This window comes from Carex rostrata, chromosome 23 (genome assembly GCF_964058835.1).
Source record: "Carex rostrata chromosome 23, lpCarRost1.2, whole genome shotgun sequence".
In the NCBI taxonomy this organism is placed as follows: Eukaryota; Viridiplantae; Streptophyta; class Magnoliopsida; order Poales; family Cyperaceae; genus Carex; species Carex rostrata.
Genome location: NC_135940.1, coordinates 6522261 through 6662375, shown reverse-complemented (window position 1 = coordinate 6662375; position 140115 = coordinate 6522261). Strand labels below are relative to the sequence as shown.

Below are 140115 nucleotides of genomic sequence, written 5' to 3'. Positions count from 1 at the left end.
AATTAATTTAAGATGGCACATGAATTAAAACTAGTATTAAATTAATTAATATTTAATGCTATAAAATAATTTTATTCCTTTTCACATTATTTGTATCACGTGGTATATCAGGCATTTGTTTCAATGCTAAAAATAAAGATGTGATAGATGAAAGAAATATTTGTTGAATCTATATTTTTTTTAGATAAAGATATGTGTCAAGCCTCTTAAATATTCGCAAGAGATTTCTCAACCGAATTTTTGACATGTAACTTTTCTACAATTTATGTTTAGCGGAGGTCCAATGTAATACAAACTAAAAGCATTAAGGATCAAAGTTATATTTGTAGAATTTTAAGAACTAAAATAGCAGATCAAAAGCAATATTTTTAAAACTTAATGACTAATTAGTAAACAAGTAATACTTGAGAATCATTTGTAAAATTTTAGGATATGTTCGGCAACTCAATTCCCATGATATTTTTATGGGAAAAAGTGAGGTGTAGGTAAATTTTCTATGACGTGTTCAGTGCTCAAGTTTTATTTCCTATTTCTCAATTCCTATAGGTTTATTTTCTTTGTCCTCTTCAGATTTTATGAGGGGAAAAAAATGATCAGGAGCTCCGTTATTTTTCTCAAGATGACACGCTCCTGCAAAAAATAATTATACAATTGAATTGTGAATTGTTGACAGCGTTCAGAGTTTAATTAAACTTGGTTGAATCTTGTATGTGATCTTATATGTGATACTGTTTCATATACTCCTGCAACTTTGTCTCAAGATTTTTTTTCTTTTATGGTATGTCTCAAGTTACAACAGTTATCGGTTCATTAATTAAGAGATATAGTTAACTTGTTTATTAATTAATTAATTATAAGAGGAATTATACTCATCAATGTTTGTTGAATTAATTAAATTAAAATTAACTTGTACAATCAAGTACTCAATTAAACAAACATAATTTAATAATACAAAGACTAAAATTAATTAAACAAGCATAATTAAACTAGCAACACTTAATTTTAATAGATTAAGCTAATTTTTAGTGTGTAGTCAGTTCACCCATTTATCACTTTACAGTGTATGGTTAGTTCACTCTGATATCATTTTTTAGTGTGTGGTCAATTCACTCATTTATCACTTTGCATTGTGTGGTTAGTTCACTCTGATATCACTTTGCATTGTATAGTCAATTCACTTATTTAAACTTTTTTTAGAATATGATATATACAATTATATTGATCATAATCAGTGATTAGTATTAATACACTTAATATAGTTTAATATCAATATTACATATTCTATAAAAAACAAACAAACAAACAAATATCCTAACAAATTTCCCATGCATTTGCCGAACACCTACATTTACAAATTTTTTACGGGTTAAATAACTTTGGCTTTGACAAATTGAAATTTTCATTCCCATATTAAAAATTTATATTCTCACGAAATTCCCATACTACCGAACAGATCCTAAATATTATATTTTCAAAATCTTTTAAGAAAACCCGAGGATGCCATTATCTTTACGTAAAAAACACTGATGAGTGTAAATTAGGTATACTTTTACCTAGGGTTTTGTATCAATAACTTGACCAATTTCTATACATTTAGATTAGTTTAGTTTAATTTAGCTTAGAATTATATCAAGATTCAAGTTACTGCCAAAATTTATTTAAATTACAGAAAATGGAGCAAAATATAGATCTTCTCTCAAGCTTTCCGAAAAGTCGAAGAACGCTGAAAACGGAGCTACGGATAAGGAGTTATGCATATTTGAAGTTCAGTTCACAGCTCAAACAGAGGCTCCGTGCGGGTGAAGATGCGGCCCAGCCAGCCCGCACTGTTCACAGCGCGGAAATCCGTGCGTCCACCCCTGGCCGCACCATTGGCCGCACAGTTCAAATCTGGAATTTCAGCTTGCGACATCTTTTCGTATTTTGGCTATATCTTGGTTATACGAACTCCGTTTTAGGCAAATAAAAGCTTGCTGGAAAGAGGACAACGAGATCTACAATTATAAGAAGGTTATAAATCAGAATTTGTAATGTCCAAGTCGCAGGAACCCTTTTAGTAAGCCATTAGCTGATATCTATCGCCATATCTCATGAGATCCTGATTGATTCACCTTCCATCATTTGTTGCTTCTTCCCTAAGTCACAAATTAGCTATAAATGAAGGGGAGGCAGCAGGAGGAAGGGTATCTCTCCTTTGGGGGGGAAGCCATCTCATCTCTTCTTTGGGGAAGCCATCTTTCATTCCACCATTCTCCTCCATCAAACCCTAATCATCTTCTCCATCCATCACATCTCTCAAGTGAATCAAAGGCGCGAAGGATTGAAGGACTTGGCGGATCTCGAGGAGCTTGCAAGGAAGAACTGAGGCAAAACTTGGGAATTGGTGTATTCTATTTCTCTTGTTATTATCTTAATTTTACTTGTATGGATTATTTGTTTTCTATCATGGATGTTATTGTTTTTGCACCCATGAGAGGCTAATTTCCTCTCTAAGGACTTAGGTTGTAGCATGAACTTGTGTTAGTTTATTTACTTGGATGTTCTCTTTATGATGATTGTTTTGGCTTGATGTTTGGTTTTATTTTATATATTTGTGAGTCATGCATGATTTGTGTTTTGGTAATCGAACCTTGTTAGGGTAGTGACAGTACTTTAGCATTAAGGGTGTATGATAAAGAAGAAACACTTTCATTGTACACAAATAATCTTAGGGTTTAGATAAGGTTGACTGGATTCGGATCTATTCCCGGAATCATAGAACCAAATACTATACCAAGTAATAGTAGTAGATGATTCATGTTAAATAACCCAATTAGGTGGATGAGAGCCCTAATTAAGAGGTACATTAGCAGGAGGATCATGAATTGTGAAAAGTATTGTAGGAACTAGAAATAGACCAACCTAGTTGGAATTCCCATCAAGACAAGACATGAATTTAGAGAACTCCAAAAGTAAATAGATTGACCAAGTGATTGTAGACCAAAAATCCTTAGACCTCGTTATCTTGATTTACAAACATCTTTTTATTTGCATTTAATTTAATTTCTTGTTACAAACCAATTGCTTTGGGTATTGAACCCCCTTTAGTTACTTGCAACAACCCCCCCCCCTCCCATTTTAATAACTTGCAATTTATTTAGTTTTAATTTAGTTTAAGATAAAAATTACAATTGCCTAAGTCTTTGGATCGATACCTCATTACTACAAGGCTAGATTGTGCGCTTGCAATCAATCTACTTGTGTTTTTAGGTTTATAAATTTAAAGCATTTGAGTGATATTTAGTCCAAAAATAAATACTCCTAAAATCCACAACAAACACTGACGTCACCATATACTACGATAGAACCCTTACTTTTTTTTTCCATAAATGTCCCTAGGTTTTCCATTCATGAAGTTAAATCAATTCATATATACCGAAATTTTTCTTAATATTAAAAAAAATATATAAAATTTAACATTTTGCATTCAAATTCAGAAAAATTTGAAATCTAACAAATCCGGAAAATAATTTTCCAGATCCAGGTTTTTGAAAAATTATTCTCCGAATCCAAAGGCACCTCGGTTAACGCGAATCAGGAGAATAATTCTCTGAATTCGTTATTTTTTTAATTAAAATATAAAATATTATGATTTATTTATTTTTTGTTTTGAAAATATTTGAAATAATTGTTATATTTGTTTGAAAATAGATAGAATACTATATAATTGAATTTATTAGAAAGACTGCGATAAATAATCCGGATCAACATTTTTCAAGCCGGATTTTTTACGGTTGTGAGAAAAATTTAAATATTTGTTTGTGTTATTGAAAAATAATAAAAATATTTTGAATCTAAGTTATTGATATCGGTTTAAAAAATCACTTCTAAATAAATGATAAATACAATGGGTATTTTTAATAAAAGCCATAAAACTTTGTCAAATTTGATAATTTATATTTAGATATTAATAAAAATATTGGAGCTTGGGCACCAATCGAGACAGTGCTCAAAATACAGATTGAAAAATCAGAAATGGGGACACGTATCCTCTGCATTAACGTACTGTTTGAGTTAATTTCTGAACCGTACGATTAGAATTCGGACCAATCCAGCCCAAGTCTATAACGCACGGGACCCTTTAATATTAGTACAGATCTCAATCGGACGGTCTACATTTTAACTCAAAATTTGAGTTAATGCAGAAGATATGAATTCGTCTGGATGGAGTCCCTAAGGTCCAACCAGATAATTAAAATAAAAATCATGACAAAGAATTTTAATAGAAAATTTTATTGAGCGTAGAAAAAAATTCTCGATTTCCAGACAAATTTTTTCACAAAGAATGTTAATTGGAAATTGGGTTATGCTGATTCTTACAATTGAGTGTAGAAGAATTGCATAAAGAATTTCAAGAAGATCTTTTAACATCCAGAAGAATTGCACAAATTCTTTACGATGTGTTCAGTGTACAAAATCAAGAAGAATATTCTAATTGAAAAAAAATCAAATACGACAAGGACGCTGGATTATTTTTTTCTATTTAATTTCAAACCCTTTCTCACTTTTGCTTTTTTTTTTTTAATAAAAAATTTCATTTTCTGGCATGTTGCTCTCTATTATTTTTCTTCCTTGATGTTGTGGTTTGGATTATGTAGTTGTAGGGTTTTAAATAGTTAGCTATAAGTATACAATAATTGCGCTGTAATTTTTTCAGGTTTCAAAAGTTATAACGCTATTAATTATTTTTTATTTATAATAATTCTAAATAGTTAGTTATAGTTGTGTTATAACTACGCTATAGTTTTTTCAGATCTTCAAAAGTATAATGTTATAATCGCTGTTTAGAATCTGGTGTAGTTCAAATGCACCATTATTTGCTTTATCTGACACTATCATTTAATGTACTGTGATTTACTATATTGTTACGTATTGGGTCTGAATGCAGGAACCGAATCGTCTGCCCCTCTGGGGCCAGAAAATTTCTGCCCCCAGAGTCACTGCAGAGTGGGTCCTATTTTAATCTTAAACTCTTTAATAGTAACCGGGCCCACTCCGCAGTGACTCTAGGGGTAGGAGATTTGATTCCCTGAATGCAAACGCTGACTTTGTTTTAAATTTTTTCTTGTGTTTCCTGGTGCTACAAATCTTTTGTACTATTTTTTCTTATCTGAAACTAAAGTGTACAGACTATTAATTTGTATCAAAAATAAATTTTCTTCGTGTATACCTATAAAATAAGATTAATCTTACTCTGTCTCAATAAATTTTAGAAAAATAAATTTAACTGACGGGAACTCCCTTTAGTTAAAATTAAAATTTTACCATTTATTCTTCACCAAGCAAGTCTTGTTTTTATGTAACTAGACGCCTTTACTACAAGTTAAAATTAAATAACATTAACTGTAACCATCATGTCGTTGTTTTGTACTATAAATTTATTACTAGAAAATTGAATACGAGCTGGACCGTGAAAAATTTGAACGATATCTAAATTGCCAAGTGCGCCTTATCCATTGGTCGAGTACATATATGATATATATATATATATTTTTTTTGGTTACATCATATATGATATATCACACTTAATTTAAGTTGCTGTTGTCACATCATAATTTCTTTTACCTCTCTTTAATGACCAACTTAGTTCTGAAAAAGACTTTCCTTTTGTCTTATCAAGTTATATTATTAAATTCCAACTATATATATTCTTTTTTGATATATATCTACGATAATTAATGCATAGATTTAGCAACAAATTCTAATAAAGTTTGATGCAACAATAATTTCTAGGACAGTGATAACAATCCCCGCAGGTTTATCCTCGCATTTATTCCCGCAGATACTGCCAAAAAAAACATGGGGGGACCGCTCAATCATTAATGAGCGTTTAAAAAACTGCGGGTATTTAACTTAAAGCATTAAAGTATTTACCTTGAATTTGTCAGGTATTAAACCCTATGCAATGATCTCTATTTATGAAAGAATAAATCAATCCATTAATTGTTCCCGCACAAAATTTCCTTTTTTTTGAATCGTCCCCGCACAACTGGGGACCATTAAACATGGGGGGACCGCTCAATCATTAATGAGCGTTTAAAAAATTGTTAGTATTTAACTTGAAGCATCAAAGTATTTAACTTGAATTTATCAGGTATTAAACCCTATGTAATGATCTCTATTTATGAAAGAATAAATCAATCCATTAATTGTTCCCGCACAAATTTTTTTTTTTTTTTGAATCGTCCCCGCACAACTGGAGACCATTAAATAAACAAGCCTCTCACCCAATGATAAATACTCTGAGACATAATGATAAATACTTTATGTTACATGGGTAAATACTTTACATTATATGGATAAATATTTTATGTTACATGGATAAATACTTCTCAGACATACTTGCAACTTTCAGTAAAACATCAATGATAAATACTCTCATGCATAATGATAAATACTTTATGTTACATGGATAAATACTTTGTATTGCATAGATAAATACTCCTCATACATAATTGCAACTTATAGTAAAACATCAATGATAAATACTTTCAGACATAATGATAAATACTCTATGTTACATGGATAAATACTCTATGTTACAAAGGTAAATACTTCTCAGAAATAATGATAAATACTTTTTTTGAACATCAATTAACAGATAAGCATTTATTAACAGTGATTGTTATTAGATAACAGTATAATTAATGCGCAAATTGTTTTTAAAGCAATAATTAACGCGGAAATTGTTATTAGAGGAATGCATAATTAATGCGGGGATGGGAGTGGGGGGTTTCTTATAATTAGTGGGGGGATAAAAGAAAACTTTTAGGAAAATTAGTGGGGGATATATGGCAGTTAAGGAAGAGAGAGAGTGCGGGGAAAATGGGGGGATGGGAGTGAGGGGTTTGTTATAATTATTCTAATTTTTATACTTGTGTATTTACTGGGAACAACATTAGGATAAACTATATACAAGGAGTAGAGCCCCAGAAAATACTGAAAGATGGAGCAAAAATTTAAAGTTACATAACATGTTTATGAAAATATATATAATTTTTTTTAAATAAATGCAAATACATTTTCTATTTTTTATTTTTATAAATCAGCTGTGACAAGTGTGTTCTCTGTCATGACCCTATCATTAATAACATAAAAAATAGAAGAAAGAAAAGTGCTCAAACTCAGAGAAAAGAAACATTTATCGATTGTTATTAAATTTCTTTTAGAAAAATAGGCAAAAAGCCCGTCCATTATAAGAAAAAGTCATACAGCGTCAAATTGTTATTAATTTATAATTAAACAATTCTTGTTTTTAATTTATACAAACTTGACAAATCAGGTCCACGACTTGTTCTTTTCTAATTAAAAATATAACACATATTCATGTAAACAACAAAAATTCCCGGAGAGAGAGGCAAACATTTCCCTCTATTTATTTTTCTTATCTATTTCATTTTCTGTACTTTTTAAATGCACCCCTTAAATCTTGGAATTTTTTTCATAAACCATAATTAATAAATCGAAAATTAGGAAACCAATATGATTTTTTTTTTGAAAAACCATAAGGATCGTATGGTCCCTACGGTCTCCAAAATTGCATTTCTCCAGACCGTAGGGACCATACGGTCTTACCAAATTTATTTATTTATTTTATAAAACAGAAATTTTTTATTTTTTATTTATTTTTTGTATTAAAATATTAGAAATATTGAATATATTTCTTTGAAAATAGATGAAATATAATATAATTTGATTTATTAGAAAGATTGCAACAAATAACCCGGATCAATATTTTTCAGGTCCGATTTTTTGCAGCTGTAAGAAAAATTAATATATTTCTTTATGTGTTATTGGAAAAAAAATAAAAATGCTTAGATTCTGAGTTATTGATCCCGGTTCAAAAGTCACTTCTAGGTAATTCAGAAAATATTGTGATCCTTCTAGTACATTTAATTTATGAAAAGTTGTATCTATTTTTGGAAAAAAACAAAAACTTTAAGTTATTTAATAATTGTTATTCAAAAAGAATTCTCAAAATAGATACAACATTTTATAAATTAAATGTCCTAGAAGGATCATAATATTTTCTGGATTACCTAGAAGTGACTTTTGAACCGGGATCAATAACTCAAAATCTAAGCATTTTTATTTTTTTTCAATAACACATAAAGAAATATACTAATTTTTCTTACAGCTACGAAAAATCCGACCTGAAAAATATTGATCCGGGTTATTTGTTGCAGTCTTTCTAATAAATCAAATTATATTATATTTCATCTATTTTCAAAGAAATATATTCAATATTTCTAATATTTTAATACAAAAAATAAAAAAAAATTGTTTTATAAAAAAAAAAAATGGTAAGACCGTATGGTCCCTACGGTCTGGAAAAATACAATTTTGGAGACCGTAGGGACCATACGGTCCTTATGATTTTTCAAAAAAAAAATAATCATATTGGTTTCTAATTTTCGATTTATTAATTATGGTTTATGAAAAAAAATTCTAAATCTTGTGGGAAACACCGAAAGGGACTGCTGGGTGCAATAGATGGGGCAACCGTGGGAGCCCCGGAAGCTTCACACTCAGGCACTCAGCATGGTGTAGGCGTCTTTCACCATGAAGGGCCACGTTGGCCACTGACAGCGACAGCAATAGCGAATAGGTACTTTGGGACCCACATAACACTACACGTGTCTGTCCCATTCAAATTCCTTCATGCCGACGGACACTCGCTGCTTCGACGGACTTGGGATCCTGTGTGACAGAGACTGAATACTACAATGTGTGGTGACTTATCAAAATTAATTTGGTGACGGGTTCCATTTTGAGATTTATACCATATTAAAATTGACGACTCAGATCTCGCTTCGGACGATTAGGCATTGCACTGGATCTGAATTTGTAGCATACATTGTTGTTTTTTTATATGTTGTGTTATTTTGTGATTATGATTTGAGTCTTATTTGTTTGAATCCTAACTCAAATTTTGAGTTTTCATTTGAATTGTCATATCAGTATTCAAATCAACGCACGAGCTCCTTTAACATTCCTACAAGAACATATAAATTTTAGTTACTTTAGGTGGTATGAATTCTGTATGCCCCACCTGTCAGGAGCATGCCACACAGTGTGATGTAGATATTTTGTGAAGAGAAAATCTGCATTTAATTTTATTATTACCTTTAATCTTTTTATGATTAGACCAAACTAGCCCATAATAACCATATTCCAATCTCTTTTGACAGCTGGTTTAGCATTACGCAATGGAAAACTTTGATCTTATCATGAGATATCGAATCGTAAATTATTTTAGTTATTGTTATAATTGTTTATGTTAGTGCATAGACCAATAAAGATTTTGGGATGGCCACACTTTCCGGCTCAGCTCGCAGCTTTTGGAGACAAAATTATGATAAATGATAGCAATTAGAGGAGGGTTCAATGCCTCATTTTTTTTTATACCTCATCATACCTCATATTTTATATCTTCATTTTTTTCATATTCAAAGTCTAAATTATCGATCTGAACCGTTCAAAATGATATCCATACTAAAATATGGTTAGGGATAAAATTTTATATTTTTTAGAATTTTTTTGCTATTTTTTAAGATGGGTAGAAAATCACTGTTTTTTGAATGGTTCAAAATAGTGATTTTGTACCTATCTTAAAAAATAGCAAAAAAATTTCAAAAAATATAAAATTTCATCTCCATGCATATTTTAGTATAAATATTTTGTTGAACGGTTCGGATCGACAATTTGAACTTTGAAAACAAAAATATAAAATATTAGGTATGATGATTTAATGAAAAAAAATGAGGCATTGGAACCCTCTAGCAACTAATATATGAGTTAACAATATAAACTAAGAACTAACAATTACCATAATTAAAAATAAATCAGTAAAAAAGATATATTTTTTTTAAGAACCCGCCTTAATTTCGTCCCAAACTGTTTTTATTATTGTTGCTACTAGAAACTTTTTCTTTATTTAACAAATGAACAAAATTATAAAAGTGCGGATTTATTTGACTAAGATTGATAATTTAAGTTTGTATAGGTGTAATATATACGGTGATAGAACTCGAATTTTTACGGAAATATGCATATTTAATTTATGTAAAAAATATATGCTAAAATTAATAAAATTTATTTCCTTAGAACTATCTCTTTTCATCTTTCCATGGAGGTAATTTAGACTAAGGTAATTAAATTGACACAAAACTTGATATGAAAAATCAAACGATAATCTTCCTTTATCCAACACAACCGACCAAAAACATCCCTCTCGAGGAAAGACTAGTCATTTTGAACAGTCTCATTAGATTTAAAAAGAAAAAAAAAAGGAAAAGAAAAAACACCAAAACTTATGTTCTATATATTATCATGAATTAAATCTAATACAAACCGTGTTGACTGCATCAAAGATTTAATTAAGTTCCTTTAAGATTAGCCGCAACTAATTAAACCACCAAATTAGGCGAGCTTTCTCATGTCATGTCAAGATTAATTAGAAATCTTGTTTCGTTTTGAAGTGAACACCGTGTTGTAAAGTGTTAATCGTTTTCCGATATGGGAGGTGTCAAATATCTATCAATGGGACAAGGTTATGTCGGTTGGCCTTATGCGCCTTTTCTTTTCAATTATAAATTAGACCGAAATTTTTAAAATTACCATTTTATAAAAAATGTTAAACCAAAACACCAGTTCTGGCTGTTTTTTACAAAAATCGCATGGCCGCTTGCCCTGGAAGCGGCCACATGGAGCTTGGCCGCTTTGGAGGGAAGCGGGCACCTATTATGGGCCGCTTTGGGGGCCAGCGGCCACTGTTCATTTTTTTTTTTTTTTGAAAACAGAATTTTATTTTTATTGTTTGTATTAAAATATTAGAAATGTTGAACATATTTCTTTGAAAATAGATGAAATACAATATAATTTGATTTATTAGAAAGACTGCAACAAATAACGCGGATCAATATTTTTCAGGCAGGATTTTTCGCGGTTGTAAGAAAAATTAATATATTTCTTTATGTGTTATTGGAAAATAATAAAAATACTTAGATTCTGAGTTATTGATCCCGGTTCAAAATTCACTTCTAGGTAATACAAAAAATATTATGATCCTTCTAGTACATTTAATTTTTAAAAAGTTGTATCTATTTTTAGAATTATTTTTAATATGAAAGTAATTTAGTATGGACAAATCAGGTTGTGACACATCATAATTATGATAAATTGGACCATCTAAATTGTGACGCATCATAACATATGCAAAGAAAGGTTTGCACGCCCATGCAATTGAGCCATCTAAAGTGTATTTACTTTCCTCTTAATGTGTAACACTTGGAAGTTCGGAACCTTTGATGACAAAAACAGAAATAGACAGGTTTGCATCAACTTTATACGAGCGTGCCAATTTGCACTCACTGGTGGTTGCTTAATTGGTTTCTAGTCTATTCAGCTTTTAACCGAATTAGAAAACTTTGAACTAATTGTTTCAGTTTTTTTTTTTTTTTTTTTTTTTTTTTTGAAATGAACTAGTTTGGTTCAATTTTTAATCTATTTCGGTTTTTCTATTAATTGGTTCGATTAATATTATGATCCTTCTAGTTCGAAATGAACTAGTTTCGGTTTTTCTATTAAGGATCATAATGCACTAGAAGGATCATAATATTTTTAAAAATAGATATAACTTTTTATAAATTAAATGTATTAGAAAGATCATAATATTTTCTGGATTACCTAGAAGTGACTTTTGAACCGGGATCAATAACTCAAAATCTAAGTATTTTTATTATTTTCCAATAACACATAAAGAAATATATTAATTTTTCTTACAGCCACGAAAAATCCGGCCTGAAAAATATTGATCCGGTTATTTGTTGCAGTCTTTCTAATAAATCAAATTATATTGTATTTCATCTATTTTCAAAGAAATATATTCAACATTTCTAATATTTTAATACAAACAATAAAAAAAAAAATCTGTTTTCAAAAAAAAAAAAAAAAAAAAAAATTAATGAACAGTGGCCGCTGGCCCCCAAAGCGGCCCATAATAGGTGCCCGCTTCCCTCCAAAGCGGTCAAGCTCCATGTGGCCGCTTCCAGGGCAAGCGGCCATGCGATTTTTGTAAAAAACAGCCAGAACTGGTGTTTTGGTTTAACATTTTTTATAAAATGGTATATTTAAAAATTTCGGTAAATTAGATCAGTATAAATAAGGGAAATTTCAGATATTGTTTTGGTTTTTTAGTTGTACAAGAATTCTGTAATGGACCCGAAATTTTTAAAAATACCATTTTCGGAAAATTAATAAATCAAAACATCATTTTTGAAATTTTTTATTAAAAACACCATGGCCGCTGTGCCTAGTGGCCACATTATAGGTGGCCGCTTCGGGCGCCAACAGGTGTTTTGGTATATTAATTTTCCGAAAATGGTATTTTTAAAAATTTCGGGTAATGGACACAGCTATCATGCCATATCTTCAGTGTACAGCATTGTGTAATACACTGAGGTGCTGAGCTGGAAATGATAATTATGTTTTATAATTTATCAGCAAAATATGAGGAATAGAATGGGAGGCAACAGTATTTTTTTTTTAATATAGAACTAAATTAAAAGGGTAGTTTCATGGTGATCCTATCTAGCAAGTTTTGCCTGATCCATTTTGATTTCTCTATAATTCCGTTATCTCTGGAAAATTTAATAAAATAAATTTAATATTACAATTACAAAATAAAACCGGTAGGCATGGTAATATATACTGTTTTCTTGCATTTTATGCATGTACAAATTGATAGTTTTAACCTACATTTAATTCCGATGTACAATCATTTGATGTATTATTCAAGTTAGAAAACTAAAAAATTGTAGACATATTTTGCATGAAAAAATTGTTGGCATATTCGAAAGACGTAACTTTCCAAAAAAAATAGATACCGAAGTTCTAATGAACTTATGATGGATAACCAATTAAATTTTAAATTTAATCAAATTTTGATATAATTATAAAATTTTAATTTGAATAATATATATATTTTTAAATATCAAGTATATATACCATAAAAATTGACCATATGCTAGAATTAAATTAGCCTCCAATATTACAATATTCGAGTCAATTTCTAAGAAAACCAATATCATGAATAAATAATATATAATATCTTTAAAATTTCAATGGATATAATCATATAATAAATAAGTCTACGCTGCGTCGTTGACTCGGTTAAATCCACAAGTTTTTTCTTTTTTTTCATGTTAAATCCTTAAGTTGCCAAAACAAAGGAGAGTGATGTGCTATTCAGTATTCACCTTTTCCTTTTGCATTTACCACCAAAAGCACGATAGCCAGGGACAATGACAGAAACAGTAGATGCTCTGTTTCTCCAGGCCCTCATGTCCGTTTATTTAACAAACCAATCAATCCTCTCTGCTCTTCACTCAGACACCTCACCTATTTCCTGTCACTTCCTTAAAACCCCCCTTTTAAACACACCAAATTGCAATTACAAAACCCATGTAATCAATCCCATGTTCTCTAATCCCTTTTATTCAAATCAACCCCTGCTTGTCTAACAACACACATGTTGCATGATCAAAACCCTTCTACAACACCCCCGAGAAGCAACGATGAGAGTGACGTCGTCGTCGTCGACATCCCTGAAGTGCGAGACATCCACGCTCTGAGCCCGCCGGCTTCGAGCCAAGGCCGGCCCCATCGTCAGGAATCGTGGGAGGCCGGGAGCCACCACTCTTCGACTCTCAGCGAGCAGTTCAGTTCTATGAGCAGAGAATTCAACGCCATGGTTGTCGCTGGATCCACCTTGCAAAATAATAATAGTAGTAATAATGATGGAAGTAATGATAACTCTGAAAATTATGGTCTCGCAAGAATTGGTACGCCTTTATTTTTATTTGTTATTATTTTTTTAGGGTTTTGGGAGAGGGGAAATGGTTTCTGATGTGAATTTCTGTATTGGTTTAGAGGTTATTAAGGGTATCTAGTAGTAAAATCAACCGAGATTATCAACTGTTGTACCGGTTATTAAATTAATTAATTAATTAGCAACAAAGATTAACATCAGATTTTAAATATCAAACACATAAATAATATAACTCAAAATTAAAAAAAAATTATATAGGCTTCGATGATGTGAGCGAAATTTTTTTTTGTCTTTGAACTCAAGTCTTATTGAATTTTGAACTTGTCTTCTTTTCTGATTTCCATAGGCGAGGACGACTTTGTGGAAACAAATCCGCTTGCGATCGTGCCTGATAATAATCCGATCATCTCGTCTCGTATCACCGAATCTGAAGTGGCACGATCAGAGGGGGAGTCACCGGTAATGGTTGTACAGGTGAAGAAGGAGGAAACAGAGACCAAAATAGCCGCATGGCAGTCAGAGGAGATAGCTAAGGTTAATAACAGGTTTAAGAGGGAGGAGGTGGTTATAAACAGCTGGGAGAACGAGCAGGTCGAGGTTGCCACGGCACGGCTCAAGAAAATCGAGGTTTTTTTTTTGCTCTTTATATAGCAAATATCAATATATAAATGTCAATTTAGATTTGATCTTCAATAGAAATCTCAAAACTAATATCAGATATTAATGCAAACTAGAATGAAATTATGATAATTTGAAAAAGATCTTCAGAAATTACTGGCACACTCTGGTCACAGGAAGTCAGGAACAGACCTGATCTATGTAGTGAGGCTATGGCACTATGCACATCGCAAATTGGTCCGTACAATGGATCAATGTTTTTGTTTTCAAAGTCCAATCAGTCGATTCAAACAGATTTTTGTATGAAAATATATTTGCGGACTAAATTTTACAATTTTTATAAATTTTTTAATATTTTTTTAGATAGATAGATAGAAAATCACTACTTCTGAATGGGCTAGATTCTTTAGATCAGGTGATTTATTACCTATCTAAAAAATTTATAGGAATTTGTTGCAAGGTTTTATATATACATATTTTTTAAGTTGTTGCAAGGTTTTTGGTGGTCTGATAATTAATTTTATTTCAGAGGAAGTTAGAGGAGCAGAGAGCCAAGGCACTTGAGAAGACCCAGAATACAGTGGCAAAGGCGCACCGCAAAGCGGAAGAGAGAAGGGCGTCTGCGGAAGCGAAAAGGGGGTTGAAAGTGGCCAAAGTGCTGGAGCTGGCTAATTTTATGAGAGCTGTCGGTCGGGTCCCGAGTAAGCGCTCCTTCTTCTAGCCCTGTTTTCGGCCTTCTCAGTTCGCGAAATATGCGCACTCGTGTTGGGCTTCTAAGCTTCTTTTTGCTGGTTGTGGATTGTGTTTGATCTGCTCCAAATTGTTTGTTTTGTATATTGTGTAATTGTACAAGCTATACCTGTTTGGCTAAGGGAACTGGTATTGATGGCACTTTTTTGTTTACTTCATACTTTTTCTTTTCTTTTACGAAAACACAAAGAAACAATATTATCTAAGAATCAGCTTGTTGTACCATGGCTATCATCTAGTTGATTTCAATATGGTATGATAATTTATTAGGTGTGATTCTGATATTTTTTATATTAAATTATGATTTTTGCTAAGAGCATTTTAGGTTCTGAGTGACGCCAGCTCCGTCCCTCTACGAAAAAACACGGGGTTTTTTCTGACGAAAAGCATCTAAAAACATGCTGTGTACCGGGAATTTGTATCCTCTGCATTAGCTCAAAAGGGAATATTTTGAGTTAATAAATCTTGACTATCCGATCTGTTTTAAGATTCGTGTAGATTAAATCTGCAGTAATATTTAAGGCCCCTATATCATAAGAAGGAGTTGGATTGGCTCTGTTTAAAATTAGACGGTTAAGATTTATTAACTCAATCGATTCCTTTTTGAGTTAATGCAATGCAGAGTATACGCATTCGTGTTCCGGGGCGTTTAAATGTATAAAAAATAGGTTTCTGAATTCTGAGTGCGACTGTGCGAGAAATATTTGAAGCTCGTGTCAAAGTGTGAATTGAGAAATCATAATGGGACATTGCCCACATTTGTCGGTCATGCTGTCTTTTTCTGTTCAATGGTCTTAAATTGATGTGACAGTAGAGCTGGAGCATTGGCAGGGACATTCTAGCAATAAATAGAGACTATTACATTACATACCACATTATTTCAAGGTTTCCAATCTTTTATGCGCAGGGAACAGAGTTGGTCTATACATTATATCCTAGATTCTGTTCCCCACTTTATGAGAACTGGATTTATTGGAATACTTTGGTTATTATTTGCTATTGTTTTTTGCCAATACAACACACAAATCAGAACGACCTGCTGGAGTCGGGTTGATTTCAGTGAGAGCATCTGATTTGTGGTACAATTATTGTTTGTTGCCAATACAACATACAAAACAGTCTACTGTGTTTCTATGCCGGTTACTCTTTTTTTTTTTGAAAACCTTCGCAGAAGCTGTGAAGTCGTGAGGGAGAATCGAACTACTCGTAAGCTGTATATATATATGCTAGTGCTTTTCTTTTTCATTTTAATTTTCTTCGGCAATGCTGTATGGTGTAAGTTGGGGTTTCTTTAGATATTCGTTTTTAGTAACGCATATGTTGTAGAAAAAAAGGATTCTAAATTTATATTGCTAATTGAAGGAGCCAGCACTGGCTACTTGTTCACACACACACACACACACGAAGGTTCTGAGCATCTATCTAAAATTCTAAATTCCCTGTTCAACTGACAATTAATGCTTATAAATTGCCTCCTACTTAAGTCATAGGGTCTCTGTCATCCCCTTATTGCGGACAGACATCCATTGCCTTAACTTATTGGCACCATCTGCTGGGATATGATAATATTCTAGGAATTAATTAATGAAGATTACTTGTAAGTAGGGGTGTCAATGACACCCTTTTATTCGTTTATCGATTTGTATTGTATCTCACAAGACGGGTATGAATATTTTTTTTTTCTTTTTTAAACTTATTAGGTACGGATACAAATAAATATTTTTTTATGGGTAAAGATACGAGTAAAGTCTATTTTTTATGGTCCAGATTTGTCTGAAAAATAATGATTTTCAATAAATCTAAAAAAATAGTAAAAAATTTCCAAAAAATGTAAAATTTGGTCTCCAGTCACATATTAATATGGACAACAAGATGAACGGTTCGGATCAACCGTTAGGATTTTGAAAACTCGAATATTGAGCCGTAGCACGGGAGGCCTCTATGCAACCCATAGCACCGTAGCCAAGTCCTATATAGGATTTGGCTAATATGCTATGGGTTGCATAAAGGCCTCCCATGCTACGGCTCAATATTCGAGTTTTCAAAATCCTAATGGTCGATCCTGTTGGGTTTTCGATGGTTCAAACCCATTGATTTAGCTTAAGGTGCGGAAAGAGTAAAACAAAATTTTTTACATCTACCTTAAGCTACGGATTAAATGAATCAAGAAGATCCATTTAATCCTATTTACAGATCTACTCCATAATTCATTTTCTAAAGCTTTAAATCTATTTACCAATTAAATATATTAATATAACAATTTATACCTTGTTTCCAAATCACAGTTGGAATGCAGACCGAGCGAGAAGAGCTACACCAGGGAAGGAATCGACTCAGAGTATCACACGTGTGATACCTCTATCGGTTATCCACCAAGACTAACCGGAGAGCGGTTTATTTCTTCTGCCAGAAATACCGTAAACCGCGAAATTCTGCAGAAACACTATTCACCAAAAAAGGGACATATTAAATATATTTAAGACTCCAAGTTATTCCGTTTCACTTAAAAAGCAAAACAAGAAATACCGCAGAGTTTGCAAAAATATATTTTTCTGAATCTCGTAATAACCGAAATCAGGGAAGAGAGAAAAAACCGATTAACGAAGTAATCAGATTAACACGTGAATTAGTAAGTTTTCTCTCTACCCTCACCCCTCTATTTATAATGTTTTGAGGAGGTTCGCAAAAGACCGAAATACCCCTCAAAACAAATCTATTTACAAAAAACCCTTAACACCTCATCCTTTAATATGTGAAAAGACCAAAATACCCCTTCCACACCCTTCCACACTCTTCTCCATGCTTCTACACCCTAAGGTGCCACACTCTTCTCCATGCTTCTACACCCTAAGGTGTCATGCAAGGTGGCATAGGTGTGAAATGACCATTTTGCCCTTGGCCCATTAAAACATGAATAGTAAAAGGCTTTGATTTTGGGCTTTGACTTTGGGCTTTTAATTTTAATTAAGGCTTTGATTATTTTGGGCTTTTAAACCCATAATTCAAATCCATAATTAACAAATTAAAATCCAAATCAAATATATATAATTGTCATATACAATTATATTTCTTTTCGGTTGTTGTTCGGTAACTTTTATACAACGTAACGTGTACGTTTATAAATTAACCGTTGTTTTTGCTTGTCATTCTAAATGACATTTATAATTTAATTATATCACGTATAATTAATTATAACCATCTTAATATTAATTATAATCAATTTATAATTAATCAGTAAGATTCTCCGAGTAGCTCCTATATGGTGTGACCCAATAGGATCTGTGTTATGTTGGTAAACAGAGTTAAAACTGTTTTAACTTCTATAATCATGAGTGGTATCTGGCAACACATCATGATCATCCAATTACACAGATGATGCTGTACTGTACAATATCACGATCCAGTAAACTATTTACTTGTGTCAGTTCTTTTGTCTCATAGCTATCAGATTAGTTTCAAGGTAGATGTGTGTCATCCTTGCAAACTTAATCTTTTCTTGATCTTGAGCAGATTATCAAATATAATTACTCTTGTAATTATACCGCATGCAGATAATCTAACTCTATCAAGGGGCCCAGTGATGCTATAGCTCGTATAGAGATACGAGGGACAATAGTACTTTTGGTAGACTATCACTTCCTCAGCTAAGCTATACATATGGGAATGCTACCGTTATGACTGCTTTTTACGGACAGCGGTAGATAGCAATCACACATACATATTTCTCAGTGGGAACGATAAATACCTCATACTTTAGAACGTGACACTGAATGAAAACATAAATGACACGAACACAATTCTATTTAATGTCTCATTCGGGGTCTGTCAAATACCATGTTCCTAGAACATGTATCTATGTGATTAAAATGACATCTCGTGTGAGGTGGTTTGTAAAACTTAACCATCTTTTAATTCACATACTAACCTTATAGCGGTAATTAGTGTTCCTGCTAATTACCTTGGTTAGTGACCTTTTAAGAGTATATATCATCTATATTATGGAGTTTCACAATTTCAGTCATGAACTCGAAATGATCCATAAATGCAATAATACTCAAGGTAACAAAATGATATATAAATAAACATTCAATTCATGAACAAAGCTTTATGATAATTTATCGTATTATTGACTTCTAGATTATTACAAACTAACAGATCCGAACCGTTCATCTTGTTCTTCATATTAATATATGTGTGGAGACCAAATTTTACATTTTTTGGAAATTTTTTACTATTTTTTTAGATTTATTGAATATCGCTGTTTTTTATGGTCCAGATTTGTCTGAAAAACAATGATTTTCAATAAATCTAAAAAAATAGTAAAAATTTCCAAAAAATGTAAAATTTGGTCTCTAGACGCATATTAATATGGAGAACAAGATGAATGGTTCGGATCGACCGTTAGGATTTTAAAAACTCGAATATTGAGCCGTAGCACGGGAGGCCTCTATGCAACCCATAGAACCGTAGCCAAGTCCTATATATATATATATATAGAGAGAGAGAGAGAGAGAGAGCGAGAGAGTAACTAATGTGCATTCGAATGTATATGGGCCGAAATATATACGGTTCAAATTTGACTTTTTAAAATCCAAACGGTCGATCCGAACCGTTCATCTTGTTCTCCATATTAATATGTGCTTGGAGACCAAATTTTATATTTTTCTGAATTTTTTTACTATATATTAAGTATTTTACAAAATTGTTGATCCAACGGTGGCTGCTTCATTTGGATTTTGAAAAGTCAAATTTGAACCGTATGTATTTCGGCCCATATACATTCGAATGCACATTAGTCTCTCTCTCTCTCTCTCTCTCTCTCTATATATATATATATATATATATATATAAGGTCTGTCTAAATTTCGGATACATATACGGATAAAATTTGGTCTCTGATAAGTTCATTAATATTTATATTTAATGTTTTAATTAATATTTGTATTTTAGAAGTTCATATATCTTAATTATCCGACCATTATTCGTTTTATATCCGTATTCGAATCCGTATCCGTGGACTATCCGTTCCGTATCCGTTTAAGGCGGATTTGGTTTTGAATTTTGATATCCGTTTACTATCCGTATCCGTATTCGTATCCGCTCATTATCCGACGGATGCGGATATGGTATTAGCATTATCCGCTCCGTTTTCACCCCTATATATATATATATATATTATATTAATAAGCATTAAAAAGAGTAATTTAAATTGTTTATTTGCACTTAGCATGATTATATATTTTTTTCAATATAATACTATATATTTGTGAAATAAATGTATATGTTTTAATATTTTATTTACTAAATAATAAAAATAATCATCATGTTAGTATTATCAGTTATTTACCAGTTATCATTTCGTTATACGGCAACTATAACGGGTAAGGGTAAGGTACATGTAACATAATTTGAATCGGGTAAAAGTAAGGTATAAGTAAGATAATTTGAATCGGGTTAGAATAGGGTACGGATAAAGATAATTTATAACGGATACGGGTATGAAAATGCTTCCATCCGATCTTTACAGTAACCGTTGACACCCCTACTTGTAAGTGCTTGAGGTCTCCATCTTTTAGTTGCAAATAATTTATCCGCAATGCTTTGTATCTATTTCTCTTTTAGACTAGTCAGTCAATACTAAATTTCATCGGTTCCTTCCGGGTTGTTTGATTCGTGTCAAAATTTATGTGCACTTCTATAAAGATTCTAAAATTGTTTGAATGAATCTTGAGACGGATTGAATAACTCTAATCAGACATTAGACTGGATATCAGATAAATCTTGTTGCAAGATAAGAGATGATTCCCATCCTAAAGTTTTTTTTTTTAATTATGTATATTGAAATTTAGTTGAATTTTATTGTTTCAAATAATTTATATAATATATCAAGTCTCACAGAATGTTAAATAATTCCTTTAGCCTAGTAGTTAAAATTTCACTTTGTCATCATAGAGACATGAATTCAAATCTCAGCTTCTATACATTATTTATTTTAGGGAGAATTTTTGGTGTGCCTATATAAACTTTTAAAGTAGTCAGATTTTCTATAAAAATATCATAATATCTAATATTCTCACAAAAACTTAACATTCTTTTTCATATAACCTTTTATTTAGTTAACTTTTTATTTGATTATTTTAACATTAAATGAACAGATAAGTTCACTGTTCATCAATTCCAACTGGGACAATAGCTCATATGAGAAAAAAAAAATGGTACCATGACCTTTTGTCTCAAAATGCAACCCAATACGGCAATACCACACTCCAATTAATGCTTTCTCATGCGCAATCCAAATACATCAACTCAATTGGCGTATATATCACCTCCAGACCAAGGTTTTGAGATAGTATGTAACCCGAGTTAGGCTGGGGTGCTATGAATAGCATAGAGGCCTCTATGCTACGGCTTAATATTCGAGTTTTCAAAATCCAAACGGTCGATCCGAACCGTTCATCTTATTCTCCATATTAATATCTGCTTGGAGACCAAATTTTACATTTTTCTGAATTTGTTTACTATTTATTAAGTATTTTACAAAATTGTTGATCCAACGGTGGCTGCACAAAACAGTAAAACCGTTGGATTAGCGATTTTCAAAGTGGCTTAATAAATAGTAAAAAAATTCAGAAAATTATAAAATTTGGTCGCCAAGCAGATATTAATATGGAGAATAAGATGAACGGTTCGGATCGACCGTTTGGATTTTGAAAACTCGAATATTGAGCCGTAGCATAGAGGCCTCTATGCTATCCATAGCACCCCAGCCTAACTCATGTAACCCTCCATTCACATTCATTTGGTGCTAATTTCATAAGCTCCTGCCTCAAAGATTAATAAGTTCAGAAAACATGTTGATTGTGCGAGAGTAATGCTGGCTTTTTTTGCTTTCATGGGAGAAACAATACCTTTTTTCTGAGACTTAGAAGTCAGAAGAGATTATTTGTCAATTTAATTTTTTAAAATAACTAAATTAAGATTAAATAAATAAATGGAGAGCGAAAAAAAGTATATTAAGTTTTATTGAAAATATTAAATATCATGGTGTTTCTACGGAAAAATCAACTAAATTAAAAAATTATGCCTTCACTTTATGTTCCCTCTCAATCTAAATTTTGGTAGTTCCGCTCCCTTCGGACCTCCTTTTACACTTCGGGACGAATTCATCAACGGGCATACATCTTGCAAATAATTCGTTCGGCCCATGAACTTAGAACATTATTGTATAATTTATTAAATGGGCTTTAATAAAGCCCATGAACTTGGCAGGCTTAAACGTAGAAACCGAATATGTTTTTTTTTTCCGAGCACAAGCCCGTAAATACAACAGTTGTTTGTAACGATCCGTGTTTTCTGTACAGTTGTGTGTGTTAGGTAATTAACCAACTTGCTACAGACCACAGTCTACATTCATACATACTTTAACTGGAATACAAAATTGCGAACATATTCTCTTCTACCTAATAGGCTGCCAGCTCAGCGCACACGGAGAGCGAAAGAGAGAAGGGGGGCGAAGGAAATATTTTTCTTACCTCCTCCGATAAGTCGCCAATGGCCGAATTATCCTCTTGACCTCTTCTCTCATTTCAATAAAATATTCAGTTTTCGACCATCTCCTCCTCTTCCTTCCTCAATCTGAGTAATTTTCCTCTTTCAATTTCTTCAAGATTTTCCCTTTCTCTCTCCTCTCTGACAAAGACAGCCAAGTCGGCCTTCTAGAAGAGCACGAACAAAGAAATAAATAAGAAAGAAAGGATCTTGAAGTCTTCCTGTATGAAACAAAGACCCTGAAGTCCTGAACGATCCGTAATCCACATTTTGCTATCGCTCTCCCGATAAGTCATCGAGAGGTCGCTATCGCATCGTTAACCCCAACCCAACACAAATCGCCAACCCCACCATTTCCAAATATTCAATCAAGAAATCTCAAAATCAGATCCGATGGGGAATTGCTGCGCCAGTTCTCCAAAAACCTACGAAGGCGATGATCCAGCGCCTAACCCCAAGAGGAAGCAAAACCTTTTCACGGTTGACTACAACCGGGGCCCTAGTTCAGTGGGTAGAACCACTGTCCTATCGAACCCTACCGGCCATGACATTGGCGCTTTCTATGAGCTTGGTAGTGAGCTCGGCCGCGGCGAATTCGGTGTCACTTACCTCTGCACTGAGAAGTCAACTGGCACGAAATACGCTTGCAAGTCAATTTCCAAGAACAAACTTCGCACGCAGGTCGACATAGAGGATGTGAGGAGGGAGGTTGAGATCATGCGGCACCTGCCGGTGCATACAAATATAGTAACTTTGAAGGATACCTATGAGGATGAGAGTGCTGTGCATCTGGTAATGGAGCTGTGTGAGGGTGGTGAGCTATTTGACCGAATTGTGGCTCGGGGCCACTATACAGAGCGAGCTGCGGCTGTTGTTACTAAGACCATTGTGGAAGTGGTGCAGGTTAATTTTACTACTTTTACAATTTTTGGTACATATAAACTAGTTTTCTCTTCTATCTACTACAATAGGTTGTAGTTGACTATGACTGACAAATAAGGGCAAATGTTTGTTTCTCCAAAAAAAAAGTTCAAATTGTAATTCTTCGAATTATCAAGGAATGCCAATTTTATCAAAATATCTTATTTAAGCTAGTTATTCACCAGTAAGGTGACTCTTTTTCGGTCCTCTTTGTAATTTAATTCCATTAACCAACAATTCAAGAGTTGTTCTTGAAGCAGTTCTCAGGTTCTTCTTGTTGTTTTTTCCCATTGTCTACTATTACAGATTTGTCATGGGCATGGAGTAATTCACAGAGATCTGAAGCCCGAGAATTTCTTGTTTGGTAACAAGAAGGAAACTGCCACTTTGAAGGCTATTGATTTCGGTTTATCTATATTCTTTAAGCCTGGTATTATCTTACTTCAAATACCTTCTTTATTAATTAGGCATTATTTTCATTTTCTCTAACTGAGCTCCAATACCTGATACCTATGTTATTAAATAGATGTAATGACATTCCTTAAAAGATAAAAAGCACAAATTACTGTCTGCTAAATTTTCATTAACGAAAGAAGGAAAGAGAGTGAAAGAAAGAGGTACCTAAATGGCATTGATTTTATTTTGCAGGTGAAAAGTTTGATGAAATAGTAGGCAGCCCGTATTACATGGCCCCTGAGGTCTTGAAGAGAAATTATGGCCCGGAAATAGACATTTGGAGTGCCGGTGTAATTCTCTACATTCTTCTCTCTGGCGTGCCTCCATTTTGGGCAGGTAGATTACATTGTCAAAAGGGCATCATAGTCTTCTTTTTTTCTTTACTTCTACTTAAGTAGAGGGGCAGCATATTATCATTAGACAATCTATAGCTTCCATCTCTATTTGGAAACTGATTGTATTGACTAGTTGGAAATTGGTTACTTGGTGTGTGAAATAGAATAAAATTCCTTAAACTTGTCTGCACATAGTATCTTTTAGCGATATCACATTTTTAATACAGTAGCCCTATAAAATGTGACCAGGTGATGTCTGGAACCTAAGCACTATAATTTGCCAATAAGCATTATTTATTGTTTCGATCCTTATATATGATATATATTTGCAAAATTATACAGACACCGAGCAGGGTGTTGCTCAGGCCATTATTCGATCAGTGGTTAATTTCAGAAGAGACCCATGGCCCATAGTTTCAGATCATGCTAAAGATCTGATCAAGCGAATGCTAGAGCCTGATCCAAAGAAGCGTCTAACTGCCCAGGAAGTGCTTGGTACAATATTTCTCACTTCCTCTCCTATATTTCATTGTTAGTTGAAAAATGCTAGTGAATTATAAGAATAAGTTTGTTCTTGACACTTCTTATATATGGTCTTTTCAGATCACCCTTGGCTGAGCAATTTGAAAACAGCACCTGATGTTTCTCTAGGTGAGACAGTTCGTACAAGACTTCGGCAATTTTCTCTGATGAACAAGTTCAAGAAGAGAGCTCTAAGGGTAATAATTCTCGCTCTATTCTGCGTCATGATTTGTTAGATTAATTTTTGGACCTTTTGAGGTAGCAATTGGAGATGGTGTTATCTACCTCAGTATCTGGTACCATGTGGGTTGAGATAAGGTGGTAAGCGGTCCAGCCAAGTATATGGTGATATGTAGGTACTGGTAATAGAGAGTTGACCAAGTCAACACAGTGGTTTGACCAAATCAACACAGTATAGGAAGCAATTAGAAGTTGTAACATATTTAGTTAGTTAGTTGATCACAGGTTGTTATAGCTTGTACAAGGTATATATGTACCCAAGTACTGTAATACATTTGGATTAAGAAAAGCAAATTACAAATCAATCTTCTCTCTATCTGTATCTTTACAGTATTCATCTCTATAGTGCTTTAACTGGCAAAGTTGGGGTCTAGCTTCATATCTTATACCGTGTGGGTCCAGATAAGGTAGTAAGGGTTCTAGCATAGTATTTGGTGACGTGTGGTACTGCTAAGATAGGGGTTTAGCTTAGTATCTGATGCTGTTTGGTACGTAGTAAGGGGATCAAGTTTAGTGTATGATGACGTATGAGTTCCAATGAGGTTGGGGTTTTAGAAACAAGAGGCATTGCAACTCTTTTCGAAAAAGCAGAGAATTATTTTTATGAACTGATTGTATGAACAGGTGATAGCTGAGCATCTAACAATAGATGAAGTCGCTGGGATAAAGGATTTCTTTGACAAACTTGATGTGCAAAAAAAGGGTGAGATAACCTTGGATGAATTGAAAGACGGTCTCCGCAACCAAGGACATGACATCACTGATTCTGATGCCCGTGTACTTATGGATGCTGTAAGTACCAGTACCCTGTTATTTCCAAAATTTTACAATACTGCCTTGTACTGATAACCACTTGTGTAGTGTTCAGTTGTATTCTTTTTTGGGGTTCTTTTTCTGGAACATAACGCTTGTACTCAACTAAACCAACAATGGGGGTAGGGATGTAAAAAAAGTCGCGTTGTGACTGGATACGGCACGGCATGTGTGCCGGTCCCGGGCCATAACCTATACTCAACTAAACCAACAATGTGGGCTCCAAACTCCAAACAAAGTGGATTTCTCCTAATAACACTGCGAGCAACATTCTTTCTAGGCTGATGTTGACGGCAGCGGGACATTGGATTTGGGTGAATTTATGGCAGTATCCATCCACATTCAAAAGATTGAAAATGATGATCACCTCCGGAAGGCTTTTGCATTCTTTGATAGAAACGATAGTGGCTTCATTGAGATTGAAGAGCTCTCTGACTGCTTGGCGAATGACCTCGGTCCGAATCATGAAGAAGTCCTTAATGCTATTGTTCATGATGTCGACATTGACAAGGTAATTTACTAATTGTCAATTACTCCTGTACATTTTTGTTATTTCTTGGCTTGGATTTAGAAAAGTGATTAGGCCCCTTAGTTCTGCCTTTTTCTGTGTCGATAACTTAATGAAGCACCAAATTAACTTGGGAAGAAAATATTGTAATTTGTAAAGCAGAGCTGACAATGAGTGAGTCTATGGTACTTTGCAAAGTGTGGGTCGGTCCGTGCTATGGATATATATATCTTTGTTTCCAAAGTCCAAACAGTTGATACGAATCGCTCAACATGATCTCCATATGAAAACTTACTTGGAGACCAAATTTTATATTTTTTAGAATTCTTTTGCTATTTTTTTAGACGAGAGTAGAAAATCACTTGATCCAAAAATTCTGGACCATCCGAAAGTAGTGATTTTCTACCTATACCTTAAAGAATAATATAAAAAATATAAAATTTGGTCTCTTAGTTAATTTTCATACAGAGATCATGTTGAATGGTTCAGATTGATTATTTAAATTTTAAAAATGGAGATATGGAACCATAGCACGTACCGATCCGCGCTTTGCAAAGTACCATAGCCTCACTCGCTGACAATACCTAATCAGCATAAGTTTTGTACAGAGATTTCTGTACACGGCCTGCTTGTGATTTGGTAATGCACTGGTCAGTACAGTGAAGTGCCAAAACTGACTGATGCAAAATGGAAATGGACATTTTTGTAATTTCATAACTTTTATATGATGAGATTGTTTGTTGTTTCACAGGATGGCAAGATAAGCTATGAGGAATTTTCACATATGATGAAAGCGGGAACTGATTGGAGGAAAGCTTCAAGGCAGTACTCGCGAGAACGGTTTAATACTTTGAGCAGGAAGTTGTTACAGGACAGTGCCGCGCAAGTTGCTGCTTAGATGGATGTACAGCATGAAAATTTCTGTCTAGAATGATCTGAAATCTCACAAAAAGTTTTGTATTCAGAACTGGAGCTATTGATTCGCTTTTACTTAGTACAAAGGTTTTTTTTTTGCTTTACTGATATCATCATTTGGGTTTCTTTTTGTTTTTCTTCTCCATTTTTTTCCAAGATTTACGTGTTAATTCCAAATTTAGCTCTTCTTTTGTATGTATGATTTTTACTGGGGATGTAAAAAAGTTACTCAAAAGGTGTAGTAGTCTCAGAGCGTGATTGTAAATATATTGATATGTATGTTCTGGAATGGCTTTTAAATTTTACAGGATATATGTTGTTGAGAAATATCTGTATACGTTGATTTTTGTTAGTTTTGGTGAGATAAATGATTGAAATCTTTACATGCCATTTCCTTTGCTCTCGTAATTTTTGAAATTTTATTTTTCCAAAATTTCCGCTTTCTGTAATTAGTAGGTTTGCTTAAGCAAATCATTTTGAGAACAAGCTAAATACCGAGCGTTAAAATTAAAATAGTTCGATAGCCGTCTGTAAGGGGAAGGTAATTTGATAATTATTTATTTTAACAATTGTTAACATTAAAATTTAAATCTAAACATTATAGACCTACTTAAAAATCGTTGAAATAAATTTGAAATTTGAAATCTGACATCAAGGACATGAAATATATGATGAGTAAGGCTTGGGTGTTATGGATAACATAAGGTCATCTGCTACGGTCTCAAAAATCTACAGTATAAACTTTAAATTTCAATTTAAGTAGCTCATTAAATTAGTTATATAATTAACTTGTAGAATATTAATTTTTACTACTTTTTTTTAAAGTTTTTTACTATTTTTTATGATTTATGAAAGATGACAAAAAATGGTCTAAAATATTGACAATTTATTTTTATTTTTATTTTTAAGTCATTTTTTGTTATATTTCATAAATCATAAAAAATAGTAACAAAATATCAAAAATAGTAAAAGTTGGTATTTTACAAGTTCATTATATAACCAATTTACTGAGCTACTTAAATCGAAGTTTGAAATTTATTCAATAGATTTTTAAAGCCATAGCACGGATGACCTTACGCTATCCATAGCACCCAAACACATCATATATGTACAAGATTATAAGGTTTGATACATATCATATATGTAAAAGCAGGGCGGATCTCAGTGTATTGGAAAGGTGGCTAAGCCACCCTTATGATTTAAATTTTTTAGTTATATATATTGAAATTTAATTAATTTTTATTTTTTCAGAACTTTCTATATAGTTCAGCCCCCCTCAATAATAATAATAATAATATGTTTATTTGTAGTCTAGTAGTTAGAGCTTTATCTTATAGATGAGAGGTCTTAAGTTCAAATCTCACTCACCACATTATACATTTTAATTTTCAGCTCCTTCTATTAAAGTTTTCTAGTTCCGCCTTTGTATAAAAAACATAAAGTTTGATACACATCATACATGTATAAGTTATATGAAATTTTGATGGTAGACTGTATACTGTATGTCCAACGGCATACTTCTATATTTATTTTTTAATTTTGAATCTTCTATACTTATTTAAAAATATTACCAAAAATTTGCAAACTATTGTAAGAAGTGTTCTACAGGCCAAATAATATGGGCTGAATTAATATATTAAGTCTTATTGGGCTAGGCCCAAATTCTTAATCTGATCTGATCTGATCTGATCTCAGATCAGATCACGTTTTCTGAAGAGATGCAACCAGATGGTGCTAATGAATGGATGCATAAGTATTATAAATATACATGAAGTAGTTCGGTTTTTGGTTGGTTCCAGAAATTCTGTTCCACAGATATCAGAAAACTGAAGAGAGAAAGAAAGAGAAAAAGACGGGGCTTTCAGATCGATACTAGCATATCGACTGATTGTTGATTTTGGATCTGTTCGTGTGGATACTGATAGAGGCGTGACTGCTGGGCTGTTACGTGAATCTGACACGGAACGAAAGGAGAAGAAGGCTACCGCTAGACTAGACTTGAAGTTACTGCTGCGCGTCTAGTGGTAAAATATGTTTTAATCATAAAATTAGTTTTATACTTGGATTCTGATTTTCGGGTAGTGAACAAATCTTGAACTATTTCGAATTGTTGCACTATAACTTACCCGAAATCCCAACAACTATCACCGTAATCCTTCTCACCTGTGAAATGACCTGCTCTTTGGAGTTTTTTCTTCCGACCATCAGTGGGTTTTAACGCAAATATAATGGTATCTGCTGTTTTTTCTAAAAGAGTTAAAAAAAGGAATAATAAATTTACAAATGATTCTTAAATTTTACTTGTTTACTATTTAGTCCTTCAAGTTCTAAAAATATTGCTCCAAGTTCTAAAGTATTACACTATTACTTGTTTGCTATTTTGGTTCTTCTAATTTTAAAATTATTAGAGCAAAACTAGGGTATGATATGCTCATCAAGAGGGTTTGGTGAGCACAACTTCAAAAGTATATCGGATTGACATTAAATGCCGAATTCAAACTGTTAAAATCCATGTACTTCATGAGTGATGCATGCACATGCAAAATTTTAAAAGTTTCGAGTTTATTTGCTACAAGGTCAAGCGGTCAAAAAAATGAACATTTCATAAGTTAATTTATAAGTTGTTTTATATCTTCAATTTTTATCATTTCTTTGACCACTTAACCTTGTAGCAAATAAACTCGAAACTTTCAAAATTTTGCATGTACATGCATCACTCATGAAATACATGGACTTTAACGGTTTGGATTCGGTATTTGAAATCGATCCGATATACGTTTGGAGTTGTACTCACCAAACCCTCTTTGTGAGCACATCACACCCTAGCTTTGCTCAAATTATAATCTTCAAGTTTTTATTTGTACTAAATTGATCCTACGTTAAACATAAATTGTAAGAAAGTCGCATGCTAGAAATTCGCTTGGCTCCCATCTTTATTATCTACAAAAAAAAATATATATTAAACAAATATTTTTCATATATCACATCTTCATGTTTAGCATTGAAACAAATGCCTGATATACCAAATAATACAAATAATGTAAAGAAAAATATAATTATACATGACATTAAATATTATTTGAAATATCTGTGCCATCATAAATTAAATTAAATTAAATTAATATTAACATATATCTTACTGTATAATTATTTAGTATATTAATTTTTGTTATTTTGTCATGTAAAAGTCACGGATAACTCTTATCATAGTATCAATTTTTATGGGTATATAAAGATGCAAATTGTTAAATTCATGATGCATGCTATGAAATATCTGTGCCATCATAACGAAGCGAAGGGAAGAATCACATGATAGTTCGTAATTTTAACAATCTTAATAGAAACCATTATTTTATTTTTTTTAGTACAAGATGAACGTTACATCTATAAATGAACGTTGAACAATGATTTTGATCTGACGTTAAAAGATAGTACGCACTGTGTAATGGTTAATGAAGCAATGAAAAGAAGAAACTATGCATGGACTTGAATTTTTTTTTTTTTTTTTGTCATTCCGAATTGCTACTGGTCCGCTACCGAGCCTAAAAATTAAGAATCATGTCAACGACCACACGTTGTTAAAAAAAGAAGAGATTATTTATTGGAGGTTGTTTTAAAAAAAGAAATGATAGGAAACAATTACCATTTCTGGTCAAAATGTCAAATCCAGTAGCACCGCTCCATTGACCATTGCTTTCTAAGAACATTGCGCAACTCTTCATCGGACGGTCTGAAGTGAACGGGTTGATCTGAATCAGACACATGAGAGATCTTTAATCAACAGAGCAGTTTTTGATTGATCATTTGATCTGGACGTCTTGACTGGTTCTATTGCCCGTGAGCTGCATTAAGGAAAAATTGCCCTGTCAATATTTTTCAGTTTAAATCTCGACTCCGTTGAATGGCATCTCATTATTCTCATATCCTCCCTTTTATCTCAACATTTTTTCACCATTTTTTTTTTCTCCGAAAACGACTCTGGTTTTAAATTTTCTTCAATTTAAAATATCCGATTCCTGTTTTCTCAACTGATAACGATATCTAGCCCATGAAATCCCAGCTCTGATATTGCTTCCAGAGGTTTATTCATTTAATTGTTGAAAATGGGGTTTTGACTTTTGTCAAAGTTCGTTAATTTCTAGAGAAAACAAAAGCCTAAGGAACAACCAAGAACTTCATCGGAAGCCACACTATTTTTACTTTTTCCACAATTTCTGTTCTAGAAAGTCTCATATTTTGCACCGTAATAAATCCCAAATCCCACCATGACCAGCATAATCAACGTCAAAATCTCCTTTTTAAAAAAAATTAGATCTCAATGGGTAACACCATTAAAGGTTGCCACTGGCCGAAATCCCACAAAGATGAGAAAGAGAATAAGCATCCAAAGAAACATGGTAAGAAGACAACTAAAAAAACTGTAACAAATTACAAGTGGGCCCCAAACTCAACTCAGCAACCAACTGTGTTGCCGGCACCAACTGGTACCGACATCAATGCGTTTTACGTGGTTGGTCAAGAATTGGGCCGTGGCGAATTCGGCATCACCTATCTTTGCATTGAGAAGTCGACCAGCAAAAAGTACGCATGCAAGTCCATTTCCAAGAAGAAGCTTCGCACGCAGGTCGACATAGAGGATGTGAAACGGGAGGTGGTGATCATGGAGCGCCTGCCGTCACACACAAATATAGTGAAGTTGGTAGCTACTTACGAGGATGATGCTGCGGTGCACATTGTCATGGAGTTATGTGAAGGAGGCGAGTTATTTGACCGAATCGTGGCGCGGGGCCACTATACAGAGAGAGATGCGGCAGTTGTTACTAAGACCATTGTGGAAGTGGTCCAGGTTGATTTTTATTTCCCTTGATATATATATATCCTTGTTGTTTTAGTTATCCTTTAAATTTTTAGTAAATTTGGGCACAATTATGTATAGCGAGGTTCTAAATTTGCAATTAGGTACCATTTAGTAAGAAAATTATTCTTCATTCGCTTCTTCTCATTTTTCTCTTATATATATTTTGCTGTCATAGGTTTGTCATGCTCATGGGGTGATTCACAGGGACCTCAAACCGGAGAACTTTTTATTTGGCAACAAAAAGGAAAATGGTCCATTGAAAGCTATTGATTTCGGTTTATCTGTATTTTTTGAGCCAGGTATTTGCCCAAAAACTAAACTTTCATTTTGTGTTTTTTTAAGGCATTTTCCCTTATTTGTTGCCGGGCAGTTACGTCCATGTGTTAAAGAAGGTTGCAAGAGTAAAACAAAAATGTTTTGTTTTTAAATAAGAATGTAAATTCACGCACAAACCGAAAATAACAAAACATACGCAAGTAATAGGAAAAAAAATTAAAAGGGACCAAAGCAACCTGCAACAAAATTGAACTGGTGCTGGTTATGACTGAAATAATCCGGAAGGTAAATAGAATGCAGCTAACCCGGTACTGATTTGATTTCGTCAGATCAAAAATTTCATGAAATAGTAGGGAGCCCGTACTACATGGCTCCTGAGGTTTTGAAGCGAAACTATGGCCCTGAAGTAGACATTTGGAGCGCAGGTGTAATTCTTTACATCCTTCTCTGTGGTGTTCCTCCGTTTTGGGAAGGTACCTTTCTTGTTATTTCAGAAATTTACTGCATTTTTTGACTTCTCATAATACTTAAGTCATCGCTAGATGAGAAATGAATACCTAGATTTGTTATATTGGAAAAAGCTTGTTTGAGTGATACAGAAACAGAGCAGGGTGTTGCACAGGCCATTATTCGATCAGTGATAGATTTTGAAAGAGACCCCTGGCCCATAGTATCGGATCATGCAAAAGATATTGTCAAGAAAATGCTAGAGCCTAATCCAAAAAAGCGTTTAACCGCACTGGGCGTTCTCGGTATAGCTACCTCTGTTTTTGTTATCTATAGGCATCATTGGACATCATTACCCTTCCATTTCTAACTTTCGTTTGGTTTTTACAGAGCATCCATGGCTACACAATCCAAAAAAAGGACCTGTTGTTTCTTTAGGCGAGTCTGTTCGTACAAGACTCCAACAATTTAGTGTGATGAACAAGTTCAAAAAAAGAGCGCTTAAGGTAATTAATTACTCTTTCTCAATTCACGTTCTTATGTTATGGTTAGGTGAATTTTCTAATGTGATATGTGGTTATTAATCATATGAATAGGTGATAGCAGAGCATCTGACAATAGACGAAGTAGCCGACATAAAGGGTTTATTCGACAAGCTCGATGTGCGGCATGTGGGAGAGATAAACTTTGATGAATTAAAAGATGGTCTCCGCAAGGCAGGGCACGACATACCTAACTCTGATGCTCTTATATTAATGGATGCCGTGAGAATTCTTTTTCTAGACTAAAATGGTTTTACCATTAGATGTCATCTATTTTATTTTCTCTATATGCAAATAAAAAAGTATCACTTTTGGGTTTTTGTTTTTATGCGATTAATAAGTTTAAAAATTGACGTCTGTAAATTATCCACATCAGTGTTTTTATGCGAACTTTTGATAACAATTAAAACAAAGTTGAAATGTCATAATCTTTTACATATAAATAGAGAAAATGATTTATATTATATATCTAATGGTTTAGTTTACATTTCAGATTTAAAATTGTTGATACTCAGAACTTTAACACTCAATTAAGCCATAAATATGTAATCTTAGAAATGCATTTGATTTCCTAGGCTGACGTGGATGGGAGCGGAACTCTGGATATAGGGGAGTTTATGGCCGTAGCGATCCATATTCAAAAGATTGGAAATGATGAACACATACGCAAGGCTTTTGAGTACTTTGATTCAGATCACAGTGGATTCATAGAGATTGAAGAGCTTAAAGAACACTTAGAACATGACCTTGGCCCCAATTTTGAAGAAATTATCAATGCCATTATTTGCGACGTCGACACTGACAAGGTAATGTAAATTTTAATTAGTGTGCCTAAATAGGTACAGCATCAACCCATACATTAATTCATCGCCAATAATCTAAACTGAGGTTATTACTCTTAGGTTAATTTGTGATATATTTTTGCTTGTTTACAGGATGGAAAGATTAGTTACCAAGAATTTGAGCATATGATGAAGGCGGGTACTGATTGGAGGAAGGTTTCGAGGCATTACTCGCGTGAACGATTCAACAGTCTCAGCTGGCAGTTGCAACAAGATGGTGCTGTGCAAATCGCGGCTTAATTAAGAGGAAACAAATATATATAGTAGGAAAACATGCTCCAGAAATCAGATGAAGACCTGTAATTGTGCATCTGTATCTAAAATTGATTTTTTTTTGTTTTTGTTTTTATTAATGATTGTCATTTAGGGTTGCTCCTTTTCATTTTCCTTTTGTTATTTTTCTATTATTTATGTGTGGCCCTATTTGAAGTTGTAGTTAATTAAGCAGGCTAGTGTGTTATATATAAATCTTTTCTATCCCCCTTTGCATGTATTGAAATTTTATCTTGTGTTGATTTTTATGATTTCTGAGGAGAATATTCTTATTAAACTTTTTCTACATATTTATTACAAGTCCTAAATCTATTTATACAACTTTTCTCCAAGTTACCGTTGGAGTCTTTTTTACCGTAAATGGATACGGTGTACAGTTACCGTTTATTATTTTGCACTAAAGGTTTATTTCCTATTTTGACCCTTTGATCTATGATGTGCGGCTGAGATCATTCCTCTTGATTTTCTTCTTTATTTTCAACACTCCCCCTCAAGCTAGAAGTGTATATATCATACAATCCTAGCTTGTTAGTGATATCTTCAAAATGTGTTTGATCCAACCCTTTGGTAAAAACATCCGCTAATTGATCTTTGCTTCTCACAAACGGTGTTTCGATTTCTTTGGCTTGGACCTTTTCTCTAATGAAATGACAATCCACTTCTATGTGCTTCGTTCTTTCATGAAATACCGGATTTGATGCAATATGTCGAGCGGAATTATTGTCGCAATACATCTTCATAGGTTGATCAAATTCAATACTCATGTCTCTAAGTAGTTGTTTGATCCATATTAATTCGCTTGCGGTGGATGCCATGGCTCGATACTCTGCCTCCGCGCTAGATCGAGCCACAACATTTTGTTTCTTGCTTTTTCATGTGACTAGATTCCCGCCTACAAATGTGCAAAAGCTGGTGGTGGATTTTCTATCAAAGCTACCGGCCCAATCTGCATCGGAATAGCCACATATTTCGTTAGAATTATTATTTTCCATTTTTATTCCTTTTCCGGGATTTCCTTTTAAATATCTTAATATTCTATGTACGGCCTCCAAATGAGGCGTTCTTGGTGAATGCATAAATTTGCTAATTTGACTTACGGAAAATGAAATATCCGGACGTGTTACCGTGAGATAAATTAATTTTCCTACAAGTCTTTGAAATTGGTTTATGTCTTCTAATGGTTCACCATCCTCGGTATTTAATTTGTATTTGGTATCAATTGGTGTAGAGACCGGTTTGCAACCTAGTTTACCGGTTTCCTTTAGCAAGTCTAAAGTATATTTTCGTTGTGAAATGAAGAGACCTTTATCCGAAAAAGCCACTTCTATTCCTAAAAAATATTTTAAATATCCTAGATCTTTAATGTCAAATTTGTCTTTTAATTGGGATTGGATTTTTTTAATTTCCTCAAAATTATTTCCGGTGATTATCAAGTCATCTACATATACCAATACAAGGGTTATATTTTTTTCTTCGGTTTTGGTAAACAAGGAGTGGTCGGCACTACTAATCTTAAAATTGCACGAAATTAAATATGAGCTAAGTTTGCCATACCATGCCCGAGGAGATTGCTTCAATCCATAGATTGACTTATTTAACCTACAAACTATATTAGAATAATTTTTCATGTTATGGCCGGGTGGTAGTGTCATGTACACCTCCTCTTCAAGTGTTCCTTGAAGAAAAACATTTTTTACATCCATTTGGTATAGGTTCCAACCATTATTTACCGCAATAGAAAATAAAATTCTAACTGTATTCATTTTTGCCACCGGTGCAAATGTTTCGTTATAATCTATACCATAGGTTTGAGTATATCCTTTGGCCACTAATCTCGCTTTATACCGTTCTATGAAACCATCACTATTGAACTTGGTCTTATATACCCATTTACATCCAACGGGTTTTTTATTTTTGGGTAATGAAACAATTTTCCAAGTTTCATTTTTTTCAAGGGCTTTTAATTCTTCTTCCATGGCCTTGCACCATACCGGGTTGGTTATTGCCTCTTGGTAACTATTCGGCTCAAATTCTTTTTCAATAGAAGCAAGAAATGCATTATATTCGGATGAAATATTTTTGTATGATACAAATTCTTGTATTGGATATTGTACCGTATAGGTTACAAAATCTCTAAGTCTAGTAGATGGTTTGGTTACTCTTGAGGACCTTCTAACTATTGTATTTTCTTCTTCCTCCCTATTATTGTTATCATTTTCTTCTCCCTCACTATTTTCATTATTTATTTCTTCTTCATGATTATTTGATTCACTTTCATATTCCTCATTAGGTATGAAATCTAAATCATCTAAGAGAGGTGCTATTGGTCTAACTTGGTTATTCTCAAGTGATTTATTATTAATCTCACTTTTTTTAAAATATGGTTCATCTTCACAAAATATCACATCTCTAGATATTAATACCTTTTTATTTATTGGGTCATAGCATTTGTAGCCTTTTTTATATGGTGAATACCCTAAAAATATAGCTTTTGTTGACATAAAATCAAACTTGTCTTTTCTTTTAATGTGAACAAAGCATACACACCCGAAAACTCTCAAGTGATCTAGATTCTTTTTTTGTTTATAAAGAATTTCGGTTGGACTTTTATTTTTTAAAATAACACTAGGTAACCTATTAATTAGATGTGTAGCACAAAGGATGGCATCCGACCAATATATTTTTGGAACATTATTTTGAAACAACAATGCACGTGTTATTTCTAATAAATGTCTATTTTTTCTTTCCGACACTCCATTTTGTTCGGGAGTGTTGACACAAGTTGTTTGGTGTATAATTCCTTTTTCTTTAAAAAAATTAGTAAAATTTTTATTTACAAATTCCGTTCCATTATCCGACCTAAAAATTTTAAGTTTAGCGTTGAATTGAGTTTCTACAAGACATAGAAATTCTTTAAAACACATAAATACCTCATCTTTTGATTTAAGTAAATACAACCAAATAGCCTTTGAAAAATCATCAATAAATATCACAAAATACCTAAATCCATTATACGAATTAATTGGGGCCGGACCCCATACATCGGAGTGGACTAAATCAAACGAGGCTTCACTTCTACTAGTGGATAGTGAAAAGGGAAGTCTCGTTTGTTTTGCCAACTTACATATATCACAATTAATACAACTTGAGTTTGGAAAATTTAAAACACTATTTAGAATCTTGTTGGAGGGATGCCCGAGTCTCTTGTGCCATCTATCATAATTAATTGAGCTTGCCAAGACACAAAAATTTAATTTTTCTAAATCCAAAAGATAATGTCCATTTTTAAGAACCCCTTCACCAATCTTGTCCCCGGTTACCCGGTCCTGAAATATTACATTTTCATATGAGAATATTACATTACAATTAAAATCTTGTGTTAATTTTTTAACCGAAAGTAAATTTATAGGAAAGGTTTTTAAATATAATACGTTACTAATTTTTTTATTGCTCAAAATAATTTCACCTAAGCAATTGATTTTTTCTTTCATACCGTTTGCTACGGTTACATATTGGTCATTCTTTGGTATTGTCAAATTTTCAAGGAAATTTTCATTTCCAAACATGTGATCGGTTGCACCGCTATCAACAATTATTTGGTTAAATAAATTAAAATTATTTGAGTGAGATACAATACCACATGAGCTATCAGATTTTTGAGCGAGCAACGCGGATAATTGCTGAAGGATCTGTTGCATTTGATCTCCTGACCTGCTTGACCCGCCAGCTCCTTGGTTGATTGAACCCGGTTCACTTGACTTAGTTGGTTGAGTTAAAAGAGTCTCTTTGGTTGAGACAGAGAAGTCTCCACGCATGAGCCCTTCTTTTCCTTTCTTTTTCTCTTCGTTCCAGCTTCCTCCTCCGCCTCTCTTTGAATCGGTCTCAATCCACCACTTCGGCCGGAGGTTTGGATGAAGAAAGTAACACCTCTCGGCCTTGTGACCCTCTTTCTTGCAATGAGAGCACTTCTCCCCTCTCGACTGTGGCCAATTTTGGTGATTTTGAGAGCTAGGGTTTCGGTGATTTTGGGGAAACTTTACGGCATGGCCATGGGATTCGTGTCCCTCGTCGTGGCTGACTTGTGGACCTCCCATAGCCTCCCGAAGTGAATCTTCGCGTTGTATCTGGTTGACTACCTCGGAGAAGGTAGGGAGCTCGGGTGCTCGAATAATCTGTGACCGAATGACCTCGTAGCTTGAATCAAGGCAGGTAAGGTATGAGAAGATTTGATCCTCTTCTTTTCGTTTTTTGAGTTTTTTGCGTTTGTTGTGAATGGTCGATAAACATTGAGTTCATCGTATTTCTTTTTGAGAGAGGCTAGGTATTCCATATGGGTTCTGATTCCCTTCTTTTCTTGTTGGATTTCCAGATGGAGGCGGTAAACATGGGAGTGATTTTTTTGTTGCCCGTAAAAGGCTCGAATTTCTTCCCACAGTTCTTGAGATGTGTCACAATCTTGGAGAAACAAGTCAATGACTTGTTGTTCCATGGACCCATATAACAGAGACATAACTGTATGATCTTCTTTTTGCCATTTTCGGATTATTAGTTTTTCAGCCTCAGTTGGTTTATTTGGGTCTAACGGTTTTGGTTTTGCCTTATCTCCTGTGATGAAATCAATTTTGTCCCTACCACTAAGGGTAATAGAGACTGATTTGGCCCATGATATATAATTCGTACCATTTAGCAATTGCGAAGTGAGTTTCGATGGGTTGGTAGCCTCGTAGGATTGCTGCCCCCATTGATCCATTTTGCACTGCTTGTGAAGAATTTTCTGCTAATGAGTATGATTGAGGGATTATTGGATGATTATCAGAATATTGGGGATTATCGGATATTATCAGAATCAAGCCTGAGGCTCTGATACCATGTTGATTTTTATGATTTCTGAGGAGAATATTCTTATTAAACTTTTTCTACATATTTATTACAAGTCCTAAATCTATTTATACAACTTTTCTCCAAGTTACCGTTGGAGTCTTTTTTACCGTAAATGGATACGGTGTACAGTTACCGTTTATTATTTTGCACTAAAGGTTTATTTCCTATTTTGACCCTTTGATCTATGATGTGCGGCTGAGATCATTCCTCTTGATTTTCTTCTTTATTTTCAACATCTTGGCATGTTAAATTTTTGTAAAGAAAAACAAAAAGGCATACTGAGAGCTGCGTTTGTAAATACTTTTGATAATTTAAGTGGATGCTCCAAAAGAGGCCATTTAATTAGTTTGCTGAAATTAAGTAGCAAACGCTTTAAGTTGAAAATATCAGGAACCATTTTTTTGTTTTATCTCTGAAAAATAAAGTGCGAGAAAAAAAATTAGTTGTTTAGTTTTAAATAAGCAACAAAATATTATTTTCTTGGGACACAATCTATAGCTCGAAATCATTGTTTTTGACAAAGTCTACTCATACTGAATAATAGAAAACTGATCTCTTATATATTCCCAGAGCATCTCCAATATTTTATGAATGAATTATATTAGATAAGAGGAGCTTTCAAATATATACTTTTGATGCATTCACTTTTGAAATATTCAATAATAACATATATATAACTCAGTTAGAAAATTAGTTTTGGCTTCATTAATTTTCATGGACACAAGAACATGAAAAGAAAAATGCATAGGAATTTGTCTAAATCAATAAATATTTGCAAACCTTTTGGTTTTCTCTGAAACAAGGCTACATTGTCATAATTTTAATATTGATATCAGAAAGCAATTTTGATTATATCTAATGATTTTAATTTTATTCAACTTTTGAACCTTCTATCCGAATTTTACTAAAAAGATAGAGATATGAAGGCATAAAAAAAATGAATGTATCTAAACCCTCATTAACGTGAGTTTGCATCCTCTGAGGTACCAGAATTTTTGAGTCTCAATCCGGACCGTCCGATGGACTAATCCGGTCCAAGCCTGTAATGCACGAAACTTTAAGATTCGTGCTAGTTTGTAATTAATGAACCAGATTCCAACTAAAGAAATCGGTTACCTCAAGGCTCAAGATGATATGAATTCCATCAATCCTCCTAGCTCCTTTCTCAGGAATCTGGATCTTTGACAAGTTTTTCTAATTGTTTTTTGTTTTTGTTTTTTGTTTTTTTTTCGTTACAATTGTTAACTCCTTTTATGCCGTTGACCTTTGTTCCACATTTTGTATATTTTTGTGAAGGGTAGAATGAGAAAGACCAACTAGAAGTTCAGCTTTTAGTATATACATATAGATAAAAAATTAAAAGAGAATTGGTTTTTTTTTTTTTTGTCCCCATCATAACAGAAAGTCGTTGGGTTGCTTGTATTAATATACTAAAATTTATAGCTTATTTATTTGATTTTCTTTCCCTATTTGATAATGGCATCTAGAACTCATGCCCACTATGTACTTCTAGAAATGTGTCAAAGTTCGTTAACTTCTAGACAAAACCATGACTGAGAAAGAAACCATCAACTCATGAACCTCTCCCTAAAAAACCATATGTTGCTTTCTCTCCATGGATAAGTTACATTGTTGCCATCAGCAAATTAATATCCAAAATCTTTGTAACAACATAAGAGATTAATTGATGGGTAACATATTTCGGGGTTGCCGGAGACCCAAAACCTATGAAGGAGACGGTGACCGGAACCGGCGAAAGCCGAACAATCAGAAGCCGATTACAAAACCTTCTCAACAAAATCTCTACTCATTGAACCAAACCGACGTACTAGATGCCCGGACTGGCCGTGACATTACTCAGCATTATAAAATCGGTGACGAACTTGGCCGTGGTGAATTCGGCGTCACGTATCTCTGCACAGAGAGATCAAACGGGATTAAATTTGCGTGCAAATCAATATCGAAACAAAGGCTTATCACGAGGGTTGACAGAGAGGATGTCAGGCGAGAGGTAGATATCATGCGGCACATGCCGAAACACCCGAACATTGTGAGTTTGAGGGATACATTTGAAGATGATCGTTCGGTGTATCTTGTGATGGAGCTTTGTGAAGGAGGGGAGTTGTTCGACCGGATCAAAGCCCGTGAACATTACTCCGAGAGAGCCGCGGTGGTTCTCATTAGAACCATTGTACAAGTTGTGCAGGTTAGTTTTTTTTTTTAGTTTCTTTAATTTTTGTTAATTATTATTTTGAAGTTTGTTTCAATTATTTCCAAATATCACTTGGTGAATTATGTATGGTTGAACAGATAATTAATTTAGAGTGATTGCTTGTTGATTTCAAGTGATTTGAACAAAGAATGTTTAATGCCTTCCCCTCGAAGATAAAATAATTTGCACATTTTTTTAGAGGTAACAACTGACAAATTGTTTTTTTTTTTTTAAAAAAAAAGCAAGTGGATTCTCACTAAAACTAAAATTTGGCAACTTGAATTTTTTATATCAGTAACTAGAATGTCTTGGTTGAATTAAAGTCCAATATATAATTTATAAGAGGAGGGTTCAAATGCCTCCATGTTTTTGTGCCTCCATCATGCCTCCATCTCTCTCCATCATTTTCAAAGTTCAAACAGTCGATCCGAACCGTTCAACCTAACCTCCATACTAAAACATGTTTGGAGACCAAATTTTATATTTTTAGGAATTTTTTTACTATTTTTTTAGATAGGTACAAAATCAGTAAATCTGAACCATCTAAAAACAGTATTTTTGTACCTATCTAAACAAATAGTAAAAAAATTCCTAAAAATATAAAATTTGGTCTCCAAACATATTTTAGTATGGAGGTTAGGTTGAACGGTTCGGATTGACTGTTTGAACTTTGAAAATGATGGAGAGGAATGGAGGCATGATGAAGGCACAAAAACATGGAGGCATTTGAACCCTCCTCAATTTATAATTGGCATGCATCTTTGTTTTTTTGACCAAAAAAAAAAAGGAATCTTTAGTCAATTCTTCCGCATCCAGCAAAACAAGTTTTGTTGAGTTTTTTATGCTTTCATGAATCTATCTATTAAGTGAATTAATCATGACTAGTACATGAAATATCTTTCATTTCAACTTGATTTTTAAAATGATTTCTCTGCTGACAGACATGCCATCAGTATGGAGTAATGCATAGAGACCTGAAGCCAGAAAATTTCTTGTTTGCTAACAAAAAAGAAACTGCTCCTCTGAAGGCAATTGATTTTGGTTTATCTGTGTTCTTCAAGCCTGGTATATATTTTTCTTCAAAGATAATAAACCCAATGGCATTCTTGTAACTAATACAGTGCTTGACAGCATATTTTCTCTTATTTTAATTTTATTCATCTCCTAAAGTAATATGCCAAAAAAAAAAAATACTGAAATGGCATAATAGATAATGATCAATATTTTTGTTTTCAAAGTTTAAGTAGTAGATATTAACCAGTGATTTCTACCTATTTCGAAAGACTGTAAAAGATTTTAAAAAATATATATAATATTTAGTATGCAAGTACATTTTCAAATGGAGATAATGTTGAATGGTTCAAATCGATTGTTTGAACTAAAATAAAAATATTAATTCATAGTACATACCAACATGCGCTATGTACAAGTACCATAGCCTCACTCGAAACACTAATTCAATTAGAAATGTTAATTGATCACAAAAAATAAAAGAAAACATATCAAAACCAAAAAAGTTATCATTGGGCATGCAGCTCAGGCTTAACAGTACTAATTTTGACTGAAATTGAATTGGTGCCAATTTATCTAAAACAGGGCAAGTTTTCACTGAAGTAGTAGGCAGCCCATACTACATGGCTCCTGAGGTTTTGAGGAGAAATTATGGACCAGAAATAGATGTATGGAGTGCAGGTGTAATCCTTTACATCCTCTTATGTGGTGCACCTCCATTTTGGGCAGGTTAGTTTGCTAGTTTAAAAAAGACAATTTAAAAAAAAAAATAATAATATTATCAGTTAGTATGACTATTATGCACTACATATTTGCATTGGTGAATATTGGGTTAAAAAGAACCTCTAAAATGTCATGATTGAAATGAAAAATCAATAGCTAGATGAATTGTTTTGGAAGACTAAGATTTCTAGTGAGTGTATTAGTTATTTTATTTAAGGGAAGATACAAATTTTTAATTGGATTTCATTTTAATTATTAGTTTCCAAGTCAGTTCAATACTATTGAATAGATGTGTGCTTAAAAGTTTAATTTAATTTATTTAGTTACATTGATAATGTTGAAGCAGGCTTACCCCTGCTTCATCCTTTTTTAAGAAAATTAAATAAATAAAACGGTCAATAAACAAATAAAAGAATATTAAATAAATAATGTGAGTCTTGTACTTTCATGCAAGTATTCCAGGCATTAAAAAAAAAATTCTTCTTTACATTATGTGTTTGAAATACTTCCTGTCAAATCTGTTCCAAGAGACAGAATTCATGATGTACAAACAAGAAAACAAATTAGAACCATAATTAAAAATAGGAATTAAAATAAAAGTTTGTATACTCTGTGCAAAATGATACAGACACGGAGCAGGGTATTGCTCGTGCTATCATTCGATCAGAGATAGATTTCAGAAGAGAACCATGGCCTCGAGTCTCAGATAATGCAAAAGATCTTATCAAGCGAATGCTAGAACCAAAACCAAAGAAGCGTTTAACCGCTCAGCAAGTTCTTGGTACAATTACCTCTATTTTCTCAATTAAATTAAATTAAATGCCAGTGACAGTATCTTCATGTACAATTGCTAATGTTTCTTTTAACATTGCTAAATTACTTTTACAGAGCATCCTTGGATACGTAATCTGAAAAAGGCACCTGATGGTGCCCTTGGAGAGTCTGTTCGCACGAGACTCCAACAATTTACTGTGATGAACAAGTTCAAAAAGAAAGCTCTTAGTGTATTTCCTCTTACCTATACCTTAAATTATCACATTGTTAGGAACCCGATAAGTACAAGAAGTACCATTAAAACATTCATTGAACACTTTTTGTGCACCAAATAAAACATAGTGAGATACACTAATAATTATTACCACTTTTTTATCATGTAAGAAGAATATTAAGTATAAAAAAATTGAATACTATTTTATGATAATTTGTGCAGGTGATGGCGGAGCATTTGACTATCGATGAAGAGGCTGATATAAAGGAGATGTTTGAGCAGCTTGATGTTGAAAAGAAGGGAGAATTAACCTTTGATGAATTGAAAGAAGCTCTTTATAAGCAAGGACATGACCTACCCGATTCTGATGCTCGTATGATAATGGATGCTGTAAGTGTTATCTAATACTTCCTTTATCTGCCATACTATCTCATTCAGTTCCTCTACCTGTTAATATAAATTTTAATTATGTTTTTTTGTCGGGACTTGGTGATCGGCGATCGACTAAGTGTTATGCAATCAATATTTATCTCATATGCCTTGTGTTTTTTCTGGTATAAACCCGATATGTGTAAAGTGTAATCACTGATTATCATACCTGACAGTTTACAAAATCAAACTGCCAGCAATTGCTTATCAATGCCATACAAGGCATCACAGAACCAAAAACCAACCACTACTGTACCTGCACTGGTAGCAATCGACACTTTCTTTCTTTTTGACAAAATTTTTTATGTTCTTTTCTGAACAATTGCCCATACCTTTTTAGGTTGATGTCAATAGAGACGGGACATTAAATTACGGGGAATTTATGACTGTGTCAATCCACATTCGAAGAATGGGAAACGACGAGCATCTCCACAAAGCTTTTGCATTTTTCGATAAAAATGCAACTGGTTACATTGAAATTGAAGAGCTTACAGAGTGCTTGATCAATGATCTCGGTACCAACCATGAAGAAATCATCAATGCAATTGTGCATGATGTTGACACCGACAAAGTAAGTTTTAGTACATTAGCATTCCGGAGGCTTAATTAACCAAACAACAAACTTTGGTAATTATATAATTTAATAATATTCATATGGTATATATAAAACTATAAATCTATGTTACAGGATGGAAAGATAAGCTACGAGGAGTTTGCGGACATGATGAAGGCCGGTACCGATTGGAGAATTGCATCCCGGCAATACTCGCGAGAACGGCTTAACAACCTCAGCTGGAGGTTGCTACATGAAGGAATTGTTCCTGCGGTTTAAATGGATTTATTAATTTTAGATAACACACACACACACACACACACACATATATATATATATATATACTCATAGACTTAAGTACTCATGCTAAAGCTTGTGTTTAAGCATGATATTTTGTTCATAATTAATTTATTTTAGTTCCTCTGTTATTGTGGGTGTTAATTAATGAAGTTCTTCCCCTCCTTGGTTAAACAGTAAATTAATTGTGTAGTAAATTAGAAAAACACTTTGTTCTCTTTTTTGGTGGTCCGAGAAGCAAATTAATTAATTAATTATAATAGCATAGCGAATGAATACGCTTATAATGAACAATATGATATAATAGCATGACGAACGAATAAATTATTTTAGTTTCTCTGTTATTATTATTATTATTATTTTGCTTCTTCCGCAATGACGACTTTGTGCTCAAATGGGTTCAAAAAATCTGGGTTACCGAAGATATCGACAGAGCTAATGTTACTTCATTCAGTGCATGAGTCTCACATTTTCATTTTATTTTTGTAGTTGTACACTGCACGAAGTTAAAGTAGCTCTGTTAATACGTTTTCCGCAATAACGGTTGACCATAATCAGAAGAAAAGAAGCAGGGGTCCTCTGACCGGATCTTCCCAACCGAACTGTGCCACGTGGGCACAAGACGGGAGCTGTCGGCGAAACCTATCATCTGTGTTACTATGGTACTATCGGTGCAACTCCTATGTTGAAGTTCTGAAAAGGGAAGGTGACTGCTCGCCTCACAAAATAATACAGGGATAATGGTACAGAAATAAAAGCAGACGTTTAATTCTAACAAAGCATTATCACTGTAAAGATTTTATTAAATTCTTCCTAACGTCGGATGGAGATCGAACGAATTATAATTGTTAATGTAGATATATAAAGTTGCATGAGATCCAACGAATTATTTTGATAAAACGGTTCGGTTTATTTGGTTCGAGTTATTTTACAAATTAAGATAATTTGATTTATATATATATAGTTTGTTTTTGGCATCTGAAAATAAAAAACAATCGAACAAATCAAATGAGTCGAAATATTAGTAAATAATATGCAATTAATGTTGTAATATTATATATATTAATATACAAATTATCAAGTTAATACTTACACGGTTAGTTATAACTTAAATTTTTCATACTAATTTGATTTAAAATTCTTTTTTTTTTATGCAAATATATTGATAAAAAAAATTATTTACACAAGATCCTCATTTTATAACTAATTTACAAACTCATAAAATTAACTCAATTGCCTTAAAAAGAGCTCATCCACTGATATATCTCAAGTGTAGTATCATTGATCAAATGATGTACCACTCTATATTTGTCAGAAACAAACCCTCTTGTTCCGCTTCCTTCATAGAGCCCAAGCTTTTTTTTTTCTTTTTTTTTTTTGAGTAATTGACAGCGGCTGCCAAAATTTATTGAAATAAAAGGTTGAAATTTACAGAAAGCATCATACTATAAAAATTTACAAACATAAACTACCCAGCAATACTTGAACCACTTCCATCCTACATTCATAACGCGCTCAGTCATGATTTATGAGGGCAATAGAGCTACTACCCCAATCTGTAAGGGTACATTATGAGACAAAAAAAATCAGTTCATTTGATTTGATTTGTAATTTGACTGATTAAATTATTTGAGCGACTTGGTTTATATATGAGATCGAATCCTCTGCACCTTTAGGTGCAGCAAATTTTTACCTCTAGAATCACTACCGGGATCACTTTTAACATTTAAATATTTGATCTCGGATCCACCTCAAGTGATCCCGATCCCACCCCACAGTAGCTCTAGGGGGCTGGAATTTCCTGCACCGTGGAGACAGGTGATATGGTCACTTTTATATATATATATATACAAAACAGACAAAAAGTTTGACTAGATAAATTTAACTCTGTTCGAACTAAAATAACCAGCACAACACCCCCGACCCGAGCCTATCTGTTGAATACAAGCTGGACACATTTTAATTTTGAATATGTGGCTTAGGCTTTAATCGGAACGTATCTTTTGGTTCAATTTTTTATAAGTAACATTGGTAGTAACTGCCATGAAACTGTAATATTTTACCTCCAAACATGAGAAGAAGAGGGAGAAAGGTCCTATATTTTAGTTGATTTTCATCCATATAAATCTCTCTGTTTTGAATGTTATTTCACCGTGCAATTTTAAGAGAAAATTTATGTGTTGAATAAACTATTCTCTCTCCTTCTCCACTTTTGATCACATGTCAAGTGTAAATTTTACTTTCGATCCGTGTCAAGTTAGTTAAATTGTTTTGCTCGTTGCCTTTTTTTTATAATGAATATGATAGTGACTACCAGTGTGTCAAAGGCACATTTGCTCGTTTTTTTTTTTAAATAAAATGGGTAATTCCCACCTATTTTCTGTTAAAAATCACTAGTGTCTGAGGATTGATACCAAACTACTGGTACCACTCCCCTTACAAAATACCTACCAAAACTATTACATCATATAATCAATTCCAAAATACTTTGTCTGTGTTTGTTGTTGATGCCAATTTGAACTATTTAACTTCACTGTGCTGTGATTTCTTAATTGAGACATATTTTGTTGCTCTGATTAGAAAAATGGAGTCAGACTTTCAAACTATGAGAGTCAAAATATGAAAAAAAATAGATCATATAAAATTCTCATGCTGCATATAGATGTCAATTTAACAATATACATATTATTTTATTCTAAACTATATATAATATCATGCATAAGTACAAAAGGTTGAAAATAAACGGTGTCAATTGACTTCATTCATATAGATGAATTTGCCTCAGAGTTTGGTGGTTTTTGCATTTTTCATATCAAACCCTTGTAAAAAAAATTTTTGCCAAAAGTTTTGAGAGAACAAGATTTGATTTCTGAAATAAGAATGCCTCTTATGCAAATTTGATATTGTGTTAGGTTTATTCTCAAAATGCTTGTCAAGGGAAATTAGCCCAATATTAGATATATTTTTATTGCAAGCGTTTTTCAGCGAAGGTATATTCTCTTCTTTGTTTAGTTAAACATTGATGTCAAATATACAGGCCCAAATTTTATATTGATTTTCATAAAGATAGCCCAATTGTGATAAATATTGGGCCGGATTTGCCCTAGAAATCTAAGCCTACCCAAATATAGATTCTTGGCGAATATCACACGGTCCAGATAAAATCCTCCTAACCTTAACGCGTATCTTATAGCGAGCCAGAACACGGCGATCCTTGCCATTTCTCACCGCTCTTCCCAAGTACCAATTCGGCAATTCCCCCCAATCGGCGCCTCTCCCCAAATCGAAATCCCCAAATTGAACCCTTCTCTCTACTCTCTCTCTCTAACCCCTAAACCAAATCGGCTCTCTTAATTCCCGAATAATATTTAATAAAAATATTAATAATCGCCCGGTATTATACGAATTCCCTTTCTTTTTCAAATCGATCTCGCTCCCTCTCTCGCTCGCGCGCCATGGCTTTCCATGTCGCGTGCCCCATCACTTGGTTCGCTCCCTTCTCTCTCATGGAATAAAAAAGATTGTTCTCTCTCTCTCTCTCTTTCTCGCTCTCTCTTTCTCTTTCTCTAATACTGACCTTGTTCTTTGACAGTCGTCGGATCTGCTACTGCGAGCTAGGCTTCACGCAGAAACCAGGATTTCACCAAGAGATCTCCAAGCTCGAGGTTTTCTTGCAGGATCCATGGATGCTGAGACCCGCGATAGATTCTACCACAACCACAATTCAGGTGGAGGTGCCTCGTTTGGAGCACTCACAGTTAGCGGGTACACCTGGCAGCCCTCTATTGGAGGAAACGGAACCAATTGGAGTTGCAATCAGAGGTGAAGTTGTTAGTGATGGTGGCGGTGGCGGCGGCGGTGGGGGTCGCAGCAAGGAGGAGAGTGCTTGGGCCCAATCGGTGCGTGCCAAGCGGGCTGAGCTCCAGCGGCAAGCTGCAGAGGCATCAGTTGCAGCTGAGGATTATGTGAGACGGCTCGAGGCTGGTGCTGCAGCTATGGTAAGTTCTTTGTTTTCATTCACTGTTCTGTTGCATCAGTTCAAAGGTTTTGGTGTTTTATTGATTCAAAGTGAAAAAGGGCTGAGTGGTGACATTTTTTTTTTAATTATCATATCCGGTTTCCACCTGCATATGCCTTATACTATACTGTTTACTTTTAGATTTGATGAAAATTGGAAGTTCTTGAAATGCTGAAATACTGTATTTTCACCTGCATATATCAATTACTTGGTAGTTTGTAAAAATATGCAGTCATTTACAATTTCTGGTGCTAAATATGTTTAAAGATACAAAACTATATGATAAAGCAGGAGGTGGCAGGAGATGCAGCTAACAATGTGGCGATTGAAGATCTCTCTACTCCTGCCATAAAAATAATTTGCCGAATTTGCTTCTCTGGTGAGAACGAAGGTAGCACAAGTGCTAATAAGATGGTCCCTTGCAAAACTTGCAATAAGAAGTACCATAGGAGTTGCTTGAAAGTCTGGGCTGAATATAGAGGTATATTTTTACTGGCTTTTTTTTACCATTTGATCCTTTGATTGTTAGAAATAACATAACTTTCTTTTTTCAGACTTGTTTCACTGGGATTCGTGGTCATGCCCTTCGTGCCGCTCTTGTGAGGTTAGCAAAGCCTTACATTTTTCTCTTTAACTATAAATCCGAGCAGGTCCTTAAAATTTGTTAGAAAATGTACCAGTTGAGTAAGAAACTTATCTAAATTCCATTTGCAAATTTTAGGTTTGTAAAAGGACTGGTGATCCGACCAAGTTCAAATTCTGTAAAAGGTGTGATGGTGCATATCACTGCTACTGCCAACAACCTCCCCACAAGGTTTATTATATTTAATATTTACTGGTTTTACTTGTTCATTTTTTAATTGTCATTTCATTCAATATTTTTGTTGTGTGTACGAACTTTTCAGAATGTTAGTCATGGGCCTTTTCTATGTCCGAAGCATACTAGGTGCCACAGCTGTGGTTCTACTGTTCCTGGTAGTGGTGTTAGTACAAGGTAGTAATGAGATATTTCACATAGTATTATTTATGTTTACACATTAAATTTTGAGATAAGTTATGTATGGTTTTGTTTGACTTCTGTAAGTTATTTTCTATCAGGTGGTTCCTAAGCTATACTAATTGTGATGCATGCGGAAGGCTATTTGTGAAAGGCAAATACTGCCCTGTTTGTTTAAAGGTAGTAAGAAAAACGAAAAGCGTGTTCTCTTTTTATCTTGATAAAATTGCTTTATGTGATGGAGAAATATAGTTGATTCTTTTTCAAAACTTTTCAGGTGTATAGAGACTCTGAGATGACGCCTATGGTTTGCTGCGACGGTTGCCAACAATGGGTGCATTGCGTCTGTGATGGCATCAGGTCTACTGCATTTTACTTGTCAGAAGCATTCAAATTTTGAATTTGTTCTTGTCAGAAGTATTCTTAACCAATCATCAATTTTTGTTTCTTACTTTTCACAGTGATGAGAAGTATCGGCAGTTTGAATCAGATAGGAATTTGCACTATAAGTGCCCTCCTTGCCGTGGTGAATGCTACAAGGTAATACTCCTTTCATGTATGAATTGTTTATCATTCTAGGACTGGTACCATGATTCACTAACTGAATTTGATTTTCATTGGACTATTTATGTACTCGTTACTCACAAGGCATACATATTTGGGTACTGTGTGGTGCCCACCAGTATGTAGTGACAGCTACTTGGGTCTCTTATCAAGACTTTCATTGATGCTGATACTAACCTCAACCTCAAATTTTCAGGTGAAAGATGTGGAGGATGCAGTTAGAGAACTCTGGAGAAGACGAGATGACTCTGACAAGCGCCTCATAGCCAGCATGCGAGCAGCTGCCGGTTTACCTATTGAGTCTTCCGCTTACCCGTACTCTGACGACGAGGAGAAGGGACCCGTTATCTTGAAAAATGAACCTGGTAAAACTCTTAAATTTTCAGTCAAGAGCATCACTGATAGCTTAACAAAGAAACCCAAGGAGGATGCAATGAAGAGTCCCACCAAGAAATCATCGAGTAAAGCAGCCACAAAGAAGGTGGAATTGTTAACGGTTGTTAGCAATGTGGGTCGGGTTGGGAGTAACGGTGATACCAGCAAGGGGGTGGAGAAAGATGCTATTTTACAACCTAGCGCACCTCGCAAATTGCATATTAAAGGGAGTACAGGAAAGAGCTCAGTGGAAAGTGAAAGCAGCAAAGGAACGAAACTGGTGATACACCTTGGCACAAAGAACAAGAAACCAAACTCACCGCCCAGGTCTGAAATGCCAGGTCATCAGAGACAGACAGAGTCTGTTCCTTTAATTGGTATGTTCTACTTACCACTTTTTTTTTTTTTAAATATGCATTCATTGGAAATGTTACTGTAGTTCATGAACATGACTCGATTTTTTTTTGAACTTGTGTTTGGTCAGTAGCATCTTCTGTGTTATTTGCAAATAATAACCAAATGTTAAACTGGGTTATCTTGAGGAAACAAAATGACCTATGTGTTCTCTCTGTTTCCTTTTTACTCCAGTTAAATATATTTAATAATAGTTTTTTATATATTGGGGAAATGACATATCAGAATTTGTTTCACCTGATTATGGTTCAGTTTGCTCTTTATGACTGTGTCTAGAATTATGGTAAATAGTTATACTTGTAATAGAAACATAATTTTGTTTTTTTTTTAAATATTTTTTTCTTATATTTGTTTTTTAGTGTGATCTGGGTTAAAAAAAAAGAAAATAAACAAGAATAAGAAATTAAAAAATTACCCTATTTTGCTATAAAACATTGATTGTTTCTGAATAAATTCTTATGCCTCGTAGGCATACATTGTTCACTATAGAGTATACATTTTATGCAAATCTTAAAAATTTACTATAATTCTATTTATATTTATAATTTATATATAATAATATATATGTTAAAATAATAAATATATTTTGGGAACTTCATTAATTGCTTTCTTTTTGGCTTAGTTTACATTTTAGAAGTTTCCTTTTCCTCCAGATAATAAATTTAGTAAAGCAAGCACCAGCAACAAATCCTCTGAGAAACCCAGCAAATCTAAGATCAAATTCACCCATCCTGAGCCGCCCCGCACGAAAGAACCAAGCACATCCAGTGACCCAAAACCACTTCTAAAACTGAAGTTCAAGAACCCATACTTCGAGCAGAAAAGCTCTTGGGCCTCAGCAGGCCCAAAGGAAGTGGAAGAGGAGAAGACCCCGATTGTCAAGGGTCAGCGATCTAAGAGGAAGAGGCCTTCTTCATCAAATGGGAAATTCGAAGTGAATCAGGAAGAGGAGACGAATCATGGTACAAATGAGGCAAGTGCTGATGTGGTCGATGCGGAGTGGATTTTGAAGAAGCTTGGGAGGGATGCAATCGGCAAGCGGGTTGAGGTCCATGAAGGTTCTGTGAATTCATGGTGAGAATTCTTTTTTCGCCCTTGTGTTTATTTTCTTTTCAGGCATCTTGCATATTGTAATATTGTATGCGCAAATCTTGCATTCTCCTAAATAGTATCTCTTCTGTTATCTGCTAACTTACTAAAATTTTTGGGCATGTTTTAAGGCAACTGTGATGTGAGAGACATTACAATTATTTCCATCTTTGCATAGAGGTACATATTGTAATTTTGGAGTAAAGATTTTAACAGAGCAGTTTTGGCTTCATGCAGCGCACAGATTATAGAATCAAAACAGTGCTGCGTGAAGCCAAAACTGCTCTGTTAAAATCTTTACCCTAATTTAGTAATATCTTGATGGATTTTGCAAGATTGTACCTAGATATTACAATTATAGCTTAAATTCTGAAAATATTTTAGGTCTCAGCTGGTTTCACATGTCAGTACTTCCCATTGAAATTAACCAACGTACTTGAATTGAAATACAATTCTGCGTTGTTTGCATGTTCAGGCAAAGAGGAATGGTTTCAGATGTAAAAGATGGCACCTCATCCTTATCAGTTCGTCTAGACAATGGCACATCAAAGACACTAGAGCTCGGGAAACAGAAGATCCGCTTCATCTCTCAGAAACGATCTAAAAAATAGACTATGGTCTAAAGACTCCCTTAACTGACAAGTAATTGTCCATTTGTTTGTGTGGAGGGTTCAGCACTTGTAGCTGCAGCTGCTGCAGTAACATTCTGTGTAGGAATTTAGTGGTTTCTTAGTTGCTTTTATTGTTGTTTTGCTTAGTTACAAGGAGAATTGTGTAAGTTATTTTTGAATTAATGTAGAGTTAATGTAACATTGCCGACCCATACATAAACGTCCTGGTACTATATATTCATTTAGGTTTTGTTTTTAGAGTTTTTAAGAGAGAATAAAGGTTATTTTAAAGCCGATTATCCAGTATAAAATTAGTTTACGTTCCATTCATTTTTTTTCCTTGGAAATATTTTACCCATCTAAATTCTAATAGAGATCCTATATGAATTCACGATCTGGAGCAAGGTTTTAAAATTTTAGCTGACACTTAAGAACCAACAAAATATATTGTTGTTGAATTTGCAAATTAATCATTTTCTTAGGTCAACAAATGAATCATATCCTCTGTGATAACTAAAGATTTTAGATAAAGATTTCAGGTTATCTAAAGTGGGATCATATTAATTAGTGCTTTGAGATTTGTACTGTAAAGATTTGAACGGAGTAGATTTTATACATAGTGAGGCTATGGTACTATGAATAGCGCAAATTATTTTGTACTATGTATTTTAACATTTTTAATAAATTATTTTTTATCATTTTTATAGGTAGAAAACAATGTTGAAAAAGGGCCATTTAGGGTGATTATTGGCGGCAATCAATTCGTTACATATTTTTTTGACTAATTAATTGATTATTTCTAATTATAATTAATTATTCTTGATTAATAGCTGGCAGTACATTATCAATTTACAACACGGATAGAAAATTGTTACTTTTAACTAGTCTGGAATTTCAGTGACTTTTTTACTTATTTAAAAATTGATTATAAAATATATAATTTAATTTACAAGTATATTTTTATATGAAAATTATATTGTGATTTAATTAATTTAAAATTTAAAATATTAATCTATAATACAGGTAAATGCGCGTTATGCCTAACAACGTAGTTTTACTCTTTTACACACCAACAATTTTGAGACATCTCCCGAGACGTGAATTGTTTTCACACTTGTTGAGAGGCACGTGTTTCCAAGTTCAACGTGGCATAGTTTTAGTACTTTCGTAATATCATTTAACAACTTTGACCCGTTTCAAACTCATACGGTCATACCTAAATCGGAGGTGTCGTTGCGTGAGAGTACAAATAGCGAAGGAGGTTTACAAATTACACACTACATCGCAGTCTTTACATTCAATTTTTCTCAAATTTTTTTTTTAATTTTCACCAAAACTTTTAGTCAGTTTCATTTAGACTTTGGTTAGATGGTCCAAAAACGATACCGAAATCTGAACTATGAATGCTTTGCAGTTTGCATAGAAAGGGAAAGGTATCAGGATTCAGGAACACCTCCAATTTATAATTAACTGGAGAGAAGCAGCACCTGCATTTCCCTTTTGGAATCTGTGGATTCTGGGTCCGAGGCTGCCACTTGTAAAAGAGAAAAGTACAAATAAGAATCCCATCGGACACTATTCGTTGTTGATTTGTAGAAACGATTTCCGCCTCAGAATTTTGTTTGGCTTGAAATTAAACTACTCTACAAATTCCCCAGTAAATCCCGTTCCCACGGTTTCCACCTCTCTTTTTCAGACTATATCAAACAAATCTGCACCAATTCCAATTCCATATTACCAGCTTTCTCAATGGCCATGGCGATCAGATCTGTAACGCTCGATACGCTCCCATCGCCATGCCTCTGCTTTGAATCGATTGCGCTTCAAAGTACAAATGTCAAGGTAAAAGGGAATTCGATACCAAAAGCAAGGGTTTTTTGCTCTCTGGAGCTCAGTTCTTCGTTTATGGGGAACTGGAATGGCCGTGCCCAACTTGTCCGATCAAAGAGGAAAATTTCCAAGAAAAGAGGTATGACGGTGGTTGATGAGCTTGGCGGTACCTACGAAGAAGGATTTGAGGATGTTCACCTGGTTTGTTATTACTTCCACTTTTCTGAGATCATAAATTTTCTACTAATTGAAATTACAAATGTAGTATACTAACAACAAAATAGGATAGATGAAAACCTAAAACGTTGTTTCCATTTGAATAACTGAGGAGAATTTTAATCGTTGAAATAGGGAATTTGTGGTACCTTGATAATAACTGCTACCAATTTTGGGGATTCCAGATTCCAGATTCTAGATTCCAGATTCCAGATTCCAGAATCCAGATCCTCAGGTGCTGGTAGTGGTACGATAAATTTTATTTGCTAAAACGGTCTTAAATCCGGACCCAACTTTAACCCTTATTTTTATAGAGGGACCTGATTGTAATTTGTTTAAAAAATAATGTGGGGACCGCCTGTCAGCAATTGGGTCTCTTTGGGGTAACAGATCTTGCCTGTCTGTTTTAAATCAAATTAAGATAGCTGCTAAAATTTAAATCAAAGGTTAATGAATAAACTTTTGAATTCTTAATCTAGTATTTAAGTATATTTAATTTTGTTCTCTGATAATTTTTTTTTATAATTCTTGCTCTTTTCAGAACCTCATGAACTACTTTACATACAAGGCTGTGAGAACAGTACTTACCCAGCTGTATGAAATGAATCCACCAAGTTATCGGTGGTTCTATAAGTAAGTTCACTTGCATAAAAAATAGAATAAAAGAAAAAAAAGATAGGAACAACAGAAGATTTCTATACCGCTCACATTAGAATAACAGTATTAACATTATTTTTACAGTTTTGTTGCTTCCAACAATCCGAAGGATGGAAAATATTTTCTCCGTGCTTTAGGAAAGGTAAAATCATAAATGTCCTTTCAAAAGTTGGAACTTTATTTTTCTGAAATACTTCCTTGACATTGAAATTGATCGTAATATCTTCTTCGAGTATTATTTCCAGGAGAGGCAAGAACTTGCTGAAAGAGTTATGATAACACGGCTTCACCTATACGGCAAATGGATTAAGGTAATACTAAAAGTAAAAAAATGACACATTTTAATTATGAAAACTAAATCAGAGAGTGTTGGGTTTTTAAAAAAAAAACTGGTACTGCTTTTTGTTGTTGTCAGAAATGTGATCATGCAAGGATGTACCAGAAGATATCAGATGAGAATTTAGAGCTGATGCGGGAACGATTGATGGAAACCGTCATATGGCCATCCGATGATACCAACACTGAGAAAATCGGTTAATAAATAGTTGATTGAGTTTCAGTATATCAACAAACTCGCATTTTCTCGTAAAAAACAACTATAATTAAAGACCACACCAAGAGGTGTTTCGTATATAAGTATGTATATATATATTACGTCTTTATTTTTCCTTCTTTAATATAGCTAGTAATAGTAATTCCATTTGTTCAGAACAATATAGTCAATTCTTAGTGTGTCGTTTCTTTCTTTACTTTTTTTTTTGTATTCATGCGTCTGTTTACTTCTTAATTATACTATGATGTCTGTGATATGAAGAAAATTTGCCAACGGAGTCTACTTTCAATAAGAAAAAATTACCGGTCACCAAGCACACTTCTCATTTACAATCATGGAGATGCATGTTGTAACTACTTCTAAAACGACTGTGAGTTACATCTTGAGCTGCTGTCAACTACAAGATATGAGCTGCTATTATTAACCGGTGGGGAAGGGTCCTTTTACATAGAAAATGATCTATTATTTTGTCTAAACTACTCAAAAATAGTTATAGACCCTATAAGATTTTTAAACCGGGATCAATTATTCAAATTCAAAACATTTTCATTTTTTTTTTACAGTAACACATCAAGAAATATTAAAATATTGATCCGAATTATTTGTCGCAGTCTTTCTAGTAAATTCAATTCTATAGTACTCCATTTATTTTATTTATAATATTTCAATAGAAAAAAAAATATCATAACATCTTCTATTGTTTTTAAAAACAAATCTGCTGGATAATCCCGCGGAAATAGGAAAACCGTTGGAAAATCCAGCAATTTGGTTATTTCTAGAAATTTCAAAAAAAAAAGTTTGTATTTTGTGAATTTTTGATGTTTTAATAGTTATTTTTAAAAATGGGTATATCTTTTTAAAAACAATTTTTGGGAGCTGGTATTAACACTATAAAATGTGTTAATGACACAACGCAATTCAATTTTTTTTATCTGATGGACAAAATTGCCCTTCGTTAAGCAATTACTTCTTTTTGCTCCCTTAAATAGTAAACTTTTTAATGTCTATATATCTTTTAAAATACTTTATAAATCTACGAAGAAGATACTTCACAGAGAGAGAGAAAAAAAAGGAACAGATTGGAGCTATCAATGATTCTATTATTATTTATCAAGCTCTTAGAAGTTCCTTAATTTTTTGCATCTTCTCCTCCTTTTTTTCTGAAACAAACTGATTTTTTTGGATCACCTTTTATTATCTGAATTGAAGCATTGTTTATTAGATAAATAACAGGCAACAAAGATACTATTTCCCCTCACCACACTACAAAAAACAAAAAAATGGTATATATATTCCTCCCTAACAACAAAATAATTGTTTCACAAATTAAAAAGTTTAATTATAACACAAATCTTCAAAATATTACAACATATTGAAATTTTCATCTAAATGATATACCAAATATTTTGCATTTTTCTTGATTTTCGGTCTAATTATATCAAATGAGTTTTATTATGTAAAAAAATATATAATAATGGATATATCCAATAGAAAATAATTAAAAAGATCCCGTCTGGAAAAAATAATATTCATGAAATTTAATACAATTAGTATCGATAGATTTATTTTCAACAAAAAAATATTTTGCCAAAAATATCTTTTTTTCTTTTCTTTAATAGATACTTGTGGAGTTAGGTAATATAAATGTAGGGAGATGATATGAGTACCCTCACTCTCATCCCCCATTGTACCTCCAATTTTATTTGTTCAATCTTGTCCACATTTCTCATGATCTATAAGAAATTTTGCGAATCTAAAACCACGAACATCTTCTACACAATTTTATCTTTCAAATGAGATCCATGATGACATACTTTCGAGTTCGTCATCATAGAAGTATTTATACCTCGTCATTTAAGTATTTATACCTAGTATTTTTCACATATGACACTGCTGACATTTAAAAGTATTAATATCAAGTATTACAAGTATTTATATCTATGCACTGAAGTATTTATACCTATGTGGTCAACTATTTTTGTTAGAGAAAAGTTGACGCAGGGACGATTAGGGAAATGTGATGCGGAGATGCGGGGTCCACGATTGGGGATAAATACTTACAAGTATAGGTATAAATACTTGTATGATGCGGTATAAATACTTGCACAATGAGGTATAAATACTTGTGTGACGATGAATCCGAAAGTACGTCATCATGGATCTCATTTGAAAGATAAAATTGCGTAGAATACATTCGTGGTTTTAGATTCGCAAAATTCCTCATAGAACATCAGAAATGTGGAAGATATTGAAAAAAAAAAAAAAAACCCACCTCTAAAAATGTGTATGATTCTTCTCCCCATGTAGTTTGAGTGGTCTCTCCATATAGTTATATCAAGTTAGACATGCAAGTATTAATATCTTAATTTGCAAGTATTAATATCTTAATTTGCAAATATTAATTTATTATCTTTCAAGTATTTATACTAGTGTTTTGAATAAATTAGTTAGTTAAGTTAGTTTATGGGAAGTTAAAATATGTTTAAGAGATGGGGGTACAATGGGGGTACTGGAGTGTGGGGATTGAAATAATTATTCATAAATGTATATATTGATAGAATTTCAATAATATAATAAAAACTTTCATTCTTGTAATATATTTAAAAATATTAAAATATGATGAAATATAAATAAGGAATATTATCAAATATTTATTTAATTTATAGATATAACTTTCAAAGAAAGAGAATCATACAAAGAATATATTAGTTTCTCAAAAAAAATTAAGGAAACAAAATCTTATAATAATGAATGACAGCAGTTTTTAAGGACATATATAGTTAATGAAAGGTAAATTTGACTATATATTAAAATATTTAGATAGTATTGTATTAATAAAGATATTAGTACTGTCAATATCATCACCCCAATTTTTTAGCTCAAAGCAGCAAAGAGCTGTTGTTGACTTCTTTGATGGAGATCTCATTAATTAGTTATAATCAATTGATACCTTCTTTAATAAGCCGCCAATCCTAGTTAACTTTTTCTGCTGAAGAAAAAAAAATGCTGCTGTAATTTGATAGACCATTTCTAAGTTCTAACCTCAGATGTGCACAAAAAAATTATTTTTGTAAACGAAGTTAAGTTTTGACTACAGTCTAATACAACAAGGAAAACAATTAATTTTCACTACAATACATGTAGAATGTATTATTTAGTGTTTCAATTTAATTTTATGAAATATTATTTTTGTTGGAACTTAAATTTCAGAGAACTCTAAATTTCATTATCATTCATAATATTACAAACTTAAAGATTTAACCAAATAACTTTGAATTTGTTATATTACTTGTAACGTTCTATATATACTTAAAATGAAATAAAAAATAACAAAAAAAAATATATTAAACTCTGTCAACACCCAAATACACACAGGTATATATCTGTATAAGAAAGATATCTGTCAAAACTCAAGTACACCAGGTTATATGAGTGGTAATATTCAAAAATATGAATATATATATAGAGAGAGAGAGAGTAGAACTAGGGTGTCCTTAAGTTCACCAAGTCTCTTGGTGAACTCAAGTCTAAAACCCATCGAATCGGTTTTAGACGACGAATTTAAACCGTTGAAACCTGCCTACCTTACGAGTGATGCGTCTACATATAAAAAAATTAAATTTCCATAGAGTCAAATGATAACAAAAGATTCAAAAAATGAATGTATTAAAATTAATTTATTAACCTTCTAATTTTGACCGCTTGACTTTATACTAAATTAATTTGAATGTTTAAAATTTTCACATGTAGATGCATCACTCGTAAGGTAAGCGGGTTTCAACAGTTCGGATTCGTCATTTGAAACCGATTCGATGGGTTTTAGACTTGAGTTCACCAAAGGACTTAGTGAACTTAAGAACACCCTAGTTTTACTCGTGTGTGTGTGTGTGTGTGAATAATTATATTCATCTCCACACTCCTATCTGTTGGGGTTTTACGGGGTGCTAACCAAAACCCCTTTTAGGCTTAAGGTGCGGAATGACCGTAGAACAAAAATTTATACAGCCAACTTAAGCTCAGGATTAAACGGGGTATGTCAGGAAACTTTCCAAGGCGGTCCACCTTCAGTATTCCTTTGGCATCAAAACTCAATTTAATCCTTTTACAGATCTACTCCATGATTGATTTCTAAAACTTTAATCTACTTACAAATTAAATAGATTAATATAACATATTTATACATTGTTTCCAAATCACAGTTGGAATGCAGACCGAGCGAGTAGAGCCTCACCAGGGAAGGAATCGACTCGGAACGGAGCATCAGACGTCTGATGCCTCTATCGGTTATCCACCAGGACTAACCGGAGAGCGGTTTATTTCTTCTGCCAGAAATACCGTAAACCGCGGAATTCTGCAAAAACACTATTCACAAAGAAAAGACGAAAACTCGTAAACACGAATTTTCGGTTGCTCAGTTTCATCAATATGCAAAACTGACATACCGCGAAATTCGGTAAAACACTATTCATCGATCCCGTAAATATACTCCACAACAACCCGCAAGATTATACGTCAAGTACGTATAACTTTCTTTTCTCAACCGAAACACTATTTGGGAGAGAAACCGACAAAGAGAGAAAATACTGATCCGTTTCGACACGAAACGGTACGAATGAATTAGTGAATTTTCTCTCTACCCCTCCACCCCTATTTATAATGTTTAGGGTCGGTTGCAAAAGACCAAAATGCCCTCCAAGTTCGGCCTATTTACAAGGTATGCCATTGACACCTCATCCTTTTATATGTGAAATGACCAAAATACCCCTTCCACACCTTCCACACTCTTCTCCATGTTTCTACACATGCAAGGTGGCATAGGTGTGAAATGACCATTTTGCCCTTGTGGATAGGATTGATGACATGTCATCTGGATAAGATCAATGACATGTCATGCGGATAAGGACGAATCTGAAAAGACCCGAATGCCCTCGGCCCGAACACAAATAATATTCGTATAATTATTCTGAAAAATTATATATATATTTTTCTTGCGGTTGTTATTTCGGTAATTTATACAACGTGTCCGGCACATTTATAAATTAACCGGTTAACTTTTATACAACGTGTCACACACGTTTATAAATTAACCAATGTTTTTGCTTGTTATTTTTACATAACATTTATAATTTAATTATAACACGTATAATTAATTATAACCATCTTACTATTGATCATAACCAATTTATAATCAATCACAATAAAATTCTCCGATTAACTCCTATATGGTGTGACCCAATAGGATCTGTGTTATGTTGGTAAATAGAGTTAAAACTATTTTAACTTCTATAATCATGAGCGGCATCTGGCAACACATCATGACCATCCAATTACACAGATGATGCTGTACTGTACAATATCACGATCCAGTAAACAATTTACTTGTGTCTGTTCTTCTGTCTCATAGCTATCAGATCAGTTTCAAGGTAGATGTGTGTCATCCTTGCTAACTGAATCTTTTCTTGATCTTGAGCAGATTATCAAATATAATTACTCTTGTAATTATACCGCTAGCAGATAATCTAACTCTATCAAGGGGCCCAGTGATGCTATAGCTCGTATAGAGATACGAGGGACAAATAGTATTCTTGGTAAACTATCACTTCCTCAGCTAAGCTATACATATGGAAAAGCTACCGTTATGACTGCTTTTTACGGACAGCGGTAGATAACAATCACACATACATATTTCTCAGTGGGAACGATAAATACCTCATACTGTAGAACCTGACACTGAATGAAAACATAAATGACACGAACACAATTCTATTTAATGTTTCATTCGGTGTCTGTCAAATACCATGTTCCTAGAACATGTATCTATTTGATTAAAATGACATCTCGTGTCAGGTGGTTTGTAAAACTTAACCATCTTTTAATCCACATACTAACCTTATCGCGGTAATTAGTGTTCCTGCTAATTACCTTGGTCAGTGACCTTTTAAGAGTATATATCATCTATATTATGGAGTTTCACAATTTCAGTCATGAACTCGAAATGATCCATAAATTCAATAATACTCAAGGCAACAAAATGATATATAAATAAACATTCAATTCATGAACAAAGCTTTATGATAATTTATCGTATTATTGACTTCTAGATTATTACAAACTAACACTATCCCCCTCTATCCCTGCAGCCACTATTTATTTAAACACTTCTAAAATTAAAGGATCCTCGGTAAATAAGAAATGTGATAATTTTTTAGAGGTTGTACTATGGTTCCCACTAATTATTTATCCATACAAAAAAATATTCATCACGATAAACGTGTGATTATTCAAGTATTTTTTACATGTGTATAAATACTCTAGTGTATAAGTATAAATATTTGTAATACTTGATATTAATAATTTCATATGTCAGTCGGTGTCATATGTAAAAAATACTTGTAAGTATAGGTATAAATACTTGCACAACGAGGTATAAATACTTGTGTGACGACGAGCCCGAAAGTACGTCATCATGGATCTCATTTAAAAAAAAATTGCGTAGAAGACGTTCGTTGTTTTAGATTCGCAAAATTCTTCATAGATCGTCAAAAATGTGAACGAGATTGAAATGAGATAAAAAAAAATCTGTGCTAGAAATTATTTATGTGTATGGTCCCCCATGTAGTTTGAGATTTAGTTGGAGAGAATTATTTATGTAAAAATTATTCATCTTATAAGTATAAATACTTCCATTTTTAGAGATAAGCGTAAGTATTAATACTTTAGAAAAAAAAATCAATGCTAGAGTTTTTATAGTTCTCCATGGTAGTTATAGAAGTTAATGTGGAAATAAATGCAGAGATGAGAGTGTGGTGATAATTATCAAGATCATATATATATATATATAATTTGAAAAAGGTTTTGATACACGACCTTATAATTACTAACAGTTGTATAGTTTCAAATTCAATGTTCTAACTCAAGGGTATTACAATATTACAATCATTAAAATAAAATTTTATTAGAGCATAGATGATAATATATTTACATCAAGAACTCATGAAAGGATGCATGCTAAACTAAAAATGTATCATAATTATATTGGAGTACGATTGAAATTTTGGAAATAAAAAGGTGGTTGTGATGGATTATATTTATATAAGCGAAGAATTATTTATATAATTCATTATTTTTTTGTTTTCATATATAGAATCATTTATATAATAGTTCAAATAATTTTTTTCTCTTACCTCTTCGTTGGTTTGAATCAAAAATTTACTGTTAAAATCTACATCCATAACAATTTAGAATAATTATAATCATCCTCACACCTATATCCCCCCATTTTTATACTCATAATTATATTAAAGAAAAATTGTATTATGATCTCCACTAATTATATAGTTTTTCTTTTCCAATTGCCACACTCGTCATGCATTAACTTTCATGATTAGAGAATCAAACAAAAATACAAATTTATGATTTAGGGAATATAATAAAAATAGTAATTTTACTATTTCATTATTTTTATTTTTAGGATAATTATAATTTTCCCCACTTATCCATCCCTCATTTCATCCCCCAACTAACTTTTTATTTTAACTATAACTATAACTACTATTTTTAACAACATTTATTTATTTCCTCTTTCTCCCTTTCTCTTTCACCTCCATTTTTCTCTTTCATCTCCATCTTCTTCTCCCACATCCGCCTCCCACCTCCCTCTCCTCACCTTCGCCTCCCACACCTCACCTCCGCCTCTACCTCCCTCTCCCACCTCCTCCTCCGCCTCCGTTTTTCCATCGATAAGCTCCCCTCCCTCTCCCACCTCGAAATGGTAAATACAATAATGTCCCTCCCTCTTACACTTTCACCTCGATTTTTTCCCTCTATGTTTGCTGCTCCCGCTCCAGCGAATGTTCTGCCGGAGATCATCCGTCACTCCATCCCAATCAAGCACGCCTCTGCCAGGATTGAATACTTCAACGTGTATGAATGAATACTAGAGCACGTCTCTACTGGGTCAGATCCATCACTGTCGATCGTATCAATATAATTTTGTATATGTATATGCAATTAATCCCTTTCATATTTATGTTCCCCTTCCTCATGAAGTAGCGAGTTTTGCAAAGAACAAAACTTTATTAATGGTGAATTAGGCCACTTCGTATTAAATAAATGACATAAAAACAAATTTTGATAAAAAAAAATAGAGATATATGAATGAATACTTGATGTCTTAGATATGAATACTTCAATTTGTATAAATGAATACTTAATATCTTAGGTATGAATACTTGCGTGACAAGATATTAATACTTGTGCAACGAACAACTCGAAAGTATGTCATCATGGATCTCATTTGAAAGATAAAATTGTGTAGAAAACATTTGTGGTTTTAGATTTGCAAAATTCTTCACAGATCGTCAGAAATATTGGTTAGATTGAACGGAGAAAAAAAAATCCACCTCTAAAAACGTGTAAAAGATGGATGAGTGATGTGTCTAGTTTTTATATTTACACTTACATGACGATGATTAATATTTTCTCGATAAGAGATGAATACTTGTGCAACGGACAACTCAAAATTATGTCATCATGGATCTCATTTGAAAGAAAAAATTGTGTAGAAAACGTTCGTGGTTTTAGATTTTTAAAATTCCTCACAGATCGTCAGAAATATTGGTTAGATTGAACGGAGAAAAAAAAACCACCTCTAAAAACGTGTAAAAGATGGATGAATGATGTGCCCAGTTTTTATATTTGCACTTGCACGACGAGGATGAATACTTTCTCGATAAGGATGAATACTTGTACAACGGACAACTCGAAAGTATATCATCATAGATCTCATTTTAAAGAAAAAATTATGTCAAAAACATTCGTGGTTTTAGATTTGCTAAATTCCTCACCGATCGTCAGAAATATTGATTAGATTGAACGAAGAAGAAAAAATCCCACCTCTAAAAACGTGTCCAGTTTTTTTTTAAAAAATACTTGATATATTAGGTATGAATACTTGATGTGTTACAGATAAATACTTGATGCATTATAGATGAATACTTGGGCGCGCCAGTTGTAAAATCTTTTAAATATTATGTGGTCCCCAAATAGTAAATGGTCCCCCTAGGTAGTTAGTAGTTATTGAAGTAGTTAATAATTGGGGGATGAAATGGGGAATTGTTACGGGGGTAGCTAGGTGCTCCCTTATTTTTATTACATTGTTGAAAAGCTTTTTATTTTCACCAAAGACATACTATTATTGCCAATATTATAAATAAAATATATTACCAAAAGACTTATAATATTTTTAGAATATTATGAAAAAAAATCTTGTAAGCAGAAATAATAATGACTCAATTTTTCGAAATATAACAGCTTGAGCGCGCATCCTAACTCTATGGATCAACAAATTTGTAATGAATAATTTGATAGGTTTGCATTTGCATACAATTCACAATTACAATTAATTCATGATATATAATTATATTTAAATAAGGCCTATATATATGCTAAAATAAGGTTTTTCTAATTATGATAAACATATTATATTGCAGATTACATTTGGTCATTCCCAAATTGATCCGTATATATGTTAGGTTACTTTCACTTAACCTAACCTATATTTATCAAGTTTGGCACCTTATTCAGTTCAGGTGCAGCGAAGGTTCGCCTAAACTAAGTCTCTATTTTTTTACAAATGCATTAATATATATATATATATAGAGAGTAAAGCTAATATACACGTAAGTGTACCAAGTGTACCGTACACTTAACCTTAGGGCATCATATTTCTTTAAAAGTCGTGCTACCACGACTTTTAAAGAATCTACATGACTTTTAAAGAAATCTGACGGTCATAAAGTTAAGTGTACGGTACACTTATGTATATTAGCTTTACTCATATATATAGAGAGAGAGAGAGAGAGATTGGCTAAGATCAAAGTGGTAGTTCCTGAGTTTTGGTGCTACCAATTCATTTTTCAATTTTCAAAGTTTAAAACGTCGATCCGAACCGTTCAAGTTGTTCTCCATATTAAATTGTGCTTGGAGACCAAATTTTACATTTTTCTGAATTTTTTTACTATTTATTAAGCCAATTTGAAAACAGCTGATCCAACGGTGGCTTCTGATTTTACTGTTTTGTTAAGCCACCGTTGGATCAGCGATTTTCAAAGTGGCTTAATAAATAGTAAAAAAATTCAGAAAAATGTAAAATTTGGTCTCCAAGCACAATTTAATATGGAGAACAACTTGAACGGTTCGGATCGACGTTTTGAACTTTAAAAATTAAAAAACGAATTGGTAGCACCAAAGCTCATGAACTACCACTTTGATCTTAGCCAATTTTGAAAAATGCTTAATAAATAGTAAAAAAATTCCAAAAAAATGTAAAATTTGGTCTCCAAGCACATTTCAATATGGAGATCACATCTAACAGTTCGGATCGGTCGTTTGGATTTTCAAAATGAAAATACGGCGTGGAGTACAAACGCGTTTTACTCCATGGAGTAGCGTAGTCCATCCCTATATATATATATATATAGAGGTTGGCTAAGATCAAAGTGGTAGTTCCCGAGCTTTGGTGCTACCAATTCGTTTTTCAATTTTCAAAGTTCAAAACGTCGATCCGAACCGTTCAAGTTGTTCTCCATATTAAATTGTGCTTGGAGACCAAATTTTACATTTTTCTGAATTTTTTTACTATTTATTAAGCCACTTTGAAAATCGCTGATCCAACGGTGGCTTAACAAAACAGTAAAATCAGAAGCCACCGTTGGATCAGCTGTTTTCAAATTGGCTTAACAAATAGTAAAAAAATTCAGAAAAATGTAAAATTTGGTCTCCAAGCACAATTTAATATTGAGAACAACTTGAACGGTTCGGATCGACGTTTTAAACTTTGAAAATTGAAAAATGAATTGGTAGCACCAAAGCTCAGGAACTACCACTTTGATCTTAGCCAACCCCTCTCTCTCTCTCTCTCTCTATATATATATATATATATATATATATTTGGCAAATTTCACTTTCAGTGTCATCTAATTTTGTATCACTATTTTGAGTAATTGGCAAGTAACTAAAAATCTTATCCACGTACACGTGTCATGTTTCTGACTAACCTTAATTAAAACAAAACCATTGCCCATGCTTAAAATGGAGACCTAACTAAACAATCTTCTTTTGCATTTTGCAACTCGGTTGGTTTTATCTTTTGACTTGCTTTTCATTTTACACCTTTCTATTCTATCTATTGACCTTACCATAAATTGTTTGTTGAGATTAACAAATTGCATGCTGATTATTGCTATATTTATAAAGTAGTTGATGCCGCCTAAATTTGTGAATAAGTGCTTAGTTAAATATATGCAGCAAAAATAAAATTTCTTAACTATTATCATAAATTTGAAAGTTCCTCTGTAAAGCTTCTTATCCAATCTAAGTTAGATAACCTTAAATAAATACTATTCAAAAATAGAATTAATTTTGAATAAAAATTGAACCGCTACTCCGGTTAATTACCATGTTTAATGTATTACAGTTATAATAAATTGATCGGCTATGTCATCAGTAAAATTCCTCAATAAATTACAGTGTATTGGTAAAAAGATAGCACATTTTATGTCATTGTGGTATAAATTACAGTGTATTGGTAAAATTCACTCAAAAATTAAAAACTCAATAATAAATTAGGTAGAAAATTATCATTCCAACTAATAGAACTCTTTTAATATATTTAATGATAAATTTTAATTCTGATATTAATTAACGGCTTTTGCTTCTTCATTTCTTCTCATTTTGACGAGAGACAAAATCAGCACTTTATGCAGTCCTTGTCCTTTGACCCCACTGAAAATTTAAAACTCAATATAAAAATTAAGTGGATGTTTTTGATAAATTTTGTTAAAGCTATCTCATAAAATAGCAATATAGGTACTATGGCATTAATTGTCAATTTCCAGGAAGTCATCCCATTTTGGCGACCAAGTCAGAACTTAAATGCACTTGTACCAAGTTCAAACTATGGATCCTTGACCGGTCGAATCCGAATCCTCCCAGGTACCTGACTCAAGCAAATTGAAACGGACGGCCCAGATTAACTCAAAACGGTGCCTATTCGGGAATGACGCATTGGGGACTAGGGGTGTAAACGGATCCGATATTATCCGATTTTTTTCGGATCTGAATCCGAAAAATTACTTAAATTATCCGATTCTTATCTATATCCGAAACTATCTGTATCCGTATGCGTATTCGAAAAATTATAATTAATAAAGATACAGTAAGATTTTTAACTATATGTATCCGATCATTGCACTCCTAAACCACAACAAATGCACTATATATTATTAATTGATTTATTAAATTGCATATACATACCAAATGATCTATTAAACATTTAAACTATATATACATATATATGCCAACAAAAAATATAACACTATGATATGATTAGTGACTAATGTTTTGATAATATGATATATGTTTTGTAACTAACAAATTTATTATGAAAAGTATTAGATCTAATTTATAAATGAAGAAATTATATTTAGATATTATTTTTTTCTATAATATACATCAGTAATTTATTTTTAATTATTTTTATTTTTTATCACAGCCCTTGGGCACTCACACACACCCCATATCTCAATCCTGCCCCACTGCAGGGATCGAGCCCCTGCTCTCCCGTGGGAGAGCTATGCCTTAAACAGCTGTACTAGACATCGTTGGCTATTTGAATTATATTCATATCCATATTCTTATCTTTCTGATATCCGTATCAGTTTAATATCTGATTCGTATTCGTATCCGAGACTATCCGTATTCGTATCCATATTTGAGACTATATATCCGTATCCAAAAAATTATAACGGATAAGGATACGGTTTGACCACTATCCAATCCGTATCCGACCGTTTACACCCCTAATAGGGGCAGCACTATTTGTGCTTTGATATTCGTACTAAGTTAAAAGAATGATCTGGGCCGTCCAATTCCAATTTGCTTGAGTCAGGTACATCAGGGTGATCCGAATTCCTATATATACACCTAGTATAATCGCATGATATATATATATATATATAGAGTAAGGCTTGGGTGCTATGGATAGCATAAGGATATCCGTGCTACGGCCTCAAAAATATTAAAAAAATAGTAAAAAAATAAAAGAAAATTGTCAATATTTTAGACTATTTTTTGCCATATTTCATAAATCATAAAAAATAGTAAAAAATAGTATTCTACAAAATTATTATATAACTAATTTATTGAGATACTTAAATCAAAGTTTGAAGTTTATATAATATGTATTTGAGACCGTAACACGGATATCTTTATGCTATCCATAGCACCCAAGCCTTACTCATATCATATATATATATATGTCCAATTGATATGTTACTGAAACATATAGTTTCATAAAATGTAGGCTATATTTTTAAATTGGCTAGAAACATGTAATTGAAAATATGTTCAATTAATTTTCAAATGGTTGCAAATTTTAAATCCTTCAATTAATTATTATTATTACATGAGTAAGGCTGAATGCGGCACTTTTTTTATGCCTCAATCCTACCTCGTATTTTTATCTTTGTTTTCAAAGTCCAAAAAGTCAATCTAAATTGCTCAATATAGTCTTCATATTAAAATGTAGAGGCCAAATTTATATATTTGAAAAAAAAAATTATTACTTTTTAAATAGGTACAAAATTACTCTTTTTAGATAGTCCATAATCTAGTGATTTTGTATCTATCTAAAAGGAATAGTAAAAAAATTCAAAAAAATATAAAATTTGGTCTCAAGTACATTTAAATATGGATATATATCATGTTGAGCAATTCACATCGATTCTTTGAACTTTGAAAACAAATTAAGATAAAGATGTGAGGCATGATTGAGACATGAAAGACACGAGACATTTGGACTGAGGTCTATTACATACATGCATGGGATGTATATATATGAGTTGTAGTTCGTTTAATTTATTTTATTTACTGTCAATATTGTTAAATTACTTTAGCTTTGAATGGACCTCAACCAATTTACAAATTAAATTTATCATTAATAGAATTAATATTTGACAATATATTTTAGCAATATTCCTCAAAATGAATTCATCAATTCAAAATTCAGAATAAAAAAAACTTTATATATTTGTTGTTGCATAAATAGATAGAACATCAATAAAAAAAAATTTCACATTTTTGAGTTTCATCATTATTGTGTGCAGCAATTAATTCTCTCTGAAAGGACTTTTGAAATAATTAATTTCATCTTAATATGTATGTATAATAAATAGATTAATTAACATGTATATATAATAAATAATTTGCATGTACGTCTATAGCTAGCACAATTGGTTAGATATTATCCTTCATGTAATTAAGTAGTTATATATTATAAATTTATTGTCGGAGTTTTTGTACCAGCAAACGCCAACTAATTAGTTGTTTTATATAAAAGTTTCAACTAATTGGCCGGCTACCAAATTTTTAGGTAGAATTAACATGGGGCACCTTAACATATACTATTGTAGATGTGTGTACTTTTAATCCACAACCGTTTTCGAGAAAAATTAATAATAATAAAAGACAAAATAAAAAGTACGTGGTTATTGCCGCCTTTCTTCTACTACATATGACAACAGATTTTGAGGCAAGTAATATCTAAAAATAACTTGCGTTTCAAAGTCTCTTAAAATCTAGCTCCATACCTAGAAAGAATTTTAGATTAACTTTTTCTATACTCATGCATTTTTACCTTACAAATGAGATCGTGCACAAGCAACAACCTTCTTTGTGTTTCTCTCTATAAATACATTCGACCTTGTTATGATTTGATATATTCGATCAACAATTAAATTTAAAACACTATACTGTCTCCTTTCTCTTTGTGAGCTATATAGAAACAAGCAAACAAACAAACAAAATGGCCATGCAAAAGCTTTTCTTTGTTTTTCTCCTGATACTTTCCTCCAATAACATAAGTTGTTACAGCAGCAGCTTTGTTTCTTTAAAAGAAACCTCTTATACAAATTTCCCAAAGTACCTAGGCAGGTCTCTTAAGGCCTCACAAACAACATTCAATGTAATAAGCTATGGTGCAAAAGGCGATGGAACAACTGATGATACTAAGGTACATATTATATAATTATATATTTATATATATCTATATATACATGCAATATATTCAACCAGCTGTGACTCTTTACAAATGCATGTAGGAGGCTATCTGATGGTTTAGTTTTGTTATATAAATTATATTTGATCCTCTAAGTTATTAATTTACACCTCAGCTAGCTCAGAATTATTTGGCATACATATATTTCACATATACTTTTTTTCAGAAAATGTTTACTTTTATTTACAATAGTTTTTCTCTTAATTTCAGGCATTTGAGAAAGCATGGACGGCAGTCTGCGCCTCTGCACACTCAGCTGTTCTCTTGATTCCAAACAATAAGAAATTTCTCCTGAAGCCTATTACATTCAGTGGCCCTTGCAAATCACCCATTCAAGTTGCAGTACGATTGAAAAAGAGAAACCATGCATTTAAATTTTTTAAATTAGTATTAGCATCTTGTTTGAAATTGATTTGTATGGTTTTTGCATATTTTTTTCCTATGAAAATAACAGGTACATGGTATCATTATAGCTCCTTCCCGGTCGGCATGGAATTCAAAGAGCACAACTCACTGGATGGTGTTTAAATACCTAAGAAATCTCGCTGTTACTGGTGGTGGAACTATCAACGGAAACGGGAATGCATGGTGGCAAAACTCATGCAAAATTAACAAATCAAAAGTATGTGCCTTCTCCTGAAAAGCAATAATGCTGCTATATATACAGGATGTTTCCAGCAAATATAAACAATCAACTGACATTACCATAAGTTTCTAGCTGCTTATGAAATTTAATTACAATTATCTGTCTCACCGGAGCTGTCACTTGATGAGTTTTTGAACCACCATAATTAATGAATATTATCTCATAGGCAACCAAATCCATAATTTGTGAATCTGATGTCATGCACTTTTCTTATTTTTGCTTAAAAAGATACTAACTCAATTTTTTTTAAACTGATTATGCAGCCCTGCACAAAAGCACCAACGGTATGTGTGATACAATGCTATATATTTCAAGATGTATATTAATTTGGCTATCAAATAATTAGTTGAACTTCTTAATTAATATTTCTTTCATTTTTTACAGGCTATGACATTTTATTCTTGCAATAACTTGGCATTGACGAACTTAAACGTGAAGGACAGCCAACAAATTCATGTCTCTATCGAGAAATGTAACAGTGTGAATGTTGCAAGCCTTACTGTAACCGCGCCTTCAACGAGCCCTAATACCGATGGATTACATATATCTTCCACAACTAACATAGTAATTACAAACTGTGTAATCAAGACAGGTAGATAACATAACCATTTTGAATTTGTTACTGTACTAGATATTTTTTCACATAATTGATTGGTCCGATATAACTATGCAGTCCTTTATCAATCGAGCATTTTTTACCCTTTCTGCAATTGATTTTATCTTCTTTTTTTACTGTCTAATTTTAATTGGCCTCTGGATGATTTAAAATGGTAAAAGAACCTTCTTTGTAGTACCTTAAGCTTTCAGTGCATGGCACCATTGGTTAAATTTGCAAATATACAGCATAAATTAAATTAGAATTTAAAATTAAGCCAGAGACATAAATTAATTGACATGAACTTGTGGCCGTGAAGCTAAGCCTAGTGTTAAAAATGTCAATTAGTGAACTCTTGCAAGCAATAATTACTCAATACAACCCAACACAACCATATGGAATAGAAGCCAAAATAATAACACTAGACAACAAGATCATGCTTAGTACTTTGCTTTAAAGCAAGATTAAACAATTGATCATCTCCTTAGCACTTTCCTACTTATTATATACAAATTTAGTTGACATGTATTTCCAGTATCTAATATGGCTTATATTAATGAAGGTGACGATTGCATGTCGATAGAGACAGGAACAAAAAACCTAAAAGCTACCAAGATAACTTGTGGGCCCGGTCATGGTATAAGGTATGGAAATTTTAATTTTCTAGTGTTACCCCTTTAAAATTTGTCTATGTAAATCAAATAAATATAAATAATGCTAATTCGTTTGTACAACTAAATTCACAAACAGCATTGGGAGTTTAGGAGATGACAATTCAATGGCTCGAGTTTCTGATGTTTTGATTGACACCGTTAAATTGTACGGCACAACCAACGGCGTCCGAATCAAGACCTGGCAGGTGGGACCCACATTTGATTTTCTTCTAATTTTTTCTGTGCTTTTCATTCATGGCATCTTTTGTACACCTCTTCAAATTTAGTACCCTTTTTTGCTATCTGAAGATGAGCAAATTGACCTCTAAAGGTTCTTTGTTAGCAGAACAATTCTAACAAGTTTGGTACAACTAAAAATGAAAGTCAACCTATTTTCTGACAATTTAAGTCTCTAAGATAAGATTTATTTGGACATTCTAGTACCAAATACAATCTGCCAAACACGATGACCACTTTACTAGAGTAAAATTTTAGATGTGAAACATACTCATTTGTTTGGCCGAGGTACTTTAAATTAGATTTGATCAGGTCAAAGTCAAATCATACCTAAATATAAGTTAAGGTTCTGAAATTGACTTGCTAATCGGTGAAACACGGCCAAAAAAAACTGCCAAACACTTTGACCATTTTAAACGAGAAAAAAAGTAAAAAATTAGATAGCAAACATAGTCGACTGTTTGGCTTAGGTTACTTCTATAAAATATATGTTAAATCAGGTCAGCTTGTAAAAGTTGTACTTTCCTTCCTTAATGATAGGTGAATTATGAATCTTTTAAATTTTGTTTAATCAACACCACTAACTAATTTCTTCTTTTGACAGGGCGGGAGCGGTTATGCGAAAAATATAATATTTCAAAACATTGTGATGTACAATGTAAAAAATCCCATAATCATTGATCAGAACTACTGTGACTCCAACAAACCCTGCAAAACACAGGTTAAACATCTCTCCCATATTACAATGCACCCCTTTGAATTATAGCATATTATTTGATGTAATGTTTATAACCATTTTCACGTAAATTGCAGAAATCAGCTGTAGAGGTCAGCGGCATAGTGTACAAGAACATCAAGGGAACAACTGCAAGTGATGTTGCAATCAAATTGAGTTGCAGTAAAACCATGTCTTGTCGAGGGATACAGTTGCAGGACATTAATTTAGTCACTCAAAATAATAAATCCGCCAGAAGCGCGTGTCAGAATGCCAAGTGGAGCAAAATTGGCACCGTCATTCCCACCCCGTGTTCATACACAAGTTAGATAAAAAGAAAAGTAGATGATTTGTATGTAGCTAGTTAGATACCTTCTAGTTGTACAAGAACATCACTGGCATAGTTGTGGAGTAAATAAATATTGTAGGAGAATCATACTTGTAATTATTACACACCTTTTTTAGTGAATACAGATATTTATTTAGTTATGACTTTGCGTTGATCAAACAATAATGGAAACACGTTTAAAAAACAAGAAATTACTAAGAAAATTTGGATAAAGATTGAAAAGGTTCAGTATTTCTCATAAAATACAAAATTCATTGCCTGGCTCCATCACATGGACAACTGCCATACATAACTTATAAACATCAGAACCACCACCACCAATCAAATCAATATTAACTACAACAAACTTGAGAAATTAAAAATAAATAAATATGTTACCAAAGCATGCACTATTACTATAAATAAATAGGTTTCCTTTTCCTGATCTTCTTTATACAAAAACATCATTCCTTAGCAATTGATGCCACATTGTTGGACATCGGGTCCTGTGACACGGGTTGTGAATGGATCGATACGGACCCACAAAAGAGAGAAAATAGAGGCGAGAAGGACGGCCCACACGATGACGATGGTTGGTGTGCGGTTCTGACGGCCCATAAGACCCTTAAGGAACGGGTAGAGATGCACAATCACCCAGAAAGCAAAGAAGAGCTTCCCGAAAAGCGGGCCCCAAGATTGGTAACCACTGTTGATAGCATAAGAAATACCAGCCACGACACTAATCTGTGATGAACCAAATTTAACATTGGTCAGACCAAACAAGGATTTGGAAATCAGGGGGAAAAAACTGAAGGAAAGAAAAAATAAAGAAACAACCAAAAATCCAAAGAACGAAAGAAAAGAAGGGAAAGAAACAAAAAGGAAAATTACAATAATATTACATGAGTCCAAACAGTCGATCCATTCCGCTCAACATGATCTCCATATGAAAATGTGCTTGGATGCTAAATTTTACAGCTTTTAGAAATTTTATACATGATCTCCATATGAAAATGTGCTTGGATGCTAAATTTTACAGTTTTTAGAAATTTTATACTATTTTTAAAAATAGGTACAAAATCACTTGATCTGAAGTTTTTAGACCATTCGGAAGTAATGATTTCCTACCTATCTAAAAAAATAGTAAAAAAATTCTAAAAAATGTAAAATTTGGTCTCCAAGTACATTTTCATATGGAGATCGTGATGAATGGTTTGGATCAACTATTTAGACTTTGAAAATGAAGATATGAATCCATAGTACGGACCAAAGTGCGCTATGCATAGTACCATAGCCTCATTCATATTTACATATTTAGTCCCAGAAATGCCAACTTTTAGGGAAGTTTGATGATATATGCTTTGAGAATACTCTGGGCGGACCAAAAAAATATTTCCTTTTATCAAAATTACTTACCAGGTTGATAATAATGAGAGTGGTGGGAGGGATGAGAAGAGTGGTCCACTTGAACATGTACAGCTCATTAAAGTCACCATCCTCGTCAGAAGACTTGGAAGTGACAGTGAAGTTGGTGTCAATGCCGGCCAAAACCTTCAAGAGACCCTGGAAGACAGCGAAGAGATGAGCAGAGACCCCTCCAATGACCCAAAACTGTTCGTTCCTCCACCATTCATCAATCCCCACACCACTCCACCTCATCTCCAGTATACCCGTTGCGAAGATAGACAAGAAGAGAGATATGAACCATATACTAGCAAAGTTACTAATCTGTAATCCCATAACAAGAATAAATGTCATCTTTCAAGTTTTTACTGTACAGTTAAGAAGAAATTAACCAGTAGCAAAAGAAATACCTGAGGAATAATGAATTTGCCGGTGAAGAGACAGACAGCAGGCAATGTACAGTACAAGATAAGAGGAAGGGAGGTGAGCGGGTAGATGGTGGTATTAATATATGCAAACCGCTCAAGGAACTTCAACCTGCCATTATAGCCGTACCAGATGGGGCAATGCCGACTGAACAGAATCTCGACTGAACCAAGGGCCCACCGAAGCACCTGGTTCAGACGATCTGAAAGATTAATAGGGGCAGAACCCTTAAATGCGGGCAGCTTAGGCATGCAGTAAATCGACTTCCAGCCTCTGGCATGCATCTTGAATCCCGTCAGAATATCTTCTGTCACAGAACCATAGATCCACCCAATCTGTGTTTTATCATTCTTGTTAGATATAAATGTACCCGGCAATCAACATAAAGATTATTTGAATAAAAATAGAGCCCTGTAAATTAACTTTCAGTACTTCATGATCACATTATTGATATATACTATAGTTAAACAAGTCCCCAGAGTGTGAATGCCGTTGGTTGGTACTAAACTAGTAAGTATTACTTGCACAAACTGGTTTAAGATATTGCTATGAATAATAATGACCCTACCCCCCCAATTGTTCATACAAAAATAAAATTTGACCCTTCTCTTTGGGGAAGTTAAGATTTACACATAAAAGCAAGTAAAGTTTCACCTTTGAGAAATATACATGGATTTGTAAAATGGGTTGATTAGTATTTTTATGACCAAAAATTGCAAGCATACCTCTTGACCCCATTCAGTCTTATCCTCATAGCCACAGCTGATGACATGGATGGCTTCTTTGAGAAGAGACTCAGGAGTTGCCGATTGAGGAACTCCTCCACTCTCCATTAATGTAGAGGCGACAAAAACATTTGATTGACCAAACCTTTTCTCTAAGCTCATTTGTGACATCAGAAGTGATTTTTCATCATCAAATCCAGCACCTGACGGGAACACAAGGTTATTCCATAAGAGAACCCAATATCTCTCTAACTACTAAGTTAAGAAGGGTAAAGAGTATGACCTTAACTGAATTTAAGATGAAATTGAAACTAAATTTGTGTACCTTCAACACCCTCTTCAATATCCTCAAGATTAAACACAGGCACAGAGCTGTCAACATGTTTGTCAGATTTCTTCTTTTCTGAGCTCTTCTTATTTGATTTCTTACTCTTTTTCTTGCCACCGCAGCACCAAGAGAGAATTTTGACTTCCTTCTTTGGCTTAAGAGGGGGTTCATAACCATACAAGGCTGTCCTGTTGAACACACAACCCGTACCCACATAAACCGGTCCTTGAATACCATCAAGACCTCTCAAGTTAATCTACAACCAAAAGAAGAAATGGATGCAATAGTGGTAAAATATTATATTACTTGGAGAGATGAAATGGAAGTAGTATTTGATATAATTTAAATGAGAAGGATTTGTGTGCTTACATCAAAGAACACAGTGTTTCTGTTGGCATAACGATCATTCCTGTCAATACCGTCAAACCTCTGTGGGAACTGCACATAACAGACACGCTTTCCGAGATTTGGGTCCATGAGGAAGCACATAGCCTCTCTAATAGCCTTGCTGTTGTTGATGTAGTGATCACAATCAAGATTCAACAAGTATGGTCCATTTGTAAGCACAGCTGAGACACGCACCTGTACCGTACCAGAGATGTTTAGATCAGATCTGAGGCTACAATTTCGACAAGTGCTAGAAGTGTTAAATTTAGAAACTTACAAGAGCATTCATGGCACCGGCCTTCTTGTGATGCATGAAACCCGGACGCTTCTCACGAGAAACATAAACCAAACGAGGGAGCTCATTACCCTCTGTGTCCAGACCTCCACTATGTCCAAGGAAAACCTGAGCAGTATAAATTACAAGTTTTAAAGAAATAGAAGACAATTGAAACTATATTATGTACACAGAAATTGTAGTAACTTTTCTAACTAGTTTAGTATTTGAATAAAAGCTAACCTGAATCATCCCAGGATGATCCCTGGTGTTATTTCCAGGCCAAGGTGTGCCATCTTGCATTATCCATCCCTCCTCTGGAACTTTCTGTGCTTTGGCAACAAGCCCGTTAACTCTCACCTTGAATTCTTCATATTCTCTCTGCACGATAATAAATTACTATCATTACGAATACCCGCGAAAATAAGAAAGAATGGAAGGAAGAAATCTACAAGTACAATTATATTTCAGAATGTTACCTTCATGGCTCTACGATCTTTAACAAATGAAGTTTGCACCTTATCTTTCAGGTAATCAACCTTCTGAGCAAAGTACCACTCAGGAGCACGGGGTTCTATGTTGTACTTTTTGCAGAAAGGCACCCATTTTCTTGCAAATTCAGAGGTCTCAGCCAGTGAATCAAAGGAGAGCATGGCAGCACCATCGTCAGACACATAGCAAGAAACCTTGTCAACTGGGTAGTCAACTGCAAGTATGGACAGCACCGTATTGGCTGTCACAAGTGGGGGCTCCTTCATTGGATCCACTGTACTGACAAATATGTCAACCGCTGCAAGCTGAGATGGTTCTCCTTCTCGGTCATACCTGATAAGTAAATACAGGTGATATCACAATGTTTAGTCCTCATTCACAAGTGGTCTCTGGTTATTAATAACTTGACATGGAGAAATGCAAGTAGGAAATCTAGATAATGAAAAAGTTTTTCGTATTTTGAATGATACCTTAAAGCAAGTCTGTCAAGGTAAGTTTCACGATTGATGGGGAACCATTTGGGGAACTGATCGAGAATCCACGAAAAGGCGAACCAGATCTCACAAATAACAGACAACAGCCACAAAGCATAGGCATTTCTCACAGGATTGGTGATACGATAATGCAAGAAAATACAGAGAATTATCAGTCGCAGAACAATGACCATACGGTATGGATTAATCCGGGAAGAGGGTAACGAAACTTTGCGAGAGAGGGGCTGACGAGTCTCATCATTCCTGAAATAGAAAGATAGTTTACAAGGTTAGTTAGAACGATTTAGATTACTTTGTTAAGGTATAAACCATAAAATGAATAGAAATCTAAACAGGAGAATATTGGAGCTTGATTTAGGGTATGGGTCAAATAATTTGACAAACTCTATTCAACAACAACTTCACAAAATTCTCCATTGGCGAGCGCAACTTTTCCATAGTAATATGAAAGGACAAATTTTTATGGTACAAAGTTGAAAAGACAAAAAAACAGAAAATTATTTGTAAAAAAAATAGCACAGGGCATAAGGTTAATTACTCACAGCAACGAATCATCCATGTTATATTCTGTAGATGCATCAATGTCTCCAGCTCCCCTTCCTTCAGAAGGAGCAATACTGGTACCATTAATAGTTGGTACTGCAGTCTTGTCTTGTTTCATTTTCCAGCCATCAACTCTCTCTTTCCATGCAACATTACCAAGATTGCCTGAGAACTCCCGAGATGGGTTTGCTGTTTAAAACAACAACAAGAACCTCATTTAAAAACTGTAACAGAAATAAGAAGTATTTTGAAATGAAAGAAATGATGATAAAAGAGTATACATGAGTGGCTGATATATGGAAGAGGATGCACACGTTTGCCACCATGGGCCCCAGGTGACATCATGTGGTCTGGGGAAGCTCCTGGAAGCTCACCTGAGATCTGAAATGAAGGCATCTCTTTAGATATTAAGGACAGTCTCATCTGATGTAGACGTGATGTTATTAAAATGAATATCTGTGGCTTTTTCTTAATATCTGAATGATTGGGTTATTTGAAGTGCACTCCAAACTATTAAATAGAAAAAAGAAAAAAAATTGTTTCTTTTTGCAGAAGGATAGCGTTTGACAATTTGACTTGGGGGTATCAAAATTTGCTCCAAGCCTCTAACATTATAATACCTGGCTAGCAGTAAGAGATGGGGCATAACGAGGTATCTCCCCACTATCATACTTAGGGCGGCCATCCTGCCCTTGACGCCATGTAAGCATTCTCTCACTAATCTTCTGCTTTTGATCCTGATTTCCCGATGGGTAGTTGAAATCGCTGGTGTCATCAGCATCAGTATCCTCACCTTCCTCCCCATGGATCGGGGGGCTCCCTGAAAATAAGATTAACCAAGTTGCAATGAGATAATTTATTAAAATTTCAAAGACACCTACATGAATAAAGGCAATTTTAGGGCAAATGCGAACATCTATCAATGTACCAAAACATAGTCATTTGTCATTATCCCGGCAGGAAAAATTCAAGTATTAGTTCTTCACTTGATTTATTTGGATTTGCTATAGTCAGACCAGGAAAATCACAAGAGATGTGGAATACAATTGCGACGGTGATGAATATTTTTTTCTTTATTAAGTTAATGAATCTATTTACTTTATTAAGTCTTAAGCAGCATGTGTGCAAAGTGGTACAAATCCTATGGCCCAACTTCCACCATTTCCTTGTTTAGAAAAAGAAGTGTGCCCCAAAAATCTCTTAAATTAGAATCATTTAAATTGAGCTGAAAGAAATTGAGTTTATGGATTAATAATCAACCTTTATGCCTCTTGTACTTGGTCTTGCATTGGGGGCAAACCTGGTTCCCCTCTTTGCGCTCATACTCGTAGCAAGGCCTACAAACAGGGAAGCCACATACACTACAGGCAACAAAGAGATCACCATCAGGTGTGGTCCCCACTCCGTCACCACAGATCTGACACACTTGGCCACTTGAATGCTTCGCAGATTTCTGTACAGATCCGCCAGGCATACACAAACAGTTACAAAATTAGACAATCTAATAAAGACAAGAGTTAGAAAGGACTATTTGAGGAGATCAAACCCAGGGCATTACCGAATCAAAATCAAATGATATAATAGCCATTGAAGATTTAGAGAGGTTAAGGATTAAGCAGACAATTACAATTCACTTCACTGTTAATAAATAATGCAAATTCACATGATTTTAGAGAGCCAACTGATCCCTTTGTATCAAGGAAGTATTTTTAGGCGAGCTAAGAAATCCAGAGTGACAGCAGAGTTACTAAATAATATTTCCATTTCAGTCAATTGAGCGGAGTTACTAAACTATATTCTCAATTCCCTCTTTGTTTAAAGAAATCAAGTACAACTAAGCTGAAAAAATGAAGAAGAAGAGTTCAATTTAACAGGTCAAGTAACTACTCACCTCCGGCTCACGTTCTGCCTCCATTGAAACTTGATGAAAACCTTTCTCCTACTAAGATCTAAGAACCAGGAAACTCTCAAATCTTAGCCAAATCAGAATCCAACGCACCACATTGCCTTCAGATCCACACCTCTTGTTCCCTAATCAACCAAAAGAACCAATCAAATTCCCAATTCAACAAAATAATATCAGTGGATCTAACCAAATTGGAGCGAATAGATCACATACACTTAGTTACTCCACTACTGGAGCTAGATCCCTCCGATCCTGAACTGGAGCCGCACCGACAGAATGGAGGGAGTAGACTAGAGGGAATGAAAGAGGCACTGGTGTGTGAAGGGATAAAAAAGGAAAAGAGGGGGAGAGAGAAAGAGGTTATTTCATTTGGGAGAAAGCGACGTTCTACCAGCGAGTCTTGGTTCCCAAGTCCTTTTCGATTTTGTTTCTGAGTTAAAGAAATGTAGAGGGATAATTAATGGAATACAGAGAGAGAGAGTGGAAGAAGAAAGGTGAGAAAAATGGAGAGTGAGCTGTCGAGTTCAAATACCTAAGGTAACAGAATATTTTTTTGTTTAGATTCGAACCGTTCGATGATAATCCGGAAGAATATTAAAAGACCCCGTGACTCAGATTGGCTCGAATTCTGATCGAACGGTTTTTTTATAAACAGAAATATTCGGTTACCTCAGAGGATATGAACTCGTGACCTGTCTATGTTCTTACAGCCAACGAGCGAACATGCATTGACCTGATTATCAATCTATTTCTCTGCAGTTAAAATTATCCCAGTACTTCCAGTGTTTCTCAGGGAAGCAGCTGGTGCTGGTCCCGATGTGAAGAGTGTACATCGTCAATGGACAAGTCCAGTTAAACAAATGGAGCGATGTTGAAATATAAAAAAATGGAGAGAATAAAAAATGCTGTTTTATACAAAGAGCAACGCCGTGGCCCGGGGGCAGGGGCAGGGGCAGGCGCTCAGCGAGTAAAAGAAATAACAGGATCTCCTGTGGTGAATTGCAGTTGTTAAGTTGTAACAATATGTTTTGTTGAGGACTAATTTATAAATGAGCAATTTTGAATTGGTGAAGCTTCTAGCCTTCTACAACTTCGTTTTGAACACAATAAATTCTTGTTTTAATTAAAATATATTATATTTATTTTTTATATTGCTTTTCAATATTAAAATAAAAAATTTCCACATTTAAAATGTACCAGAGAAACAACTACACAGATCTTCACCATAATGCAGCCAAAAGGAAATTGTCTAACGATCAAATAAGGATTTGGGACAATAGCAATGAGTGCGTATCTTCTGAGATATCTCAACTTTTGCGTGACCGACGTGTCCAGTTCCTATTCGAAGGTGATGTGGGGTCAGTATTTTGTGTGCTTTGAGATTCGTGCAGAACGTCTTTAAACGGTTGGGATTTTCCATAAAATCACGCAAAGTTTGAGATATCTCAGAGGATGCGAATTCCAATAGCAATAGGGAGTGTCGTGGAGTGTGGTGTTGGGTTTTCTCATGATCCGAGTCTATGCAACATTTTTCATGGGTGTGAAAAATTTCAGTGCTACCTTGGGGGCACCGACACCTTGGTTTTGGTTGTTGGGTTTGAGGGTATTTTCGTCATTTCTTCGTCTTTTGACGTGTTAACTGCCTCGTTTTGCGTTTGTTAATTTTATTTTAATTTAAGCACGAGCAGCATGCGATTTTACAGGGCCTAATCAAACGGGTCCAGATCCCCTAAAGTAACCCAATTTCTGAGTTTAAATCCAGACCGTCCGATTCGAATCTGAACCAATCTGGCTCAAGAGAGAGAGCACGGCCCCTTTTAATCTCACAGTCTGATTTGAATCTGACGGTCCAGATCTAAACTCAAAAATTGGGTTACTTTAGGAGATCCGAACTCTAATCGAACCGTATCAAAATTAAAATTTCTAAAAAACACTCGAGAATTCATCAGTAGAGAGTTAAAAAGCTATCTAAATTCTGTCTTAATATATAAATTTTATCACTGGAATCCTAGTAAGATTTCAGCACATACTATTCAAAGCAAATTTCGATAAAAAAAAAATGGGGTGACATGAAATAATTTTATAATTCTCTTTAGTTTTTAGCTTTTTACAGTACACCCCTATTTTGATAGAAGTTACCAAAACCGTAGCGGTTGGAAAATATCAGCTGTTGCTGATTATGTTAGTTTAATAATTTGTTATTGTTATTTTCAGGCGTTAGCACTTCAATTTTGGGCCCCATTATACCAAGTCATACAAAAGTGATGTTCAGATTCAACATTTTCAATTCAAACCGAATTTCAACATTTAATAAAATTTAATTTACCAATTAAATTTTAAAAATATATATTGTTATATTTTAGACATTTTTCTGTCATTTTTATGTTTTATTTATTACACCAGCAGAATTGAAGATTGTGTAGGCAATGATAACGAGTAGCAATAAACACATCACAAGATATCATATCTTTATTAAAAATTAAATTGTGTAGGTGATTATAGATTCCTTACATTAAAAAAAATAGTACATAGTCTTCAATTTTGACGAAGCCAAAGGAAAAAAATTATTTAGACGCCACCTTTAATATAACATCTAATAAAAAGTAATAGATTATTTTAATAAAATAAAAGATTTAAATTTATAAAAATCTCATTGCTCAAATTAGGCCATACAAATCTACGTCCTTCAAATTTTCAATTAATAATTAACGCAATTAATCTGTTCATTAGGGGCCTCAAGTGCTTGAAAAAAATATTAAATGTAAAGTAGAACACGTGTATTATCTGTCAAATTAAGGCCTTAACTGTAAGAAAAAAAAATTAAGCGGCACAAAAAATAATTAAATTGAAAATGACAGGGGCATAATACATAATTCTAAAAATAATATTCTCCGATTCATAACTTAATTAAATTAATTCAAGCTCAGCATGTGCGCAGCTGGTCCATGTGATATTGAACAAAACAATAATAGCTACTAATTAAATATCCCAATATAACTTTTTTAGGTACACTTGGTACCAACTATTTAGAATTTTGCATAGCTATTGCCGACACAAGTAGCTAAATTCTTGTTTACGTAGGGGCAAACCTTCGCATATAATTATTTACAGAAATTATGTAAAAATTGGAAAGTAAATGAAATTTACAGAAATTATATAATTAACCATTTTTACGTTTTGAATGAATTAATGAAATTTATATTTTATAAAAGCGATTGGCCTTTAATATCTTTATGACATGTTCAAGTTATTAGCAATTTTAATTTGTTTGATCAAATATTAGTTATTCATTTAATTGTATGGCTGAACATTAGTTAACTTTTTGCTAATAAATATTCATCAATGCGACGAAATTAATTATTCTATTTAGAGATCATCTATAAAAATTCATATATACTTTGACATTATATTCTTTTTGATAGTATTTGTTTTACTTACAAAATTAAAGTCATTATGTATTTTTTTTTATTTGCAAATCAAAATTTGAAAAAAGAAATTCTAATAATTAACCACTTATGTTGAATTGCAATCCAACTTAAAATCCACATTTTAAAGAAAACTATATAGTATATGCAGCACATTTTTTAATCCCCATAAGGGACAACAATTTTTCAAGGGGTGGTTGTATGTAGTGTATTTATACTCGGGCGGGTACGGGTACCCCGGGTATACCCGGGACGGGTACGGGTACGTCTCGGGTACGGGTATACTCGGGTACAAGGGTATACGGGTACGGGTATGGCGGGTATAATTTTCAAAAACCATACCCTACCCGTCCTATACCCTTACCCGTGTACCCTTGACGGGTAAGGCGGGTACGGGTACGGGTATTTTTTATTTTTTTTTTTGCTGTTTTTTTTTTCTGGTTTTTTTTTCTTTTTTTGTTGGTTTTTTTCTGGTTTTTTTCTGATTTTTTTGGGGGGAAAAAAATACAAATTTTGAATTTTGAAATGGCATGAACAGTGGTCGGGTATACGGGTATACGGGTACGGATACTCGGGTAGTCGGGTACGGGTTTAGTCGGGTAAGGTATGATCGGGTATTGATTAAAAAAACCGGGTCCGGTCCGATTTTTGCCCTTACCCGCGTACCCGAGTACCTGACCCATACCCGGGCTCGGGCACGGGTACCCCGGGCTCGGGCACGGGTACCCCGGGCGGCGGGCACGGGCGGGTAGGGTAGGGTATACCCGTTAAGGGTATTGTTAATACTCTAGTTGTATGGAAGCGAATCCTCTCGAAATTTTTAAAAATACCATTTTCTCAAAAATGATAAACCAAAAGACCACGATTCTGTAAAATTTTGAAAAATAGCATGGCCGCATCTAGAAAATGCGGCCACTTTTCTGGTGGCCGCATCTAGGGGATACGGCCCGAAAAAAAAGGTGGCCGCATCTAGAGGATACGGCCCGAAAAAAGGTGGCCGCACCTAGGGGATGCGGCCATACTATTTTTCGAAATTTCATAGAATCGTGGTTTTTTTATTTATCATTTTTGAGAAAATTGTATTTTTAAAAATTACGGGGAATCCTCTGCCCCTTGGGGGCAGGAATTTTCTGCTCTCAGAGTCACTGCGTGTGGGTCCAAGATGGACCCCCAGCTCAAAAATTAAAAGTGATCGGTTCCCTTTAACAGTGACTGGCCCCACACACAGTGACTGAGGGGGCAGGAAATTTCTGCACCCAGAGAGGCAGAGGATTCAGAGTCGTAGTTGTATAATGTGAAAACTTTCGATCTCCACTGCTGTTGGAACGTTGGATCATGATTTATGAGGTAATCATATTTTCTATGCAAAATCTTTTGCAACCATTCAACTTGACATGTCTATGACAACCATACAAGTCTCAGATATTCATCATAAATTTTCCAAATTTAAAAAAAAATACCCCCATTCTTTGTTTTTTAATCTTCAACACCGTGTTTACATTTAAACATCACGGTAACCTCTTCGTATAGTGAGAACTTTCACAACTATCCTCCAAGCGATCAAAGAAGTGTAAGTAAGATCTTCTTTTATTATTATTAAAAAAAAAAGCCAAAGAAATATCTCTCGTTCCTATAAAGCTCATGGTCCTTTTTACTTTAATGTTACAAATTAGTAAACTATGCAGCTATTCGGTGTTTCTTAATTCATTTGTTTGTACTACATAAATTATATGATTAGCAGCTATGCACTCATGGTAGTCAGCAATTCTGTTTAGAAGACTCCTTTTAGAAAGAAAAAAAATATACTTGAGTATTTTTTATTTATTTTTTTTACTTTGGTCCACATTTTTTTTTATCAAGATACCACATCATAAATCAAGTCTATCTAAGAATTAAAATATAACAAGAAAAATTATATTGAGTGAATGTCATATGGGGCTCATTTGTTATCTGAAAATTGGCATAAAAAGGAGGATTTTTAGAATTGGCATAAAGAAGAGGATTTTTAGAACAACAAAATTCAAGAGAAAGAGTGGTTTATTCTTATCAGCAATCAAAAGAAAGAACTTCACCCGTTTTTCTCTAGAGAGGGACAATCTAATTTTTAGGGGGACAAAACCGAAATCAACCTATTTTTTTCACTATTTTCGAAGCTGCCCCCTCCGAACTACACTGGGTCCGCCCCTGATTAAACATTGTATGAGTGATTATTAAACAATATAATAGGTGAGAGTTGAGATTGGAATTTAGAAATGATTTAACATATGAGATTGGAGCTAGAAAATAAATTAAGAAGATGGCCCATGTCTATAATACATTTAACATAATAATTTTTGAATTGAGTTAGGCTGGGTGCTATGGATAGCATAGTGGCCTCCCGTGCTACGGCTCAATATTCAAGTTTTTAAAATCCAAACGGTCGATCCGAACCGTTCATCTTGTTCTTAATATGTGTTCGGAGACCAAATTTTACATTTTTTGAAAAAATTTTACTATTTTTTTAGATAGGTAGAAAATCAAATATCTTAATGGTGCATAATTTTTTAGATCAAGTGATTTTCTACCTAGCTAAAAAAATAGTAAAAAATTTTCAAAAAATGTAAAATTTGGTCTCCGAACACATATTAATATGGAGAACAAGATGAACGATTCGGATCGACCGTTTGAATTTTGAAAACTTGAATATTGAGCCGTAGCACGGGAGGCCACTATGCTATCCATAGCACCCCAGCCTAACTCTTTTGAATTTGTAAAACAATTGCTTGTCGTAATCTACGTTTGATATAATTAATTAAGATATTGGCTTCTTCATAAGACAGGCAGGTTCACAATTATCTTGTAAAAATTATAAAAATAATCTGACTTCTTCCTCCCCAAATGGGCCTCTTAACTACCTCATGGAGGTCCATTACCAAAGGCCTATGAAATTCTTTTTAATTCCTTGAAAAGTATTTCCAAGCATCACTAAATTAATGTCAGTATATCTTTTCTTTTTTAGATAATTCATACTATCCCTGGTGTGATCCATTATTTTTTTTATTATCCAACGTGTATAACCTTGTTGAATCAGATGACAGAAATAATTATCATACTAATTCAGCTCTTAGATAATTCTATAATGCTGTCAAATAAGTGCATGACAGTAGCTTTAAACACTCATCTTACCGTAATATACGTACGTATAAAAACACAGAGAATACGGTTTATCATCGAGATTTGCATCGCTTACGTTGTTGTAATGGCAGCGTATGTATCATTATGCATAATAATAGTTTGAATTTGATTGTAGGGTTGATCCATTAATGGCATTGACACCATTAATTGAATACCAGTTAGAAGCTTTGAGATTGCTGTTTGAACTGCCAGGCCATCTGAACCAGATCCATTGGTTCAATGCATCAACCAGCACCAACTGAACTGAGGAGATGATGATGTAAGAGAGGTGTCGCTATTCCCAAATCCCGACCAAGAGGTATTGGGGACTCTCGATATTGGTTAGGTACTGGTGTTGTATATTTAGTCGATTCAATTATAATTCTGAATAATTGCATAAAACATCTATGCTTAGTGATTTGTTATGTGTAATCAAATGTGGGTACCTCTGTGTTGAGCAAAGTCTGAATAACTGCACACATATATAACCCTAATTGCCTTGTAGTATCCATGGCTAGCCAGTACTGGTATCTTGGATCTGTACCAGCATCAATTTGTTTTCGCTCATGTTTTAACAAGACTTGTTGGCAACAGCATAATGTCTTCATTTTTTATTTCTGCCTCTTGCATAAACATTTTGGAAAGTTTTACAAATAATGGCTGTTAAATGTTAATTTATATTTTCATTTTTTTGGAATTACTAAACACTACTGGATGATTCAACTTGTTCCCCATTTCAACGAAGACTGTTTTTACCTCTAACTTATTACAATTATATCCAACATATATGAATTCATATGAAATTAGCATCCAGCTGCTAGGTTAATGGCATTAAAAGTGTGAAATTTACATGACATTGGTTATTTAGCAGTGAGAAGCGAATGGTACCAATTAAAAACAAAAACTGTACCATTCAAAAAAGAATACAATTTATCAGCTGCATCTGCCGATACAAAATTACCAAACTCAGTTCATGACTTGACACCAAGAAAACTGTACCATTCAAGCATCATAACAAGTCATCTAACACTGTAAACTCGAGGGAAATATTAGTCATTCCAATAAAAAAAGTCATACACATCAATTCTCAACTACAAGTTATCAGCTTCATCTGTCAATACCAAAATTACCGAATAACTCAATTTATAACTTGACACCAAAAATACTGTACCATTCAAGCATCATAATAAGCGATACACTATATACTCAAGAGGCATATTGGTCATTCCAATAAAAAAAAGCCATGCATATCAATTCTCAACTGCAATTTATCAACTGCATCTGTCGACTGTCGATACAAAAATTGCAGTTGTAACTTAACACCCAACATGACTCAATCTGTAACCTAAATACCCACCAGAACTGGTTTCATAACATAACACACACCAAAAACCTATTCATAACTTGACACCCACCAGACGAATAAGTGAACACGGAAAAAAAAAAAATGGGGGGAGGGGGGGGGGCTGCATTTCAATGCCTCTCTCTTGATATGGCTTCGTCCATTTCCTTCAATTGAGATGCGAAGAGCTCTATGTACCGACTTCCAAGTGTCATTCTATCATTCTTCATGGCCGCCTTAGATTCCTCAGGATTCTCAAACTCCACAAAGGCCTCCCCACTCGGGCGCCCGTCACGATTCAACACCAAATGGATCCTGTTCTCAGTCAACTCAAATTCTCTGAAGAAATCCATTATCTCCTCCTTTGTGGCAGAGAAGGGTAGGCCCCGCATCCTTAAAACACCTGTGTGCACCGCATGGTCATCCTTCGGGCCATCAGATGAAGGTTTGGGTCTGGGTGGCGGCGCATTTCTTCGAGGAGAGGACCCACCAATTTTGCCACTAGAGACTTCTTGTGCTACAGCTGTGTAGTAATCCTCTCTCTTGCACCGGAACACCTCAATGTAACGCCGCCCAATGTTTTGTCGGTTCCGTTGAAGTGCAAAATCGACCTGTAATAGAGATATTTTCTTGTTTCTGTTACTCATTGTTTTGCAAAAGATTACACAAATCAAAGTTATTTCATCAAAAATGGGTTGCGCCAGTTTTACTGTTACTATCAGTAGCTACACTATAGAAGCTCAATTCATGAAACAAAATTAAATTTAAAAAAAAAATTCCTTTCATGTATATCTTAGTTGGGTAGTGTATCAAAATGTACCATCTGTACCCATATAGCGGCATGTGCAGTCAAGGGCTGGTACAGGGATTACTGGTAACATGTGCCCAGGACTGGCAGTCTTGACCCAACCCACATGGTTGGTAATAGGTTAAAATGTGGTCTTCGGGTCACCATTTACTGACCCCTAGCAAGTCAGGTTAGGATAGGATAAGGTTGACCGATTATGACTAAACCCTGCTGTTTAATATTTGGGCCCACCTGTTCAGATCCTGAAAGAAAATAGACCAAAAAAAAACATAATTTGTTGAGAGATGGGGTCCATACCCACACCCTTCCAAACCAATGTTAACAACCATACCAACTGCGGTACATATTGCTTCGTGTAATAAAAAAGGCAATTAACAAAATAAGAATTTTTCACTTTTGTAGAGCAGGTCAGGTCAACCTGGCCTGACCCGACCAGAGATCAATCTAGTACTATAACAAACTAAGGACAAATAATCAGCTACTAAACACATGTCAGATAAGAACTGTACCTGAACAGCGTAAGCCAGAAGGCAATATGCCTCGCCAGTGAAGCGGCCCCCGTTGTGTATGAACAATATGTCAATCAAGTCAAGGCCCTGAAGGAAGTCAACCACATCAACTTCTGAGCAGTCAAAGGGCAGGCCACGGAGACGAACGGCTGGGAATAGTGAGGCCTGATTCGGGTACCCGAATGGTCCCGCAGGGTACATCATGTTCATTCCCCCGGGTGCCGGGGCACCGTAAAGAGATGCTTCCATTGGATACGGCTGGTGTCGTTTCAGGCCCATTGCGCGGGAATCATTGCCATCGTACTTCCTGGAGATGAATAGAAGTTAATAGAAATGGTCAAATTAATAGAGCCTTTAATTTAAGGGAGAATTTCATGTATACCACTAAAAAAATCTCAAAAATTACTTATTCCCCCCTCTAAAGATAGAGGAAGAGATATGCTAGTAGCAGTACATTTTTCTGCTCCTTTGCTTTAATTTAACAGATAGTAATCTCTCAGCCTGCTAATTATATAAAAAAAAAAAAAGAATAAGAAGGTGTCTGAGAGACTTTAATTTCTATACAATGATGCTCCTCTCCATTTCAATTACCCATTATTGTAAGCTATACACTATTATGGGAACTTGGGAAGATAGTAGATGAGATCCAAATTCAGAGATTTTTCAAAAGATGAAACACGGCTGCTTCATGGTCAGAGAAGGGATTTGCACTAATTACCAGCTCCTCATAATCCCCTTTCCCCAATTTCTTTCAATTACTCAATATAACGATCAGGAAGACATAAGAAACTAAAAATTATACTTTAATATCTAAACGCAGGTATCTGAGCGATTATTAACGGTTCCTGGTAATCCCCTTTTCCCCAATTTCTCTCAAATACTCGATATAGCGATCAGGAAAACATAAGAAACTAAAAATTATACTTTAATATATCTAAGCGTAGGTATCTGAGCGACTTTAATAGGTAAACAGTCGAGATAGATTTTCGATTAGTGATTTAAACCTACAAACTACAGAAAAACAGTAAAGAAAAATCCAAATTCAAAGAACTTCAAATAAAGAGGAAAAAGAAACTATCAAGGAAGGGATTTGCACAAAATTAGGGTTCCCGACAGTCCCTTTTTTCTAATTTCTCTCAAAAGTGCAATATGTATAACAATCAAGAAAGCATAAAAACCTAAACAATTACACCATTATCGAATTGGAAAAAGCCTATAGAAGAGCCCTCACCTCTTCTTCTGATACATCATCGCACAATTTCACCTTTGCTTCCTTCGCGATCAGTAAGTCGACGGAGATTGTTATCTCGATTGATCTCTTGGTGAGATCTTGAAAGAACAGCGGGAGGTAAGCAAAGAGAACTGAGAAAATGATTGGCTGCGCAGCTTGGGTTTTTCCTAATGCGTGAATTGTCTATTTTTGAACTAATTTAACCATGAAATTTTAGGCGGGCTTTTTGCGCGCCTGGGCTGAAATGTTGATCTCTAAATAATAAGCCCAGATTTAAACTGCTCCGAAATTTCCAGATTTGGGTAAAGATATTGACGGAGCTATTTTGGTTTCCTGCAACGCACAACGACACAAGTTACATGAACACTTCTTTATGTTCTCCATTAGTTGTGCGATGCGTAAAGTCAAAATAATTCTGTTAATATTTTTACCCAGTTTTTAACATACTGCGCCGATCTTTTTTTCTTGACATACATGTAACGTGTGCAAACTCTACAAAATAAATAAATAATAGTTGTAGAAATGTTGATTAATATGCAAAATAAATTAAGTAGATTAGACTATAAACTACGTAGAATAGCTGCTGTAGTATATACATCGATCTTAAAAAAAAAATGCAGAGTTAATTACACAATCCTTAGATCGAACTCTTGAGAATGAAAAAAAAATATTTGAAATCTTGTTTGGCTAAAGCAAATCAAGGTGCTCCACTAGTTCCGAATTTTGCAAAAGAAAATTGTGATTGGAACATTCATTATTTTTCTATAGTTATTATGAAATATTATGTCAAATTCTTATTTTCCATAGTTCCTATATTTTAAAAAAAAATTCCTTTTTAAAACCTTTTCTTTATTCTTACATCTCTCTATTATTAACAGAATTCGTCCTTTTAATGTATGTAAAGTGACACATCCAAATTGGAAAGGGGAGCTCATCATTCAAGAACAGCAAAATGTAACTTGTAGTTTTGGAAGACTGCACTTGCATTCCGCTTATACAAACATTATTAGCTGCAATATTTTTATAAGAAATCTGCCGAAATTTTTAAATGTTCTATTTTCTCAAAAGAAATAACAAACAAAAAAATCACAATTTTTGTACAATTATAAATCTACCACGGCTGTATCTAAGGGATGCGGACTCAATTACTGAGGACTGCATCTGGGAGCGGCTCCATAATAGGGTACGAATTTGTATTGATTTTAATACATAATATATTATTTTATTTTATAGCTATTTTTTACCGAAGACCCTAGAAGTTTATTCGCCGATTGTCCTAAATTAATTTTTATTACAAAGAAGTCTAATTAGATATATATTATTTTATTTTATGGTTACTTTTCACCGAAGACCCTAGAAGTTTATTCACCGATATCTCTAAATTTATTTTTATTACAAAGAAGTCCAATAACATATATATTATTTTATTTTATTTTATGATTATTTTTCACCGAAGACCCTAAAAGTTTAATCGTTGATGGCCCTATATTAATTTTTATTACAAAGAAGTCCAATTACATATATATTATTTTATTTTACTTTGTGATTATTTTCACCGAAAATCCTAGAAGTTTAATTGCCGATAGCCCTAAATTAAACTTCTAGGGATATAGGCGAATAAACTTCTAGAGTCTTCGGTGAAAAATAACATAGAATAAAATAATATATGTTATTGGACTACTCTGTATAAAAATTAATCTATGGCTATCGGCGAATGAACTTTTAGGATCTTCAGTGAAAAATAATTACAAAATAAAATAAAATAATGTATATGTTATTGGACTTCTTTGTAATAAAAATAAATTTAGAGATATCGGCAAATAAACTTCTATGATCTTCGGTGAAAAATAATCCTAAAATAAAATAATATATATCTAATTAGACTTCTTTGTAATAAAAACTAATTTAGGATTATCGACGAATAAACTTCTCAAGTTTTGGGTGAAAAATAATCATAAAATAAAATAATATGTTATGTATTAAAATTAATACGAATTCGTATTACATGAGATCAGAATCTCAGACTTTCAAAAAAACAAAAAATAGGGCCGCATCTAGCGGATGCTTTCTGGGGTCGCATTCTCTAGATGCGGTCCTCAGTAATTGGGTCCACATCCTTTAGATGCGGCCATGGTAGATTTATAAGTGTACAAAAATCATGGGTTTTTTTTTTTGGACAAATGGTATTTTTAAAAGTTTCGGAGAAATCTGTCACCTACTTTTTTTTCTTTTATAAAAGATTCGAATTCTATCCCCATTCTATAACTCAAAATATCACATCATCGATATTTTATTTATCCGATTTATTTTCTCTTTCTTCGTTTTTTAATCAAACATCTCTTATATAATATAACGCTTCACTTTTCGTATTTGAAAGTAATGCGTATAATGTAACAGTTAAAATAGCACAATTTATTTTGTTTCCATGTTGAATTATTGTGTGATTTATCGTATTGTTTGTTATTCATTATATCTAAGTATTTCTTTTTTGTAAATATTTACGTTAAAAATTTCCTAAATGTAAATTTCTTTTTGTAAAATTATGCTACTTTAAAATTAATTTTTTTAAGAGGAGAGGTCCAATTACACCATCTTACAGTGATACATTTTGACACCATGTGTTTATAAGTCATTTTTGCGATATTAAAATCCAAACAGTCGATACGAACAGTTCAACATGATCTTTGTATTAAAATGTGCTTGGAGACCAAATTTTACATTTTTTTTTTAAATTATTTACTATTTTTATAGAAATTTTGAAATTGTTGTTTTTCAATAGTCTAGAAATATTTGAAAACATCAATTTTGTACATATCTTAATAAATACTAAAAATTTTTTCCAAACAATATAAAATTTGGTCTTCAAGTACATTTTAATATGGAGATCATGTTGAACTGTTCGAATCAACTGTTTGGATTTTGATATCACAAAAATGACTTATAAACATATGGGGTTAAAATGTGTCACCAACTCACCATAAAATAAATTGATTGGATCCCTCCTTTTTTTTAATATCAATATATATACTAAGCAAAGTCCGAAAACTTAGTTAAAAATAAATATATAAAAGAAATAGGACCGGACATCAAAAGAGACGTTTCTTTGTCCAACTCACTGTGCCATCGTTTTCTAAATAAAAAAGTTTGCTTCAAGAATAAATCCCGGAACAGAAACAAAGGCCTGAAGGCTGAAGGGAATCTTATGCTACTTTATTTAATCAAAAAAACACGGCGCGTTTATGTTGATTCGTGTAATTGTCAAATTTGCCTGTTTTTAAGGCTAGATATCATAAACTCGAGTTAAATTTACGGGAAAGAATCCAAAGTCGGGCATTGTTGTCGAATTCGATATTGATAGTTTGATGAGACCGAATCGTCTGCCCTCAGAGTCACTGTGGGTGGGCCCTCATTTAAAAACAATAACAATAGTTAAATCCTTAAACAGTAACCGGTCCCACCCCACAGTGACTCTGGGGGTAGGAATTTCCTGCACCCGGGGGGCAGGAAATCCAGTTCCTAGTTTGATACCGTCCCACTTCTCGAAAATATTTTATTTATAGTTAATATTATAAAATAATAAACAGGGAGAGTAAATTTAGGGAAGCAGCTTGGTTCCGATGCCCATTGAATCCAAAGTGGTTCTAATGGATTCGCTAACCGTCGAATCTGCTTTAGAATTCGCGCCCGCAATTTCGCATCTGCTTTAAAATCCGTATACACGAATCTTAAAGCAGATCCGACGGTTACCGAATCCATTGGAACCACTTTGAGTCCAATGGACATCGGGCCCAAGCAGATCTCTAAATTTATATGTATAGATGAATCAGAAAAAACAATTCCAATTAAATTTTGAATCGGAACAAATTCTTCTGAAACAAAGTGTTCTTTTTTTTCGAATTGTCTTGAATACATACGTCGCATTCGCCTTCTCTTGAGGACTTTACTTGTCCAAAAATTGTTAATAATTTCCTGTTTGTCTTCACATGAAATGGACGTGGTAAGACCTATGGTTTCAAATAACAACAATGGATTAGACATTCAGTATCAATTATAAACAATTCATAAAAAATAATAACAATCAGTCTGGAGCAGTTTGTAACACTTTCTAACAATTAATACTCAATTAATTGTGACAGTTGATGGAAAATAATTAATTAAAAAAATTACCCGAAATCACATCAGAATTCACCCTTTTTCGCTTCGAATTCGCCTTCTCTTTCTTTCTTTCTTTCTTTCTTTCTTTCTTTCTCTTCAGAGCTTGTAATCCTTGAATTCTGGTGAGTTTGAGAGGGAGAAGAAAGAAACGAGGTTTTTATATAGCAAAAAAACAAAAAACAAAAAATAGTGGACCACCCAACAGAGGGGCAGTTGAATCTCTAATGGACCGCCTGTGCCCCGGGCGGTCAGATATGAATAATGGATAAAGATTTTAACAGAGTAGTTTTGGCTTCATGCAGCATACAAACAATATAAAATCTTGTTTTAATTTTATAGTCAATGCACTGCATGAAGCCAAAACTACTCTATCAAAATCTTTACCCTGAATAATGGACCGCCCCTTTGCTGGGCGGTTGGAGAAATTTTAAAAAAAAAATCAAGGGTATATTTGTAAAAACTTTTTTTTAGGGTATTAATAAAAAATTCCGCAAACGCACATACATATTTATACATATTTTTCTTTAATACCGTGACTTGCTTTCTCTAGAATAAATAACATTTTAAAAAAGGACCAGAGTGCAAAACCATGCAGAAGTAATTCAATGCGATTAAATGTTCCCATTATTTTAAACCATAGAAGGGGAATTAATGTTTTACAGTAACTTTTAATTGTTCCTGGTTGCCTAAACACTTGAAGAAGGAATCAATGCTTACAATAATTTAACGAGCAAAATGACGGGGAGACAAAATATTCTGCAAAAGTGCAGCATAACTTTTTTATCGAGTAAACGTAAGACAAATATACAGTTAATATAATAAATTAATCTGCAACCAGTTTAAAACGTAGGACAAATAGGACCAGAATTTCTGTTGCACTTTCTGTGCTGCTATTTGTGCTGGTTGTTGTAAAGAAAAAAAAAAAACGTTATCACGTATAATAATAATAAAAAAACACTGCACAGTCGGAGATAAAACTTATTTTGAAAATTTTAAATTATCTGTTTCCAATTGTGTGACACCTTCACTTAGGGGTGTAAACGGATACATATAATCCGCTCCATATTCGTTTCGTATTTAAATTAAACGGAAACGGATAATTGCGGGTACGAATATGGATAATTTTTGCATATGGTGAAAAAATGGTGGATACGGATACGGATAATTTCATGAAGGTGAATATCCGTATCTGTATCAGTAATTATCCCGATTCGAAGTTACTCCCAACCAGCTTTAACTTTACTGCTCCGGATAGAAGTTGTTATATAATATCTCATATTCATTTCAGTCTTGGTTGTGGTATAAATGATTATACAATATGGTTTTCAATTTAATTTTTTTTTTTTGTTGGTGATGGTGCTACAATAACGCAATTTTTTTTTTCTTTTAACCTCCATTTCTTCATTCTTTTCCATTCAAGACTTTAGTCTGTGAATCTACTAAATTGGTTTTAGTCATTGTTTCAAGACAACAAGAAGTCATTTTTTGTATCTTAAAGTACATAACTCAATTATCCGAAAATTATTCGTTTCGTATCCGTATTCGAATCCGTATCTGTTGATTATTCGCTCCATATCTGTATCTGTTTAAGACGAATATGGTTTTAAATTTTGATATCCATTTACTATCCGTATCTGTATTCGCTCATTAAAAAACAGATACGGATATAATATTAATATTATCCGCTCCGAATCCGCTCCGTTTACATCCCTACCTTCACTACATAGTCGGGATAAAACTAACCTTGAAAATTTTAAATTATCTGTTTAGAATGTTAATTAATTTTCAATCCGGTATAAATTTGATACACTATTTAAATAAGGAAGATCGTACCGATTTTTTTATTAATAGAAAATAAAAAATGAAAATATCGCAAATGGGTTAAGTTTTCATGAAATTTTCATAGATAAGTATGACAGGGCAATTGGTCCCGTCTCACAAACTCATATACTACAATACTGAAATGACGATTTGACTTTGAGTGTGCGAAAATCTAAAATCCTTCTTATTTGTGGGGCGGAAAAAATTATCCTGTTCCACGGGACGGGAGAAATTATCCCATTCTACTTATATATCAAATTTCTACCAATTCATTCCTCATTTGCGATATTTTATTTATTTATTTTCTATTAGTAAAAAAATCAGAAGAATGTATGTGCCTCCGATTTTAGTTTTTTATTTAATACTACTTTTGAAGAAGTGAATTAAATGCACGCTAGAATTATCCTTATTTTTCTATCATTTAAATTTAGGAGCCTGATAATTGTACCTCAAACAAAATATCTAAGAACGTCCTCCAAGTAGTTTAACAGAAAAAAAAACTTCCAATGTTATATAACTTTCATTTCCAGCACTAATATCCAAACATTTAAAGCTCTGTGAGGTTATAAATATATACGTATAGACGTATATATTTGAGTGGTAAGCGGTTGTAATCTTGCATGGTCAGCGGTAACTCTACTTTTACACATAAGTTGTGAATCAGGGTATCTGCAAAGCGCGAGACAACTTGTTTAGCTGAGTGCTGCGAGTATAGTATTTCTGGCAGAAGAAATACTTGCTTTCTGATCATTCCTGGTGGATTACTGATAGAGGCACTAGACATTTGATGCTCTTGTCCAAGCAACATAAGTAGCAGCAGTAACAGCTAGGCAAGTCCAACGACAGTTTCAATTAGAATTTGAAACCGAGGTATAATGTTATATTAATTTATTTAATTGTTAAATAAATTTAGTTTTTGAAATCAATCAAGGAAATAGATTCTTGACTTAAGTTAGACGTAAAATTTTTTGTTTTTCAGTATTTTTCCGCACTTAAGACAATACAAGAATAGCACCAAAATCCAACAATATAATGGCTCGGGTACCATAACATTTCTCTTAAATTTATGCTTGCATTTTGAATTAGACCCATGTATTGTGCATGCGATATATCCTCCTATTTTCGTGAATTTTGTCTGATCCATTTTTTTTCTTTTTTTTTTCCGTTGAACAGCTTCCATCTTGACTATATTTGGTTCAAAACTCAGACAGTACCAAGTTAACAAAGCTCGTGCAGACGTGCAGACGTGCAGACGTGCAGTTCAAATTATCAAATTTGAGTAAAAATAAAATAGGTCTTTTCCAAGTCAAGTTGATTTGCATAAAATTCATACAAACCATTATGTTATTATAGGAGATTCAAACGATCCTTATTTTTTAATATTTTTATCGTGTCTTTAATTTAGAGGGGAATTTTATGTATACCCCTCAAAAACATGGAAATTACATATTTTCCTCTCTGAAATTCATAATATCATATTTACCCTTCTAAACTTCAAAAACTCACAAATTTACCAATTTTATTATCCTTTTGTATTAAAACTCATTTTAAATTTACGAAGTATCCATTTTACCATATATTTAAAAAAAAAATCTATGGGGCATGGTTAAAAAAATGCCAGTCTTCTACTTGGTCGGTTTTGTTAGTGTAATAATCTAGAAGTCAATAATACGATAATTTATCATAAAGCTTTGTTCATGAATTGGATGATTAATATCATTTTGTTGCCTTGAGTATTATTGAATTTATGAATCATTTCGAGTTCATGACTGAAATTGTGAAACTCCATAATATAGATAATATATACTCTTAAAAAGTCACTGACCAAGGTAATTAGCAGGAACACTAATTACCGCGATAAGGTTAGTATGTGGATTAAAAGATGGTTAAGTTTTACAAACCACCTGACACGAGATGTCATTTTAATCACATAGATACATGTTCTAGGAACATGGTATTTGACAGACCCCGAATGAAACATTAAATAGAATTGTGTTCGTGTCATTTATGTTTTCATTCAGTGTCAAGTTCTACAGTATGAGGTATTCATCTTTCCTACTAAGAAATGTATATGTGTGATTGTTATCAAACGCTGTCGGTAAAATGCAGTTATAACGGTAGCTCTTCGGTATACATGGCTTAGCTGAGGTAGTGATGGTTTACCAAAAGTACTATTGTCCCTCGTATCTCTATACGAGCTATAGCATCACTGGGCCCCTTGATAGAGTAAGATTATCTGCTAGCGGTATAATTACAAGAGTAATTATATTTGATAATCTGCTCAAGATCAAGAAAAGATTCAGTTAGCAAGGATGACACACTTCTACCTTGAAACTAATCTGATAGCTATGAGACAGAAGAACAGACACAAGTAAATTGTTTACTGGATCGTGATATTGTACAGTACAGCATCATCTGTGTAATTGGATGGTCATGATGTGTTGCCAGATGCCGCTCATGATTATAGAAGTTAAAACAGTTTTAACTCTATTTACCAACATAACACAGATCCTATTGGGTCACACCATATAGGAGTTAATCGGAGAATCTTATTGTGATTGATTATAAATTGGTTATGATCAATAGTAAGATGGTTATAATTAATTATACGTGTTATAATTAAATTATAAATGTTATGTAAAAATAACAAGCAAAAACATTGGTTAATTTATAAACGTGTGTGACACGTTGTATAAAAGTTAACCGGTTAATTTATAAATGTGCAGGACACGTTGTATAAATTACCGAAACAACAACGGCAAGAAAAATATATATAATTGTTCAGAATAATTATACGAATATTATTTGTATTCGGGCCGAGGGCATTCGGGTCTTTTCAGATTCGTCCTTATCCGCATGACATGTCATCGATCCTATCCAGATGACACGTCATCGATACCGAAACAAACAACCGAAGAAAAATATATATAATTGTTCAGAATAATTATACGAATATTATTTGTATTCGGGCCGAGGGCATTCGGGTCTTTTCAGATTCGTGCTTATCCGCATGACATGTCATCGATCATATCCAGATGACACGTCATCGATCTTATCCACATGACATGTCATCCTTATCCATTCAATGGCATATCTTGTAAATAGGCCGAACTTGGAGGGCATTTTGGTCTTTTGGCAACCGACCCTAAACCCTATAAATAGGGGTGGAGGGGTAGAGAGAAATTTGCTAATTCACTCATACCGTTTTGTGTCGAAACGGATCGGTATTTTCTCTCTTTCTCGGTTTCTCTCCCAAATAGTGTTTCGGTTGAGAAAAGAAAGTTATACGTAGTTGATGTATAATCTTGCGAGTTGTTGTGAGGTATATTTACGGGATCGATGAATAGTGTTTTACCGAATTTTGCGGTATGTCAGTTTTGCATATTGAATAGTGTTTACGAGTTTACGAGGTATGTTTCGTGTTTACGAGTTAGTCCCATGAATAGTGAGGTATGTTTCGTGTTTACGAGTTAGTCCCATGAATAGTGAGGTATGTTTCGTGTTTACAAGTTGTTGTGAGGTATGTTTCGTGTTTACGAGTTTTCGTCTTTTTCCCATGAATAGTGTTTTTGCAGAATTCCGCAGTTTACGGTATTTCTGGCAGAAGAAATAAACCGCTCTCCGGTTAGTCCTGGTGGATAACCGATAGAGGCATCAGACGTCTGATGCTCCGTTCCGAGTCGATTCCTTCCCTAGTGAGGCTCTACTCGCTCGGTCTGCATTCCAACTGTGATTTGGAAACAAGGTATAAATATGTTATATTAATCTATTTAATTTGTAAGTAGATTAAAGTTTTAGAAATCAATCATGGAGTAGATCTGTAAAATGATTAAATTGGGTTTTGATGCCAAAGGAATACTGAAGGTGGACCGCCTTGGAAAGTTTCCTGACATACCCCGTTTAATCCTGAGCTTAAGTTGGCTGTAGAAATTTTTGTTCTACGGTCATTCCGCACCCTAAGCCTAAAAGGGGTTTTGGTTAGCACCGCGAAACCCCAACAGGTTTTTGAGGATAAATTTGTCATTTCTCTATTTCTGACACTTAAACTAGCATATACCTAAATGTCTATGTGTAAGCGTTAGAAATAGAGAAATGATTTATTTGCTCTTGAAAATCGACCAATTGGAAGACTGATGTTTTTCAAAAATATGCTATGTATTTTTATTATTTTAATGAAGGAGGAAATTGGTACTTCATAAATAATTAAATATAAAGTGAATTTTAATATAAAAGATATTAAAATTAGTAAATTTATGAGTTTTAAAAAAAAAATTATAATAGTGGAGTAGCCACCTGTTTCATTGAAACCAATTGTTCTTACAAAATATGAGGTACATAAGCCTCTGATACAAACAACTAAACATAATCTAGATATGTAGAGGAAGTAGCAAGTAGCAACAACATGATAGAAAACTACAAAAGAGTTTAGCAAGAATACAAAAACATAACAAACAATCCAAGTGGAGGTACTAATGACAACGACACCAGCACTAGCAGCAGAATCTATCAAAAGGGCATCAATGGCATTGTAATCAGCACGGTCACGTAAGTATTTAGAAAGGTCTGGCCCTTCTAAACCAAGTCCAGGATCCTCATCGGAACCCAGCTGGCTGTCCCTGTCTTGAGTGTCCGTATCCGACAAAATTATCAAAGGACCTGCTTGATTCAAATAAGTAAGATCCATAGGTAATATTAAAGTTAATTTAAAGTAAGAATTATCCAATCTAGTCTTACACCAATAAGAAGTTAAAGCAATAATAGTCGAACCAACATAACTAAGGGGTGGAACAGGTGTGTTTTGAAAACATATTTTATTTCTAGTAAGGCATACTAACCATAAAGTAGTAGCCCTAATTAATTCAATAAGTAAAGAATATTTTAAGGGAACCCAATATTAAAAAAGCCATAATTCAACAACTGCAGTACAATTAAAATGAAAGTTATTATGATTTCCAATCCACGACTATAAAGCAGAAATAAAAGGGCAAGTGACAATAAATGATCTATAGTTTCAGGGTCTTCACAGAATGGACAAGCAATGTCTCCTTGCCAACCTTTCTTAGCTAAATTACATTTGGTAAGAATATTTATCTTGTCGCAATAGTCAAACAAAGATCTTAATTTTGAGAGGGATTTTGGAGTGCCATAGAGTAGTGTAAGTTCTATTAGGAATACCCCTAAAGGATAACCATAAATAAAGAGAATGGACATTAAATAACCCAGATGGAGTCCATCTCCAAAAGATATTATCAGGAGTAAAGGAATTAGTGATAAAAGAACTAGGAACTAATGAAGAAGAGAGATGTTGCCATTCTGTAAGTAAGATGCATGTTAGTTGTCTATTAAATTGAATGTTAAGTTGGTTAGAAGAGAAAGAATCAAACACCAAAAGGTGCTGATTAGAGACAGCCATAAATAGATGAGGATAAACACAATATAAAGCACAATCACCTGTCCATCTATCTAACAAAAAAATGTATTTTCACCATTATGAACTACTTTATTTATGCCCGTCTCATAAACATCTAAATTAGATAAAACCCTAGACCAAAAAGAAGAGCATCTAGGTACAGTCAATCCAGTATGACCATACTTAGAAGAAAGAATTAATTTCAATTTACCACTTACAATAGTTTCTTTAAAACGAAACCACCATTTTACTAAAAGGGCAATATTCATTGTGCATAAATTCAGAACACCTAAACCACCTTGGTCCTTAGGTAAACATACAGTAGTCCAATTGATGAGATGGTATTTTTTCTTTCCTTAGCAACCACCAGACTATAAGAATTTTTTCCTAATACGATCAATTTGGGTCCTAATTTTAACACCCATTTTGTACAAGGAAAGCCAATATAAAGGCAATGAGGATAAGACTGAATTAAGCAAAGTGACCCTACCACCAAGAGATAGTAAAGAACCCTTCTAAGTTTGTAATTTGTTATTAAATTTGTCAACTAAAGATGACCAATCAGAAATTTGCAATCTCTTCCAATGAAGAGGGATACCTAAGTAAATAATTGGTAGAGACGAGAGTTTACAATCTAGTTGATGGGCTAAAGAATTAGCATGAACATCAAAAATATTTAATGCAACCATTTCACTCTTATCAAAATTGATCTTTAAACCTGAGACAATTTCAAAACCTAATAGTGAAAATTTTAAGTTTTCTAACATGAAATAGTCTGCTTCTAAGAAAATAAGGGTGTCATATGCAAATTGTAAGGTTAAAACCTTATCAGTATTATTAAAGGAGCCTAAACCAGAGATTAAACCACCATATTGTGCCCTACTTAGAATTTTATTTAAAGCATCTACTACCAAATCAAACAAGAGGGGAGAAAGAGTATCTCCTTGTCTAAGCCTCTGTTTACAAGAGAAATAATCCCCTTGATCCCCATTAAAAGAAACACAGGTCCTACCACCTTAAAGTATATCATGGATCTAATTAATGAACAAATTACCAAACCCCCTAGCATGTAATATCTCAAGTAAGAAATCCCAATTGACTTTATAAAAGGCTTTTTCGAAGTCTAATTTAATTAAGATACCTTTTTATTTATTGAATCGGACTTGATGGAGTACCTCATGGGCACAAACTATATTATCTCCAATTAACCTAATTATCTCCAATTAACCTACCTTTGACAAAGGCTACCTCGAAGTCATCATTGAGAGGATCTAAGACTAAGGAAAGCCTATTTGTAAGTAACTTAGTAATCATCTTAAAACTACAATTGATCAAACTTATGGGTCTATAATTCTTAATACTAGAAGCATCTGTCTTCTTTGGAATTAAACAAATAGAAGCTAAATTTAATTTAGAAATATTTAGAAGGTTAAATATGGTATTATGAATTTTAGAGGAGAAAATACATAATTTCCAAGTTTTTGAGGGGTGTACAAGAAAATTCCCCTTATTTTTAAAGGTTTATTAACTCGAAGTTTAAAAATTAAATGTCAACTTAAAACTATTAGATACGACTTGTATCATTTTCTCTACGTACATGTAAATAATCATGATTTTTTAACTTTTTTGAAAAAATAGACCGATGTGAATAATTTTCTAGACATAAAATTTTCAACTTATTGATGCATATAAAACATATAACTAAAAAAGTAATAATTTGATGTGTATGTAGAGAAAATAATATAAATCACATCTAATAGTTTTATTTCAACATAAAGATTGTATAAAGTGTGCTATTTATGAATTAAAAAATTAATGTATGAATGGAGACATAAATAATGAATGCATTTGAATCTTCTATGTTTTTTAATTGTAGTATCGGGTGAACTAGAAGTTATTGAGAGCATCGTAAAGTAATTCTGTCTAACTCCTTTATCACATGGATTATGTTTGACTCGTCATATTCATTAATTCACGAGTAGAACTGTTCTTAAGTTCACCAAGTTTTTTAGTGAATTTAAGTCTAAAACTCATCAATTCGATTTTAAATGACGAATTCGAATCGTTGAAATCCGTCTACCTTACAAGTGATGCGTCTAAGTATGAAAATTTTAAACATTCAAATTAATATCGTATAAAGTCAATCGGTCAAAAATAGAAGGTTAATAAAATTAATTTTAATGCATTCATTTTTTGACCGCTTGACTTTATAATAAATTAATTCGAATGTTTAAAATTTTCATACGTAGACGCATCAGATTTGTCATTTTTATACGTAGGTGGGTTTCAACGATTCAGATTTGTCATTTAAAACCGACTTGACGGGATTTAGACTTAAGTTCACCAACGAGCTTGGTGAACTTAAGAACACCCTAGTTCTACTCTTAATTCACAATGTAGCATACACGAGACATCAAATGCATAATTGTAATTTGAGTCATACTTAATAGTTCATCTGTAAATAAAAAACATGAGTTCCCCATTAGAAAAAGTGTCAAGAAAGTTTTTGTGACTCGTGTTAGTCGTGTATATTAACAAGCATAATTTATAATAGAATAAAAAAAATATACCATGTTCTTAATTATAACACTCAAATTCTAAAGTTTGTGTTAATTACTTTTTTATTATTTATCAGACCTATTCATGAGTGAAGTGTTGGAAACTTTAGTTTTAAATCTAAATTTTGATGAATGAAATTAAAATAAAACTAAAACTTGATTACAAGTAGTTAAATGCAAGACTTAATTATCAAGCAAATGCATGTAGTCTCTTTCGATAATTACATCAAATTATCAATTATATTTTAAGAAAAAAATATTAATTAATTATAATTTTAATTATCTGAATTAAATATGTTGAACAGGCGGGGGAGAGTAATTTTCAATGTAGTACTCAGTGTTTTAAAAATTGGTTTGTTCGCCGAATATTCGTATTCGGTTGAAATTCAAATAGAAAATGAGTATTCGGTCCAATATACGGTTTTGAATATTCGGTCGCATATCCGGCCGAATTGAGATCAATATATGAATATTTTAGTATTTCATTTAGTATGAGATGAGGATCGATATTTTAATATTTAATCACCAGTTTAACATGTACAGTCAATCATAAATACTTTCTTTGTATACAAATTAATATGAATTTTTATTTTAAAATCCGCATATATAAATCCGAATAAAAATCTGTATATGCAGCCGCATACCATATATGCAGTATGCGGTGGTTTTTTTGAATACCGAATAAGAACCGATTTTTAAAATATTGGTAGTAGTAGCACATTGGTCATGGAGTGTATATAAATACAAAGAACACCAATGTCTATCTGGTCTCTCCACTATTGAAAATCGGAAATAAATCTGCTACAATCATGACGGATTGTAGGGTCTTACAATTCTAAATCCATCCTTTAATTTTTTGGGTTGTACAGATTTTCATAGATATTGCTTTTTATACACGAATCTCAAAACAAATAAAATGTTAGATTTAGAATCGTAGGACCTACAATCCCTTTTAGGATCGTAGCAGATTTATTTCCATGAAAATCAATGCCTTCAATTACAAAGTATCTATTTTATTCTTTTTTGTATTAATAGGAAATATTGGATATAATAGAATGGCGTGAAGGTCACGAATCATGAATGAATTTATTACTTTTTCAATATTATTCGTTGAAAGGTTGGTCTAGAGCATATCATCACCAATAATTATAAAGGAACTCTGGTTAATAATTTATTACTAAAATTTACCGTTAATTAAAAAACATTTGAGATGAAACAATTTCTAACAGTAAATTGCTGGGAGAGGGGTAAAGATTTTAACATAGCAGTTTTGGCTTCATGCAGCGGACAATTTTGATGAGAGACAAACTTTATATCACTCTGTTTTTATTCTATATAGTCTGTAAGCTGCATGAAGTCAAAACTACTCTTTTTAAATCTCTACTACCCGACTGGGAGATTGTCTAGCCAGTAAAATGACACATGGAATTCTGTACCGATATGCCCGTACCAGCCCTGGATTTGCGAGAAAATATTCACAGTATCCACAACAAATACAATACAACATGCATTTGCTTTATTTTTGTCGAGTAAAAAAAAGAGAAAGCGTTTACAACTTTAGAAAAAGCATTGTGCTAGAATATGTCAAATAACACACTCATGGCACTGAGCACCAGGTTCTGAGAGCTCTGACCCTCACAACTGTTCCTTTCTCCTTTCAACTTTACCTTCATCTCTCTCTCTCTCTACTAGAGAGAAGAGATACAGAGAGACAGAGGAGAGAGAGAGCAGTACTGCTACTCTTTAGCCTCTCATCCCCCCACCTATACTACTAATAGGTAAAATGAGACTGGCGTGAGCTCTCTCTCTCTCTGCTAAGTTGTCACGTCTCATCTCAACTTAGTGCAGTCTTTTCAATCCCTCTCTCATCGTTATCTCTTCTAATAGTGTGCCTCTTTACAAAGCCATGGAATCCTAGCACGAGATCTCTGTAGACCCACCACCAATGGCGGATGCGATTTCTCTTTTCTTCTCTTCTTTATTACTCACCACCACCTTTCTTTCTTTATCCCAAGCTCAGCTTGATGATCAAGCTACCATGGCAGCTCTTCAAAAGGAGCTTTCAGTTCCCGACTGGAACCCAAACCAGCCCGACTACTGTACATGGCTTGGTGTGATCTGTACCGGTACGGGTACAAACCAGTCGCAGTCGGTACAAGAGCTTAATCTGTCGCACCGTAGCCTTAGAGGTAACCTCACTCTGGTTTCTCAGTTAAAATCCTTGAAAAAATTGGATCTTTCTTCGAATTCTTTTAATGGACCTATCCCTTCTTCAATTGGTGGCCATCTCGCTCTCGAATTTCTCGACCTATCCATGAACCATTTTGAAGGTGTAATCCCTTCTTCGTTTGGTAGTCTATCAAGCCTAATTTCACTTAATCTCTCAAATAATTACTTATCTGGTGGCATCCCAGAGGGATTGAAAAATTTAGAAAATTTGCAAGAGTTGCAACTATCCGGGAACAATCTGACCGGTTCAATCCCTGATTGGGTCGGTAATTTCTCTAATCTCAGGGTATTCTCTGCTTATGAGAATGGGTTTACAGGTTTTATACCGAAAAATCTCGGTTCGGTTTCTAATCTCGAGGTGCTAAACCTTCATTCAAACCAGCTCGAAGGAGAAATACCGGCGAGCATATTCAAATCCGGATTGTTACAAGTACTGATTCTAACTGTTAATGGGTTGAGTGGTAGTATACCCGATTTGGTCGGCAACTGCAAAGGGTTATCCAACCTCAGAATTGGCAATAACAGGCTAACGGGGCATATACCCACTTCGATCGGAGATGTCAGTAGCCTAACATATTTTGAGGCTGATAACAATAATCTCTCAGGAGAAATTGTAGAAGAGTTTGCTCTTTGCTCTAATCTAACTCTGCTTAACCTGGCCTATAATGGGTTAACTGGTACGGTACCTGGCAAGCTTGGTGATCTGAAAAATTTACAGGAACTCATTGTGTCAGATAACGGGTTAAGTGGCGAGTTCCCAAAATCTATTCTTAGGTGTAGAAATTTGAGCAAGCTTGATCTTAGTTATAACAAATTCACTGGACCTCTGCCAGAGAACCTTTGTAACATATCGCGGTTGCAATTTTTAGTTTTGGATCACAATTTCTTCAACGGGTTTATACCGGGTGGAATTGGCAACTGTATTAGACTTCTTGAGTTGCAAATGGGTAGTAACTATTTCACAGGTGCAATACCTCCTGAAATCGGCAAGATAAGAAACCTACAAATTGCATTAAACCTCAGCTTCAATCGGTTAGAGGGAGCATTGCCTAGAGAATTAGGTAAACTCGACAAGTTAGTTTCTTTAGACGTGTCCGGTAACCAAATTTCAGGACCAATTCCACAGGAGATCAAAGGCATGTTGAGTTTGATAGAGGTGAATTTCTCAAACAACAGGCTTACCGGGCCGATACCCGCTTTTGGACCTTTCCAAAAGAGCCCGCAATCAAGCTTCACTGGAAATAACGAGCTTTGTGGTGATCCGTTGGGTTCAACTTGCCGGCCTAACTACGGGTCGGATTACGATGGGCTTGATGGGCATAAGGTTTCTTACAAAATAGTTTTAGTAGTTGTTGGATCTGGTGTGACAGTCTTCGCTGTAGTCTCTCTTGTGGTCGGGTTATTTATGTTGACAGAGAAAAAAGAGAAAGAGGCCAAGGCAAAAATGGCCATACAAGAGATAATAGAACCACCACAAATACTAGTTGCGAATGTGTTTGTTGAAAGCTTGAGACAAGCCGTGGATTTTGACACCTGTGTCAAGGCAACTCTAAAGGAAGCAAACAAGGTTAGCAATGGCACATTTAGCACGTCGTTCAAAGCAGTGATGCCATCTGGGTTGGTTATTTCGGTTAAAAAACTCAAATCGGTGGATCGAACTGTGACTCACCATCAGAACAAAATGTTACGGGAGGTTGAACGGCTCTCTAACCTGACACACAAAAACCTAATCCGACCCATTGGTTATGTCATCTACGATGATGTGGCACTGTTGCTTCACCATCATATGCCAAATGGGACGTTATTGCAATTCATACATGATGTGGGCGCAGCCACGAAAGAGCCCGATTGGCAATGTCGGCTGTCAATTGCTATTGGGGTTGCAGAGGGGTTGGCCTTCTTGCACCAAATTGCAACAATTCATTTGGATGTATGCTCCGGAAATATTTTTCTTGACTCGAATTTCAATGCATTTCTGGGGGAGATTGAGATCTCCAAACTTTTGGATCCTTCAAAAGGGACAGCTAGCATAAGTGCTGTTGCTGGGTCTTTTGGTTATATCCCTCCTGGTAAGTTTACTTTGGTCCATCTTTTATTATTTTTTTTTCTTTTATGACATGTAATATATATGAAGTTGTAGTTTTCAACCTCTTTCCTTTATATAGTGGTACCAAAGGATAAGGTGTTGAGAGGGTGAGAGGTATTGTTGCGTTGGTTAAGGTACCAATACTAGCAGCGTTTCTTTCTTTGATGCATGTTTTCTCTTTGTTTGATGCACAACAGAGTATGCCTACACAATGCAAGTGACCGTACCAGGAAATGTGTACAGTTTTGGGGTGGTACTACTTGAAATCCTAACATCCAAGTTACCGGTTGACGAGTGTTTTGAGGAAGGCGTTGATCTGGTGAAATGGGTTCATGGGGCGTCGGCACGCGGAGAGACACCAGAGCAGATAATGGATGCGAGGCTGAGCACCGTTTCATTTGCCTGGAGAAAGCAAATGCTTGCAGTATTAAAGGTTGCTATGTTGTGCACAGATCGAACCCCTGCAAAACGACCTAAGATGAAGAAAGTCATAGAGATGCTCAATGAGGCGAAAGACAGTTGAAAAAGGACTAGTAGAATGTTTCTAGGAGATGATTTTGTGGCTAAAAGGATCATAGTTTGCTTGAAAATGCGTTCATGCGGCTCTACTATTGATTCTCATTGTGAAATTGAATCCACTGTAAAAATTTTGTTGATGAAATTGAAATATCTTATTTAAAGTTGGTATCACTAAGAGTAGATGGAGAGAGCACCAGTCAATGTGCAATAGCTGAGGAAGAAATGTGCTTAGAATTTGAATTATTTTAATTATTAAAAAATCATGTCTAACTTTGAAGTTCATCCAGTCCTTTAATAACGGAATTGATCATGAAAGTATATGTATATATACATATATAAATTATAAAGTGGCTTTTTAAAAAAGCATATAGCAATCATTGCGGGAGACACCAGAAAATGTGAAAATATATTTGACCCTAGTTAATCTTTTATTAATTTAGTCCCGCCACTATATATATAGTTATATACCACCTAGTTGGCTAGTTACGAACGATTAGAACAATTGTTTATGTTGGCAGCCTGTACCAGTCTGGTCTACTATAGTGTTTGGTAAATGCCCCCGGGGGCTCAACCCGGACCGGTCCACCCGTGCCACGGGTATGCACGGGTACACGGGCACGGGTATTAAACAGGCCGGATCCGTTTTTTTGAAAAAATACCCATGAGAACCCGGACCCCCGTACCCGTAACCCGTGACGCCCGTGCCCGTGAACCCGTGTGCCCGTGGCAGATTTTTTTTTTTTTTTTTACTTTTGGTCTAAAATTCAAAATTTAAACCCAAATTCCCTCCATTTCTGTTTTTTAAATTTTTTTTTAAATTTCTGTTTTTTAATTTCTGTTTTTTAAATTTTGTTTTTCTTATTTCTATTTTTTATTTCTGTTTTTTAAATTCTGTTTTTTTTATTTCTGTTTTTTATTTCTGTTTTTTATTTCTGTTTTTCTTATTTCTGTTTTTTTTATTTCTGTTTTTCTTATTTCTGTTTTATATTTTTTCTTATTTCTGAATTTTATTTCTGTTTTTTTATTTCTGTTTTTCTTATTTTTGTTTTTTTATTTCTGTTTTTCTTATTTTTGTTTTTTTATTTCTGTTTATTTTATTTCTGTTTTAAAAAAAAACAGAAAAAAACAGAGAAAAAAAAAAAAATGGATCCGGACCCGGACCGGACCGCCTGGCCCCCCGTACCCGGACCGTCCTGCCCCCGAACCCGTGACGGGCACGGGTATTAAACGGGCAGGGCGGGATTTTTGAAAAAAGAACCCGTGATGCCCGGCCCGTTTTGCCCGTGTGCCCGTGACGCCCGTGACCGTGGCTACCCGTGCCCGTGCCCGGACCGCCCGGCCCGGCCCGTTTACCAAACACTAGTCTACTAGCATTTACAAGGATGCCATTGTTTATGTTGGCTATTATTTGGACATGATTCCTAAATAGGAGATCAATTGAAAATAAATTAGAAAGGTCGACACCTGATCCTGATTCCTGACTGACATATACGCAGTAAGAGACCACACAGATTACCTTATCAATATACGGTAAGTATGCTGCCACATACAGGTCCTGACTGGACAATATCAATTTTTGGGTAAAGCTATTAACAGAGCTGTTTTGGCTTATGTAGCGCACAAATCATATGCGTTTTGATTATATAAACCTTACGACGCACGAAGTCAAAACTGCTCAGTTAAAAACTTTAACACCCATTTTTTTTTTGAGTATTCGTCCCACAGAAACCATTAAAAAGCAAGAAAGGGCAGCTAACAAATCTATTTGGAAACGTTTAGTACTATTTTAAGTGCTTAACTAGATATATTTAGCTAATAAGACTGTTTGATGCGAAGATTTCATTTATGTGTATAATCCAGGGTTCTACATACTATAGCTTTTCTGGACCATAAATGCTAAGATATGAGATAAAATTGCGCAATGAGCATTCAAACTCCATATTGGACACATGGTGAGCACCTTGTGAAAAATTATGTCAACATGGTAGAATTTGTGAATAACTTTTTGTCACTCCATGATGGTTTAATTCGCAAGTTTGTCATTTCTGATGCGGTACCTTGCTCTGAGGCTCTTAATCAGTGGATGGAAGTTCTATTGAGAGAAGCAATTAAAAAATTCAAGTTCACTTCTCACGCATTCTGTGAGAATAAGTGGAAGGTTCCATCTGTTTTTTTTTTTTTCAATTTGCAAGGTTTGAAGGAAGTGGAGTTTGCAATATGCATGATCCAGTTGCCTCGAGTATTTAAAGAATTTAAATTTCTCAAATCACTAAAGTTAGAATGGATTACTATCAACGAGGGTAATTTGACTAAATTGATCTCAGGTTGTCCCTTGTTGGAAAATCGGAACTTGTTGGAAAATCGATCATGTCTCAAATCTAGAAGAACTTACGGTTGTATGTTTTTACATTTTATTTCTCATATACACTCAAATGCTGATGGTTATTTTACTTCTTCTTTGGGTTTAGTCTCTTATTATGTGTTACAACAATGTATCTTTGCAGGAAGATGCATTTGAGTTGTATGCTACATAAACAACGAATTGGGAACACATTGCATTTGAGCATATGAAGTTTGTCAAGATACACACATCTCTATTGATGTTTGTGAATCACAAATATGTATTGGATGTTTGTGAAATTCTTACTGGCCCATACACCAGTACTCGAAAAACTGCATTTTGATGACAAAGTTAAAGACCCCGAAGTTAAGAAAAAGTTGGCGCAAATCGAAAGAGCATCTAACAAAGCCAAATTCTTTAAGTCCCAGAATCATCATTCTTAGAAATTGAATCTGTTTGTGCTTTTCTATTTATTTTATGCCTCCTAGAATACGAGTCAAGCCTTGCCGTAATGTCATGTGTTATGTATTAATGTTGTTTGTATGGCAAATTATATTAATTGTCAGCATTGAACAACAAGAATTCAGTTTAGTAATATCGTACACAAGCTCTGTTCTTGGATATTATCATTTTTTTTATTCTGTTATTACCATTCTATATAACCATTAATTTGACAAATTTATGTAATAACATAAGAACATATATCAGAAAGGATATGGATAATTTGCATACCGTAATTTGTCTAGGAATTGGTGACAAAAACAACTCGATTTGAGCATCTAGAATTGTTTACAATAAACTACAGTCCGACAAGATCAGCATCTCTGATCTGATTCCACTAATCTGTAATATATTAAAATGACCTGAAAATATTTTAAGTTAGGCAGGTCATCTTAATTAAAATGGGGAAGATTTAGTTCGGATAATAATAAAAAAAAAACTATTCTTTCTTACCAAATATTCAGGATAAATGTCAATAAGAAGTATTTCTTTAGTAATGATTAGTTCTTGAAACAAATGATATACCCAGGTTGGTATAAAATTTTCAGGCGATGAAAAATCATGTCTAACTTTGAGTTTATTCCTTTGATGACTGAACCATCATGAAAATATGCAACAGCCAAAGCTATAAAGTCCTTTCCTATAGCTTGAAAAGCATACATTACTGCAATCATGTAGGAGACATCAGAAAATAGTTTGACCGCGGTCAAAACTATATCTGAGACAGGAACAAATGGAGTATCCCTGTATGGCTGTATATACTGGCATGATACCAAGCCCGTGAAATATTGGCATCTATAGTAATGTTGTTTATATAATTACTATATCTGAGATCTGATATATAACCAAAACCTCAATCAAATGGAAGTGGTGGCAGTCCGATGTCCGATGCACACTGGATGGCCGTGACCTGGCATATGACTGAATTTCATCCGATGCCAACCGGACCACCCCCAAGTCCCAATCAAACACTCAAAAAGTAACAAAAAAAAATGAAATTTTTTTTAGACCTGATTAGTGCACAGTAAGAGCCCACACATAATGTACCTGACCAGTACAGTATCGAGTTTTAGTATATTTAAATGTCGCGGAGAAACATTTAGACCAAAAAAGAGTTAACAGTTATACTAAGAAACCCAAGGGAGTGTCCAAGATGCTTAACTAGATATATTTAGCTGAACTTGTGGAAGGAGAGAAAACAAAACATTTAGCAGGATGTCAATTTGTCACACCATCTCACATACTCAAAGGGGGCATAATTAGAGATATGGATACAAAATTGTCAGCATACTCAAATTTGAATTGCAACATCTTGATTCTTGGATCATCATTCATCAACCCTCTGTAACTGTACCTCCAACAATTTTTAAATATTTTTGGGTAATGAAATTTAACAGTAGGTGATTGCCTGTGCTTAAAAAAGAAGAAGCTAGATATACTTGACCATGATTGACTGTTAAAAGGCAAAGATTTCATTCCAACCGACTTCATACAGAGCTCATAGCATACTATAAAGTCTTTAATCCAAGCGAAGCACACATAAAAGTAAATTCTACAATTTTTCGTACCAATAAGACCTGCAAACCACTGAATGACTAATTTTCGGAACTAAAACCTCAAAGCTTGAGAGGATAAACTCTAACTTCATCAATCACTGGCCCACAAAGTGCAGCTGTGTCATTGGTCTTGGTGTGGTAGTATGAGCTGTAGAAGGTGAGTCGGGTCCTGTATCCACTCGCCACAAATTTCAAGCTTGCCAGAGCATACCCACCTTTCGAGCTTGATTGAAAAGGCACCTTCACAGTTGCATTACCTATTGCACATTACATAAGACACAAATACCAGCTGTCAGGACTATAAAAAATTGCATTTTCTTTACTTCAGAAATTTATCTAAGGTGGTGTTTTGGTTGAGGCCTAAACCATGGAATAAGGGTTGAGGCCTCAGTTATTCCAACAAATGCAGATTAACTGCCTCTAAATTTAAACCACCTATCCAAGTTGCTTAAGAGTTAGCTCCCCAGCAGCTCCATTGTAAGCAACTATTTTTTAATAGCTTAGGACATGGCATAACAGCTTAGATTAGGCCTCAACCAAACATCATAGGTGCTTAGTGAATTATATTGGAGGACATTCTATTCCTAAGCATTACCTGCAAAAGCCTCAACAAGAAGCGACCCATGGCAACCGTTCTTGGCATCACCAACCAAAAAAGAGAGATTGTAGTGGTGGTTTGGCACTGTGCGAATAACTTGTGCAATGGCGCTCTCACGACCAGCGACAAGCTCTACTGCAAACTTGCCATATGGGACTGAGAAATGTGCCGAATCAATAAGTCTGACAGCCTTAAGAGATTCTATGATCCAGCCGGGAAGAGGGGAAGTGCTGTCCTGCTGCTTGGGTGGGAGGAGAATGCCGGCTGTGGAGTTAGGGAACACGTGTGGGCCCACCTCGAATCCCTCATTCTTCACCAAGTTACCTGGTACATTTGTTTGGGCATATTTGTCAATTACAAAGAGCTGGAGAAAATAATTGCCCTTTTCATTCATTATGTATTTTATTGCGGATAGTGGTAAATGGTATTATATTTACATATGAAATTAACCAGTGATACATAGGTACACATAGTTGAATACTCTCAACACTTTTTTACTTGTACGTAGTAGATGCCCTGTACAAGTACAGGCAATTAGGTTTTCAATTTGATCATGCTGGGACAGGTATATATCAAATGTGCTTCTGGTATAGGCACCAATTTTACCATAGCCTGATGTAACAGGTTATAGACACCATTACTAGATAGAATAACGATCTTGCAAATATAGTTTAGGACATCGTAAAATTTACCTTTCGTGGGGTAAGGAGGGAGGAGTTCCTTTATGGCCACGGCATCTAGAAGGGGTCCACATGCTGGGTCCTCTTGGACACCTACATTGTGAAATATGACCTGGGCAGTTTTTCCAGTAGCTCTGAATCCCCATGCGTATGTATCCTCTTGTGTGGTACTGTATAATGTTTGAATTGGGATGTCCCCTGAAAGTGGCGGCACCGATACACGCAGAACCTAGTAAATTGCATGTCAAGATGGTCAAATTAGTGAAGATAAGGGAGAGCAAAATCCTCTAAACATGGAGAAATGAATGTTTTGTAACATCAAAATTATACTACAAATATTGAGACAAAAATCATTTCCTGCATATACTATATTTAACTCTGCATTATTTGCTTTATTACACAAGACAGAGCATCACACACTAAGGATTAACAATAATTATTACCAAAACAAGATAATTTTGAAACACTGTTAGCACATACCTCATCCTGCGCACAGGTTCGAGTGGCACCAAAGGTGAGTGCATAGAAAGATCCTGGCTTGACTGTGATATTCTGTGAAATCGAGGCCTCATTTCCAAGTCTTACAGCGTGGACCCCGTGTTGCACAGCGAAGAACATGCCTCCAGGTTGTGGCCCCCCTGAAACATACTCAACCAGGCCGTGAATAATCCAGTTGGGAAGGGCATGCTTGCCGATAAGCACTGTCTTGTTGAGTTTCTCCTTGCGGGGGCTGATCTCAAAGTTTCCATTTGGGAGGAGACCTGAAATCAAATAAAATTAAAATAGTATTTTAAAATGGGAGAAGAACTGCATGCTCTAGTTCTCTGGGGTTTTAATTTGTTAAAATAAAAAAAGTTTCTACAATTAAAGAAGCTTAGCCTTGTTTGTAACCGTCTGATTGTTCTATGAAGAAAATTTCTCAAATATATTAACTTCTTTTTGGGTTAGTGGTTTATTTAAAATAATCTCCAAGTACTACATTATACTCTTGGGTTCTCGGCGAAGTTAATCTTTTGATTGAAACTAATTTATGAAATCAAAATGTCTGGAAACAGGGTACAGCAATTATTAGTGGAAATTTAGTGGTAGGCGACAAAGATAACAAAAAGCATGTTAAACCCTACATAAACCCTCTATTCATGGAGTTTCTTGAAATATAATAGAAACAAGGAGTCACGGTCACCTAAGTAGAAAATGTAGTACTATAACACACCAAACAGAGAAGAGATCTGAAGTAGCTTCCCAGGTAAACATTTAACATAAAAGAACAATGAGAAACAAAAATCTCCAAAAGAAGTACAAAGAAGTAAGAACACACCGTCAAGGTTTTGAGCTCCGAGAGCGCCAATGGAGAAGCAAAACCAGAGAAAGGTGACAAGAGGCGTGAAGAGAGACATTGTCATGCTTCTCACAACTCACCAGAGTATCCAATGCTAGAAGAGCGCTTTAAAAACAGAGCTTTCTAGTTCTAAGGACCAACATTTATTCCTCACCTCAAAAAATAAAAACATTTATTCGAATTCGTATCCCCTCAGGTTACCTGACTGGGTAGAATTGAATCGGACGGTCCAAAATTGTATTGGAACGCATCTCAAAGCACCAATAATCCTGCCCCCTCTGTCATCACGAATCCTGACCGAAGAGTAAATCTGAACCGTCCGTTTTAATTGTGTTGAATCAGGTACCTGGGAGGACGCGGATCCCATTTTTTTTTTTTTTTTTGCAAAATGATCCCATTTATTCTCCCTTCAAAGAAACACAAGGAGCTGAGTGACCTTGAAAAGACGGGTCCGTGCCTCCGTGGGGTCCAATTCGTAAACGTGATAGCAGTAGAATTTAATCTCTACAATCTAGGGTTTTGACTGGCATTGTAAGTCTTCTTAGAATAAAAGGTTGTAAATTCAAATTGAACAATTCTAGAGTCCGGGACCCTCTTGCTTTGTGCTACAGGATAGGGAGAGTAAAAAGGTTACCCGAAATCACGTGGATTCCATCAGAGAGCTGTCGGGTCGGGCGAGAAAACTCGTCGATTTCATGTCCGGATTTTCTATAACAAGTGTTCTTGATATAGTTCCTGTAACAAGTCAATGACTCGCAGCTCCCAGCCTCCCGTAGTCCCATATAGTTTGATGTTCTTGTGGGGTCTGCAGTCCAGTTATTTGAAACAGGAACTATATCAGGAAAACTGTAAACATGACTTGGATTCAGGGGTATCATGCGGAAATTTTTTATTGATAGTAATTAATAGAAAATAAGAGATGGAAACAGAAAGAGTACAATTATTTTTTTATGAGCAGTAAGATCGGTAATATTCATACTGATCCTAACTTTTTTTTTTTTTTTTTTTTTACAAAGTTAGGATCGGTACTGTTCATACCGATCCTAACTTTTTTTTTTTTTTTGCAAAGTTTGAATCGGTAATATAAGACACATAAAAAAAAAAAAAAAGTTAGAATCGGTATAAACAGTACCGATCTTATTACTCATAAACAAATAATTATACTTTTTCTATTTCCCTCTCTTCTTTTTTGTTAATTACTATCAATAAAAAATTTCCGTATCATGCCGGGGCAATGAATGAATTCATGGCGGGCCGTACCCTGTAACACGACCCTTGTCTTTTTGTTTGTATCCGCTTTCTTTTTTTATATATTCGTAGTCATTTTGTTAAAGCTCTCCTAATCTATCCTTTTAGCTTTTGCTTGTTGGGCAGCTGAATAAGTGTAGATATTAAGATGTGTATATATATCTTTAGAGGACTCAAAATGCTTGCTTTGTCTCATTTATATCTCAATATTATTATTTTTTATTTCAAAGTTTAAACAAAAGATATGAACCGCTCAACATAATATCCACGTTACAATGAGCTTAGAGATCAAATTTTTTATTTGTTGAAATTTTTTTACTATATTTTAAGATAGATACAAAATCACTGTTTTTTTCTAAAAACAGTGATTTTGTACATCTCATAAAAAATAGTAAAAATAAAATTCAAAAAATATAAAATTTGATCTCTGAGCACATTTTAACGTTGATATCATGCTAAGTAGTTCAGATCTTTTGTTTGGACTTTGAAATCAAAAATAAAGATATTAGAGAACGATTGAGAATGAAGCAATGTGGCATTTGAACTAAGATATATATCTTTATTATCTTGTCAAACAATTCATAATGGTGTAGGGTTTAAGCTAAGATAAAGTACTTTAACAGCTATTTGAGTCTCTTATCACATCATATGCTGGTGATAAAATTATCTTCAAATTAATTTTTTTTGGAACAAAAATGTTTGTTTTCGTACTCACTTACTCTTCCTTATTTCTTCATCAAACTCCACATTTCTCTTCACACTCAATCAAAGTCTCGAATTTTCACTATTCCTCTTCTTGATTTCAAAAGAGCACAAAATAATTGAGGGCACTTCTCTTTCATTTGATATTTCAAGTATTAGAATTTATTTTTTTGATAGTAGGTTGGCAATTGCCATTCTAGTGTTTTGCATTGATAAAAAATTAATTATAAATGTTCAAATACTACATTAGTATATTACATAACTCATTTAAATGAGAAATAATACTCTCGAACTAAAAATAATAATAAGAAAAAGAAGCAGAGGGTTCATGTTCCTCTATAACCCGTTATCCATTATCTATCCATAGTCTAACTTCTTTTATCGTTTCTTCTACGAGCATCCTAACTGTCTTTGTCTTTTGATTGAAAATTATATTATTCCGTTCTCGCCATAACGACCATAATCTCGCTGCCCAAGCTGTTATCCACACCAACCTGAGTTCTTCCGTTTGCATAGCTCATGTTCTTGCCCATAGTCTAACATGATTGCCAATATTATTATGAATTGTACTTAAACCCAGTTTGTGAAGCAACTGAATCCAGTATGCTCTAGATATCGAACTGTCCCAAAACAGGTGTTTACTCGTTAAGGGTTTAGGGTTTAACTATTTTTTTAAAAGAAAGATTAAAGATTAAGTCACCTAACTATAATGTTTACAATTAATTTTATATTCAGATTTTGATTATATAATCTCTCACAACACTGTTTTTCTAATAAGAACATTTTGTTTTGCGTAGTGAAATCAAATTAGTAAAATATATCTGTTCTTTAAGAAAGGAGTACGGCTAGTATAACATCAGTGTCATTTCAGCCTATATAACACTAACTCCAAAATCTATCGAATCGACTTCAAACGGTGAATCCAAACCGTTCAAACCGATCTACTTCATTAGTTGTGCGTTTACATCAAAATTTATAATTTTTTGAATTTATTTAGTATCAAGTCAAGCGGTCAAATGTGTGAGTTTTTAAGTTAATTTTAATACATTCATTTTTTCAACATTTTTTACCACTTGATTTGATACTAAAATAACTCAAAAATATAAAAAAATTATATGTAAACACATCACTCATAAAGTAAATTGGTTTGAATGATTTGAATTAGTTATTCAAAATTTATTTAATTGATTTTAAAATTAGTGTCATATAACACTGATGTTATATTAGCCGGACTCTCAAGAAAGACCTCTCTTTTCGAGAAATTGAGGCGTTTGATATCAATTCTCATTTTTTTTGCGTTTAAATTCTCATTTGTCTGTTATTCCGTAGGACGTCAAGAATTTGTTTGGCTGGCAGCGCGTAAACATAAATGCTCAGCTGTGTTCATGTGTTGGTTGTGGGGTCTAGAGCCTGAAGCATCGGTCCTTGTGTCTGTACTCAACTATTCACAACAGCACCTTAACCAATGAGCATTTGCCACATGGACTGCTCCTATTGTCAGACTTGACTAACCTCGGAGGGAAAAATAAATTTTCAGATCAAACTTTGCCGCTTTGCTGGACCAACGGTTTTCCTTAAATAATACTTAATGAAATGTTATCATGATTACTGGACCGTGTCTCTCATTTTTATCTCTATTTTAAAATTCAAATAGTCGATTTAAACCGTTTAATGTAATTTATATATTAAAATATATTTGATGACAAAATTTTATATTTTTATAAGATTATAGGCCATCTCAAAATAATAATTCTGTATCTATTTAGAAAATAGTAAAAACTATTCAAAAATAAATTAACAATAAATTAATCACTATATTTCACACAATTTATTTCCGAAATCCTCTTCTCTTTCTCTTTAACCAAGTTTCCTCCAAAATACATTAATAACAATAATAACTTGTCTGTTCTCAACTTCTCATCAAATTACTTTTGTTTGTGGTTTATGAATTTCGAATTATTTTTGTGTATTGGGTAGAAACTATAATTGAGGTGTCAAAAATTATTCTGAGAATCAGAGATGAAATCCAGCCGAACCATTTTCTTTCGCCTTAAGCCCATTAATTGATATAGGTGAAAATAAAGCCCACAAATAATTAGCAGATCAAAGTGGCGTGGCTAACTTTTGGTCTCTATACTTTTTTTAGTGTTCTCTCTCATTGATGATATTTTATGCAGAAAATATACAGAGTAATTTGATTAGAACAAATGAAAAATTTAATGACTTGAGAAGAACAAATTAAACTTAAGTGATCAATTCGTGACAAAAAACAATCTCCAACAAAATTTATCTGAAACTCACTATATAAGCTACCATAATGAAAATAAAAGCTACGGAATCATCACTTCAAACAAATATATATTATCCCCATATGTATTGCTCAAAACACCAACCGAAATTAGAAGATGATTATTTTTCCCTGCAGGCTATCCACTTCTTCAAATAATTTTGTGCTCCGAAGCAGGCGTACTTCTTTAATTTATTTTGATACATGGCATAAGCAACCAAAATTGTACACAAACACAAAGATTCAATATTAGTGCATGACTTTCACTCTGCTATTTCTCATTAAACTGTCAAAGGGTTAAATGGTAATAACTGATCATTTTCCTTTCGGGTTTGAAATCCATGAAATAACTGTCTAAATTTACTCCGATGCATTTCATCAGATCCAATAGTTTTGTTGGGGCTGACATATAGTAGCATGAAAAAATGTTGTGATACTCGAGGCATGCAACATTTTATTTTACATATACAGAAGTACAAAATGCCATATTATATATCGAGTAAGGCTACGGTGCTACGGCTCAATATTCAAGTTTTCAAAATCTTAACGGTCGATCCAAACTGTTCATCTTGTTCTCTATATTAATATGTGTTTGGAGATCAAATTTTACATTTTTTGAAAAAAATTTACTATTTTTTTAGATAGGTAGAAAATCACTTGATCTAAAAAATTATGTTTGATTTTCTACCTATCTAAAAAAATAGTAAATTTTTTTCAAAAAATGTAAAATTTGATCTCCAAACACATATTAATATGAAGAACAAGATAAACAATTCAAATCAACTATTAGAATTTTAAAAACTCAAATATTAAGCCGTAGCACCGTAATCCCCTGTACAACCCATAGCACCATAGTCTTACTCTTTATATCTATCTACAGATATAATCTACGATCCCGGTTACTGTAGATGAACAGTGTCATCTACGGTAACATTCTATTTCTCCACCGTTTGATTTGTTTTGAACGTTTGGTGATTTATTTTCAAAGATAAGCTACTCTCTGACAAATGAGTCCCCTTTTCCACTGTAGTTGACTTTCTCAGAACTTTCCACCGTCTTCTTCATATTTCATTTACGCTCTTCTAAAAAATTGCCCTCTTTTACTCTTGTCGTGTTCTACAAAAATACCTTCTCCTCTCCATCTCTATTTTTTGTGTCTCCACCATGTCTTCATTTTTTAAAACTTTAATAATTCAAAATTTAAAACTTAAAAATCAAAATAAAACCGTTGGATATGATCTACGTCATTTTATCTATGCACATGTAAAAAATTATGACATTTCAATTTTATTTTGATTGTCATCAAGAGCTTGTAAAAAATGCACTAATTTGGATGATTTCTAGACGTTGATTTTTGAACTTATTGATTCACATAAAAACAAAATTGAAATGTGATAATTTTTATGAGCACACAGAGAAAATAATATAGATCACATCTAATGGTTTTATTTTGAGTTTTAAGTTTTAAATCTTGAGTTATTAAAGTTTTAAGACACAAAAAATGAAGACATTTGAACCCTCCTCATATATTATATAGTCATCTTCAATTTTTATTATTTATTATGACGTATTCAAATATTAAAATGTGATTCAGAATTAACATCTCTTCATTATGGAAAAAATTGAAAACTTTGAGATACACCCTAACTAATTAATCATAAATGATACATAAATATATAATAAAGTTAATTTATCTGAGGAGAACTATGGTATTCTTGTCCTCACTAGAGTATCGGTAACTTATCTCAAAACATATCAAATTGAATTTAATTGACAAATTCAAATTTTTAAAACTGATCTAATTCATGAGTGATTGAATTAATTTAATATAAAATCAAGTGGTCAATAAAAAGAAGGTTTATAAATTAATTTTAATACATTTATTTTTTTTATTATATTTTGACCTTTTGATTCTATACTAAATTAATTTAATTAAAAAAAAATTGACATGTAAATACATTAATTGTGAAGTAGATCGGTTTCAACAGTTTTGATTTGTCATTTGAAATTAATCCAACGAATTTTAGAATTAAATTCACCAAAGAGCTTATAAACATGAATCTATATTTTTATCTTTAACATACACATGAACGCGCGAGCAACTTGTATGTAACTAAGTTTTGAAACTCAAAGCATGTCCGTAGGACAGAATATGATCCTTTTTCTTGGGCTAAGATGTGTAAATTGCTATCTTTCTTGGAACTATATTACAAATTTGTATATTTATAAGTAGTCTCCGTAAAATCAGACACTTCTTGTATGTGTTAAGATCAATGAAAATTGGAAGCTAGATTTCTACATTTCCTTTTGTCAAAAAAGAAAAAAAATAGTATGAGATTTAGTAATAAAGGTACATGATCTCCAACTCTCAATGTGGAAAGTTACAAGTTCGAATGAGAAATTTTTTTTGTTGTAATAATTTGAGTGCAAAATTTAAAAACTTGACCATAAGAAAAATAAAATTGTATATTTATATCTAAGACAATTTGACAGACAAGTCCAGATTATCTAACTGGACTAAAACTGATTCCAATTTGGAATTCAACCTAAAAAAACGAAGGCACAAAAGCAGAAGTATCATTTTTTTTCATGAGAAAGAGTTTCTACAAATTCTGACACTCTCTCTCAGTCTCTCTGATTTGGTTCTCTATGTCATTGACATATTTTCTTTATTTATAAATAATTCACACCCAATGTTGTGGAAAAGTATCATCTGCGGAGTTTTTCCGTGCGGTGCTTTTAATCTGGTCCGTTCGTTTTGAATCGGACGAACCAGATCAAATCTTGCCCGAATTTTAAAAAAACTCAAAATTTGGTGAACCCTTAATCCAGTCCATCCGATCCGAAATGAACGGACCTGATTAATAGCGCCGCACAGCACCGCACGGAAAAACTCCGCAGAGAATAGCGTTTCCAATGTTGTGACTATTTTCTCTGAAATACTTGTGGATAATTTTAATTAGTAGAATTTGTCGCGATTATTCTTTCAGTTGGGGAAAATTGCCCCACAAATTTAGAAAATCTTTAGAGAACTTAATATTTTTATTTATCACACCATTACTTGAAATAAAAAAGCTCAATATTTATTTCATACCACTCAATTCTTTTTCTTTTTTTGCACTCCGACGTACACTGGGGCCCACAAAACGCACCAACACCTTCGCCGCACGAAATCACCTAGTCCGAATTTCCTAAAGTAACTCAAATTTTGAGTTTAGATCTGAATCGTCCGATAAGAATCCAAGCCAATCCGGTCCGCGCTCGAAAGTACGGGCCCATTTAATATTCATCCCAGAGCAAATCGGACGGTGGGATCTAAACTCAAAATTTGCGGTACATGATCTGTATTCAGAAATCACCTCAACATCCACATCCATGGCAGCACCAAAGCCCACCTCCACACGCCTCACACAACTCAATCATCTCTCAGTCTCGCCTCCACCAATCGCCGATGGCTACCGACCCGCCGATCCGACCCCACGCGGCAGACACAGAGCCACTTCTCCCCTCCTATTACACCTCCTCCTCCTTCCAAGATCCCAATTCGTACCTCCTCATCCCCTCCTACCCAGTTCTCTGCCTCCGCCTCCGTCGCCGCCGCCGTCGCAACCTTTGTTTCACTTCCTGCTCTCTCTGCCTCATCTCTTTCCTCTCCTCTTTGTTCTTTCTCCTCCTCGCTTTCTCTCTCTTCCTCCTCCTCTGGCCCTCGGACCCCACCGTCCACGTCACGCATCTCCACCTTGAACATCTCCACATCTCCCCGCCGCCTCGTGCCGCGTTCGATCTAACTTTGAAACTCAAGTTGAATGTACAGAATCCTGATTTCTTCGCTCTTGATTACAAATCGGTTGTTTCTTCGGTGAGTTACCGGGGTAGGCACCTTGGCTCTGTCAATGCGGCTGGGGGAAGGGTTCAGGCGAGGGGAGGGTCGACTTTGGAGGCTGAGCTGCACCTAGATGGGGTCAGAGTTTTGGATGAATTAGTGTATTTGATTCAGGACCTGGCGAAGGGGTCGGTGCCGTTGGATACTGTTACTAAGGTCGAAGGATCTCTCAGTCTGATCTTTGCTGAAATCCCGGTTAAGGTACCTTTTTTTTTTACTGTATTTTCTTTCTCTTTATCAACTATGTTCTAATTAGTTGGAAATTTGGGAAATGATGAGTTTGTTTTGGAATTTTTTTTTGTGAGTCCTTTATGGGATTAACTGGTGGATTGGTTCCATTAATGCTGCTAATTAAGTAAATCAAAGTTATGAGCTTTAGAATTATTCTTAATTGTACATGGGTCTGTTTGTAAGTTGATTAGCCTTATAAAATTTTCTAAATGTTGCAGGGAATAGGAGTTACAAATATTCAAAATTTCAAAACATAGTAGTGAGTAGCTGGTTGGGCTGTATACACAGGTACCGGAATTGGTACTTTGGTTGCAAAGGTTTACCAATTCTGGCTTGCACATGATGAATAACATGTTCATGTAATACAAAAGAGTCTCTTTCTGGCCCACACTGGTACAAGACTGGTTTATACTGGCTCTTTTAAAAAAAACATACCTTTTCTTTTTGAGAACTACCCTTCCCCCTACAGAAAAACCCAATATTGACAAACAAACCCTCAGTGACTTAAAACAACATCAATATCTAGTCCAAAATCTTAGTGCTATATCTTGTGTACCTGCTACAAACAATACTGTGATAAGGAATTTTATTCCTTGTTCGATAAGGGATATTATTCCTGTGTCGTAAATCAAGTCTGACAAGAAAATAGTGCAACCCCAATCTCCTCAAACCAAAAAAAGAACAAAAAAAAAAATATAAGTGATACCTGTGTTTCATATACATGTTCATTGATTGATGTTGTTGTGTTTTCCTTTTATTAGGGAAATATTTCTTGCTCATTGAATGTGAATCCCAAAACTCAAAAGATTGTTCGTCAAGATTGCTATCCTGAGGTTTGACTATTTTTTTTCTTTCTTATTTTTGTAATTATTACAAGTTGGTTTTCATTTTTGTCATACATAAACTAATACCCATTTTATTTATTTGCAGTAAAGGATAATGCTGTATACCTTCAAGATGTTGATATTGCCAACACTATGGTTATAAAAGCTTACATTATAGATCTGTATGTACTTTATTTCTGTACAGGTGGTGTTTCCATTTCTTATATGAAAGAAATAAGAAGCCCAAAAAAAAAAAAAATGCCAGGAACAATTGTTGTAAATAAATAGAAATGGCAGAATCTTGCCTTCAAGTATTATATGAATGCGTGTCAATTTAATACGACCTGCATTAATCGACTCTTACATGAATAGTAGTTTATCAAATTTATGTTTAAGATCGTGTGAATTTCTTCTGCAGGACATACTGACACAGTTCTGACTCCTTTCATAAATAAATGATAATAAAAAAGGGAAAAGAAAAAAAAAAGAGAAAATTAAATTGAATAGAAGGTTTCCAGTCCTTGCAGGGAAATAATGAAATGTTTTTTTTTTTTGAAGTGATCTAAACATCAAGTGATCTAAACTGATAAATGTTTCCTATTAATTTGCTTAAATCTTTTAATTTTATTATAAAATAATGAAATACAACATTTTTTTTAAGGATTAGTGAAAAATTTACACTAAAATATATTGATATAAGAAAAACTGTACAAGGACGTTACCTAGACCAAATGATCATTGCAACCAAAAAAATAGGAAGGGTCTAATTGTCCACAGTTTGTTCATAGAAAAACCGGCCATTTTTTTTAATACCCCAAAAAAAAAGAAAAATATTAAAAATAACCTCTGTTCTGGATTTTTTTCATATATGCCCTGACCGCCTGGAAACGGGGCGGGCCAAAATTTTAGCAAACCGCCCATTGTATGGGCGGTTCATGCCATTACCAAACCGCCCATATAATGGGCGGTCCACTTTTTCTTTTATTTTTTTTTATTTTTTTTAAGTTTTGTTTTTTTTTTAAACAAATTTTTTTTTATTTTTTGTATTTTTTGTATTGAAATATTAGAAATATTGAATATATTTCTTTAAAAATAGATGAAATACAATATAATTTAATTAATTAGAAAGACTACAACAAATAACCCGGATCAATATTTTTCAGGCTGGATTTTTCGCGGCTGTAAGAAAAATTAATATATTTCTTTATGTGTTATTGGACAAAAATAAAAATGCTTAGATTCCGAGTAATTGATCCCGGTTCAAAAGTTACTTCTATGTAATCTAGAAAATATTATAATCCTTCTAGGACATTTAATTTATAAAAAGTTGTATCTATTTTTGAAAAAAAATAAAAACTTTAAGTTATTTAATAATTGTTATTCAAAAAGAATTCTCAAAATAGATACAACTTTTTATAAATTAAATGTACTAGAAGGATTATAATATTTTTTAGATTACATAGAAGTGACTTTTGAACCAGGATCAATAACTCGGAATCTAAGCATTTTTATTTTTGCCCAATAACACATAAATAAATATATTAATTTTTCTTACAACCGCGAAAAATCCGCCCTGAAAAATATTGATTCGGGTTATTTGTTGCAGTCTTTCTAATAAATCAAATTATATTGTATTTCATCTATTTTTAAAAAAATATATTCAACATTTCTAATATTTCAATACAAAAAATAAAAAAAATAAAAAAATTTCTGTTTAAAAAAAAACTTTCAAAAAAAAAAAAAAATGAACCGCCCCAGGCTTGGGCGGTTTGGGGTTCTAATTTTTTTTTTTTTAAGTTTTTTTTCTAAACAGAAATTTTTTTATTTTTTTATTTTTGGTATTGAAATATTAGAAATGTTGAATATATTTCTTTAAAAATAGATGAAATACAATATAATTTGATTTATTAGAAAGACTGCAACAAATAACCCGGATCAATATTTTTCAGGCCGGATTTTTCGCGGCTGTAAGAAAAATTAATATATTTCTTTATGTGTTATTGGACAAAAATAAAAATGCTTAGATTCCGAGTTATTGATCCCGGTTCAAAAGTCACTTCTATGTAATCTAAAAAATATTATAATCCTTCTAGTACATTTAATTTATAAAAAGTTGTATCTATTTTGAGAATTCTTTTTGAATAACAATTATTAAATAACTTAAAGTTTTTATTTTTTTTCAAAAATAGATACAACTTTTTATAAATTAAATGTCCTAGAAGGATTATAATATTTTCTAGATTACATAGAAGTAACTTTTGAACCGGGATCAATTACTCGGAATCTAAGCATTTTTATTTTTGTCCAATAACACATAAAGAAATATATTAATTTTTCTTACAGCCGCGAAAAATCCGGCCTGAAAAATATTGATCTGGGTTATTTGTTGTAGTCTTTCTAATAAATTAAATTATATTGTATTTCATCTATTTTTAAAGAAATATATTCAATATTTCTAATATTTCAATACAAAAAATAAAAAAAATAAAAAAAAATTTGTTTAAAAAAAAACAAAACTTAAAAAAAAGAAAAAAAAAGAAAAGAAAAAGTGGACCGCCCATTATATGGGCGGTTTGGTAATGGCATGAAGCGCCCATACAATGGGCGGTTTGCTAAAATTTTGGCCCGCCCCGTTTTCAGGCGGTCAGGGCATATATGAAAAAAATCCAAAACAGAGGTTATTTTTAATATTTTTCTTTTTTTTTGGGGTATTAAAAAAAATGGCCGTAGAAAAACTGTCATTTGATTTGCATCAATCCTGTAAAATTACTAATTCAATGTTGTAACTTGTATAACAAATTTTACAAAAAATACACTTTAAGTTTCTAACATTCAGCGGGACCATTTTGTGTACTTGCACAACTTGTCAAACTAACTGTATTTGATGCGGGACCACTTGATGTACTTCTCTAACTTACAGTTAATGACAGTTTTAAAATCTTCTATAACATTTTAAAATTGAACTACTTATCAAACTTGCAGTTTTTTCAAAATAATCTCGGAAATTATACAAAATTAATTTTTTGAATCAAATTTTCTTTTTCAAAATTAAATTAATTTTAATTTTTTTGAATCAAATTTTCTTCAATTATTAATATTTATATATGCATCTATATCCTATAAATTAAAACTACACATGCTGTAAAACATAAAGATGCCAACTATAAAACTTCAATAATGTAAAATTTTCAAATGTAAATTATAAAACTAACAGATGCAAACTATAAAACAGTAAATCTGAAAACTAAAACACTATAAAACTGAGATAAACACACTATAAAATTCAATACTATAAATTTAAAAAAGTAAACAGTAAAACTAACAGATGCAAACTATAAATCATCAATACATCAAATATTCACAACCACATTGTTAAACATTAGTAACTGTTCACAAGATGAATACTATAAAATCACAATATGAATACTGTAAAATTAACAGGTGAATACTGTAAAATGACAAGATCAATACTTCATATCGCTTCTTTATCATCTCTTTTCTCCATATTTTTACAAGATGAACACTGTAAAATTAACAAGGTGAATACTGTAAAATGACAAGATCACTACTCCATATTTTCACAAGATGGATACTATAAAATTAACAGGGGTAGTACTGTGAAATTAACAGATCAATATTCCATATCACCTCTCTATCATCTCTTTCCTCCAGATTTCCACAAGATGAATACTGTAAAATCACAAGATGAATACTGTAAAATTAACAGGGAAAATACTGTAAAATTAATAGATAAATACTCCATATCGCCTCTCTATCATCTCTCATCCATGTCGCCTCTCTCAGATCATCTCCTCATATCTCCTCCATATTGAAATTCAACAGAAATAAATAAATAATTACAAGATCCCTTATTGCATCAAATCAAACAACAAATTCAAATAAAAGTTCAAAACAATGTTAGATTCGTTACTGCATCAAATCAAACAACAAATTCAACAAAAATAAAGAAATAACTCACTAGATTTAAATTTCGCTATGTTCTTCGTGAGATGCAACCGTAAGTAAATTTTTTAGTCGCTGCTTCCAAGTAAGATGCAATCGTAATCAAATCTGTACATCTTCGTGAGAAATCATGGTCAGATCCTAAACCTCGCGATTTCTGCCTCTCCAAATCGAACTGGCTGATTTCACCAGATCTGAAATGGAGACAAGTTCGTCGAAGAAAGAGCGGGAGGTGGAGGTATAGATGGGGTCGGAGAGGCAAGGGGAAGGAGAAAGATCAGACGAGACAAGACGATGAGATCATGATTTTTTTTATTTGAAAGCCCTTTAGAAAAGTTGGAAGCGGTTGTTTAAAATAAAAAAGTTAGAGGCGGAGAGTTAAAATAGGGAAGTTAGTGACAGTTTAAACCTGATCCAATCAACTCTGTGGACAAATGGTGGACAAAGGTCTGTGGATCATAACCTTTTCTCCAAAAAATAATTACAATGTAGATCAACTATTAAAAAGCTTAGCCAGTAAAACTAAAAAAGCACCCAACATGCCCCGACTTCTCCTCTCGCTATTGCATCTAACTAAATAACAACTAATTATGTACATCAATTGCTACTTCATTAATTAGAAATACAACATATTCAAACCTTTTAATAATTAAAAAGAGAAGTCATAAGCTATAATTGCGTCACAATATGCTCAGTTGTCCTCTTTTATTCAACATAAAAAAATAATAATAATATAATCTGTTTCAACAGGAAAATTAATAGAAGATCAAATGATACTTCTTGCCGGCGTCTAATAATAATGCACCAAAGTCATAGATTCATATCGTTTCAGATAAAAATGCGCACATGATATATAAGATCAACTGGAATATTATATATATTAATTAAGAATGATCCCAGGAAATGTTGTGATTAAACTCAACAAGCCCTAACGGCCTATATATACAAGTACCTCTTGCCCCTCTATTCTCTCAACTGACAGAAAATATTTAAGTAAACTTAATTCAAACCTACATTCTTTTCTCTTTAATTTGCACCAACAACCGATCCTAGCCATACTTCGTAATTATTGTTGAAAATAGCTTGGAACTATTGTTGAAAATAAAAAGAAATGACATTTGGATCTCGCCGGCAGGTATTATATGAAGCCATACGCCTGGCGAGTAGAACAAGGGTGTTCCAAGTTTTTTCTGGTGAGTTTAACTCCAAAAGTTTCCGGAATGGTTTCAAATAACGAATTCAAATTATTGAAACTCATATACTTCGTAAGTGATGCGTTTTCATACAAAATTTATAAAAAAAAAGTATTCATTAGTTTAAATTCAAACGGTAAAAAAATAATAAAAAATGAATGCATTAAAATTAACTTACAAATCTATTTTTTTAGTGCTTGATTTTATACTAAATTAATTTGAAAATTTATAAATTTTGTATGTAAATATATCACTTGTGAAGTAAATCAGCTTAAATAGTTTGGATTCGTTGGTCAAAATTATTCCGATATATTTTGAAGTTAAGCTCACCAAAGAACTTGATAAGCTTTGGAACACCTAGTTCTACTCGCGTCTGACTATATTAAATACAACGTGCAAAGTTAATCAACTTTTACATGAATATAATAGTAGTCCATAGAATTTTATGTTAGAGATCATCTTAATCTCTTCTGCATGACCTGCTGATACAGCTCTGACTCCCATAAAAGTTTGATATAAAAAAAAAAGGAAAAGCAAAAAAAATAAATAGAACTAAAGAGAAAAGCTATAAATAAAAAGAACTAAGGGATTAGGGATTAGAGTTGATAAACAGTTTTAGATTAGAAACTCCAAGAATTTCAGGGATGTAGATGGTCTAAGGAAAAATAAAAGTATAATTCTATAATCTATACACATTACACAAGGTTCTCGCTCCGTATTATAGTGCTTATATACATAACACATCTCTGACCTCTCTGCTATGCTATGACATAAGAAAAGTTGATCAATTAGTTTTTACATTTTAAATTCTAAATTACTGCCAGGAGAATTATTTAAAAGCATGGTTATAATCATGGAAATAGAAGGTCTTATGGATGAAATGAGAGAGCCAACGAGAGGCGGCAAAACACAAAACCGCAACTGAGATAACAGTAGTCTTTGCAATATTTGAGACTAAGCTCTGTTTTGCAACAGCAAAGAACCCGATAATGGCTACTGAGACGACTTGCAAAGACACCTCAATGGCTTTCAGTGTTTTCAGGGCCCCACTGCAGCTTGTGCATTGCACAACATGTGACCAATATCTGAAAAAAATATACAAAAGCATATTGTGTAATTGACCATATAATTCAAACATTTTGTTTTTTTTGAAATCCTGGCAACGGCTGCCAGAAATTGAAACATTTTATAATAAGTAAAGCACAACACATACTATGCTTAAATGGACTACATAAAGAGGAAATATGGTAGATCACAAATAAATTAAAAAAGAGACCTTTTTTTCTTCTTGAAATGAATGAAAAAATAAATGTTGCATTATCTTTATAATTTTCACTACCTATCCAGGAGCTGTTCTCTGGGGGGAGTAGAGGGCAGCAGCTGTGGTGCTTGATTCAAACTTCCCCAATTGAGTTGGTTGTTTGAATACTTCCTAAACCAACTTCTAAAGGCAATTACCATAGCATCTGATTTTGTTGGCACATAACAAGCCTTGTGCCAATTTGAATTTCCAGCTGAAGCAAGCTTGCGTTCCTGCTTATACAATAGGATAAATCGAGTGCAATCCTTAATTGAAATAGAGTCAAAAGGGAAATTTGATCAAATAAGGTTTATGGAGGTATAATTTAGAGCAGGCTTCAACAGACAAAATAATGAATAAATGTATACAAATACAACCCCGGCAAAGAGACAAATATCTCATTTTTTCTTCTAAAAATAGGAAATGCCAACATACCCCTCTCCTACCATCTTTTTAAAATTAATGCCCAAATTAAGCCTCTTTTTCATCTTTTCTAGAGGAATGAAGAATGGGGGAGTACTTGGGGCATCATTCAAGTAATAGGGTTAAAGTCGAAAATAGGATAATTTTGTTCTTCGTAGGGTTTACATTAAAATTTTATCTGCATTTTTTTTCAGGATATACGTGAGACTCCTGCAATTTTTCAGGGGTATATGCTGAAAAATGTATATGCCGAGAAATGTCTATTGGGACAGTTTTGGCAAAGTTTGGTTTTATGACAACAAATCCTTCCCCATTGCCATTGAGAAACAAAAAAGCTCACTCTGTCTACCAGAGTAATGGTGCATTAAATAGATGCTAGGTTTTAAAACAAAATTTACTTGAAAGTACTTTACAAAAATAATTAATACTTAAATAAAAATGATAGCGTACGTACCTCCAAATGGAGAAGGTAAAGATCTGAATCCAAGATGAGATTCTGTCCAATATGGTAATACCATCTAGGGATGATTTTATCCAACCAAACAGCAAAATTCCTTGGAAAAGCATATACAACTCTGCTCTTACCAGGACTGACTGGAACACACATGAATATGAGCATAAATCTTGGTTCTTTGTCAGTGGTTTTGGTCAATGCCTCCTGAAAAGAAAGAAAATTCTTAAGATGCCAGATTCTCTTCTTTTGCTGGGTCATATTAATTAGCCACAACCACCATGGCACCATTTCCTTGTATGCCTTAATTCAGTCCTAACTACGTATTTAGGGGAAAAAAATTGTACCCTTACTATTAAACTCTTCTAAGAATAAAAGCTTATACCATGCCAATCAGATGATAGTCAGGGGCGATGGGGGGGGGGGGGGAATTGAAACTTAAAGTACATATGTGTAATAATAGTCGGAATTTGAACCCAAGTCTCCATCATCACAAAGTGAAATTTTAACTAGTCTACATACACACATTAGCAATTTATGAGGGCTGAACCATATAAATGCTTTTTAAAGAAAAGAAAATCAATTAAATTTCGATAAATGATTACAAATTTTAAAATAGCGAAGCAGTAGATCCGCCCCTTTTGGTAGTGCTACTACAAGAAAGAAATGTATATACATGAGTACCTCTTTCGAACTTGGAGAAGTAACAGAGAGTTTTTTTGATGCTGAACCATAAAAGAGGCATGGGGGAACAAACTTAAAGTATCCCGTTTCCTGCTTTGCAAGGAAGCCGTTTATATCTAACTTCTCTATTGTTATCTCAATTGGTGCACCTCCTTCTCTATCTGTTTCAACTGTGAAGAAACAAAATAAAAAGTCTTCAGAGTTTCGATTACTGCAAGCAGTGGTCTGGTAACAAATTTTATTGTTTTGGGGCCAACATCATTATTATATGACAAATACCCGATTCACTCGTTCATAACTAGTGGCTCCTAAATATTTTGTCCTCTATTGGATTTCTTTAGTTAAACCAGAAAGGAGTAGCTAACATAAAACTAGTCAACAATAAAATTTAGGCATACACAGGTAAACGGCATAATTCTAAAACTTGGTATTTAACTTCTTGGTTTCCCCATGTGATAAAGTTTTAAATGATTGAAATTTAGTGCAGATACATATCTTCCAGGGTCCACACGTTTCTTAACGTTCATCAACCCATGATGTGCATAGGGAACATGAGATGGATCCATGAGGTTCTCTGTCAGAACTTCATATCTGCAATATCAGTAACTAATATCAACAACAATATATACATAAATCATAAATTGAAAAAGATAAAGAAACACAAGAGCTTCCTATTGATCTTTCCATCCAATGCATCAATTTGGAGTACTTAAGATTAGCAAAGCAATGAAAAACAAGAATTAATTTACCCATATAGAAGGTCTCGTGTCCCCATTGTAGCTGTAAATGATGGATCATCCAGCTCCGGAATATATGGAGGTTTTTTTTCGTTCAAAATATCTTTGTAACGAGGATCAGTGTTGGGCCAAAACCACAAAATTTTGTTTTGTTCAACACATGGGTAAACAGCAACACAGGCCTTTTCATTCTTATGTACCTAAATATATTACATGAGACAGCACATATAAAAAAGTACTGGATGAAGCAGTGCAACTGTGGAAGCCTCCCCAAGGCCCCAACCTCCCCAACCAAAATGGTTCAGAGAGCACAACAAATTAAATAAGGATTTTCCTTTGAACTCTTTGTCAAAATTATTTAACTTAATTCTGAGTATGAATCTTCCCAAAAAGCAAGTTTTGCAAAATTACTGAATAGTGGTGTGGAGGATATAAAAATTGAAATTATTATCTCTACTAATTATGCTTTCTAAATCATAATTTGTCTAGGATGGGGTCTGAAGGTCCACAATTCAATCCAATTACATGCCTAACTCAATTAGTTGCTTCCTATAATAATTGGACAGGCATAATATGAATATGTGAAACTAATAAAATCAACCTTACTTCGCAGCAACTTCTGTATCCACCTGTTAGTTAGTTAGTATACAAATATATTCTCAGGGTATAAACATAATACAATAAACCACAATTCCCAAGCATTTCTCACTACAACTTTTAAGATATGTAACAGAAAGATGAACTCACTGGAGGTCCAAGCGATGGGGCCTGGGGGATGTACTTGCAAGCGCCGGCACCATCAAAGCACCATCCATGATACACACACTGAAGCCTACCTTGCGGGTCGACACGGCCTTCAGAGAGAGGTGCGAGACGGTGGGGACACTTATCATCAAACACCTTCCATGCACCTTCGACCCGGTCCCACCAGACCACCACATCCAGTCCCAACACTGTCTTGGCCTTTGGTGCGCGCTTGTCGAGGTCGCATATAGGACCTAGGGGATACCAATGAGAGAACCAATCAAAGGTTTCCGATGTGGGGGTTGGGTTTGGTGAGGTGGTGGTGGTAGAGGAGGGAGAAGTGGACACGTGGAGTCTAGTAAACTGGCGGGGGATAGGCGAAGGGGGAGGCTGGAAGGACGTAGAAGAGGGTTGGAACGGGAAGGAGGAGAGAGAAGGGTAAGGGAAGAGGCGTGAGGTTGGGAGGGAGAAGAGGCGTAGGGACTCCATTAGTGACAATGGGAGACAGAAGAGAGAGGTCTGAGAGCGGGAGTCTATATCCTCTGAGCCTCTCAGGTGATAGAATATATATATATATATATGTTTAGATCCATACCGTCCGATCTGAATCCGGGCCAATCATGCCAGAGGTACAATGCACGGGTCCTCTTTAATATTCGTGTGAATTTTGATTTGACGGTCTGGATTTACAATGAAATATTTATGTTACCTTAGGGGATATGAATTCAATCTGAGGCCGAGAAGCGAGATCGTGTATTGGTCGGGAACTCGCGATGGGTACCGCGAAATTCTTGATTTTTTTTTTCATAATGGCAAAATTTTGCCAACACCCATTAAAACTTTATAATTAAGAAGTAGGTTCTAAATCTAGCGTTATTTTTATTCGTAATATTGTTCGTTTATTTTTTTTTAATACTATATTATAGTTCACTAGGGAAGAAATTAAGTAGGTGTTCATTCGATGAACATGTAATATGTATCTTTTTTAATTTTGTTAAAATTTATAATATGTATCTTTTTTAATTTTGATAATCATTCGATGAACATGTACGTAATATCCCTCACCCATATATTTTTTTTCCGTCTGACTGACGGACACAGAACAAATAGACTTTTTTAATAACTAAAGGAAGAAAAAAAAATACTATTTGTTACATGTTAAATAGAACAATTAATATTTTCTCGATTTAAGTGATTTCTATGTTCCCTGCAAGAAGTATCAGCATCTAATTAACATGGTTGTACAAGTCTCCATATTTCCTACCTTAAATATTAACAAGAATTGAGCTGATAATTAATGGTTTTTGGTTGCGAGCTAAATCCCATACCATTATCGTATTTAATTTTATGATAACAATACTTATATAATGTCAAACATTTTGGAAAACAAATTTAAGCACGACCCATTGCATTGGAGGGCATATGCACTACATACAAAAAAATATAGGACGAATTTCATGTATATTAAAAAAAAAATCTCAAAATTACGTACTGCTTCTTCTGATATTTATATTTATATTATCATGTTTATCCTTCTAAATTTAAAGAAATCTCGCATTTATTCAATTTATAATTTTTTATTAAAACTTCATAAAATATTACGTTTTGAAATCGCAAAAAGAATCACTCCATAAAACTTCGTAATGTTGTTAAATAAATTGCATAACATAAAATTGTGACAAGAAAGAAAAAAAATCAAAGCTCTTGGTGCAAAGATGAATCAAGGGAGAAAAAAGTATCAAAATTCGATCTCGTCCATATTAAAAATGGATCATGATAACAATCTCCGCAGGTCTATCCCCGCAAAAAACCCCGCACTAAGTGTCAAAAAAAGTCATGGGGGGACCGCTCAATCATTAATACTCCGCAGAAATTGTTAGTATTTAACTTGAAGCATCAAAATATTTATCTTGGATTTGCAAAGTATTAATCCCTATACAATAATTTCTATTTATGACTGAACAAATCAATCCATCAATTATCCCCGCACAAATTTTTTTTTTTTTTTTTTTGAATTGTCCACGCACAACTGGAGATCATTAAATAAACAATCACCTCATAAATACTTATCAGTTATCCCCGCACAAAATTTCTTTGTTTTTTTGGATTGTCCCCGCGCAACTAGGAACCATTAAATAAACAATCCCCTCACCTAATGATAAATACTTCTCAGACATAATGATAAATACTTTATGCTACATGGATAAATACTTTATGTTACATGAATAAAAACTTCTCAGACATAATTACAACTTTCAGTAAAACACAGTGTTCTAAATAGCGCGCTATAGCGTTTTTGGACTCTAAACGCTAAGCTATGCCAAATAACGCGCTATTTGAGTTACGGACGCTATAGCGCAAATAACGCCCGCTATGCAACATTTGCTGGTTTTTTTTCAATTTATATGAGCTTTAAAATAAATAAATGGTGAAGATATTGTTTAATTTTGATGAATATTACATTATATCAAATTTAGGTCTGCTATAATAATTTTTTCATTTTGCTCTTGGTTTTTTTTTAACTGATGATAAATCAAATAAATAATTGCTAAATTATGAAAATTTTAGGGACTAACAAGAATTTCTTCAAGGATCATCTGTTTATTTTACTAGAAGTATGATTTTTTTTTCTTTTCAATTTCTAGGTTATTTTGAAATTTAAATAGAAAAAAGATAAATTATGTTATGATGTTGAAGATATTTTAAATAGAAAAAGATCGATAGTTTATGATATTAGTATTACTATAGATATTTTGAGTCACAA

At 33.7% G+C, this 140115-nt stretch overlaps 13 protein-coding genes and 1 long non-coding RNA gene across 16 annotated transcripts; 9 read left to right on the top strand and 5 right to left on the bottom strand.

The window, feature by feature from the left end:
* Positions 1–13425: 13425 nt before the first annotated feature.
* On the bottom strand, positions 13426–13637 carry LOC144574614 (uncharacterized). The gene is made up of 2 exons (XR_013518267.1): positions 13502–13637; positions 13426–13469 (listed from the first exon to the last, which is right to left on the bottom strand). It is a non-coding gene; the product is annotated as an uncharacterized LOC144574614 (long non-coding RNA).
* Positions 13571–15379, top strand: LOC144574613 (remorin 4.1-like). The gene is made up of 3 exons (XM_078324619.1): positions 13571–13883; positions 14217–14497; positions 15018–15379. Exons 1-3 carry the CDS (start codon positions 13571–13573, stop codon positions 15207–15209), a joined length of 786 nt encoding a protein of 261 aa, XP_078180745.1. The 3' UTR covers positions 15210–15379.
* A 7299-nt stretch (positions 15380–22678) lies between these two features.
* LOC144574620 (calcium-dependent protein kinase 20-like) lies at positions 22679–46093 on the top strand. 3 transcript variants are annotated; one of them, XM_078324627.1, is made up of 9 exons: positions 22769–23689; positions 24014–24137; positions 24356–24499; positions 24841–24993; positions 25102–25217; positions 25885–26052; positions 26354–26584; positions 45667–45804; positions 46064–46093. In XM_078324627.1, exons 1-9 carry the CDS (start codon positions 23180–23182, stop codon positions 46076–46078), a joined length of 1599 nt encoding a protein of 532 aa, XP_078180753.1. In that variant the 5' UTR covers positions 22769–23179; the 3' UTR covers positions 46079–46093. The 3 variants fall into 3 exon arrangements, with proteins under 3 accessions (XP_078180754.1, XP_078180753.1, XP_078180755.1); XM_078324628.1 differs by lacking the exons at positions 45667–45804; positions 46064–46093 and adding an exon at positions 27333–27801 and having other exon boundaries at positions 22679–23689; XM_078324629.1 differs by lacking the exon at positions 46064–46093 and having other exon boundaries at positions 22770–23689; positions 45667–45821.
* On the top strand, positions 31439–34874 carry LOC144575059 (calcium-dependent protein kinase 20-like). Its single transcript, XM_078325182.1, has 8 exons — positions 31439–32342; positions 32530–32653; positions 32960–33103; positions 33230–33382; positions 33468–33583; positions 33674–33841; positions 34195–34425; positions 34555–34874. The coding sequence occupies exons 1-8, from the start codon at positions 31815–31817 to the stop codon at positions 34699–34701; spliced, it is 1611 nt and encodes a 536-aa protein (XP_078181308.1). The 5' UTR covers positions 31439–31814; the 3' UTR covers positions 34702–34874.
* LOC144575147 (calcium-dependent protein kinase 20-like) lies at positions 41303–45588 on the top strand. The gene is made up of 7 exons (XM_078325266.1): positions 41303–41821; positions 42769–42892; positions 43424–43567; positions 44190–44342; positions 44450–44565; positions 44772–44939; positions 45319–45588. The coding sequence occupies exons 1-7, from the start codon at positions 41303–41305 to the stop codon at positions 45586–45588; spliced, it is 1494 nt and encodes a 497-aa protein (XP_078181392.1).
* Positions 46094–49073: 2980 nt separating the features above from the next.
* Positions 49074–54194, top strand: LOC144574532 (PHD finger family protein). The gene is made up of 12 exons (XM_078324496.1): positions 49074–49315; positions 49421–49826; positions 50138–50327; positions 50401–50450; positions 50568–50660; positions 50752–50840; positions 50945–51023; positions 51121–51203; positions 51305–51383; positions 51604–52159; positions 52850–53270; positions 53761–54194. Exons 1-12 carry the CDS (start codon positions 49284–49286, stop codon positions 53894–53896), a joined length of 2214 nt encoding a protein of 737 aa, XP_078180622.1. The 5' UTR covers positions 49074–49283; the 3' UTR covers positions 53897–54194.
* Positions 54195–55427: 1233 nt separating this feature from the next.
* LOC144574626 (chaperonin-like RbcX protein 2, chloroplastic) lies at positions 55428–57348 on the top strand. The gene is made up of 5 exons (XM_078324635.1): positions 55428–55927; positions 56484–56575; positions 56684–56741; positions 56845–56910; positions 57015–57348. Exons 1-5 carry the CDS (start codon positions 55646–55648, stop codon positions 57135–57137), a joined length of 621 nt encoding a protein of 206 aa, XP_078180761.1. The 5' UTR covers positions 55428–55645; the 3' UTR covers positions 57138–57348.
* Positions 57349–71957: 14609 nt separating this feature from the next.
* On the top strand, positions 71958–75601 carry LOC144574617 (polygalacturonase-like). Its single transcript, XM_078324621.1, has 9 exons — positions 71958–72222; positions 72478–72609; positions 72722–72889; positions 73177–73197; positions 73298–73505; positions 74071–74152; positions 74259–74367; positions 75003–75119; positions 75212–75601. Exons 1-9 carry the CDS (start codon positions 72016–72018, stop codon positions 75440–75442), a joined length of 1275 nt encoding a protein of 424 aa, XP_078180747.1. The 5' UTR covers positions 71958–72015; the 3' UTR covers positions 75443–75601.
* Positions 75602–75653: 52 nt separating this feature from the next.
* On the bottom strand, positions 75654–82896 carry CEV1 (Cellulose synthase family protein). The gene is made up of 16 exons (XM_078324620.1): positions 82636–82896; positions 82406–82545; positions 81775–81967; positions 81135–81334; positions 80796–80895; positions 80514–80703; positions 79948–80214; positions 79465–79810; positions 79229–79366; positions 78989–79114; positions 78694–78906; positions 78322–78580; positions 77997–78199; positions 77256–77606; positions 76858–77169; positions 75654–76185 (listed from the first exon to the last, which is right to left on the bottom strand). Exons 2-16 carry the CDS (start codon positions 82427–82429, stop codon positions 75913–75915), a joined length of 3195 nt encoding a protein of 1064 aa, XP_078180746.1. The 5' UTR covers positions 82430–82545; positions 82636–82896; the 3' UTR covers positions 75654–75912.
* A 7352-nt stretch (positions 82897–90248) lies between these two features.
* Positions 90249–93050, bottom strand: LOC144574970 (uncharacterized). Its single transcript, XM_078325082.1, has 3 exons — positions 92889–93050; positions 91658–91964; positions 90249–90951 (listed from the first exon to the last, which is right to left on the bottom strand). Exons 1-3 carry the CDS (start codon positions 92906–92908, stop codon positions 90472–90474), a joined length of 807 nt encoding a protein of 268 aa, XP_078181208.1. The 5' UTR covers positions 92909–93050; the 3' UTR covers positions 90249–90471.
* A 15365-nt stretch (positions 93051–108415) lies between these two features.
* LOC144574717 (Leucine-rich repeat protein kinase family protein) lies at positions 108416–111841 on the top strand. Its single transcript, XM_078324756.1, has 2 exons — positions 108416–111130; positions 111345–111841. The coding sequence occupies exons 1-2, from the start codon at positions 108778–108780 to the stop codon at positions 111668–111670; spliced, it is 2679 nt and encodes an 892-aa protein (XP_078180882.1). The 5' UTR covers positions 108416–108777; the 3' UTR covers positions 111671–111841.
* Positions 111842–115957: 4116 nt separating this feature from the next.
* LOC144574593 (protein TEEBE-like) lies at positions 115958–118838 on the bottom strand. The gene is made up of 5 exons (XM_078324585.1): positions 118661–118838; positions 117823–118103; positions 117355–117571; positions 116660–116986; positions 115958–116321 (listed from the first exon to the last, which is right to left on the bottom strand). The coding sequence occupies exons 1-5, from the start codon at positions 118743–118745 to the stop codon at positions 116125–116127; spliced, it is 1107 nt and encodes a 368-aa protein (XP_078180711.1). The 5' UTR covers positions 118746–118838; the 3' UTR covers positions 115958–116124.
* A 7431-nt stretch (positions 118839–126269) lies between these two features.
* Positions 126270–128206, top strand: LOC144574960 (uncharacterized). Its single transcript, XM_078325071.1, has 3 exons — positions 126270–127002; positions 127794–127865; positions 127963–128206. The coding sequence occupies exons 1-3, from the start codon at positions 126370–126372 to the stop codon at positions 127963–127965; spliced, it is 708 nt and encodes a 235-aa protein (XP_078181197.1). The 5' UTR covers positions 126270–126369; the 3' UTR covers positions 127966–128206.
* Positions 128207–133673: 5467 nt separating this feature from the next.
* On the bottom strand, positions 133674–137885 carry LOC144574696 (protochlorophyllide-dependent translocon component 52, chloroplastic-like). The gene is made up of 7 exons (XM_078324722.1): positions 137355–137885; positions 136620–136807; positions 136366–136461; positions 135871–136042; positions 135190–135393; positions 134352–134545; positions 133674–134097 (listed from the first exon to the last, which is right to left on the bottom strand). Exons 1-7 carry the CDS (start codon positions 137838–137840, stop codon positions 133842–133844), a joined length of 1596 nt encoding a protein of 531 aa, XP_078180848.1. The 5' UTR covers positions 137841–137885; the 3' UTR covers positions 133674–133841.
* Between the last annotated feature and the right edge of the window lie 2230 nt (positions 137886–140115).

Bases quoted from the DNA above. Each gene is read 5' to 3' on its own strand.
- LOC144574613 (XM_078324619.1), top strand. From the start codon at position 13,571: ATGTTGCATGATCAAAACCCTTCTACAACACCCCCGAGAAGCAACGAT. The intron at 13,884-14,216 runs GTACGCCTTTAT...TGATTTCCATAG, and splicing joins TTATGGTCTCGCAAGAATTG to GCGAGGACGACTTTGTGGAA. The intron at 14,498-15,017 runs GTTTTTTTTTTG...ATTTTATTTCAG, and splicing joins CACGGCTCAAGAAAATCGAG to AGGAAGTTAGAGGAGCAGAG.
- LOC144574620 (XM_078324627.1), top strand. From the start codon at position 23,180: ATGGGGAATTGCTGCGCCAGTTCTCCAAAAACCTACGAAGGCGATGAT. The intron at 24,138-24,355 runs GTATTATCTTAC...TTTATTTTGCAG, and splicing joins ATCTATATTCTTTAAGCCTG to GTGAAAAGTTTGATGAAATA. The intron at 26,053-26,353 runs GTAAGTACCAGT...CATTCTTTCTAG, and splicing joins CCCGTGTACTTATGGATGCT to GCTGATGTTGACGGCAGCGG.
- LOC144575059 (XM_078325182.1), top strand. From the start codon at position 31,815: ATGGGTAACACCATTAAAGGTTGCCACTGGCCGAAATCCCACAAAGAT. The intron at 32,654-32,959 runs GTATTTGCCCAA...TGATTTCGTCAG, and splicing joins ATCTGTATTTTTTGAGCCAG to ATCAAAAATTTCATGAAATA. The intron at 34,426-34,554 runs GTAATGTAAATT...GCTTGTTTACAG, and splicing joins GCGACGTCGACACTGACAAG to GATGGAAAGATTAGTTACCA.
- LOC144575147 (XM_078325266.1), top strand. From the start codon at position 41,303: ATGGGTAACATATTTCGGGGTTGCCGGAGACCCAAAACCTATGAAGGA. The intron at 41,822-42,768 runs GTTAGTTTTTTT...CTCTGCTGACAG, and splicing joins CCATTGTACAAGTTGTGCAG to ACATGCCATCAGTATGGAGT. The intron at 44,566-44,771 runs GTATTTCCTCTT...TAATTTGTGCAG, and splicing joins TCAAAAAGAAAGCTCTTAGT to GTGATGGCGGAGCATTTGAC.
- LOC144574532 (XM_078324496.1), top strand. From the start codon at position 49,284: ATGGCTTTCCATGTCGCGTGCCCCATCACTTG. The intron at 50,328-50,400 runs GTATATTTTTAC...TTCTTTTTTCAG, and splicing joins AGTCTGGGCTGAATATAGAG to ACTTGTTTCACTGGGATTCG. The intron at 53,271-53,760 runs GTGAGAATTCTT...TTGCATGTTCAG, and splicing joins GAAGGTTCTGTGAATTCATG to GCAAAGAGGAATGGTTTCAG.
- LOC144574626 (XM_078324635.1), top strand. From the start codon at position 55,646: ATGGCCATGGCGATCAGATCTGTAACGCTCGATACGCTCCCATCGCCA. The intron at 56,576-56,683 runs GTAAGTTCACTT...TTATTTTTACAG, and splicing joins AGTTATCGGTGGTTCTATAA to TTTTGTTGCTTCCAACAATC. The intron at 56,911-57,014 runs GTAATACTAAAA...TGTTGTTGTCAG, and splicing joins TATACGGCAAATGGATTAAG to AAATGTGATCATGCAAGGAT.
- LOC144574617 (XM_078324621.1), top strand. From the start codon at position 72,016: ATGGCCATGCAAAAGCTTTTCTTTGTTTTTCTCCTGATACTTTCCTCC. The intron at 72,890-73,176 runs GTATGTGCCTTC...CTGATTATGCAG, and splicing joins GCAAAATTAACAAATCAAAA to CCCTGCACAAAAGCACCAAC. The intron at 75,120-75,211 runs GTTAAACATCTC...CGTAAATTGCAG, and splicing joins ACAAACCCTGCAAAACACAG to AAATCAGCTGTAGAGGTCAG.
- CEV1 (XM_078324620.1), bottom strand. From the start codon at position 82,429: ATGGAGGCAGAACGTGAGCCGGAG. The intron at 79,367-79,464 runs GTAACATTCTGA...ATTATCGTGCAG, and splicing joins AAGATCGTAGAGCCATGAAG to AGAGAATATGAAGAATTCAA. The intron at 76,186-76,857 runs GTAAGTAATTTT...GGTTCATCACAG, and splicing joins CTCTCATTATTATCAACCTG to ATTAGTGTCGTGGCTGGTAT.
- LOC144574970 (XM_078325082.1), bottom strand. From the start codon at position 92,908: ATGATGTATCAGAAGAAGAG. The intron at 91,965-92,888 runs GTGAGGGCTCTT...ATTCATCTCCAG, and splicing joins ATGATGTATCAGAAGAAGAG to GAAGTACGATGGCAATGATT. The intron at 90,952-91,657 runs GTACAGTTCTTA...TCTCTATTACAG, and splicing joins TTCTGGCTTACGCTGTTCAG to GTCGATTTTGCACTTCAACG.
- LOC144574717 (XM_078324756.1), top strand. From the start codon at position 108,778: ATGGCGGATGCGATTTCTCTTTTCTTCTCTTCTTTATTACTCACCACC. The intron at 111,131-111,344 runs GTAAGTTTACTT...GATGCACAACAG, and splicing joins TTTTGGTTATATCCCTCCTG to AGTATGCCTACACAATGCAA.
- LOC144574593 (XM_078324585.1), bottom strand. From the start codon at position 118,745: ATGACAATGTCTCTCTTCACGCCTCTTGTCACCTTTCTCTGGTTTTGC. The intron at 118,104-118,660 runs GTGTGTTCTTAC...ATTTGATTTCAG, and splicing joins CGGAGCTCAAAACCTTGACG to GTCTCCTCCCAAATGGAAAC. The intron at 117,572-117,822 runs GTATGTGCTAAC...GCAATTTACTAG, and splicing joins GAACCTGTGCGCAGGATGAG to GTTCTGCGTGTATCGGTGCC.
- LOC144574960 (XM_078325071.1), top strand. From the start codon at position 126,370: ATGGCTACCGACCCGCCGATCCGACCCCACGCGGCAGACACAGAGCCA. The intron at 127,003-127,793 runs GTACCTTTTTTT...TCCTTTTATTAG, and splicing joins TTGCTGAAATCCCGGTTAAG to GGAAATATTTCTTGCTCATT.
- LOC144574696 (XM_078324722.1), bottom strand. From the start codon at position 137,840: ATGGAGTCCCTACGCCTCTTCTCCCTCCCAACCTCACGCCTCTTCCCT. The intron at 136,808-137,354 runs GTGAGTTCATCT...TAATATATTTAG, and splicing joins CCCCATCGCTTGGACCTCCA to GTACATAAGAATGAAAAGGC. The intron at 134,546-135,189 runs GTACGTACGCTA...TTGTATAAGCAG, and splicing joins TTTACCTTCTCCATTTGGAG to GAACGCAAGCTTGCTTCAGC.